The following is a 144,179-nucleotide window of genomic DNA, read 5'->3' on the forward strand; positions in this document are numbered from 1 at the left end:
TTTACAGTCAATAAAATGCTCTATTTCAGATATTTCTAGTGTCTTTTTTTATATTATTTTCATCATAGATAAGTTAAAGGCACACATCCCTATTGGCTTATGACTGGAAATTCTAAATAACGAATAGCATAGAAATAATAATGTAAACTAATGTTGAAGCTGATTAAAGAGACAAAAAAAGGGTGTAAAGGGATTGTACGGTGATTCATTAGTGATATTAATTTGCTCAATAAGTGCATTAATTATGATTAATAAGTGTATGCTGTCACATATTTTATACATCTTTCTTACAGACATTAAGCTTTAAGACATAAGTATTCAGATCACACTTGTAGAAGATGAGTGAGATAAAGTACAATGCAGCAGAAAAGGAGGAAAATGCAAAACGCCACTTTAAGGTACTTAATATGCAGCTAGAGGCGAGTAGTAGGGGGAAAGAAATTGCCATCACCCTGCTAGCCTCCCTGCTTTGGTAAAAATTTATTACAACTGTATGACCTGGTGGGCAAGGAATGCTGGCCACATAAGTGCAAAGTGTTCATACAATCATTATTCTGTCTCCTGTAAAAGAGCCAATTACTGTCAATCTGTCTCAATTTATTTATACCCCCAGCATGAGAACAAGCATGACATTATAGAACAGAGTGAGAGTGTGAGGATATTTAACCCCCTGATGAGAACAACGGGAACCAGAGAGACTATTAGAGCAACATGCTCGTATTTGTTCCTAATCCTACTGACCACAGATGCAGACTACAACATGTGAATACAATGATAGGCAATGCATATTGCAATAAAGAAAAAAAGTGTTATAACTTTGAATTTGGAAAAGGAAAGTTCGAGTTAGTGTTTCAGTAACTCTGAGAGAGTGAGAGTAAGCGAATAGGAAACAATAATTCAGCTTTGAGCCTCTGGGTTAAATGACCTGAAGGTGATCCTTGCCCCTTTACTCCCCAGGTGGCAAAAGCTGAGACCGGAGACGAGACAGCTTCCATACTGACATGAAGAGGAAACAGAAGGAGGTGATAAACTATTAGGTTTTCTGTCTGACATTTAAAGCCAGGTTTGAGAGTAAATCTTTTTTCAATCGGTTTTGCCTCTCAGCTTGACATTCACTTATACGCCACCTTTGTTGGATTCTGAGCTCTGATTATCTAAAAGGTGTTAATTCATTTTCTACAAATAACAGTTCTGACAGTAATGCAAATGCAAATCACAGGTTTTTTATTAATACTGTTACGCTAATCCATAATGATTTTCTATAGTAACAGTAGTCATTCATAGCTCATTCACAAGGCTTATGTTTTAAACAATTCCATGATGTAATTGATTAAATGGTGAAGATTTCTAAGGAGACTTTTGTTTAATGGTTATGGTATGAAATATCTTTAGTAGCAGTGCTCTGTAGAAGCAGCGTCTTTTTTTTCGGGTTAAAAAACTTGTCAGCAATGGAACCGTAGATGGGTAAAAATATGACAGCATTTTTCATAAATCATTATTATAGATGGTCTTCCAATAATGCCATTTTAGTTTAAACCGCATCACACTACAGTTTTTGTTAATAATTGCCCAGTACTGCACATCCACAGGTTTTATATATGAGATGGTATCAAATTGTTTTGAGACTAGCTCTGTTCACAAGAAAGTCATAAACAATCATGAACAAGTTGCCAAATGGTTTAGAAAGTTAGCATCTTCAAACCTGGGATGATACGTGCACCATATTGGCAGCAGTGGCGGGCCGTGCATTTGGTACCTGGGCCTTCAGTGGGGACTTACCCAAATTAATACACCTGTTAATACCACCAATATCACGTCACAATTATAGAAACCATTAATACTATACAAAAACGCAATAAACCAATGTGTGGCATTACAGAAAGAGGCATTTCACGTATGGAGAGTAAATACCATTTTACTAAAGCAAGAAACCCAGTTAAGACAACTACAAACCACCGCAACTGTGCCACCTACACCATCTGGAGCAGTTCAGAATCAATATTTGTCTAATAACATGACAAAAACATAAAAAATTTAAATAAAATACACCCTACTCACTAAAGATGCATACACATAATTTGCAGCGCATCTCAGAGGCTGTAAGCCAGTGGTACCCCTCGTATTCACTGATCTAAACTTTCTGAGACAAGGTAGCTAGCTTCGGGTTTGGCCGACCAAATACATTTCTCTTCCTTGCCAGTCGAACTTGGCTGTAATAGTTTCCCTCTGACCAACCAATCAGAGGACATACAAATGCTGATGCTATTCTGGGCCAGCTATCTGGCCCTGTGAGGCAAATTTGAAATCTAATTGGTTAAAGCTTTTTCTTAAGGAGACTATGGTAAAAAGCCAGCAGAACTGACTTTGAAGGCCGTGGGCAGATTAGATTGGCATGGCAGCACATAGAGGCTGAAATGTGATTGGACAAAAAATCTAACATCTACATACACATACTGGAAGCAGTGCAGCCAAGAGAAATGCTACGAAATTAAGATGGCTTTGCTGGCCCTGACCGCACGACCACTGAATGTCAGGTATTGCGACACCTAAATGTGGTTCTTCTCCAAACTGTTATCACTTATTTGGAGGCACACAATTTTATTTTCCCTTCACCCTTAACTAAGATTTCCAATCCTGTTCTGGCATGACAATGCTTCTGTGCCCAAAGCGGGCTCCATGATGATATGGTTCACATGGGTTGGACAGGAAGATCCTGAGTGACCTGTTATAGAGCTCTGACCTTAACCCTTCTAACATACTTGGGATAAGTTGGAATGCCGACTGCACCCCAGGCCTCTTTATCCTACATTAGTAATTGACTATACTAACACTCTTTGGCTGAATGAGTACAAAAAATGTTATATCTTCGCAGAACAGTGGATGTTATTATAACAACAAATGTGGAATGGGTTTTTCAAAAAGCACATACAAATCCTCTGGTCAGGTGTCAAAATCTTTTGTCCATATAGTGTACAATTTAAACGCATTAATTAGCAATAGTAGCAGTAGCTCGTTGTTGCTTGTCAATAATTATCTAATATTAAGCTTTCATTGTGGCATTGCTGTTTTTCACTCATAAAGGCAACAGCAAAAGTGGGCCATACAGTCAAAAAACATCCAGTCTCTTTGAGACAACTCCACAAAACCTTTGTGCCAAGGTAGGAAGTGAAGTGATTTATTTTTAATTGCTTATTGCTAAATCAGAGGCAATACGCTTTTTTACAATATTATTTGATTTGCTGAACCATGATAAAAACCATCAAATGTACCTAAAGCCAACATGTACAAATGTATTACATCCTGCCTCAATGTTCCAATTTGATAATGCAAGGGTTTAGTATGGCAATTTCATTTCTTGAATTCTGTAAGTAGTTGAAGCAGTTGTTTTATCTTGGTGCATGTAACCCTGATGATGTATGTCACCTCTAAGAATCAATTGGCTTCAACAAAAACTTCAACAAAAAACAGCAAACTGCAAAAAGCAAATATTAGAAAGGATTGCCAGAACACTAACATTAGGCTAACCATGCTATTGTGTAAATCAGCAGTCAAAGCTGCTAGCACCTGTGTTACACATCTTTATGGTTGCTTATGATAAGTGTAGTTAGCTTAGTTAGCTTTGCTATTAAATTAGCTAACATTATACAAATCATAATGTGTAAACCAGCAGCTAAAAAAACATAAGTAAATAGAATAATCATAAGTAAAGCAGAATTAATAGCAAGTTAGGTATTACTATTCTAACTGTCATACTGTGTAAACTATTAGGTTCATTTATAAAGTTAGCTAACATACATATCTAGGTAAATCCATAGTATGGTAGGCTTTTGTTATGTGTTAATATATTATACTATATAGTGTATAATAAACGGTTAAAATATGCTGAAAAGTTAGTTAACATTGAGCTGCTTATTATATAGTGCAATAAAAAATTAAATTAAAAGAAAATTAATTGCCAAGGTTAGGAGCAAATAAATTATAGGTATTACTTTTACCAGGGTGAAAACAATGTTTTTTAAAATTGTATTTAATTTGATATCCTACAAATGAGATTTGATTCATAACAAAGTGCTGTATTTTTCAGGAATAGAAGGTTCAGAAATAGCATTTTACCTGCCATTTTACCATGACATTGTAATTTGAAGCCCCAGTTATAAAAAAGGGCAATGATTTGCAAATCTCATAAACCCATATTTTATTCATAATAGAACATATAGAATGAATAGAAAATATATCAAATGTTTAAAAAGAGAATAAATACCATTTTAGGGAAGAAATAAGGTTATTTGGAAATTGATGGTTGCAACATGTCTCAAAAACGTTGGGCCATGTTTATCACTGTGCAGTATCACGTCACTGTCCATATACATCTGGGAACATGAGGATACCAATTGCTGAAGTTTTAAGGGAGAAATGTTGCCCCATATGTGTGGTTTAGGATTCTAGCTGCTCAACAGTTCTGGATGTCCTTTGTTGTACTTTTTCTTTCATGATGTTCCAAATGTTTTCAGATGGCCTGCAGGTAAGTCAGTTCCCTGAAAAATACATTCTCTGGATGCATTTCTTGCTTTAAAACCGGTATATACTGTCCAGCATTGATGGAGCCTTTCTAAAAGTGCAAGCTTTCCATTCTTTAGGCTCTAATGCATTTCAATACCTTTAGAGATGTGGCTTTTTAGTCTGGAGGATGTGGTGTCTATTGTTTCCAAAAATGTTGATTTTAAAATTTCGATTCCTCTGACCACAGAACAGTTTTCACTTTGCCTCAGTACATTTGAATGAGCTTTGGCCCAGAGTGATGGTGGCGTTTATGAATCATATTCATGCATGTCTTCTTCTTTGCATGATTGAGTTTTAACCTGCATTTGTGGATGACATAGCAAACTGTGTTCACAGACAATAATTTCTGGAGGTATTAATAAGTCCATGCACTGATATCCATTACAGAATAATTACTGTTTTAAATGCAATGCCAACTGAAAGCAGATCACAGGCATCCAAATTTGATTTTCGATCTTGTGAACAGAGATTTCTCCAGATTCTTTAAAACTTTTGATGATATTATGTACTGTAAATGATGAGATATTAAACTGTCTTGCAATTTTACGTTGAGAATAATTATTCTGGAAATGTTCCATATTTTGTAGACAGTCTTTTACAGATTGGTGAAACTCTGCCCATCTTACTTACTAAGAGACTCTGCCTCTCTAAGATACTATTTACACCCAGTCATCTTACTGACCTTTTGTCACTTAACCTAATAAGTTACAAAATGTTTCACCCACTGTTTATTTTAGTAACAAAAACCTTTGTTGTACTGTCCCCACTTTATTGAGACGTGTTGAAGCCATCAAATTTAAAATTACCTAATTTTTTCTTTAAAATGTGACATTTCCGCTGTTTAAACATTTTGTATGTTTTCCACTTTCTATTATGAATAAACTATGGAGTTAGCAGATTTGCAAATCATTGCATTCTTTTTTTATTTACATTTTACACAGTGTCTCAGTGTTTTGAAATTGGGGCTGTAGGTTCTAAGTATCATTTTACATATTTCCTTAACTGTTGTTCAATATTTGAAATGTTATCAGGTAAAATAAATTATGACACTGTTTTGTTCCAATGATAGAGGACTTCAGTTCATCATTAATTAGAGCAGCTAGTCAGTATGTGTCTGGGTCTTTACAGTTCATCTAAGAGCTCACTTAGAAAACGCCCAGCATTCCGAGCTGACAAACTGGGACATGATTAACGACGTGCCTGGCCTACTGTGGGGATAAAATCTTGGCTGCGTCGCTTTTTTAAAATGTGGTTTGCATGCTGAGGTTCGCCTCTGCTCAAACCCAAGATAAAGGAGTGTATGAGTCACTAGATAGGGCCACAAACTTCACCACATGGGAACCAGAGCAGGCCTATTATCCCTCCATCAGCCCCAAGCTTTCCCCAGGAATCATTACTGTCCTCGGGCAGGAGGAGGAACTCAAACACTTTCAGAACTTCCTGGATGATTGGGATTAATCAATCAACCCCTTGCTTTGTAAAACTCATTCATCTGAGATAAAGCTAGAAAATGTCAGATAAAAATATATATCTGACATATATCGATGGTCTTAATTTTACTTTACAGCTCGTGTTACTAGTATGATGTGTTTCCATGGAAACACATGTTGGAAAGCTTTAAAATCTTGATAATTTTTAATAATGTTCTGTGCTGGGATACACCAACAGACTTACTTCAAGCTGGCAAACACGTGTTTGGAGCTATGGATGTCGAAATTTCACTGCAACCATTGACATTCAACAATATATATAATTATATGATATTGTTAAGTTTGTTAAAATCATTTTTATAGAATTTCCACAAAATTTTCCCTCAAACATCACATGATAAAAAAAGAAGAAAAGCAAATTCTACATGAAAAAAAGATTCAGTCAGAATATGGACTGTAACTAACTTCAGAATCAAATGGAAACTTGGTTTAAAACATTTTCAAGCAAGATCATCAAGCAACACTTGCAATTTAAATACAAAATCCTACTTAAGCATGGTAATTGAGTAATCACGGCTCATAAAGTTACCACTGCGTGACAGTCTTCGGATTTATCCAGTGCTTATGTTTCCACGATTAAGCAAGGTGGTGCTTGACATCAGTGTCACTTTAATTATATGGGGATTTTGTCTTTATCTCAGTGTTGTCATGGATATTTTTTATAAATTATTAATTTTAACCAATCACAAAATAAATTGTATTTCTGTTATTTATGACTGTAGAGGAGTTACAGTTCTTTTCTTTTTATTCTTACTTTTCCTTTTTTGTTCCAGTAAGATCACCTGTTTTAAACAATAAATTGGTTTCACAGTATGACGGTGTAATTATCTATAAAAATAAAATAAAAAACATTAAATGTTTTACAATAGTAACATGTAAACATGTAGAAAAGTCTCTTTGAGATTTCTGTTAAATGTATTTAGTTTTATGTTTATTTGTGTGACAAAGTACAGTTTTAGCATTTATCCTTGTTATAAGATGGAACAGACAGTAAATATTTCAGATTGTTTCACTGAATAGTGACACTCTGAGCCAAAAATGAATGCAGCATCATGCAAGCCATGTTTAATATAGACTGTTTAAGACTGCAGAAAGAACATTACTTATAATCTTATACTCCAGTAATCATGTTAGTTCTCACTCTCCAGTGTTCTGTATTGTTGAAAGATTTATGATCAAACTCTTGATGTCACCCAGATGAGGATGGGTTCCCCTTTTGAGTCTGGTTCCTCTCAAGGTTTCTTCCTCATAACATCTAAGGGAGTTTTTCCTTGCCACAGTCGCCACGGCTTGCTCATCAGGGACAAATGCACACCATTCACCATCACTGTTGATTTGTGTAAAGCTGCTTTGAGACAATGTCTGTTGTGAAAAGCGCTATACAAATAAACTTGACTTGACTTGACTTGACTAATATCTCAGCTTGCTTATAATGGACTTGTTTGATAATATAAGGTAAAATACTTTCTGCTGTTATATTGGCTGTTGTATTTGATTGGGTAAAATTAATTCACTGATAGCAAAAACACTAAAAAATAAGACTTTTCAGAATTTGTAATGGTTATAATGATTATGATGGGAATTGTATTGGTTTCAGTTGAAACTATTATTATCTTCTTCTTCTTCTTCTTCTTCTTCTTCTTCTTTCGGCTGCTCCAATTAGGGATTGCCACATCTGCATCTTTTAAACCAACCACCTGCATGTCTTCCCTCACCACATCCATAAACCTCCTCCTTGGTCTTTCTCTTTTCCTCCATCCTGGTGGCTCCATCCTCAGCATTCTTCTACCGATATACCCCATGTCCCTCCTCTGTACATGTCCAAACCATCTCAATGTAGCCTCCCTCACCTTGTCTCCAAAACGTCCTACATGCTCGGTCCCTTTAATAAACTCGTTTCTAATTCTGTCCATCCTCATCACTCCCAATAAAAATCTCAACATCTTTAGCTCTGCTACCTCCAGCTTCACCTCCTGCTTTTTAGTCAATGCCACTGTCTCTAAACCATACAACATAGCAGTCCTATAAACTTTCTCTTTCACTCTTGCAGATTCCCTTCTTTCACAACTCACTCCTGCCACTCTTCTCTACCCATTCCACCCTGCCTGAACTCTTTTCTTCACTTCTCTAACACACTCTCCATTATGTTGCACTATTGACCCCAGGTACTTAAACTTATTTACCTTCACCACCTTTTCTCCCTGCAACTGCACCACTCCACTGCCCTCCTTCTCATCCACATACATGTACTCTGTCTTACTCCTACTGATTTTTATTCCCCTTCTCTCCAGCGTGTACCTCCAGCTCTCCAGGCTCTTCTCAACCTGCTCCCTACTTTAACCACAAATAACAATATCATCCGCAAACATCATAGTCCAAGTCCACCTTCCAAAATCTTGTTAAACAAGCTGGATAAAAACTCCACTGCTATCTCTTCTAAACATCTCCATGCTTCTACCGGTATGTCATCTGGTCCAACCGACTATCTCCTCTGCATCCCCTTAATAGCTGCTCTCATTTCTTACTTACTAATTCTATCCATTTCTTGCTTCACCATCTCCACCTAATCCAAACCTTCTCTCTCTCTCATTTTCCTCATTCATCAGCTGCTCAAAATACTAACTCCACCTTCTCAACACACTCTCTTCGGTAGTCAACACATTTCCATCTCCATCCTTTATTGCTCTAACTTGTAGCACATCCTTCACAGCTCGGTCTCTTTGCATGGCCAATCGGTACAAATCCTTTTCTCCTTTCTAGTGTTCATCTTCACATTCAGCGCATTCATATACCTTTTTCCTTGGCTTTTGCTACATCCCTCTTCACCTGCCCCCACATTTTCTTGTACTCCTGCCTACTTTTCTCATCTCTCTGCCGATCCCAGTATAGTGTAGGTCTCTACTATAAGTAATTTGTTGCCTTTTGTTGGGGCATGTTTAGTGGATACTGTTAAAAAATACTCTTCCATATCTACAAAATCTATATTTATATGTATATCTATGTCAATATATCTATGAAATAAGAAAAATAAGTTATAGAGATATAAAAGAGTGAAGGTAGTTTGGCATGCTTAATTAATGGTAACAACCAGTCACCACTGTAGTGTGTTTGTTCCCAAGGTCCATTTGCTTAGCAGTGACATCATATTGTTAATATGTTTGCTCAGCAATGTCATGTACTTCTGTGTGTTTGGTAACCTTTAAGTATATATGATAAAGTTAGGACTATGTTTGAAGAAACAGACAAGGAAGAAATGCAACACATGTACAGCAAGATGACCTGTACATATAGAAATACATAGATTTTAAGATGTTGAGTGACAGCTCACTGTGCTAGATTAGACCAGTGACTCAAAAGTTGGACACAGAATGTGTCTTGGCTCGACTGCATTTAGCAAATGATGGAAACTGTAAATATGATTTTTCGTTGAATAGTTTCTTTAATATTGTACTATGACCATGGGTTTTGATTGACCATAAAAACCATATGTGACCCTGGCGGTATAGAAGTATGGCAGTTTAACCAGATTTAAATGTCCAATTTAATTGTGATTGGCATGTGTACAAGGTTTGACCAAACCACAGGGTGCACCTTTACTGCCTGTTATGTTTCCAGTTAGCTGCAGGTAAGTGAATGCACTAGTTCCTACAATGGATAATTTCTCTGTTGACAAACCTACAGTTACAGCTCTGAAACACGACTGCCTCATACTTTTAATGTTGGAGTCTTGGGTATAAACCAAACCTGCCTTAATTAACTGCATGTGCTTTCTGGAAACGATAAGTCTAACAAAGTTGCAGATTTACAGCAGACTGTGAAATGAAAATCCGATTGGATTAAAAATGCTGATAAACGCCTGCATTCTTCGAAAAGTGGGATTGCGTCTGAGGTAGATTGTATTAGTCCAGCCCAGGAAGAAAATTTGTATTAATTTCCTCCCATAATCTCATTTCATAGTCTACTGGATTTACTGTAGTGGTTTGTACTGCTACTTTACCAGAGACCTCAAAACAGAAAACAAAAAGCTAGGCAGTCTGTGTCTGATTCATTTCCTCCTAAAGCTGCACATCCTCCCTTTCATGAGCAACATGTAGTCCAACATTAATAAAATCAGTCATTTGTTGCTTAGCAACATGTCACCATGCCAGTATGCTGTTTCTTCCCTCTTAATGCTCCTGAGATGCTAGGTGCTGTAGAGTACTGTGTCTGGCTAAGTGGGGGTGGGAATGAGGAAATTGCTAATGCATATGGAATAGCGCTGCTTTGAATAATTTTCAAAACCTTTAAACTATTTTGTTTCATATTTAATATGTTTTGCCTTTAAAGAAATATGTTGGCAAAACAAATGTGTTTAATTTCTAGAGCTAAGCAGTATTTAACAGCTATGTCACACAAATCTAGTTAGTGTTAAGGCTAAAGAAAGATTTTGAACATTGGACATTCTGACAACTGTATCATATCAGTCACTACTTGCCCATAAGTGACAATCTAAAAACGATATGACTGAACATGAGGTACTATAAGTGATAATTAGTCATTACTTCATGATATGAAGACAATATATTTGAAATAATCCAGAGCATTATAGAATAGTTTATAGTTTAGTTTTCTACATCACCCCTGTTACAGTGTATTAACTGATAAAATGAGAACAATATGCCTGTGCAGCAGGAAGTTATATTTTGAGGCTCCAGGAGCCTCACACCTCTCTTGATTAAGCCACTAATGCCAGTGTCAGTGTCAGGGACAACACACTGCCTCCTGGCCCTAACTGAGTTTTCAATCCTCCCCCACTCACTGCAATCATACCTACAGTGTGGGATCGGCTATTTTAAGGGATGATATATTATTCATCTAAAAGTCAGTGGCAGAAATGCCACAAAAGAGGGAACCTGTAGCCGCACTTCGAAGATGCCTTAATGAGCAATGCCTGTGACGGAGTCATGCCGCTGGCCCATTAAAAAGCAAGCCCAGGTTTGCAGTCGTTAAAAAACAGCAGCTGCGTTTTCACAGGTCATGACTGATAGAGGACTTGCGGGTTCGGGGCTCTCCGATACAGGCAAAGCTAATTGTAGAAATGCTCATTAAATCAGATAAAGAAGCTCATAAATCAGACTGAAGGGTTGAACTGTGGTCAGTCATAGTTGTTTGGCGAGAGTAAATCGCAGGACTTTTTTTTTGTAATTTAATGCCTTAGATCTCATTACAGCTTTTTCCTGAACAAGTTCCAGCGGCTGTGATACTGCACAAGTCCTGCCCTTTTGCACAGCTGCTTTCTGTGGGCTTGGATAAAAGGAAAACTATATTTTCTTAAAAAATGTCAAGAACATGAGCATGCAACCCAAATCTCTCCATTCCTGCGTGTTAAGGTTTTACAACCTCTCTACTAAACCTTAGCATAATCTCAGCACTTGTACATTCTGTAGGCTATAATTCATTGCATTACCTCATCTTACACCTATTATAAAATCAACTGACCAAGTAATTAAACAATATTTATACTGGCATATAAAGCCCATATTACAAATCTTCAAAATCTGCATCCTGTTCCTCAAGATCCTTTAACATAACTAAATGTGAGTTTTAAGCTTATTCAAATGAATAGTTTGGCAAACCCTACTCCAAATTAAGACAAGTTATGTTTAGTGTCTAAAATCTGCTGCACTTGCACCAAAAAGTGAAGGAAGCTCGTTTTACATCTAATCAAATTTATTTGAATAGTGGTCTTAAATCAGCTTCAAACGAGATGAATAAATAATACAAGAAACTATAAAACTGTCAAATTAAATGGAATAAAAAAGGAATGCTCATTTTTTCACTGAAGAGAGAAAGGTTTTCTCTCTTTATGGGACCTCGTTGGTTGAAACCTATAATAAAGCTAATAAAGACTCGGTGGTGCACTGTAAAGGTGGATTGGTAGCAGGCCAAAACAAAAGGAATGCTTGTACCAAAAAGAAGAAAATAATAAAGTCAAAGATCAAATTAAATAAAATAGAAATAAATATAGGCATTTAAACTTATATAAAATGATATAGTTTATAGGTAGTACATGCTTCAATGTATAGGTGTAACTATTTTATTCAGAAAATAGAAGTAATGCTAATGAGACAAAAATAAGATCAAAATACATAGTATAGTTTGTCTCAACAACATTGATGTTGGTTTGTCAAAGCTAGTTTGAAAGTTTGAAACTTCATAGGTTTAAAATTGAAAGAAAGAAAGGGTGGCAGACAGACAGAAAGACAGGCAGTTAAACTGGTAAAAAGATAAATGACAGGTAAAGCGATACAAGAAGGATGGTGTGAAAGAGTGACAAGTAGATAATAGCTTTACAGAGAGAGTGTTAATTAGTAGAAAGATAAAAAGAATGAGTAGTGCAGGTATATTGTATTGTATCCATAAAGAAATATGGAGAGGGGGGGAACGAAAGCAGGAGGTTGATTGGTTGATGGGTAGAATGAATGTGTGGTATTGATGGAGAAGTACCGTAATTTCTGGACTATTGAATTTTACAAAGTTTTTTATTTTGAACATAAATAAGCCGCACCTGTCTATAAGCCTACACTTAAACTAACTTTACACAGGCTTTAATGAAAGACAGTGTCTGTTACATGGCTTGTATCTAAACAGTAGCCTACCAAGAAAGTCATTGGTCACTGTCTTCCTCCTTCCTTTCACAACAATTTCTCTCGAGAGTTTTTTTCTTGGCATCGTCGCGCGTTTAAAAATCACCATCGCTGATGATTTTCTCCTGATGCTGTGCAGCTCAGGACACAGGTGAAGTGCATTTTTTCATGCCCGGTTGTTTTCAGCGTGACGAATGACTCGCATTTCCTGCTGACAGTCCAAGTTAGCGGCAGGTCAAATATCAGAGAAACATCATCCATATTTATGATGTGGTGCGGCCCGATTCAGTGGGAGCGCATCTGATTTAATGTAAAGAGTTTCATTGGATCACCTGAACCCGTTCTGCAATTTCATTGGTCTAATGTTATGGGTTTCAGTTTTTTTGGCATGAAGGTTGTGAAACCGGAAAAAACCCAGGAAAAATTCATAAATTAGCCGCTTCATTGTTTAAGCCGCGGGGTTCAAAGCGGGAAAAAAGTAGCGTCTTATAGTCCGGAAAATACGGTAGATGAATTGGTACAGGGACATTGATAAAGAAATAGATGATAGGAGAATCTGTACAGGTACATTGTACGTTTAAATAGCAGAATAGGATGTAACTTTGCCGGGCCAAAGTAATAAATATCCAGTGCAATAAAACCATGTACACTTAATGAGAGGTGCAATATACATGCCAGTCTTCGCAGTGTAAAGCATTGTATGGCAGCAGAGCTTTCAGAGAAATTAGTAGTGTTTACTGAGAAACTTCTGGAGCTGGAGTCTATTGTCCATAATGATACCATGAAAAAGATGGAAGATGGAAGCCCTTGTAACATAATCAGCTACAGTACACAAAATGTTTTTACCCTAACAGGGGTGGTGTTTAGTAAATATGTTACTTACCCAAAGTGGAAATGTATTTTCATTGTATTCCTCTTATACCACAAAAGAATATTACATTAGTTTTTTTTCATGTTATCACTTAGCATCTATAAACAACTCTTGACAAGCTTCTCATGACAAAGAGCTGTCACTAGAGACTCCTTTCATGTTAAATGTTAATTTTTTTTTTTTTTTCTGAAGCACAGCACCATATTAATAATGATCATACTTTGTTTTAGTTTAATAACCAGACACTATTTAATCCATATATCACTAAGGGTGTAATGGTACACAAAATGAGAGGTACGTAACTTGTTGTTTAAGTCACAGTTTGGTTAAATTTCAGTACAGTTAGGGGGAACAAATACATATAAACATATAATTGCTTGTCGATCTTTATTAATAGTTTATTAATATTAACATTTGTCAACACCAACAGTTAAAATTTTTAAAACAATTGTAAATACAATGCTTAGTTAAATAATATATAAAAATAAAATATTTATAATATTTTATAAAAAATAAAATACAATAAATCAAATGAATGCAATAGACTTTTTATTAAAAAATATTAAAGTGGTTAATCAATAAAATTGGCACAAATTAAATTAATTAAATAGTTAGACCACATTTGGGTAATACAGATGTGTATGTGTGTGTAAAGATAAGATCTATGGTGGAGCGGTAGCTCAGTGGTTAAGATGCAGGGTTACTGATAGGAAGGTTGGGGGTTCAAGCCCCGGTACTGTCATGGTGTCACTATTGTGCCCTTGAGCAAGGCCCTCAACCCTCTGTGCTACAGGGGTGCTTTACTATGGCTGACAGACAAGCTTGGATATGTGAAGGAAGAATTTTACTATACTGTAATGTATATGTGACAAATAAAGGCACAAATAGGTGACTAGTGTCTATTTTACTTAACTCTTCTACTTATTTTAGTATACTTTAACAAATGTCTTTATTCCTTCCATCCTTCACTTATTCATTCCCTCAATATGCGAAATTGTCAGGCACTACATTTTTTTTTTTTTTTTATGCATGCGCAAAACAAATCTTATTTGCGTTATAGAGTGACTAGCCACAGTGACATTGCACTGACTCTAGTTTAATTTTTTTTATACCCCTGGGATTGTTGTGTATGTTTTCATTTTCAATAATAACAAACAAACAAATAAACAAACAAACTTAATACTCTGAAAATCGGAATACTTAAAATTCTGAGGGAACTCGGATTTTAACTATGTTCCGCATGTAAAAAGGATTGCATTAAACTAAAAGCCCTGTACCGAAAATGTTTGGTACAAATATGTGTATCGTTACACACCTAATTACCATGCCTTGGTTATTAGGAGTGTTGTCCGTACAAGGCCCTGTGAATGACGTGGGTTACCTGTCTGTGCTGTTTGTTTTTCTCTTTCACCCACCTCCTTGTGTTGGCTCTGTTTTGGCTTTCTACTATATATAGGTGGAGTCACCTGTTAATTGTAGTGTAGGACTGGGAAAAAAAAGAATCTATGCAAGAGCCTGACCAGAGGAGGGGGTGGGTAAAAGGAAGAGAAAGAACTGTAAAAGAACAAGAACAGGTAAGAATGTGCGCACACCTACATTTCACCACATAGGTATCACCATTGTTTAGACACCCTAGGTTAGAGAGAAGGTATTTGTATTTTTTGATAGCGTAGCCTAGTCAGCTAGTCTGTTGCTGTTTGTTAGTCAGGTTACGCTTCCAAAATACAGCCTTTTTCCTATGTTCATTTTCTTGGCACTGTCCATGTTCTTTTGCCTGTGTGAGTCTAGTCTTCTTGACACCTTTGAACACCTTCAAATCTGCTTGTTACAACACTACACGACCATTAAAGCAATAACTACTCTAAACTCTTGTCCTACTATTTTTGTCCAAGCAAACCACAACAACTAAATGGTTATTGTTCCTACACTCTCCTAAACCTAGCCAAGGTGGGAACGTAACAAGCGTTACTATAGAAATGACAGCATACAAGAACAGAATTAAACTGTTCATATTAAACTGATTTACTGCTGCACTACTGCCAGATATAAATCAACACTTCATGACCAACCAGATTCAAGAAACCAGCAGTGGTTTATACAGTAGTATAATTATTTACAAATTAGAGGAAGTTCAAGGGTATCCTAAAAGCACATTAGCAAGCCAGTGGAACACCACAGCTTGAACTGGATGTGGTTTAAGGTGGATATTTACACAAAAAAAATTCCATGCAAAAGTTAATGTATGGGGATGAAAAGATACATTTCATATTTGTCCAGACCTTTAAGGGCTGAGGTAGTCACTGATGAATTGAGCTTATTGTTAAATGTGAAATTCTGCTTTTATTCACTCACTCCCCTGACTCTTGTACATGAACCATTGCCCATCAGAAGGTCACGCTCCGTCAGAACAGCGCTCTTGGAATAGCACGGAAACACATTAGATGCCTCATTTGGAGCACATGTTTAGGGAGGAAGCCAAATGCTGATGGCCAAACAATACGAAGCTGGCTCATTGAATATGCGCCATGATTAATAATGCACTTGTATTTCCTATGTGTATGCAACAAATAGCACTGCCTCCATTACCGGGATTAACTGTTGACTAATTGATATTTCACCGAGGAATAAATCTTAGGTTTGTGTCCACTGTCCTCGAGACACTAACTGAATGTGAATGAAGATTTCTACAGGATACGGTTTACAGTTTCTCAGACTTTAATATATTTTGATATGGACATATGAGCCATCTGTATAATATAGAACTTTGAAGGTTCTTGATGAAAGTTAAATATTTTCACCGTGTGCTTGAGGAGAAAGAGAGCGTTATTGGGGTATGTATGTACATGTGTAAGTAAGAGAGATCTGCAGAAATTGAGAGTGATGGACTCCCTGCAAACTGCATCTTCTAAATGAGAGACAGCAGGGTCATTCCTCCTTTCACACCTCCTATCTTCCTGGCAGACAGTATATCCCTGAGACTATATGCAACTCTGACACACACTGTTATTTGAGCGCATGCCTAATTACAAGCTGACAAGACCGGAGCCAAGAGAAATACGCATTTTAGAAATATGCATCTCCATGCATGAGTTTAGATCAGCTTGTCCAGACACCATATGGAAAAATTGAGTTTGAGAAAGCTGTGTGTTTAAATGCAGCTTTTGGAAGAGGAGGCTAACATAACTCAGACAGAACTGTTTACATTCACACTGTTTTTTAACGTCTGCTTTTAGGATTTTAACGACTCCACCTGTCTTGTAGTGACAAAAAGCTTACGTCTTTATAAGTGAGCAAATGAGGCCTACTGTACACACTCGCTCACTCATTTTTAGTAACTACTTTATCATATGATCAGATTTACATCAGGCCAACATCTTATCCCAGAATCACTGCAAGTCACAAGGAAATACACCCACAAACCGACACCAGCCCATCACAGAAGCTTTGGATGTACACACTAACTAACTTTTTGGTCATTTAGAGAAGCTAATCCATCTACATCAGAGGTATGTGGGGAAAAAAAAAGTCAGGTAGTATTCTGAGTTTAGAGTTGAACCAGTGACTTTAGCTGTGAGGCAGCAACACTACCTGCTGAATCAACATGCCATACAGCCTCCTAAAAACACACTAGTTATTAAATGGAGAAGGCCTTCAGAGAGAGTGACATTACATTTAACTTCATGTGAAAAGGAAAAAGCAGCATTTACATTACCTAATTTAGAAGAATATTAAAAGATCAACTTTTTGCTTTTTGCTGTTTATATGTACAAACATATCAACACTGAATCATTTTTTGTTTAAAGTTATTATTTAAAAAGACCTTCATTTCCAGCAACAATAGCAACATTTACAAGGTTATTTTGCTGCAGAATTAAGGGTTATTTTCTGTTTTGTTTTGTTTTAGAGTAGAATTAACAAATGCACACAGTGTAGTTAACTGACATCCATGTTAAGGGCACAAGTATATAAAGTCCATTTCAATGATTTACATAATGTCATTAAAATATTTATTTGCCATTTTATACGTATTTATAATAAAAAGAGATGTAGATATTGTTTTATGTAAATGTTATGAATAAGGGATTTATCTGCATGCAGAAAGGTTGTTGAAAAGTAAAATGTACATGTTTTACATGAATTTACTTGTTTATTTGTAAATGTATTATCAGTGGAACACAAATGGTAAACTCTTTGGAATCCCCAAACCGATTTCTCAAAAAGAAACAGATACACTTGCAAAAAATCAAGGATTTTGTAGGATACGAGTCAAGTATGTTTACCGAAGGGCTGGAGAGGGGTACAATAATGAACGCCTGCGGCCAGCAGTAAAGCATTGCAGAGGTTCCTTGCAAGTTTAGAGCTACAATTCTGCAAATGTAGTTGGAGATTTGGTCAGGATTAATAGTGTCCTCAAGTCTGAAAAATACAGACAGATACTTATCCATAATGCAATAACGTAATGGAGGCATCTGACCCCAAATTTATTCTGCAGCAGGTCTGCAACTCTAAGCATATAGCCAATGTCATTAAGAAGAATTTTCTTCAGTGTAGAGATAAACAAGGAGTCCTGGAGGTAGTAGTTTTGACCCCCTCAACATCACTAAATCTGTCTGTCCTCATAATCAACAGGAGCACAGTTACATCTTGGTTTTTACTAACTTAGACAGACGTGTATTTAGCTGAGCAGGCAAAAACGAATCTTACATATATCTCACATACAACAGGAATGCTAAACCCCTAAATATGAAAGCTGCCCATTTCATACACTCTAATGCTCCTGTATACCATCAGAGATGTAGACTTTTGACCTGAGCACTGATAACAAGCTGGATAGTCCCGCTCCTCTTTAATCTGTAGGACACAGCTCCCATGGTTTCCAAAAGGAATTTCAAATTTCTATTTGTCTGACCACAGCAGAATTGTACACTTTGCCACAGTAAAATTTGAAATGATCTTTGTCTCTTAAAAGATGGTGGTGTTTCTGAATCAGGTTTACATATGGCTTCTCCTTTGCATGATAGAGCTTTAACCTGCATTTTTGGACGACACAGCAAACTGTGTTTATAGACAGTGATTTATGGAGGTGTTTCTGACCTGTCATTTTTATTACAGAATCATGCCTGATTTTAATACAGTGCCATTTAAGGGCCCAAAGATCATGAAAATCCAGTATTTATTTTTGCCCTTGCCTACAGAGATTCCTCAGATTTCTGGAATCTTTTCATAATATTATTTACTGCAGATGATAATATATTCAAAGTCTTTGTAATTTAATTCTGAGTAGCATTATTCTGAAATTGTCCCACAATTTGTAGATGCAATTTCGTGGATTGGTGAACCTTTGCCCAGTTATACGTCGGAGAGAATCTGCCTCTCTAAGATAGTCCTTTTTATAACTAATCATGTTACTGACCTGTTGCCGATTAACCTAATTAGGTGCAAAATATTCCTCCAGCTGTTTGATAAAATAAAAGATTTTTATTGACCCATGCCAACATTTTTGGGAAGTGTTGCATCTACTTTAAAATAACCTTTTATTCCTTAATATGGTACATTTATTCAGCTGTTCTATTGTGAATAAAATTTGGGCTTATGAGATTTGCAATTCATTGCATTCTATTATTATTTGCATTTTATTTAGCGTGTTTTTTGTATTTAAAAATATTTTTTTCAAAGGGACTTAAGGCTATTACCTAAAGCTTTGCTGTGAAGTTAGGGCAAGAGAAAAACATTGCAGTTTAGATGATGACTTCACATGAGGTTTATAGCTATATTAATATACCCTGGTTTTTGTATAACAGGAACACTTTCTTTTATCTTAGCTAGCAAAGCTTTCTCAATAATAATGAATCATTCTTGAAGTGTGTAAAAATTAGACTAACACTGAAATTACTTTGGAAAGTGTGAAAAATAGGACTTGAGCAAGTTAATTATACACCTAGCCTAGAAATGGACATAGTATAATTAAATATTAAAGATGTTCCATAAGATTCTAAAATCGACCAAGTTCTTTTTCTTTTTTAAAACCAACATGCACCTTACTGTAGTCTTTACAATGCCATTACCGTCATGCTACATTACAAATAACAAATAGCTTAATTGGTGTCAAACTTTGCACCTAGAATGGAAAGAAAAAGATGGAACTTTACAACAGAGATGTTTTTTGATCTTCTTGGAGGGAGAAACCTCACACTGAGCCTTGCATGTCTGAAACCACATCCTTACTGCATCTGGCTGCTTGGTCAACACCAAACCGTAAGCCACACTGGCACAAGTCATCGGCTTTTCCTTCCTCGCAAAATTATACATGCATGCATTTATCTTGCCAGTGCAGACTTGATAAATACTTTAAATCATCCTTGAATTTGGCATCAATTCTGTTTGAGGTTAAAAGTGTCAGGTTCTTGTAGACTGACTTTCAAGATTATAATACACAAAACACAAGGCAGGAACCTTTGACATTGCAAACTAAATAAAATTCATTAGTCTTTTAAGAAAAAAATCGTCTCGTTCTTTATGCATTTTTCCAGTTCAAAACATGTTTCCGCATTTCTTTTTAACCACAAAGGAACTACTTTAGATGCTCCACATTTATTGATGGACACATAAAAATTCTCAAAGAGTCTCTGACCCTAATTGAAATGGGAAAATATGGAACATGATTTACTGAGGCTCAAGGCCTCTTTCTAATTAACTAACAAACGAATAAACCCACAAAAGTACCTCAGTATCCAAGTGCTTTCGGATAGACAGTTCTTAGAATAAATCAGAGTACAAATTGTTCTGAATCACTACTAAACAACAATTGGGCCTTAAAGGAAGGATTCAATGAAAAAATCAAATGTACATATTTTTCCACTTATCGAAGAATTGTTGGTGAATGACAGAGAAGTCTAGAAATATTTGCTTCAAACCACATGCATTTTTTTCCTTGATGCCACAAAGACATGCTGATGTGCGTTACAGTGGTGGTCATTCACCAAAGAGTTGCAGAGAAATAGGAGACAATTTAAGAATGGAATGATTTACGATTGAATCTGGGTATAATTTCTAAAACGCAGACAAATTGACTGTTTGAGCCTCTTGAGACTTTTTGTTTTATATAATCATTCTTACATTTCTGAAGAACCATTTTTTCTGCAAGAGACAAATAAAAGCCGTTATTCCATGTTCTGTAATGCCATTAATCACTCATAGATTGGCCATAATATAAACGAATTTAGTGAATAATCGGAGCTGCTTGGCTGAGCATAACAATTAGGAGTGAATTCAACTTGAGGCATGTGTTTGACTAAGCCATGTGTTACTGAAAAAACATGGTGTATACATTTATATAATTAAGTTCAGATACAGGAGATACAGTAATAGTAATATGGTATAGTTTGTTGTTTTTCAACTTAATAATGTTGAAAATTTTGTTTTTACATATATCTTACCATAATATATGCTACCATAATATAATGTAAAAAAATTATAATGTAACATTTTTTGATTTTACCATTTTAATTGTAAGTATATAAAAATATAATTAAAATTGTATAAAATAACAAATAATCCAGTACATTTGTGTAATTTGTATTATATTCAGAAAAAGCATACACTTAATGCAGGATATAATTTGAATTCCTGGTTATCTAACTATAAATTCTGCCATGGCTGTTTTTACTGTTTTTTAAGTACTGGGAAATTAACTTTCTGATAAAATGATAAATAACTGTCTTGTATTCATTCTATGCACTAGTTTAACAACTATTTTGGAAAAACAAAAACAGGAAGCAAGCAATTATCTAGTTAAATTATTTGGACATATGAAAAAAAACAATGTAGTACAGCTGCCAATCACAGGTTTAGAGATTAATTCAGCCTAATTCAGTATTCAGCATCGTTTTCCAATTCTTTGCAAAGAATATAATTTGACCAGGGTGGTAAAAACTGTATAAAAACATATACAATATGAAGCTACGAAAGTTCTTACTAACATTAGAGTTACATTAGGCTTGTCATCAGAACAAAAAAAACACCATGTTGATCTTCATTTTAAGTGCAAAAGTGTTGGATTCAGACCCAAGTCCAATCAATCTAATCTAATCCAATCTTCATTGTGATAGTCTAATAAAAAAGCACTTATGCCTCACACAATGGAGTCAGCCAGATGTACTCGGCCAGAAAAGATTTTTTTTAAGAGCTTCATAAAAAGCTGTTATGACACTAATTAGATCCAGCAATGACATTTTCAGTTGATAAAGTGATATGTTTAATGTGATCATTATTTATGTCAGAATTATATACAGTGGAACCCGGTTATGTCGATGTCCTAGGGGGTCGCCAAAAAGCATCGAGATAACCGATGATCGAGATAAACGAAAATCAAAATGGCGGCAATATATTAACATGCTTTAAATTTCTTTATGTACATAATGTGCGTTAATAAATGAGAATGTGCATGCACGTGTTTTTGAAGGTTTTTTTTACACAACAGCGTTGCCGCGATTTGTTTGATGAAGGCATGTTATAAAAATGTACATACAGTACACCCCTTCGGCGCCCCCTTCGGCGTGTCAGGTGCTTTCTCGGCCGCTTTCTCTGAAGCTCCCGGCTTCAATCATGCACATATGGTGCTCGTTTATCAACATCACCAGCTCCTATTTACACTTCCACACTCTCACCATCCGATATTGTTGGTATATGTTGGTTCACGGCGGTCATTGTTATCGCGCATGCGTATCCCGGTACGTGCCTTTCCTACCGGCACTCTCTCAACGGCTGCGGTTTTCTTCCCAAAGCGCATTTCGGATTCCCCCCAATCCTGCCGGTGTTCATTCTATGCTTTTGCTGCTCATCCCACGTTCTCCCGTGTGCTGTTCAGCGCCGCGCTTCTACTTTCGCCTCCCGTTCATCGCATAACATTTAACAACAAAAGGCATATGTGCACTAACTAACAGAAGAGATTCACCAGTATACAATACAACACCTGTAGCAGCTGTAAGCCTTGATTTTTCCGCCACTTTCACGAGTTCTTCTGCGGCTGCACCGAGATAACCGACGTTAAATGGCAAATTTTTCCCCCCTTGTGCTCGAGGGTTCGGCGACATAAAAAAAGTCGACATAACCGATAAAAAATGCTAAGACAAAGCGAGAATCTGGCGGTTCCACTTCAAAAACGTTGACTTAATAGGGTTGTCGAGGTAACCGAGGGCGAGATAACCGGGTTCCACTGTATATATATATATATATATATATATATATATATATATATATATATATATATATATATATATATATATATATATATATTTGAGTCTTTCATAGGTAACAATTGAACAGTCAGATCTTAAAGTTGATGTGTTGAAAGCAGAAAAAAATGGTCAAGTGTAAGGATCTGAGTACCTAAATCAATCTACTTCTTAATACTATCATTAGTATAACAGAGCGCTGCATCACAGACAGGTATTTCAAGCAGTGGGATGAATGCCATTACTAAAGCAAGAAACCCAATTAACCCAATTAATTCAACAAGTCTCCTTTATTGCAGCCACAGCTGCACCATATATATCATTTCTAGCAAAAGCATCAATATTAACTTCATAAAATTACAGAAAGACCATCTCAGGTATTCTGTGCATGTTTCTCATGCTGTTTTCAAGCTTAACATCGCTTGGCCAGCTGAGACCCAGGAGCAGTGTCCTCCAATTAAATTAGATGAGTGCTTCCTGTGACCGAGGTCACCGCCTCAGCACCGGGGCCTGCCCTTCTTTTTTTAGATCTGCATACTGAGGTGGGAGGTGGTAGCTTAGTGGTTAAAACTTCAGCTCCAAAGGTTGTGAGTTCAAATCCCAGCCACACCAAGTTGCCACTTCTGGGCCCTTGAACAAGGCCCTAAACCCCATACCTGCTCAAGTCGGTCTGGATAAGGGCGTCTGCAAAATGCCGTAAATGTGTCTGGATCCCTTATTAGGCCTGCCTTTTTTAGTCCCAATGTCTCTCTCTACTCAAACGTAGTTAGTGAAAGATGTAGCACTGCCCAGCAAGCCTCTTTGGACCACCTCAGCTTTGGTGGGCAAAGCTTATATAGCAGGGGGTCAGCCGGACCTGAGATACATGAGGGAGATGAAAGGAGAGATGACGGCATTTTAGAGCTGCGTCGTGCTACAGACTTGGCCCTCGGGGCCACTAAAGAGACCACTAGGGCCATAGGCCAGTCTGTGGCAGCCCTGAGAGGCACCTTTGGCTGACCCTGTTCGATCTCTACAACAGTCAGAGCCGTTCTCCTGGACAGTCAACAAGTTTCCGGAGGCAAAATGACAGTTGGTGGCGTTTCAGCGCTTCCCCAACTTCCACCCGGACACATAGCAGATTTGGGGTGCTCGCTGCCATCCCAAAGGCTCCTAGAAAAGCTTTAGGGCACTGCTAGAAACTCTCTTGAGGAAGCAGGCCATCAAGGTGGTCACTCCCCCTGACAGAGAGTCTGGTTCTACAGCCAGTACTTCATAGTTCCCAAGAAGGATGGGGGTCTGCATACCATTTTGGATCTGTGTCAGCTGAACCGCTCACTAATTAGGCTCAGGTTCAAGATGCTCATGCTGAAACAAATCATGTCTCAAATCAGTTCAGAGGACTGGTTTGTCACGATAGTACTTCCACGTACCCCACTTCCTCCACACAGGAAGTTCCTGAGGTTGGCTTTTGGGGCCAAAGCTTACCAATATCGGGTCCATCCATTCGGCCTTGCATTTTCACCCTGTACCTTCAGAAAGTGTGCGGATGTGGCTCTGGCTCCTCTGAACTATATCAGCGATTGTTTAATATTGGCTCGATTGGAGCACTTGGTGACCCAGCATCAAGATGTTGTTCTTGCCCACATAAATAAGTTGTGGTTAGGACTGAATGCCAAAAAAAGTGTACTTTTTTTCAGAACAGAGGACCACCTATCTAGGCGTGGTGTGGAATTTGACCACTATGCGGGCGCAGTTGTCTCCTGCTTGAGTCGAGTCTATCCTCATGGCTGTTAAGAGATTGAAAGAAGGCCAGTCACTCACTGTAAATCAGTTCCAAAGACTGCTGGGTCTGATGGCAGCTGCATCAATGTGGTGCCAGTTGGCCTCCTATACATGCAAATCCTGCAGTGGTGGCCCAGGCCTAAAGGGTTCTCCCCAAGGGCCTTAGACATGTGGAGGGAACCCAAGTTCCTGTTACAGGGCCCGTGTTTGGTGCTCCTTGAGTAGCCGCTTCACCCCAGGTCTATAGAAAAGGCCCCATCTTTTGTTGCACATAAACTGATTGGAAATGCTGGCCGTGATTCTAGCGTTAAAGCATTTACTCCTGGACCTAAGGGGCCGTCATGTGCTGATACATATGGACAACACATTGGTGATTTCTTACACCTCGCCTCCTTTACTAGCTGGCATGACAGATCCCCCTGTGGGCCCAAGGAAAGCTGCTCTTACTGAGGGCAGTATACATTCCAAAGCCTGAGGCCCGGGAAGTAAAAGCTTCATCTGGATGTGGTGGAGCAGATATGGAGGAGGTATTACAGAGCACAAGTGGACCTCTTTGTTACTCAGGAGACCTCACATTGTCCCCTCTGGTTTTTCCTTACCTACCCAGCTCCTCTCACACTAGATGCTATGGTGCAGGCATGGCCAAGGCTACGCCTGTATGCTTTCCCCATTTCGCTGCTTCCGAGAGTTCTGGAGAGAGTTTGCCGGGATGGAGTCCTCCCTGGGAGACTCCTTTCAGGTGGGATCTTCTGTCTCACGCAGGGGGCACTTTGCTTTACCAGCTGGCTGTGGCCCCTGAGGGGGCACAGTTCTTAGCCACTGGTCTCTTAGCCGAGGTGGTAGTGACTATTCTCCAATCCAGAGCTCCCTCTACAAGGAGTTTGTATGCCACAAAGTGGCACCTGATCACTATATGGTGCGAATGTCACCAACTAGATTCAGTTAACTGCCCAGTTGGCCCAGTGCTGGGATTTCTTCAGAGTTGTCTAAAGGGTTGTCTCCTTCCACCCTAAAGGTTTACGTGTCTGCTATTGCGGCTTATCATGCTCCGCTTGCTGAGCAGTCACTTTGGAAAAACCTGCTGGTGACATGTTTCCTCCATGTTACCTTGAAGCTGAAGCCTTGTGGAATGAGAAAACAACTACGATATCCACACCGATATATTTCAGCTTGTAAGTTTGCTAAAGATAGGAGCTCTGACTAGTGCACTCTCTGACCATTTAATCAAAGATTGTGAAAATGCAGATACTGTTTGACTGCTAGATGGCCTCAGTGCTGCCAACTCAAAATTGTATTGATTAAAGCAACAGCCTTCAAGCAGCAAGAACTTTACACTGCAAGCACCCACACTATTCAGCGCTGCTCGACTGGTACCAGCTTCTCTCAGGATGAGAGTAATATAGTATACTTCAAGGCTCTTCTCTCTTCTGGCACCAAAGTGGATTGAACTTTCCCTAGATGTCTAAACAGTGGAGTCCCTGGCTATCTTCAAGCGATGGTTGAGCACCTATCTCTCCCTGAAACACTTAAACTAACACTTCCCAAGTTTGCTTTGTTTGAAAATAATAAAAAAAAAACTCAAAAGAGTTGTAGGTTGCTTTATCTTAAGTGTGTAATCTAGCGTTTTAGTGTAGATTTATTCATTGCTAGAGACTCAAAGCACTTTTGTTCGTCACCCTGGTTCACATTTTATTTATTTGTATACCACTTTTAACAATGTACATTGTTTCAAAGCAACTTTACACAGATAATGTGGTAAGAAAGAATGAATAAGATTGTTTTTAATAATTGAAAGTTTGTTCCTAATGAGCAACCGGTGGCAACTGTGGCAAGGAAAAACTCCCTGAGATGGCATAAGGAAGAAGCAAGCTGTAGTCCTGTCATTGTAGCAGACTGTTGACATTACAGGCCAAATCGACCCTCAAAGCACCTGTGTTACTCTGTAATTTCATGGATCCCCAGACCATTGATGTAAAACCATCTCCAGCTGCACAGAGTGGCCTCCAGTTGAAGAGAACACCTTTCAGAAGCAGGCCGGGATGAAGTGGGCAGATCTGAGGGGAGGAGAGAAGCAGGAACAGTGGTCACTAGTACTTGAGGAGCAGGTTTAACTCGATGGAAAGAGATAGATAGAGAGAGAGAGAGAGAGAGAGAGAGAGAGAGAGAGAGAAATATTTGGGTTATTAAGAACTATTGTTGTATAAAAGTTAAAGACACTGTACAGTTGGGGACTCCAGCAAGACTAGCTATGGCAGCATAACTAAAAGGGTGAGTCAGAAGCGTCAACAAATCTGAGTGAAAATGTGAGAGTGGGGGGACAGCAGCATCCAAATATCCCAGTTCACCGAACACTCTATATCTGTGTTTCAGTCCCAGACACTAATTGAAAGGTTGTTCCATAACTGTGGGCTTTGTAAGAGAACGTTCTGCTCCCTGCTGTAGTCTTCATTATTTGAGGTACCAACAACTAACCTGCACCTTTTGATTTAAGTAGGTGTGGGGGATCACAGTGGTACAGAAGTTCACTCAGATACTGTGACGTGAGAGTAGTAGTATTTTATAACCAATACAAGATTTTATGTGGAGTCAGTGTAGACTGATTAAAACAGGGGTGATGTGGTCATATTTTCTAGATCTGGTAAGGACACTTGCTGCTGCATTCTGGGCTAAAGTCTCTAGGTTATGTATGTAACCCTAGTTCCCTGAGGGAACGAGACGCTGCATTGAAACGCTTCGGGAATGCGCCCGAGTGTTCACACTCTGAAATAATGTGTGTAATTGGTCAAAAATTGGACGCTGGCCTTCACCGGCAGGGTGACATCACGACTAGGAAGTATAAAACACATATGGAGTGAGGCAGTGCCAGCTTCTTTAAGGGACAAGGAAGTGCTGCAGCGACTCTGGAGGTGTAGCATAGAGACACAACGTCTCGTTCCCTCAGGGAACTAGGGTTACATACGTAACCTAGAGACGTTCCCTTTCAGGAACTCGAGCTGCATCGAAACGCTTCAGGAACAATCACGCCAGACTGACCAATCCCTGCCTAGTGTGTGTCTGTCAAACACAGCTAGAGAAGGACTGAGGGGCTAGAAGTGGCACTGAGGTTATAGAACCGCACAGAGGTCAGTGGGGTGGACCAACCCGCAGCGTTACAAATGTCTTGGAGGGGAACTCCAGAGGACCAACATTTTGAGACAGCCACACACTGGGTGGAGTGAGCTCTGACCCCAAAGGGAGCGGGGAGACTAGATGACTCATAAGTTCCATAAGACTCATAAAACTCCCTTAATAGCAGGGAGGCATCTATTGGGAAGGCCATAGCAGACAAGCAGCTGATCAGTCTTTTCTCAAAGGACTTGTCCTGTGGACATAGGTGTCCAGTGCGTGCACCAGACAGAGCCAGTTCATTTTTTACTGGTCTGGGGCCTGGAATGTAAGAGGATAGAATGCCTGTAATCTTATGGGTTGTAGGACGTCCGAGGGCACCTTGGGGATGTAAACCGTAAAGGGGGTACAGGAAAGCACTAGCAATACCTGGAGTAAACTCCAGGAAGATGGAGCAACAGAAACGGCCTGCAAGTCCCATACTCTCTTGAGCAGATGGCCAACAAGAACGCGATCTTGAATGAAAGGTGCCTCGGCTCAAACTCCAGACGGCCAGGTCCCACCCAGGCACTCTAGGTCGTACTGGGGGCCTTGGCCTCCGGGTGCCACGAATAAAATGTGTTTACAATAGGGTCTCAAGGAGAGCTACCAGGTATGATGGATAAATGAAAGTACGCATCCTGTAGATTGTCCTCGGATCTAATTTGAAGCACGACCTGCTTGAGTGTCAGCATCTTGAAACTGAGTCTCATGAGAGAGCGGTTCAGCTGACGTAGATCTAAGATAGGACGCACCCTCCTTCCTTTTTGGGAACTATGAAGTACTGGATGTAGAACCCGGACTCTAATTCTGATGGAGGGACCACCTCGATGGCCTCCTTCCTCAGGAGAGTGTTTAATTCCTGTTCCATGACCAGAGCCTGCTGTTGTCTTCAGCAAACTGTTTGCGGGCTTTCTTATGAGCTAGCTTCAGAAGAGGCTTCCTTCTGGTACAATGGCCATGCAAAACAAAAGTATGCAGTGTATGGTGTATTTTTTGAGCATTAACAAGCAGACCTTCCACTTTTGCAACCTTGCAATGTTGGCAGCACTCATGTGTCTGTTTTTTTGAAGCAGCTTATGAACTTGACGCATAGCACGAGGATTCAACTTCTTTAATCGACCCTTGCAAGGCCTGTTCCGAGGTAAACCTGTCTTGAAAAACCTCTATATGACCCTGCCTTCTTATAGCCTAGACCATCTTTGTGTGAAACAACAATTCTAATTCTCAACTCTTAGAGAGTTCTTTGCCATGAGGTGCCATGTTGAACATCCAGTGGTCAGTTTCAAAGCATTGTACACAAAGCACCATATTTTTACTGCTCTAATACAAGATATATAAATTTGTATGGTCCATTTAAGCAGACAAAATATATATAAATATGTGTGTGTGTGTGTGTGTGTGTGTGTGTGTGTGTGTGTGTGTGTGTGTGTGTGTGTGTGTGTGTGTGTATATTTTTCATTTCCTTCTTTTCTTCTTCTCTTTACTATATTTTCAACATTGTATAAAAATAATTAAAGAAAGAACATGGAATTATGCATTAAACTAAATTTTTTACAAAACCTAGAATTTTATTTATATTTTTAATTTGTCAAAGCTCCACACTGGGAACCCCACATTCAAGAACCGCTTGTTTACCCTCTGTATGTCTAAAAAAATATAGTGGTTAAATCCCAAAATAAAAAATGTAGACGAATCAGACCAAAAGAGTCATTCCACTGATCTAATGTCCATTCCTTGTGTTTCTTTTGCTGAAGCAAGTATTCTTATAAGCAAACCTTCTGCTTATTGTTCTTCCAAAGTAATGGTTTCTTTGCTGCAATTGGACCATGAAGGCTAGACTCACCCAGTCGTCTCTGCACTGTTAATGTTGAAATATGTCTGCCACTTGAGCACCGAGAACCATTTAAGTAAATCAGCGGTTTCTAAATCTAATAATTCTGTTAAACGTATCCTTTGCAGTAGAGGTAGCTCTTGGTTTTCCTTTCCTGGGGTGGTCCTAATAAGGGCCTGTTTTATCATAGTGTTTGATGGTTTTAGAGACTGCACTTGGGGATACACATAAAGTTCATGATATTTTTTTTTTGGATTGACCAATTTTGTAAAATAATGGTTGACTGTCTTTTCTCTACATTTAACTGAGAGTTTCCTGCCATAATATGTATTTGTACAGTAGTTGCACTAATATTGTTATTGACTCCATACTTCATACTCACCTGTCACACCTGTAAATTTAAATTAATCTGATCAGAGAATGTCACGAATTTGCCAACTGTCATCATGACTGTCATTACTTTGGATATTAAAAAATATAAAACATATACTTTGTTGTTTAACACTTTTTTTGTTTACTGAATAGTTCCATACATGATCTTTCATATTTTGGATTCTTCATTGCTAATGTAATGCAATGAAAATAATAAAAAACATTGAAGGAAAAGGTGTATCCAAACTTTTGACTGGTACTGTGCGTATGTGTAAATATTAGGGCTGGTAATAACGCGTTAACGCAAATTAATTTTAACGGCAATGATTTTAATACACGCGATTAATGCAGCGCACATTTCTGTTTGTAATAATTTTTATTACAAATATAAGTAAATAAATAAGTACATTTAAAAGATGCAAAATTAAAACTGCCAACACAACACACATTTATTCACAATGTCTTTTTTTACTCAGATATAAAAATAAAAAATTCTTAATAAAAATAATTTTTAATAACGAAACATTTGTTATACTGATGCGGAAAATCTTATTGTGTGTGTGTGTGTGTGTGTGTGTGTGTGCGTGTGTTTGTATAGGGACAGAGTGAGTGAGTGAGTGAGTAAGTGAGTGAGTGAGTACCTTTCAATATTAAAAAACACAAGTTGATTTCTGCCGCACAGATGCTGTCCTTCCTGCCATGAATAATGCACTGTTTTGTCTTTATGGTTATTGCAAGGTGTAATCTGTGCTTAACGCTGTAATTGAGCTGTCCTGTCTGTGAACTGCGGCCTAGCGGGGTGTGAGTGTGATCAGCCAGGTGCTCCTGAGAGATTGCGTCTGACTGGGCCTCATGCCAAACAGACTCAGAGCATTTCCTCTTGCCCCCAATCCCCAGATTGTCTTGTCATTGTTAGAATAAATGTTTTTACAGTTAATACAATGTTTATGTTTTTTAGAGAAAATCATACACATTGAATGAATGGTGAAGATACAGCAGGTCTCTGGAGGAAAAAAGCAATAATATTTTCTTTAAAAAAATTGTCTGAGCAAAACGAATGAATGTTATATTTTCATAATAGCTTTTTTTCCCTATTCAAGTTGTACAAATTAGGTTAAGATAGCTGTATTAATTACATACTTAATAATAACTCAAATATTAAATAAAAATATTTTTAAAAAATTAAGACGAGCAATACTTTACATTAAGATTTTCCTTAGTAACAATATTTACTCTGCATATGATAATGGAAACTACTGAAGAAATACTGTGGAGTTGATGTGTAAATAATCATCAGCATGGTGGTATGATGAAATTAATTGTTTTTTCTTGTAACAGCATGTCCCAAGGCATTTCTATGACCAATTCCAATTTTTTTTTTATTAAAGTATGTCATCCATTTAGGTTTTCTTTTTGTTTTTTTACCTATTTGTTTTTTTGTTTTTTTTATTTATTTTTTCCACATCATATGTAATGATGTGGAACATCTTTATAATAAGATAGTTACTGTTATCATTTACTGTATATTATAGAAACAGTGTACATTGCATTTGTGGTCTCAATTTTCCTTAAAACATGAATAAATCCTGGTAAGACATGTACAAGTTTAATGTGGCACATGTAGTGCATTGTGGTAGCTGTAGGTCCTCTGATTCCTATCGATTCTCTGGTTTTCGTTCCATCTTTGTTTGACGACACTAAATTGTCTCTTATTGTAAATGTGTGCATCCATGGTGGTACTCTGAAATGGCATTCCTTACAAGGTGAAATCTCTTGGCTTGTGCCCAGTGTCCCAGGATTGACTCCACCAAAACAGTGACCTACGTAAATTAGGTGGCTACTAAAGAAGGATGAATTAAGGTTTTGCTTCACTTGTAGCTTAATGGGTCCTTTCTTTATTTTTTGTTTTTTTATGTAATTACAACAAAAATTTTGCCAAATGCTATATAAACAACATTAAAATAACTCCTCTCACAATTTTATTGCTTATGACCTCTAATCACAAATCTCATTTAGGTGTCTGAGTCACATTATTTTAATCTACTGTTGATTGTTTAGCAACTGTTTTGAGGCGTGTTATAAAAATAAAGCAAATGTTTTATGATAAAATATAAACCTAATGCAAACTAGTAAATATATTTATGCTACATTTGCTAATTTTTTGCATGTTTTGTCAATTCATTTGCTCATTTAAGGTGAACACAGTCATGATGCATACAATTTGTTCTCTGGCCGTGGAAATATCAGCCAGCCTCAGGCTTTCCCTGGATGAAAAGAGAAATGATTCCTCTCTGCTGTAGCGCCGGAGTATTTTTAGATCGCTGAATAGAGTTGCAGATGGGCTGCATAAAAACTGAATAGTGTTCCATTTCTGAAACAAGTCCTGAATTTGGCCTTTTGAGTCATTTGGCAGGCTTTTTAGCAGCAGCTGAGAAACATCATACTCCCCATGCTTACAATATGGTCATGTTTTTTTCACCAGGTCGAAGGACTAGAGGTGAAAAAATAAAAAAATCTAAAAGATATCATCTGCTGAATAAATCGACTGCTTTTAATTCCCTCTTTCTTCATCCATTTTGAACAGCTCAGGTTGCCTTAAAGATTGTGCTCTAAAAGCTATAAAAGTTTACTATAATGACATAAAAATTTGCAAGTTCAAAGTTATAACTGGACTCATAAAAAAATGTTTTTCGAATGACACATGAGGAATTACTTTTTACACTATATTGCAAAAACAATAAATCATGATAAACAGTGACTGATGAAGATGGTTACAATTTACAAATCTTTTCAACAGCTCATAGGAAACTATGCATAGACCAAGAAGGAATGTTTGTAAATGGTCTATAGTTATTGAGCGTATGCAGTATATTACTAAATATTGCATTTATCCTATAGAACTAATAGCAAATTGCACAATTCAGTACTCTCAGTGTTATTCCCAAGCAGCCAGAAAATAGGAGGGTTGCTTAAAGAAGGTCATCTGGCGTAAAATCTGTCTTAAATCAAATATACGGATCAATGATCCCTCATGATGACCTCTAACACAAACAATCGAAGGAAAACAACAGCTGCAAATCACGTCGACATTAATTCCCATTAGCTAAACCATACCTTCCATCTGGAAATCTACCAGCTAATACCTCATACTATTTCTCAATCTCAGTGTCTGAAATGTCTATATGAGTTAACATACGTTTAATCAGAGGAGCAAAGGGTTGGTATATTATGAATATTCAGCCACTCAGCGTTTAAAGTAAGAACGGTAACTAAATAGAAAGGATAACAAAATACCAGTTTGTTATGTAGATGTGAGCAACAAATAACCTCCATTAACAACACACTTGTGAATATTTTATTTTTCTATAACAAAAAACATACAATTGAATAAATTGCTAAGAAATGAGCATGTATTAACAAAACAATACAATACTGTTCTCTTTTGCAATTGGTGGTTAATTCACAGAAGCAGCTATATATTAATATAAGAAGCTAATTATAAACATTTATTAAAATAAAAAATATAAACAAAGTACTGTACAGTACATAAAAGTCATTGGTAAATTGTACATAGTAGTGTTCAAACTGATCAGATATTCAAATAGCTGCTCCATTTTGGCTGTAATAAAGCCCATGATGGTAAGGTTTAAAAAAAGGGTTTAAAATTTTGTGATCATTAGTTCAGCAGTTCTGTGGTATGATTTTGATTAAAATGAGCAACAATATAATGTGTAATGTTGAACCATTTGATAACTTCTAAACCTGTAAGCATTTGTTTGGTATTCAATCGTTTGTGTGCTGTAAAAACTGGTTTAAAATAGTTCACCTGACTTGAATTACACAAGAATCTCTGCCACAGGGGATTGTTTTTTACAGCATATGTTTACACAGTAGGTTGCTTAACTTTTTGAATAGTTTTTTACTTCACACCTCATAAAGACCTTTGAGATGTTAGTCTCCACCCATGATGACAGACCATCTGGACCCCCCATAGTTTACCTACCAGGCACACACAGGTGTAGATGAAGCTCTGATCCATATGTTTTGCACAGCTGACACATATTTAGACAAAGCCGATACCACTGTTCACAATTAGCTTGTTTCATTTCTCCACAACTGACTCTGCAAGTGTTGGAATGCTCAAGGCAACATATCTTGAGATGTTCCCACCATCTCTGTCTAACCTGGAAAAATGAGTGTAAAAAATTGTTTTACAGTCGATATGTATGCCTTCTGGTATAAACAGGATCATGTCAGCCTCTATTGGTGCAGTGACAGAAAAGGACGGATGCAGGTGGCTTGCTGCAGGGCCTTGTCTTGTGATGCCTGGAAAACAATATGCAGCCTAATATCAACAAGACAAGGCATATTGTGATAGACTTCTGACAGCAAACTTCCTTTTTATGCCCTGTTTAGAGGATCCTAGCGCAGACAGGACTGTACTAACAACTCTAACCCACTGGCGAAACAGAATCCACTTCACCAAACCTGCTTATTACCATCAGGCCTATTATCAGACATAATCATCGACCTCTAATTTGGACTTTCAAGTTCATCTTGCTGCTTTTGTAAGCAGCTAAAACTGCCTAGAAAATGCTCTGGCCATTTTGTTAATTTATTTTCAGATTATTAAAATAGTGATGAAAGTCACCTACATCTTTCAACTTCCTGTCTTCTAATTGTCTAATTGTTTATTCTTAGTAAAACTCCAAGCATCTGACTTCTGATTTGTAAATGATTACATGACCTCAGCATTAGGGTCAACCATTGATTGTTTGGTTTGTTTGGTTAATATTTAATTTAATTGAAAACTGGTGTAGTGCATTCCTGTCCTACAACATGTGCTCCCAAGACTTTATATATTTTATGTATCTGTATGCTCTTACAAAAAAAATTAATAAATGGATTTAAGGTGTACATACTGTTACATGCCTCTATTTTTAGTTCTTATGTTGTACTATGTTGGTATAAATAACCACATGGAATTACCACTTGGATGACTGTTCACTGTAAAGATAGACTCTTCTCAGATCCACACAACAGTAAATATAATTTCTATTCAAACTTCAGTTTACTTACAATGAGAATTGAGCTACATCAATGAAAAAGCCAACAACATTCAGTATCTACTGCATTTTATGTTTATTCAAAATTATATTATTATATTATATTAGTGATCCTAAAGTGGTTATTGTGCAACCTTGAACGTTAACTTGCAGTGTTCTCGGTTGCTTTGCACTACATATACAGTATATGGGCATTAGTTTTTATTATTTTATGCAGTGAAGTTTTATATATATAAAAAATTATGGGTGTAACAGTACACAACAATCACGGTTTGGTATGTACCTCGTTTTTCACGGTTCTCACAGTTCTGTTCTATTTTGGTAAAGTTAGAAAGAAGAAATGCAAAACATAAAATTGCTTGTTGTTTTTTTTATATAATTAACATTTGTAAACATTAACGGTCTACACTTTGAAAACAATTTCAATGAAAATGCTTGGTTAAATAATACATAAATAATTTTTATAAAAATAAAATGCTTAAAAATTTAATAGAATAAATCAAATAATGCAAAACACAAAATTAAATAAATGGAAAATTAAATTAATCGTAAAAAAAATCGTTTTTACCTCTATTTGGGCAATACAGATATATAGAGTATGCAAGTGTGTGTGTGTGTGTGTGTGTGTGTGTGTGTGTGTGTGTGTGTGTGTATGTGTGTGTGTGTGTGTCTGTGTGTTTTACATGTAATATTTAATTTTCTAAAGAATTATTTTTCTTAACTGTTCTATGTACCTATTTCAGCAAGTGTCTTCATTCCTTCCATCCTTCATTCATTTACTTCCCCCATATGCAGTTAAGATTTTTTTTTTCTTTTAAGAGAAATATTTAAAGCAAATGCTTACGAATCCATATTATGAGACTATCATAAAAACGGAATTGGCCATGATTTTGTGCATGCGCAAACCAAAATATGAGTTTTACAACAAATCGTATTTTAGCATACTACGAATCGTATTTTTGTTATGGAGTGAGTAGCCACAGTAACAACTAACTATAGTTCCTTTTTTATACCCCTGGCCTTGTTGTTTATGTTTTCAAGTTTAATAACAATAATAGAAAAAAACATTGACACTGCGCTGAAGTTCAAAGCGGACTTTCAGTCCACCAATCAATACATTCCAGTGAGAACTCAGATTTTAACCATGTTCAGCACGTAAAAAGGATTGCATCCGGTACACATGTGCACCGAACCTTGCCGAAGTTGCCTGGAGTCAACACAATACCATTAAGGTAAAAAAATTCATAAAATCGTAAATATAAAACAATACAGAGTTCAGTGTACACAGCAGCAACCTACATATTTAGAGCTAAATATGGTACAGTGGTAATCAATACCATTCCTGTAAGTCAAAGTGATCTGACTTAAGTTTTACTCCAGGAAAAAAAAAAAACCTTGAGTCAAAGCATAAAAGTTCCTGGATTTGAAATATACTCAAGTATAAAAAGTAAACACATTATTCTGTGTGAACAGTTAATTAAGAATTAAGAGTTGTTAATTTCTTATGAAGTTTAATGTTCTCCTTTCTCCTGCACATCATACAGTTTTAAGGAGAGTGTTCTATTGTTACAGGCACACAGTGAGTGTACCTTTACTTCATGCAAACCCTTGATAGAAACATGGGGTTATGCAGGTGGTCTCATTACAGGTCATCATTTAACATGACTTATGGCAGATCTCACATATTAAAATGTTGTAACCTAAAGGTTTCCTAAAATAATGATTGATGAAGTACAGACACTAAAAAATTACTTAAATACAGCAAAAAATACTTACTGTTTACAACTTATACAGTAAAATGTTCCCTGACACCCATTAATTTTTAATGTTACTAACTTCTGTATTAATGTGTAACAAAAAAAAATGTACTTGTACTCACTGTGAAAAAAATGGTGAGGACTTTGTACTGCATGACACAGGTTTGTTAGGGACAGCAGTTCCCAGAATTTTAAATTCTCAAGGCATATAGATCTATAAAAGTGCTAAAGATAGATCTCTTTTTTAAATGAGTCTATACACTTTATTACCCCTCACTGACATTATCATTGACCACTGAGTGTACCACATAGCACTGTAATAACCCAATTATGTGTCAGTGCCAGGTTAATCAGCTTCCTCTCTTGCTTACTTAAAAAAAATCCTACTAATTTGAGGATTTGAATTATGACTTAATGGCACGATTACTAACCTCATTAAACAAGTGAAGGGAAACTGTATGTATGCGCTGTCCACGCGGCTGATGTCACTCAAACCTGCAAATCTGTGCCTCTCTTGCTATACACTCATGACACCTTTCATCATAACACAGCAGTAATTGCAAAGAAACACAAGGGCTTACACACAAGCACCCACCGACCCACCCACACCCACACAACCTCCACTTCGATGTTTGATGTGAATGTTTATGTGAGGATCTTGACAGCTGAGGCTCAGCTGATGCACACCGCAATAAAGAGAGAACTGTCACATCCGCATCCATTTTGGCCCTCCCGTTTGGATGCAGATGAAAACCTGTGCTTAGATCTAATCTGGACGTGTGACACGGCATCCGGTTTGACCGGGATAATCCATGACCTGAGCCTTCATAAAACCTCTCCTACTGTGGTGTGAGGGATGAGCTGTGGATTAATGGCCCATGTGCAGTCGCTCCGTTCGCCATTTGCTTTCTTTGTTTTATAATACTGTAGTGACCTTAAAAAAAAAAAAAAAAAGCTGTGAAGCTGTGGCCAGTCTGTGAGGCAGTGGCATTTGTAAGCAGTGTTCGAATTGTAAACAACAAGGAAACTCACTAGTGTAACAGATGCCAAAAACATAGCAATGCAGAAACACTTATTTTGTTTAACTAACATTGCCTAGTTATATCACATAAAGTGAGTAAATTTTACAGTAAGTTACAATTTTCTGAAATAAAAAAAATGTATTCTAAATCTTAAATTAATTTAATTCAATTCATAGTTCATATAATGACGAATTCCAAAATTACCGGAATTTCTCATTTTAGACACCTGTCTAAAGTTTTCAGGTTTTAAAATTAGCTCCCTTAATAAATATAGCAGTTAACCTTGTCACATGCTTTCATTAAAAGGTCACGGGTCAAATTTAGGTTTTATATGCAGTAAATGATACTAATCTTACAATGACGCTGACATTTACTTTTTCTCAAACTTTAATTTTTTTAAAGCTGGTAATTTAATTTTCGATGTTAAAGAAGCTCATAAATAGATTTATAGCTACATATTTCCCATTTTTAAAGATTCAAATTGCAGCATTCTACTGTATTAAAAGTTTAACAAATGTTGTCCAACACAGAACATAAAAGTTTATACTTTATAGATTCTCAGTAAAATGAATAGTTGGGTTTGTCTTATTAAACATGCAATATAAATAGAAAAATGCATGAGGTCAATGTCTTTAATAAATAAACAATTGGAAAAAGATTGACAAATTGCTGTGGTATAAAAAGAACAAAGTTCGTGCTATTGTTAAAAAACAATCACCTTGGGGTGATGACCTCTGCTTCATTAAACAATACAAGATCTGCTTCCCAAACACTTGAAAAAAACTTTTTTTTGTTATGGTTCTTCTGTTGTATGGTTCTGAATTGCAAAACTGTAAGCCGACGCAAAAAGCATTAGATGTCTTTTTTTAATGAGTGTGTGATTTGTAAAACAACAAAGACACAGTTACGACAATGACAGATTTATTTAATCTTTTCTTAATTAGTTTTAGCTGCTCTGACAAGTGTATTTACAAACAATGGCATTTCAGGATATAAAAATGTGTGTAACATAAAGCAGAACGTCTCAAGTATCAGGTGAAGGTGACCAACGCAGGGGTTGTGTGGAGAGACTGCACCAGATGGTCCATGTCTAAAAGAGGTGAGTGTGAATCTACATATGTGAGCATGTCACAGTGCTAAGGGAAAATGTAACAATCTGAAACAATAATGGTACAATGACGCATGCTTGGCTAAAGTCTGATCAAACAAGACCATTATCACCACTATTTCACTGTAATTTCTTTATCCCTTTAACAAATATACAGAAATGAAGTGACGAGGCTTCCGGTTACAGTCAAAACTGAACACATTTTTGCACCAGTCTTGCAATATGACAATGAGATTTTGCAATGCTGCAGATACAAGGACTTTCTAGATGTTTTGGAGTTGCATTGCTTCTTCCAGACCCCTTGCAGAAAGCAATTCTGATTTGGTCGCATAAGCATCTTTACAGATAGGTATATTTCATGGTTAACTCATTATTGACATGTCAAGTGGTCTAGATTTCCATTCCTCACTCACCTAACTGCATGAATTAATAGTTCCTATTAGCATAACACAACATGATTCTGGACACTCTCCTGTCCTCTAACACACCCTCTTCCTGAGCCCCTGAGTTGTAGTTAGTGTGTTAGAGCAGGTAAAACACTAAAATGTGCATGACAGGGGATTCTACAGAGACAGGGTTTGAAGGGTTCCAGGATTAATGTTTTAATGTCAAAATGTATTGACTACATAATTACTACTTTGGTTTGTCCAATATTTTCTAATGAATGTAACAATATTTACCCAAATATTAACAAATTAGATATTAAGATTTAACCACAATTACCAGGATAAAGCAGTTATTGAAAGTCAACGAATAAAGGTGGGAAAGTTGTCATTCATTGGAGCATAAGCACTTAATATGCCTTAATGACCATGGCCTTTCTGTGTCCTTTGTACTGCAAGCTTCATATCTGACTGCATGTAAGTAAAAGAAAAAACTGCCCACTTGTGATACTAGTTCCAGAACACCACTAGATTCATGCACAGGAAAATCATTAGTGTCACATATAAAAGAAATGAGCATGAACACTGAAATGTATCACCTTTTTTGTTAAATATCCCACTTGTATTATCACTGTATATCATATATCACAGACAACCTACAGATACACAGTATCCATAAAATTAGGATTCATTTTACCTTACGTTAAAAAAAGAAAAAAGAAGAGAGATTTGTGACAGTAGCACACTGCAAAAAACCCTCTCATCAACAACTGTTAAAGGACAATAAACAATAAATGAAACGTACACAGTTTTTACTTAATTAAAGTTTTCAGCTTCTGTTTTACGCAGTTGTTCTGTAAATGATTTTGAATTTACTTTATTTTCTTATTAATTTAATAACTCATTTATTAGAATAATGAATTAATGGCTAGTAATTACTCAAAAAAGAATTTGCACCAAGATTCCAGGCTTCCAGTTCAGACTATTTTAAGTTTACTTTTAACTTTAAATTTGTGTCATGAATGTATTGTGGGCACATAAAATTAACTGTATACATAGAATTTTTCTTCGCAGTGTTCTATGTACTTTAACAAATGCTGTATTTAATCTTTCCAGCTTAAGAGAAATTTTTAAAAGTGACATGCCTCTTTATAACTATACTGTGCAGAGACTGAGGCAAATATTTCCAAATATTTTATTCAACCTGTAAAGCCCATTACTATAATATAGACTCGGGCCTTTCTCTCTCTCTTTCCCACTTGTTCGAGTTCATGTCAGTAACGCTAGCCTACTGCTAAACTGGACACCGGTTTGGTCTGTCACGCCAGTCGATTTTTAATTCCAGAAATGACCCACACGAGGCCACAGTATGTGGACCACATTCCAGTCACCCTGGATGACTTCAAATAGTCTAGTAAATCACGTCAGGCCTCCAGCTGCCCCCCGGGACAGCTACAGTGCACTGCTCTGTCAGCATCACCTCACCATGCACATATCATGTTTACGTCTGAAGAAGCTGAAAGCGAAACCTGGAGGTGTTAAATAAATTTTTTCCTATATAGTGTGTAACACAATTTATACATTACACGAGCCATTAAAAAATTCCCTGATGCATTAAACTGTGCACAGATATGCATTTTGTTACGATTTATTGTTTCCTTTGCGATAAGTGATAATGACATTGCATTAGCATTGAAATGTTTATAATATTTCATCATAGACTTTTGGGGGACACTTAGTTAGTTGGCAATGAATTATAAAACAATCAGATATAAATGTGGCACTTGCCTCAAAAATGGACTGCTAGGGGGAAAAAATGGTTAATGTCTTAACCTATTTTTATATGTACCTTGTGTTCACACTGGCAAGCAAAAAAGTCACAAGCAATCTAGTAATTTTCATTTCTTTTATTTCCTAAAATTATGACTCAATGCTAGCATTCCAGCGACTGGAGAAAAAAAAAAAATGTATATACAGTACAGACCAAAAGTTTGGACACACCTTCTTATTCAAAGAGTTTTCTTTATTTTCATGACTATGAAAATTGTAGAGTCACACATTGGTCAAATAGCATCAAGGGCTATTTGACCAAGAAGGAGAGTAATGGGGTGCTGCGCCAGATGACCTGGCCTCCACAGTCACCGGACCTGAACCCAATCGAGATGGTTGTGAAGGCAAAAGGGCCAACAAGTGCCAAGGATCTCTCGGGGAACTCCTTCAAGACTGTTGGAAGACCATTTCAGGTGATTACCTCTTGAAGCTCATCAAGAGAATGCCAAGAGTGTGCAAAGCAGTAATCAAAGCAAAAGGTGGCTACTTTGAAGAACCTAGAATATGACATTTTTCAGTTGTTTCACACTTTTTTGTTATATATATAATTCCACATGTGTTAATTCATAGTTTTGATGCCTTCAGTGTGACTCTACAATTTTCATAGTCATGAAAATAAAGAAAACTCTTTGAATGAGAAGGTGTGTCCAAATTTTTGGTCTGTACTGTATATATATATATATATATATATATATATATATATATATATATATATATATATATATATATATATATATATATATATATGAAATATGTAATTGTAAGCAAATTCAATCCTGTGTTTGGATATCAATCCCTATGTGCATATCATTACGACAGTCAAAACTTTCATGTGTGCTGAGTATACTCAGCTATGCTTTGAGGCATGACATGACTAAATAATAATAAACAAACATACTGTAGCATGGTTAAAATGGTGTAAGTTAATTTATAAGGCAAATAAATGATTTCTGTTAATTTCTTGGACCATTCATTCAGCAGGGTTCACATATGCTTCATCTATCTCTATACCCACTCTATACCAACTTTCTTTCCTTCCTATTAAACAGTGTTTGGCAACTACAATTTTATACAGAAGTGTATAAAATATTCAGAAACCTGTAAACATTTCTTATCAGAGTGTATACCACAATGCTGTTGAATTCTTGATTCTATTTGGTCAAAGGTATTGTTTACTATTATATACAGCAGCTCAGACAATAGTGCAGCTGCAAGTCACACGTGTATATAATGTGCTTGTTATAGTATGTGATCATTTCTACTGTAACAGCTCATTTATAGAGACTTGCATAGTGGATACTCCATATGATCAGGTATAAAAATGTGTGATAGCTAATATGGTGAAGCATTTAATAAGGAGATGTAAATTTAACCTTTATGCTGTTAGTGCTGTGTAACAGTCAATTGCAAAGCTTAACTTTAACATTTGTTATGTTTTTTTAAGGTCGAAAAGTCTTCAAGGTGAGAGAGTAAAAATCAGAAGTCAACGAGGGCACAGATATTCCACATAAATAAATGTATCTATAAAGGTGTACAATGAACAAACTGTTTTTCTTTAATGTAGCGTATTTGGCAAATTATTGTGATATAAGGAGAGTAAATCTGTCATAAGAGAAAAAAATGTGGGGTCCTTTTTTAAATTTTTGGTTAATAGTACTTCCTTTGTGTCTGGTCACCTTACTCCACCCTATCATTGAATATTATTCTATAACATCCCCAAGTGTTTTTGTTTATTAAAAAATGCTAGACAGGCCAACCCTACACTGACACCAAGGATTTGTCGATTGCCAGTGTGAACACAGGGTGAATCCTTACTTTTTGCCGCAGTGGCAGAGTGTGATATCATGAGTAATAAATAGGGAAAAATAAGTATATTCACTTAAACAATTGATCAATGAGGCTCCAAACTCTATAACAAAATATCACTGTTGCTACTACACTTGAGCACTTATGCACTTCAGGAATACAGTCTCCATGTTGTATTTTGCTTTTTAAACTGTACACAATGTACAAAACAGACGAGTGCTTATTTTCCTTTTTTATATAAGAAAACTCCTTAAAAACAACAGTAAAGTCTTGCCCCATTAAAAATGATCTCATTTGCTTTTTTTTTTTTTTTTATATATATAGAAGGTACACTTTGAAACCAGTCCTGTACACAGTTGTGTCGTCGCTCTTGCTGATGAGAGTCCACCATTCCTTTTACACAATTGATGTCCAAAAAAAGGGTACATGTCTTTTCCACATTCTGTTTTAAGGTAAGTCATTGCTTGATGAAAGATGTGTGTATGCATATACATGTATCTGGGTAGTGTACCAAAATATCCACCAAGACCCATTCTGTAATGCATCCCAGATAAGAAGTTCCTGCTCTCATTGTCTGAATTCTGGCATCTTCTAATTAGAAGAATGCATTCTGAATCTCGGTGGAGATAATGAGGACCTCTGATGTCTACCTTAAAAAAAAAAAAAAGTGCTCTTTTAAGAGTCCTCCTCTGTGTTAAGTTTAGGATCAGGACCTGTTACTGCACTCACACACACAGGCCGCTATAATGATATGCAAGAGATGAGGATGATCAGGGCTGAGGCTAGCGGGAGGCCAGCCATACGTACACGTCCAGCTGAATTGACATCCCCTCGGGATGGCTCGGCTGATTCATGGCTTGTGTCATCTAAAAGGAGATAGGAATATATTTTTTATTAAAATAATTTGGATTTGGGAGAATTGAGTATTGTGAAATCAAACAAACAAAAGCAACTGAACATACAAACCTCTCGGCTCTATTGAGTTACTGTCGTTCACGTCGAAGACCCGGTCATGAACACTGACGGTTTTTACGCAGTTGTCTGTTATAGGAACATAAAACGGGCTTTTAAGACAGGCATTATGAGGTCATAATTTCATCACTCTAATCCTGGGCTTGATAAAATACGCCCAGATGAAACAGATCTACATGAACCCCCACCAGGAGCTCATAAAACTCACTTGCTGGTCTGACGAAAACTTTCAGCCTCAGGCAGGTCTTTCTCCCATTCTCAGCGACTGTAGAGGCTGTGGAAACAATTAAGTTGTTTACTATTAGACTTGCGGAATCCATGCCACATGTGAAGTCAGGGCACTTCTGTTTACTGTAAAATATTTAACCCTATCAAACCCAGGCTTGAAAGTGGCCACCTGGGCCTTTCAAACTCGGTGATCATGAAGTGATGAAAATAGTTAGTGAAAGAAAAATAAAAACAGATGTGAAGATTATGTTTGCCATCAAAACTATAAGAACACACAGGATGAAACTATTTGGATAAGTAAAATGGACAATTAAATTGTTTATGAATTAATAAAGTGCCTGGGAGACTGTGGTGTATATAAACAATTGCCTAGTGGAATTTAGTATAGAAAAATGCATGTATGAAGGTTTTATATTACAATTAAATCCTTATGAAAATAAAAATGTATTTTTAAAGTGTGATACTTGCAATAAAGCATGCTAATGTCATGCCATGTAGGTAATTACAGTACTGAACCCCCCTACAGCTGGGTGAACGATTTTCCATTTGTCTCTAAAACGTAAGTTTTTTTTACTGTAAAGCGAAAATATATTCTTGTTATTTTATTGCTTTGTTTTATTTAAATAATCTAGTTAGTTAGGACTGGATTAGTGTTACGTGGAGAGGCAGGGCAATGCAATTATTACAGGAGTATCTCTGAGATTTTTGTACCATCCATCATTAAGGCCTTAATGTCATTATGAAAATTACATCACAATTACAAAAATTACATTATGGTAGTAATGGACATTTTCATTGACTGTGCATCTGGAAAGATCATGGCATGTTTTACCTTCTATAATATGAGCAGTAAAGATAACTCAGGCAATATATATCCAGTCTAAATTGACAAATTGATTAAGATTTACTACACCCTATGCGAAAAGAGGTTTAGCATCAAGGTTTTTCTTTAATAAAAACAAACATGCTGGTTTTGATTGTTTCCCACCGAAAAACAAAACCAACCAGAATATTTAAACACACAGAACAACAAAACCAAAAATGAGCTTAAATGAGCATGTCTGAAAAGTGATGTACTAACAACTTCTTATAACCCCCACCCCAAGCAAGGGTTTTTTTGGTATAAAAACTCAGGTTGTATTTAAAGTGTACATGTAAATATTTTGAATTTATAAAGAAATAAATTAAACAATTACTAATGACTTGAATTTATACATACAGCTGGCCGCTACAGTCCAACAGCCTGTGTCATGATTGTATTTCTTGCTTGGTAGATTTCGTCTGATTTGATCACAGACACTTTGGTAAATTTGGTAGACTGATGACAAGAAAGACCTTATGTTAAAAATATGTCTGAAAGCCTCTTGCATGGTGTAACTAAAATATGTTAGCTATACCATCTGGAGATTGCAAGTCCAAATCCAAATGATGGCAAAACTATATACAGCCCAAGAGTCCAAGACAGCAAAAATATCTAAACTGTCTGGGTGGGAGTAATGGAATAATCTCACCTGTCAAACATGGGCACCTGTGATCATGTATAGGAAAGAGGACAGATAGCACTTTCTTTTTATTGTGTTACACTGCCCTGTGTATGCAGCATGCAATTTAAATAGACATAGTTGTTTGGGTACATGTGTCCTTGAGAAAGCATGTGTTATCTTTCACCCTTCCAGATTGGTTGCTGTTGCATGATAAGGGATAACGTGCTTAGTAAAGATAAATAAAAGAAAGAAATTAAACAGAAAATAGAAAGAATGAAAATAACACCTGGATGAGAAGTAATGCCACAGTTTTGTCATTAATTTCTAAACATGATGCTAATATTGCAAATAATTGCAAAGTTTAAACTAGTGTCTTGAATGTGTCATCAGCAACTTCTAAAGAGTAAAAAAAAAGCATTACCATAACTACGCTGTCTTCATCTTGAAACCTTTATCCTGCCTTTCTAATGTGCTGTGATGTATCATAAATGGCAAAGTAATAGAAAACAAACCACTTGGAAATGCACTTTGATACTCGAGAACCCTATGTCTCCGCTGAGTCATTACCTGCCTAAGCAGTGCTGCTGATGTCACAAGCTCTGTACATGTTCCAGGTCTCGTTTAGATGCCTGTGTGAGCACACAGGCCTTAGAGAGAACCGCAATTAGCATTCATCTCATTTTGCTGTATATATGGACAGTACTACATCAGCTATGCTGTATCCACTGCCCTGTCAGCCATGGGCCATGTTCCTCAATTTGTCCTTTCCATAAAAGAAAGCCCATTAGTGCTTAGAAAGGAGCAGGGAGACACGCTCCTTCACTGGCCACCCTCTCTTTGTGCAGCAGGTAATGTAATCTCCTACTGTCAGGAGTTAATGCAAATGAGGGTCAAGGAATGTGGGAAAGAAGAGAGATATGCTATTTCTCTCACAGATCACACAAGACGTAAAGGTGACTGTGTAATGAGAAATTAAAAAAAAAACCTTTACAAGCTTCAATTCAATGACACATCACACTGAATTACTTGAAAACAATAGATCTAATAGATTCAATTAGTTAAAAATAGATTTTATATATATGTTGGTGATTTTAGTTGACTGGCTTGAGGTCCAATACCGTGTCTTGGCCACAACAATACAAACAAATGTGTGGGACATTTACATGCCTCTGGCCTTTTTGACCTCTATTGGCTGAACATGATCTTTCCACCTGCCTTTAAATCTTGATTGGCTACTACATACATCAACGCCTGCTACTTAAAGTCATATTGGGTGCTAATAACATCGACAGCTGCCGATGACAAGCGATAAACTCCACACCTGTTGGACAAAGATCTGCACTGATGATACAAACGACCTACATTCAATCAATGCCGTGTTTTTTGCTTGCTTGATTTAATTCAAGGTTATTTATTATTTTGTGTACAGAAGCTTAAATTGCACATCTTTAGCATACTACTACTGCAGAAAGAGTGAGCATCCAGAAATTTAAGTTCATAAGCCTTATTCGAATAGGATCATAATCATGTTTGTATGAACTCTTTTATACATCTCCTCCTGTGATAAAACTCTCATGCCTAGACAATAGATTTTTTGCAGAAAGGCATGTTTCTGCAGGTTGTTTTGTCTACAAACCCAAGATTTTGCACCATTTGGTAGTGATCTTTGTGATCATGCTCTTCTGATTGATTATTACTTTCTTTCAGGTTGATGGACCTCAAAGCATGAATACATCAAGACTGTTAGAATTAAGATTAGCTAAGATTTAACTTAATTCATGTTAATACACCCAGACAGTATGTTCATAGTTCACAGTTAACCTTTTACTGAATTAACTATAAATCAGCTAGAGATGTTTTGAGGTTAGTATGTACATAAAAAAACACACACCTTTTACTTAAAAAAAATCAAACTTTAGTTACTTCAAATCTGACTGAACACATATGGATACATTTTTCTAAAAAGAAAAAAATTCAAAACCTGTAAAAAAAATAGGAATAATTGATGAGCTAGCTGTATGAGCAAAAGACCATGTGCATGTGAACTGGACATTTTGTTAATCCCTGAAGCCTGTGTATATTCCCAGAATGCAGTCCATTGCTTCCAGCCCTGACCCCCATGATTCTCTTCTACGTGGGGTCTCCAGCTGCTTTTAATCTGCCTGTTGTCTCTCCTTTCATCCTTCTTTCTATGCTATGAAAAGAGGATGGGTTAAATCAAAGCACTTATGTTCTGTCTACAGAGACACGCTCAGGGTTTGTAAACCCTTAATCGGGTCCCCACAAGCATATTTACTTTTTTTGCCTTTTGACTCATGTGTCAAGTCCAGCCCCATTCCGAGCCAAAGCCCAGTGCTGAATGGAAACATCCCTTAAGAAATCTGGCACAGCTATTGCAAAATACAGCAGTGGCTTCTATGAATTACCGTTATTTTACTATTTTTACAGTACACAGAATGTTACATGTTGAATGCTACTCTTCAGTTACAGAATGTCACTAGTTATTTAGACAAATTACTTCCTTACATTTTTTCATTCCTGTTTTAAGTGGTACCTGTCATGCTTACAGAGGAATGACAGATTCCCGGCCCCTCATTTGCCTTTCAGAATTTGCAATAGTAAAAAAGAACAGCTATCAACTTTCCAGTCCGTACTGCATTAAGATAATTATGCGGGTGGTGCATAAAAGGCAGTTGAGTCCAGTCGATCACTGAAATTATGCCTTTGTCAGCCTAGATCATGTAACTTACCTCACTGTGCAGGTTCAGACAAAACTCAAGACAAGACTAACCCCAGCTCAGAGGACTCAAGGCCACTGCATGCTGCCAAAGACTGAGCGGCTTCTTCATGATTCCAGACACACATAGCAGACATTACATCTGCAGCATAGCCATGCATTCACACTAAAGATCACAAGGGTAAACCTTGTAGACGCTACTATTTCAGCTATGAGATCAAATGAGATAAAACCAAGAGGTCTGATAAATGATAGGAAGATGGATTGATGCCCATCAGTAAGATAAGACACCCTGCTGTCTTCTGTTCCGCCACATTCTTATGCTCTAAGAACACAAAATAAAGTTAATCATGGTCACTCATTAAACAACACCATATCTAAAACTGCCTAGAAATATGAGTAGATTTTAACATAATAGTGCACACATTCTTTTAAAGCAAGTTCATATCAGACAGAAAGCACCACCATCAGCTCCCTCAAACTCCCTCACTCCATTCCTCACATAAAATAGGAGGGTGAAGAGAGACAAAAACTCCCTTGAAATTGGATTTCTATCCTCCTAGATTAAGATCAGACTTCCACCCATACCATATCGAAAAAACATACCGCCCTAAGCCATTCAGGAATCAAGAGTTCGACCGCAACCATCGGAACATGGTCACTTTTGACCCCGCAGGGGCCGGCCTTCTGATCCCTACTGATCGCTTCCTGAGCAGGCTTGGCCTGTGAGTGACAGCTATGAGGCCGTGTGTGTCGCCCTGAGGCTCTGCGAGAGCGACCTCTCACTTGCAGTGATTAACCGTCACAAGATGTAACAAAGGCACACTATGTAGCTCATGCAGTAACAAAGACATGTAAATTCAACTAACCAAAGAAGGACACAAACAAATAGGACATCAAGCAGGACAAAAAATATAGTAGCTGGTCTGATTTAGCACTAATTCGCCTTCACTCATCTATGTTAAAGGAAACCATTGAAGACATAAATAGACTACTTTAAATCAGAGAAAGTTTGTTAGCTTTGTTACATTAAACGAAAGATATTTTGCTAGATAAACTACATTAAATGAATGCTGAATACCTAGCCAAACTATATTAAACAAAATGAATAAGGCTAGCTAAACTGCTATAAATCAAATAACGTAGCTGGCCAAATGACATTAAGATGACATTAAAAATGGAGCTAACTAACAATAAAAAACCAAAAATCTTTTAATTAATGTTTAATAGTTACAAATATTAATCAAACGATGTTTCATTTGTTGTTTGTTTATTTTAAAACAAATTGTCTTTTTAATTTGGGGGCATATGAATTGGGTAGATGCACTCTTTTACAACAATTTAAGTTTTAAGAGGTTCCAGCTGAGAGGTTGGGCATTATATATTGTAAAAATCTACTTTAACTATCTGAAACTCTTTTAGTTTAACCATTTGTGATACAATTACAAATACACAATAATATCCATATCATGTTAATAAAAGCAATTATTTAAAGGCCCACTGTTTTTTTCTTTATATATGCTGCCTCTGGGTGAAATTATACGTAAACATGGTATTAGCTTCCATTGCAATGCTGATGATACACACTTGTATATTTTAGCAAAACCAGATGAGAAAAATTAGCTTAACAATTTTGAGGAGTGTGTAAAGGACATTAGATAGTAAATGCTTGATAAAGTTCTTCTGCTCAACTCACATTAGATGTAATTTTACTAGGACAACATGCAGCTAAACGTAATCATAAGCTTTAGTTAGTCCAGAATGCACTAACAACTACTACTAGAGGTTGAAAATATGACCACATCACCCCTGTTTTAATCAGTCTACACTGGCTCCCCATCAAATCTCGCATTTAATATAAAATACTACTACTTAACAGTCTCGTGCCACAGTATCTGAGTGTACCTTTATGATCCCCGGCACCTACTTAGATCAAAAGGTGCAAACAATGAAGACTACAGCAAGGGGTAGATCTTTCTCCTATAAAGCCCCACAGTTATAGAGAAACCTTCCAATTAGTATTTGTGACTCAAACACAGACTTTTAGACAAGCCTTTCATCAGTAGGGATAATTACTGGTACCCATATTTGGATGCTGTCAACCCCTCACTCTCACGCGTTCACTCAAGTTTTTTGATGGTGGTGTATCAGGCTGTCTCTTATTCAAGAGATTCCTCATGTCTGTGATACCTTCTGGCTCTCCCTTTTAGTTATGCTGCCATAGCGGGTCTTGCCAGAGTCCCCAACTGCACAGTGTCCATAAGTTTTATACAACAATAAGGATATTTAATAATCCATATCTTTTCTCGACTTAATTATGCTTCTGAGGTACCAGTGACCAGTGTTCCTGCCTCTCTCCTCTCCTCTCCTCTCTTCTCCTCTCCTCTCCTCTCCTCTCCTCTCCTCTGCTCTCCTCTCTTCTCCTTGGATCTGCCCGCTTCATCCTGGCCTGCCTGTGGATGGTGTTCTTTTCGACTAGAGGCCAGTCTGTGCAACTGGGGATCCATGAAATTACGGAGTAAGACAGGAGCATTTGAGATGGATTTAGACTGTACTTAATGTCAACAGTCTGCTACACTGACTCATGACTACAGTTTGCATTTGATCAACACCACTGCACACCTCAACATCGTTTAGCTGTAATAAATGGACATTTGGTGCCATGCAGATGAGGGTGGGTTCCCTCTTCAGTCTGGTTCCTCTCAAGGTTTCTTCTTTATTCCATTTTAGGGAGTTTTTCCTTGCCACAGTCACCACCGGCTAGCTCATTAGGGACAAACTTACACTTATAAAGAACAATCTTATTCATTCTTTCTTGACACATTATCTGTGTAAAGCTGCTTTAAAACAATGTGCATTGTTAAAAACACTATACAAATAAAAATTTATTGAATTGAATTGCATTTTATCCAAGGCTGAGGTTAAAGAAAAGTCTCAATAATCAAAATTACAACACTTTAAAACTAAACGTTATACAAATATACATCTCTAATGCTAAAGTGGCTCAGCTGTGTACTGGCTTTAGAAGATTAATACATATGTGACTCTTATTAGATATCAGCATCACCCCTTATTTCTGATACCAGTGATTTATTATGGAACATTTTTGAATTACCAACATAGTTTTGTTACTTGTGGTAAGCTAATTGTGCAAAACTGTTTAGCTTATATACATTTGGTTATACTAACAATTCTGAAGTGTTTGACTTTGATATGATCTGCTTGACTGCAATCTAAGCAATTGTTTTCTGCTTAAAATTAAATTCTCTGCTATGTGGGTGTATGATTACCTTAACACTCCACTGTACATTCCAATATGAGGCAAAAAATGTGAGCCTGCTGACAGATTGTTTGTTATTTCATCCTCCCTTTTGGTTGCATCCGTAGGTCAGAGTAACTGGCTATTTGTTAAAGCGAGTCCACAACTGTTGAATCATAAACCTGAGTCACACAGGAAGGAGCTGCAGGCTGTGCACAGGCTCATATTCTCTCACTGCCTATTCCTGTAAAACCTTCCGATTACCTGACAGCTCCAACATTTTATCTGGTTACACATTTTACTGTTCTGACTCAAAGTCATAGGATAATGAGCTCCGTTTTAAATTGTTGCAATACCTTTTGTATGTGGCCATGTAAAAAAAACACTGTATTCTGCTATGATCTCACACCTAATCACTGTTTACTGTGCATTTCTCTCCTTTGTGCTCTCTCTTTATGTGTCACAAAAGCAACCAAGTTGTTTTGACATACCCACATGATCTGTCAGTTCATCAAGATGAATCATGCTAATTCCAAATCTCGTGCGTGTGCCTGCATAAATGAAGCTATCTCTAGAGCCAGCGCTGTCCAGGCAGTCAGACCATTCCTGCATCTTATTTTGTCTTCCGCCTCTCGCTCTACAGGGATCTGACTCCAGTTGTAAAAACAAGGGTTTAGATGCTTGTTTTTAAAAGGCCTCTTGCGAGTAAGCGAAAGCTGAAACTATGAGGCCGTAACAAAGAGCCTTTACAGGAAAGACGGTTTTCCATCAGGGTACATGTTTTCGTTTCAGTCTGTTTTGTCAGGATCACTGAAGCAAAACCCATTTCTGAGCAACAGCTTTCCTTCTCCCTGCCTGGAATCAACTGCTTATCGGCAAATTTACCTACGTAATATGAATCATCAAAAATAAATAAATAAACCTAATCTTTTTTCATGAAAAGTTAAAATATAAAAAACATTTTTTCACCAAAAATATGTCAATATTCCACATTGGAATTTTTTTTTTTTTCGTCTTAGCAAAGATATCCTGAGGATAGTCTGATTAATCTATAAATTCCTATTATGAGATTACAAAACTTACTAAACCAAATATCAATTTATTTGTTCATTATTTCTAGATATTTTAGTTAAGTCTATCTTATAATATATTTGTTTTCTTTGGCACATACTTTCAATGGCACATGCTATTTTTAAGCATTTATTTCTAAAATATAATGTGACAACAATTTCAAGATGGAATTATTAATGTTGTGAAATAGGTTTAAGAATCTTAAATTAATAAACATTTTGTTTATTGTAATCCAATAATAAGCAATTCTTAGAAATACATTTGAGATACATTAATGTATGTTATAGTTACACTTAATTGTATTTTTTATAGGCTACTTTAAACTTAGTTGTACTTTTCCAGTTTTTCAGTCAACTTTTTCTATCACAGATCCGAAGTTGGATTACAACCTTGGATTTTTCACCAGTCACACCAGGGCGTGGTGCAGGCACTCATTCACACACACACACTCACATGGACATGGGGATAACTTGTAAAACTCCATCCAAACTGTAACCTAAGCTCAGGAATGAACCTGAGATCCTAGAGCTGTGAAACAGCAGAGCTACCATGTTTTTAGTTACCAAAATGTTTCTAATTGTTTTCGTTTTCAACATTGAAAATTGCTCCTGGTATGTATCTATATTATGTGTTGTATGTTGGTTTAGTTTTTGACTATACTCACATATATAGTAGTATTCTCTGCCTGGTCTGAACTCGAAGCCCAGCGAGAACGGTGTGAAGAGCTGAAACTTCTCTGAGAACTTGAGAGGACCGTTGGGAGAGTAGGGCCGATTGCACTCCCAGCGTTTGAAACCTGTCGATGTGTGGTCACAGGAGCTGTAGCCATCGTAGTTGACCATGTACAGCATGTAGCGCTCCGTCCTCTCCTCCGGCACTGAGTCCATGTAGTGGGGGCAGTAGACGTCCAGGTAGTCATTGATGCACACATCAAGGTGGTAGTCTCCTCTGTAAAATCTACAAAAAAAGTGTATGGAGACATAAATTTTAATCCCCTTACTAGAAGGAAGACATAAAAAGATAAATCCTATATAAAGATTTCTATATATCATGAAGAAATCTAAAACATGTGTGGTGATGATGAGTGGTGAAATGAATAATCTTATCCTTGACATTGGAGCTTTAACAAGTCTAAAAATTATGAGGCTTTTAAGGGCAAAATATGACAAATTGAATAATGACACTCAGAGGAATTTCAGAGTCAGGAATGATGTGCATTCCATATGCCGAAGCAGCCTGCTAATCTAAGATTTACATCTTGTTTATGGTGGAAATAAAAGAACCATGCAAGACTTTTAAGGGGTGGGGGTGGAGCGGTGATGTGAGACATGTGAATGAAGAACAAGGAAGCATTTTAAAAACTTGTACTCCCCAAGGCACTATATAAGGTTGCGGCGGAGTTGAACTGGGTCAGGGCTCACAGCTAAGCTCTGCTCCCTTGCAGCATTGAAATCATCTGTTAGTGCCTAGACATGAATGAGGAAACATTGTGGAATAGATGTGTTTTGTAGCTTGGAGAGCATTGGTTAACTTTAAACCTGGTAAAAGAACTACGAGTAAGCAGACCCCCAGCAGGGACCCTGAAGCTAACAACTAATGTGAGGTTAACACTGAAATCCAGCTGTGGACAGCAGCTCTGCTGGTGCATCAACACATAGATTTCCACACAATAGATACTATAAAGGACCACTGAGCCCAGATGAAGCTTAAGAGCACTTGGATTATCATTACGTGGATTTCACCAGTGGAATACTGATTGTGTATGCTGCTTGTGAGTGTGTGTGTATGACTGTGTTTCTCAAACTCATTATGCAAAAAAACTTGTGGAGAGATATTCAAGAACCATTATTCACCAGGGTGCTACTTCATTCTAACTAAAAGCAAAAACTAGGCTAAGAAAAAATATTATCTCTTTCAACTTCAGTGCTTTTTATTGGCCATAATTCTGATTTTTTTTCCACACCATGCAGATGCACTAAATTTACTAAAACAGGCCAGCAGGTATGTATAGATTTTTAGGTTATTCATTGTCATTCCATCCATCATGGGTCAGTGATGGTGAAAAGTCAGCCATTTCCTCAGCCAAATCATTAACGTCTTACATTTCCTGCAAGGGTGATTTTGCTCAAGGCAGGCGCTGACGAGACATCATCAACATATGTCTCAGAGCCCTCAGACAGCTCTGCTGACTGAACCGGTGTATGTTACGCCTATGCAGCGATTTGCATCCTGGGAAACTCAGCTTTAACCATTCAATACCCCAATCAGTTTAAATTAGAGCAGCACATGATCCCAGCCAAAGCACCCAGCCATCCACTTGTCCATCAGCGCTTCTTTGAGGCTGTCACACAGGATTATAGCAAGCAAGGCCAAAAAGGCCTTTTTTGCTTGAGGATATTGAGTGGTTGTCTTTCCTGGGTCACTGAGGCAAGGGTTTGTGTCAAAAGATCTCAGAAAACAAAACGCAAAGGATTATTTTGTTCTTTTGGCCATGCAGCCCAAAGCAAAGAAGATGGACCTGTCATATATCAGGAAAATCAATAAACCACAGGATTAAGGTTGTCACACTGCAACATTTTCATCATCACACTGAAGCATACATCACTTGTGTTATTTGCCTTCAGTGACCAAAAGATGTGCTCTGGTGATTTCTGAAGAGAACAAACCCCATTAAACTACAGGAAGAAAACAAACAACTCATCAACGTGACACTAATTCATTTCTCTATTCATTTACTAAAGAGTGATGATGCCAGCTGGTCAATAAGACACAATGCAATCGCAATTTGTCACTAAGATAGAAAAAAATTGCCCATCTATAACAGCTATTTAACACAAATACAGAAATGTTGCAAAGCATTTTGATGATGCTAATCCCATTTATTCTTACACATTTCACTCTGTGACCTAGAGATGACTGGGGCAAGCTACTATATAAAGAAAGGCACAGGACTGGTTGTGAAATCTCCCCTGGCATTTTCATGATTGTGAGTAGGTCACCACAAGGTCAGATTCCTGACATTCAACAGTGGATTGAAGAATGGCAGTTGTATTTGAGACTGTTCCAGAGAACTAATGTATCTAAAAAACTGATAAAATATATTTTAATGCTATGTAAAAACATTCAAAATGACATTAGTTTTACTCAAGTTGTTTGTTAATTTAAAGCCAAAAAAAATATGCAATAATTGACTGAAAAAGACAGGTAAAGAAAGTAGGGAAAGAAACAGAAAAGAAAAAAACGAAAGGAAATGCTTAATATAAGAACAAAAGTACTACGAGTAATGTGCACACTATGACATTTCAGACCCAGCCTTAATAAGCGAGCCTCAGAAAGGCGTATCATCACTCAGCAATCTGTGATACAGCTGCGATGAGAGCTGAATGTTCAGACCTTCAGCCCACCTGCTCTCACTCAATAACTGCTTAATCTCCTAGGCCTCTAGAGGGAGCTCTTTAGATGATTACTGACAGGGCTCCCTTGGGCACAGGTCAGCTAAGCCTTTGGCCTGGTAGCCCTTTCAGAGCCACAGATGGAGGGCCTCCATCTCATATTACAGCTCCCTGAGCAGGCCTAGAGCGATCCTGCACAGTTGGCCCATCATTCACCCAGCGGACACAACGGCACATCTTCCAGCGCTTCACATATCACTCATCCTCTGCTTCCAAACAAATGTCTGTCCAGAAGCATTAACGTTACACCCACACAATAGGCTGCCAGAGCTCCGTGCTGGGCGTACTTGGCAAAAGCCTCAAAAGGCAGATGAAGGTGGAGGGGGAAAAAAATGAATAAATAAGACAGCTCCCTTGTTCTGTGTATTTCCCATGGAACAAAGACTCATTCTTGGAATTTTATGTGCAGAGACAAGAAATATTGCTCTTTACATGAAAAACACATTGATGTGTCTCTATTTGAATTATGGAAAAAAGGACTACATCAGAGATTGGATAAATCTTTTGTGGCTGTCTGACAGAGATAGGAAGAAGAAAGAATATGACATTAACATTCATTCATATGCTTTTATTGAGAGTGACGTTGTGCTTAGGCAGACTGCAAACATATAGCATGAACGGTTAAGGGTCCAGCACAATGTTGTCTGGCAATTCTGAGATTAAAACTAACAACCCCGAGAACAGTGGCAGCCCTTGGGTTTAAACTCATGACCTCAAGGGGCCAATGACTCTGTGGGAGTTCTGTGATTTGGATTCACAATCTCAAGAGCAAATAGATCATTAGCTGCCCAGAATCACCTTTAACCTCACAGCTTTCTGTTTACAAGCAGAGAACCTTGAGGTATCCCCCAATCTCTTATCTCGATGAAGAGACGCATATTGTGAGTGAGTGTGAATGGCTTTATCAGTCTGTGTGAGATTTCTGTATGTTTTACACGCATGATATATGGATACCACATGATATATGGTGTGGCTAAAGCTGACCATTCTCATGTCACCCTGATTAGCGATAAGTGTGTGCCACAGCATGGTGAGTGTCACTTATCGCCTTCCCACCCAGCAGGACTCTGTCTGGTTAAACCTATGGACTGACAACCAACACACGCCAACCCACGCCACTACTGGCTGACCTTCAGGCACAGTTTCCATGGTGCTGTCTTACAATGTTAAGCTCATAAAATCTCCTTCACAGTCAGCATAACATAAGTTTTCCATAGCTCCATACCCTTTTCAAATGATGCACTGCACAAAAAAATACTCATTACTTAGAGTGGCACAATCTGAGTAAGAAGCATCTCAGTGCTCTATCAATCTCCCATAACTAGATTGATGAGAAAGAGTGCCTGTCACAAAATACACTCTAGTGACACTGATGAACAGAGTCTCCTGTGAGGTCAGAAACAAAGGTCAGGAGGTCATAGAATGCTTATTATTTTAATGGAGGCCCTATTATTCTGTGGAGGCTAAACAGTTAAACCCTTAGGTCATTCATCTTTGGGGTGTCTAAAAAGGTTATGCATTTCACTAAGATACAGGAAATGTGATTACCTCAGTGAAAAGCTAAATCTTCTGGCCTGGCAAACATGAACAGACTATCCTTTCAGCAAAACAAATAACTGGGCTAAAATAGGAGTCCAAATCTAGCTTAATGGCAAAGGTTCCTTACACCAAAGGCTTCGTCTCAGCCTCGGGAAAGCTCACACTGTCGGTTCAATGGCAAATCAATTAAAGAAAAAGAAGCAGTTAGCAAGCCACAAGCTCTGGCTTCACATCAACAAACCATACTAATTTCCTTTGGTGTCCAGACCGCTTTTAATGGGTTTGAAAAATTAACCACAGTGCAACATACTATGTATCAAAACTGCCATGCAGAGGTGATAAAAAGTCCAGTCTACCCGCTGAGGTGGATAGATGCTGTCTATTTTGACACAGCCAAAATGAGCAAGAGAGAGTGAGCGGGTGGTCTACATGCTGGCTGGCAGACCATTCTATCTTCAACAAATGCAGCAGCTACAGAAAAACATTGCATGTAATGTAATGTAACAGCTAAACTTAGAGCACACTCAGAGTGCCAAACATGCCCAGGCCTCAGACACCTGGTGCCCTCAATCTTCCCTGGCCTACCCAGGCCTTCCCCTCAGAGACTGTCAAAACCATCTCCGTCAGCCAGCCGGCTGGCCTACAGAGCACTCCGCCAGCACACACACACACACACACACACACACACACACACACACACACACACACACACACACACACACACATGCTTGCAATCATGCACACCGTCTTTTTCAGTGCTCTAAGGCTTTTATTGAAAGTAATGTAAGATATCAGACAGATTGGAGTGCTGTCCTATCAGGCATGGTCTGATATTTTAATGAGAATATTTCTTTGACATCTAGTGTATTTAGTCTTACTTTTACTGTAGGTTGCTCTGACCCAGACTAAATGATAGTGCATTAGGGTGCATGAACTTTACCCCAGATGAAGAGAAATTCAGACAAAGTTCATTGGCTAGTTGGCAATTATTCTTTTTTTGAACTGCATATATTGGGTTTGATCAAGGTATTCATGTACTTTCATATTACATTCAGCAATTCTGCATAATAGTTTTGGAAGATTATAGTTTTATATATATATATATATATATATATATATATATATATATATATATATATATATATATATATATATATATATATAATAAATAAATAAAATCCAGATTTTTACATCACAGATGATGACAATTCCTGTAACCTAAGTACACCAGGCACTGACTAAAAACCGATCTGTAATTTTCCTGCATTTGCAAACATTTCAGTAACCTGAAAAACATGGTTTCAGACAGATGTTGCCTGAAATGAACAACTTTCCCTGTTTATTGAGGAACAACATGTCCCTCCAACTGACTTTCTTCAGACAGATCAGGGTGGACAACACAGCCAAACTGCAGTCTGCAAGCTGACATTTCATCTCTGAGCCAAGTCCACTTTTTCTCTAGCTTGGCCAGGTCCCTCATACTCCTCTCATAAACACCAGGATTTACCATCTCCATCTGATGATAGGTGATAAAGCAGGACAGAGCACCTGCCCATAAATCAACTTCCTCTGGTTCTGCCCCACTTTCTACCAAACAAAGCACTGCCTAATGGACAGAGATGAACTGTAAATGGTTATTAGTGGACTGATTATAAGACTGGTAACCAGTTACAGTACTGGTTATTAGTGCTGCCAAATCCCTTAAAACAATTACGATTTAATGTTAATTAAATAACATTATTAATTAGTCATAGTAATTAATGTTATTACAGTGCTGGTGAATTCTTTGATTAGGTGTTAATTATTATTATTATTATTATTATTATTATTGCAATTATATTATTATTATTATTTTGTTTAATTATTTTTTATTATTAATATTATGTGCAGCTGCAAATCCCAGATTCTGTAGTATCATCTCACTTTAATGGATGGCAGTCACTCATACATAAACAGATAAAAAATATAAAATTGTTAGTATGGTGCAGTTTTTGATTGACATTTACTTAACATTTATGGACAGAGACTCCAGTAGTCTGTCCGTAAGCACCTTGTAAAAGTCAGAGGTAAAGCGATAACTTCTTGTTTTCACACATGGCAAAGTCTATAAAAAAGATTATATACGTTTAAGTTTCTTAGTTAAATGACAAGCTGTAGTTTTTTTGTTTTATGTTTTGTGTTTTATGTTTATTTTTGTGTTAAAAATCAAGGCCGCAGAGAGTAGGATGCTGTACTATAGGTATATATAAGTAAATGCATGGTAGATGCAAATGCAACATATGTAACACTTAATAGTTAATAAGTATAATGGTTTTGTTGAACCATTTACAAAATTTAATTGGCGGCAAAGCGCTGTGGTAAAGGAAAGACAAAAAGCACTTCTTGGAGTGCTATTATTGAAAAAACTTGGGGTGATAATAATTTCACTTCATCTGAACACTATATTGTGTTTTAGGTTATTTAAGTAAAAAATTTTTTATTGAATGATGATAGATAAATACCAAACTTGATACCTGTGTATTTTTTATTTTATTATTTTATTAGGCTATCATGGTATTACAACAGACAGCTAATCATTTTATGGACAATTATTTAGCTGGCTAAGAAAGTATTCTAACAGACAACTCTGTGTAAAGATGTAGAATATTTTATATAAACATTTTAATAAATGAAATCTAAACATTTGTTTTTATTAAACTTTTAAAATTTATTTTTTTAAATTTGTTTAAAAGTATATTTCACAGTAGTACCTGATCAGTTCAATCTGTTTTTTTACTGTTGTTTTTGTAATCTCATTCTGATTCAAAGTGCATTCCGGGTCTGAGCACAGTGTGTTCTCTAAAGGAGGTGGTCATTTCTAGTGCAATCCCACAAAAACCTTCTCTCATATCTACATCCTGACCTGAGGGCTCCAAGTTCAACAAGCTCTTTTGAGAAAATATTTTGTATGGGCAGCGGTTGCGTGATTGACATGGTAAGATAATATCCCAGCTCAAAACACTGCAATTGCTATGGTATTCGTTTTGAAGTTTTAAATTGCAGCCTGTAATAGAAACATATTAAATCGACATTTAGACTATTTTTGTTTGATGAGGATGAAGGACGTTAAGCAAACAAATAATCGTCATGGCTGTGCTTGATTAGCTTGTTAGACATGAGTTCAGCTGCACATTAATATGGGGCTGCAAAGAATCAGATGTGCACAGTTATTTGTTTAGCATCCAGAATAAAGCGATTAGTGTTACTCAGTAAACTGCACGCCACCACATTTACCCGTTGCCTCAGAAAAGTGTTAGTGCTATGCAATAGTTGCCACTCTATTGTTAGCCTAAAAATTCTTTGGCTGTTCTCACTTTAAGGGACTTACACAGTGGCCTTGCCCTGCAGGCAGAAAAGCAACAAAGCAGAATGATGAGATTGCAAGGCTGACACACACATGAAACTATGTATTAATACACCGTCCAGTCGAGTGACAGGCATGGCAGGGCCTCATCCAGCCCACGCACATTGAGAAATGGAGATATGACAGTTGTTTTACAGTCTCTGAGCATCAGCCCTCCATACTTATTATAGCACTTATAGTGCATCCCTAACTCTTTCCACTGTAACATTAATGTTGTTCCCGGCCTGTCTAATCACAAACAGGCACATGTCTACTCTGTAGATGTCTGGCAGCGACCAGTTTATTTATGCGTCTGGGAAAAATTACAAAAAACCTTTTAGCTGGATCACGTACAGTATGAGGAAGTGATGTGAAAGAAAGAAAAAGGGGAAATAGAAATGGTAGAGTAGAAAAAGGAACGAAATAAATAGAAAAAGGAAAGGAAAGGAAAGGAAAGGAAAGGAAATAAATATTAATTAGGATCACCATTCGAAGGTAAAATCCTTTGACAAATAATTAATGCAAAACGAAAACGTATCCAGTCTGTCTGTCTTACTAAAGCTTCATTAGCCAACTTGAACATTATAGGAACCCGATGCAGCTCAGCTGTCACTGCTGCCCAATGCATCTGGCTCTTATTGACATAATTGTAGCTCTGTTTTGGTCCCAAGGCAAAATGAAGTGCTTTTTGGAAGCCTCGAATAAAACCCTAATAAAGTATAAATTATATCGCTTTACTGAATTGAATACTTCAGCAGCTCATAAGTGCTTGGAGAGAGCTTATAACCGAATCGTAAAATCAATAAACTGTTAAGTGGGAAAATGAAGCAATCCAGCATATCTTGAGGTTTGTGCTGTTGAAAAGTCCCAGCCTACGCCTGACTGACAAACCTTGACCTAACACAAAGAATCTGTGCTTATTCATTTCTCAGCAGAACAGTTTCCAGGCCTGGATAGAGAGAGAGAGAGAGAGAGAGAGAGAGAGAGAGAGAGAGAGAGAGAGAGATGCTCGTCCACCCTCAGTTCTGGCCTGAGTTTAGAGGCAGAGTGGGTACCCGCATATGTTCAAGTTAAGTTTCCTTTTTGAAATAATCGAACATGCAAAGGCGCTTATTCATGCAGCATGTTGCAGAATTTTGTTCCTTACTCTCTCAATTTTAAGTTTTATTTGCCAATATGTGAGTATGCCTTAGAGGTGATTTATATATGGTATAAATATTATATAAATATTATATATTTATATATGGAAAGGAATAAGTCATAGGACTCTTTTGAAACAACTTTATAAAATTGGTATACTTATGATTAATACTCCATATGTTGGATCTTGGATATTTTAGGCAAATATCCATCCTTGTCTTAAAATAGCTTTTCGGTTATTTTCTGTTAAAATCTGAATAAAAAATAGTATTTTCATTTCTATTCTTTGTAAACAATATATATAATAGTTGATGTGTTAGAAGCAGGAAACATGGGCAAGCGTAATGATTTGAGCGAGTTTGACAATTGCCAAATTGTGATGGCTAGACAATTGGGTCAGAACATCTCCAAAACTGCAGCTCTTGTGAGCTTTTCCCTGTCTGCAGTGTCAGTATCTATCATAAGTGGTCCAAGGTAGGAACAGTGGTGAACTGGCAACAGGGTCATGGGCAGCCAAGGCTCCTTGATGCATGTGGGGAGCGAAGGCTGGCCGGTGAGGTCTGAAACAAACGAGCTTCTGTAACTCAATTTGCTGAAGAAGTTAATGCTGTTAATGCACAAAGGATCAGGACTGTTCTGGCAGCAAAAGTAATATATATTAAGACTAACAGAATAGTAGGCAGGTAGACATAATGTTATGCCTGGTTTGTTGGATTAGGGGTTTAACGCTAGACTTATTCGTACCTACAATGTTCGGTGCAGGGCTTTCGGTATACATGCGTACCGAATGCATTCCTTTTTACATGCGGAACATAGTTTTAGACTGCAAGTTTGTTTAGTCACTGCCTTGCACTTTCGATGCATTTTATTATTATTATTATTAAACTTGAAACCATACACAGCAATGGCAAGGGTATAAAAAAGTAACTAGAGTGCAGTGTCACTGTGGTGATTCACTCTGTACCCGAAATAAGATTTGTTTTGCGGTGCATGAAAATGCTAAAGAATCCATATCGCTAGCGTTAACTGCTAACCAGGAAGTGGCCATCGGTTAATTCTAGTGCTATTAATACTTTAGCATTTTATAAAAAATTCTCTTAAAAGGAGAAAATCCTGACACATCCTTTTATTGAGGAAAGGAATAACTGAAGGCGGGAAGAAATGAAGACATTTGTTACAGTGTGCTGAAATAAGTAAAACAGTTATGTAGAACATATTTAGAAAATGTTAAATACACACACACACACACACACACACACACACACACACATACATACATATAAATCTGTATTACCCAAATGGGGTCTAACAAATGTAAACTCAATTTTTCCATTTATTTCATTGTATTTAATCAACTTAATGTGTGCCAATATAATCAATTACTCAATGTAATCAATATAATAAAATGTATTGCATTAATTTGATTTATTCCAGGGTTGAAACAATTCCTTGAGTAACTCGAATAATTCGATTCAAACTCAAAACTCAAATAATTAACCCGCTAAACTCTGGAGTGCTCTGGACAGGTAAACATAGACGACGCTGCAGGATAAAAAATGGAGGAAAAGAGAGAAAACAGCGAGGGGCGTGGAGAAGATGTTGGAAAGAAGCTAAAGAAAATGCCGGAAATTTTACAAAGTTTGAAATTTGAGGTAATTTGAAATGTATTTAAAAATATTTATTTATATACAGTGCATTCAAAAAGAGCAGGTAGTGAAGCACGTTTGTAAAGCTGGTGATAAATACTCAGATTAAGTGAATGGAAAATTTCAAGCAGCTTGCAGGAGACAAGAATACCACATCACGATACGGTGCGAGATTTAATAAATAAATACATGATTACTTGTTTATTTTATGAGACCTGTCTTAATTCCTCTCTTATTTGGTAATGCTCTTTAATAAAGAAAAAGTACTTCTTATCCGATTACTTTATTAATTGATGAATAATCATTAGGATAAACTAAAATAATCGATAGCAGCAGCCCTAATCTTTTCTATTTTATTTTTATAAAATATTTTTAAAAATGTATATGCTATTTACCCATGCATTTTATTTAACATTGTTTTAAAAATGTAAACTGATGATGTTAAAAAATGTTGATAATAATAAACTGCGTTGATAAAAAAAAAAAAAAAACAACAAGCCATTTTATGTTTTGCATTTCTTTCCCCCAACTGTACCAAAAGTAAAATGAACCATGACTTAAAAACTGAGGAACGTACCGAACTGCGAATTGTGTGTGTATATATATATATATATATATATATATATATATATATATATATATATATATATATATATATATATATATATATATAAATAAACAGGCATGCTTAGTAGTTTGATATATTTTGATGCCTTAGATATCCAGCAAAGAAACCTGCTAACAGCTGCCTCTGAAGGGCAATTACATTTTTTTAAGTGAATTTCGGTCATTTTTTAACTTTTCTTTGTTGGTTACTCCAACAGTAATGTGCTTTAATTATTTCATAATAAAAGTGCTTTGACAGATGTGCTTTTTCTAGTAACCTTTGACAAGCAGAATGCTGTGGGAAATAACTGAGAATTCATACAAGGTCGAGGTTTAGGAGTTCTGCAATGCAGTCTAAGGTCCGCTGATGATTTTGCACTTTTTCAAATTCTCTTTCAGTGTCAAAGAAAAGCAGGTGAGCATTGATTCAGCAAAAAAAAAAAGGTCCCACACACGCCCAAAAGGCAAGACGTAAAATCCTTGTTGTGAGCCGTACAAGAGAGCATACTGGGAGCGATAAAACACAAAAAAAAATGCAAACAAAACTGCTCAGGAAACCATTCAGTGGGTCTTTTGAATGGTGGGAAACTCGAACTGACCACATAACTATAGCTAAAGGCTCTAAGGGATCAGTATCAGCACAAAAAAGCATGGAACTCAAACCTACATACACAAATGCAACAATAAATAACATACACAGAAAAAAAGCTGGGCCAGCATTCAGTGCTGCCATGCATAGCATTCATCTGTGCCTGCTGGCTCTTGTCCCTTCACACTTGTCACTCTGAAATTCAGCCACTCAAATGTTTTCGAGTCATCTGAAGAGCCTCTTACTGGGTTGTTAGCGTGGGGGAAGTGTCAGGTGACAAAGCCTCGTGGGGGGGCCTCTCCAATCCCCAGGCACTTCAGCTTGTTGTCTACACAACGGCTAATTGGAAAAAAACTATGGGGTTTGAAAAATCCAAGGTTTAATCAGTATTTAGCACCATCTGGATGTAGGCTGCTGGCCTCCTTCTGCCTCTCTTTATTCAAGACTTCCTGCTAAAGCTGGGGACTGTCAAACCCTGCCACAAAATGGAGACGGACGATAAGAGAAAAGTGTGTATGCTGTGAAACAGTCACTATTTTTATATATGTTTTTTTTGTTTTTGAGCAAAGATAGATTGTGGCTTATAAACGCTAAACAGATGTGCACCGGGTTTCTCTTAAAGGATTCAGAGAAAAATATATTTTTTTTCTATGGTACAGTAAATTCCATGTTCAAGATCCAATACACACGCAGGTGGCTGCAACTTGCGTTTCAATGCAACATCATTGTGTCCTTCAATCCCTCATCGCTTTGCTCTGGATCTTTCAGCAGGAAAGCTGTTGCCTCAGCAGAAGAGAACAGTAGTCCCTAATGAGTCTTTCACAGCGCTGCAGCGTTAACAGCAGGTCTTTCACACTGCTGCATTGGAAACTGTGAAGGTTGCCAAGTCTTTCTTCCATCGACAGGTCATGCTGAGGCATTTAACATGTTTTTTAGAGTGAGCTCCTCGCACACAAACACTGCATAAAGCACTGGAAGATTTGGTTATTCTCTCTACAAATCCAAGTGCAAATAGGGCAGAAAGGGAGAGGGGCTTAGTGGATTCCAGATTGCTTTACAAAAGGGGATGAAAGCAGCTGCACATGTTTACTGAAGAATGAGAGGATGGCAGCATGAAAGACAAAACGTTGCTTCTTCCATTCTACAAAAAAATGTCCTATTCCATGCAGAACCTTGTGTCACATCCACCCATACAGCTGTCACTACAGTGGTATTTCCCATCCCCAGGTATGGGGGGAGGGGGTTCCATCAGCCAGTTCTTATTTGGCAATACTATTTCAGCCACAAGAAGCTAGTAGCCAAACTGATGGGTTGGGGGGGGCATATTTAACTGCTAAATTCACTCAAGCTTTATTTACTGCCACTTGCAACAACATAAATAAGTCTTGGACAGCAAGGTGGAACAACAAGGAGCATCGCCGCCTCACAATTTTAATTATGGTCTTGGGTTATTGTCTGTTTGGAGTTTCTCCCCTTTTGTCCACCTGGGCTTCCTCTGTTCTCAAGTTTCTTCCAATCTTGAAAAAAATCCCGTGAATATATTGGCAAATCATTTAACCCCCAGAGTATAACATCTAATAATTCAATCTAACATTGCATGTGTAGAGTGACCACAGAAGTATTTTCCTTTGGATGGTTATTGTTTTCATTTTAGGCTATTTAGAAATAAACTTCTAGTTAAGTTCATGCACTCCTATATAAGTTCGTCTTTTTCAGTCAGTGAAAAAGTATCAATGACTGGAGTTAAAGAACTGCCTTTGTTCAACAAGAAGAGCTGTTAAACAATACCGTGTACATTACATCAGAAAATCTTGGTCTAAGCCAATTAAAAGTCCATTGCTGGCTTTCATCATCTCGTCAAGCTTTATCCTCCTCAAGGAATTCCCTGCCACCCTGAGGCCGTTTATGTGTGCTGCTGTTTGGAGTAAACATGATCATCTCCATTTCACAGCAATATCATCTTCCTCATCTAAGAGGATTTGAAATATGAGATGCACTGAGCTCTCTCCCCCCAATAAGTGGCCGGACAAGTTTCAAAATTCAAACTCAGGCACTGTTTTACATCTAATGAGTCATAAGCTCATCTATCACAGAGAAAACTCTTAGGTCCAGATACATGTGAGTATAAACCTGTTCTAACATGAGGTTTATTATAGTCACAGTGGTAAATCATCACTCAGGGATGGGTGCAATAAGGACAGTGTGCGTTAAGAGGATGTGGAAATAGTTAACAGGAAAATCACAAAGCATGTTTGTTTTATCAATGGGTTGGGCTATATCCTCTAAGGGATAAGACCGAGACAGAATACAAGATAAAGAGAGAAAAAGAGAGCAAAAGAGAAAGAGCAAGAAAGAAGGAAACTATTTTTAATGCATTAACAGAACAATGGTGTACTGTAACCAATCCAGGTGTAAATATTTCGGAATATCTTTTAAACCAACCCCAGCTTTAGCGTGTTTTGCTGCAGGCTGAATAACAGAGTGAGGTTGCTGTGTGGTGACAGGCCAATGTTGAAAAATGTAGACTCTGTTGCTGGGGTGAGGTTTCAGAGCACACATTTGAAATAGTCCACGGAATTCCCCGTAATGCACCGAAACAACACATTAGCGGGTGTTGCAAACGCTCGGCTTGTCATAAACGAGAAAGTGAAAATATGCCTAAACAGAACGGCATTCATTTCTTTGTTGTGTATCACAATGCTGCCAGTTTCACCAACATGCTTACTTCACGATCTCCACCCAGTAAGGCGTAGTTGCTTGTCCTGCAAGGTGGAACCAGACACCCACTCCACATGGAGATGCCGTCAAGTTGTCAGACTCAGAGCCATACCTCAGATGTTACACAAATGGATACTGTCCATGGCACATGAGGTTGAGATACCCTTATCTGGGTCTCATAGAGCATACCTCCTACTTTTCCTGCACTCCTCCAGCTCTGGTGCTACTGAACAGTAGAAGATGAACGGCTCCCGCTCTATCTTTGGAATGTGGGAATCTAATCTGCGGAACACTTTAAGCCTGGGAGAAGACCCTCCGCGTTGACAGTCGGCCTCTTCAGACAGACACCTTGGGCTGGTCAGGAATTCCAGAGCCTGATTAGCATTGGGCTCAAAGCCTCATCTCTGTGCGCTTGTCTCCCCACCCCCAAATGAACCCTCAAGCACTGCTCTCTCAGTCCTGATCAGGTCTCAGGAAGGAAAACAGTCCAAACCATGCTTTTGGGTGACTCAGTCTACACCTTACCTCACAGTCCTACATTACAACCAAAAGGGATCAATTAAACATAGTTTGAGAACAATAGATAAAGGCCCTCAAAGTGACATGACAAGAATTTACAGGCATGTCATCATGTATGCCTGGTTAATACCCATTCACTGATTTTCTTGGTTTCTGGTTTCATTTCAATTGGCTTAAACCCTTTTCAGTTAAGATTAGTCTTACATGGGTAGATGAGATAAGGTATTTACCACCAACATATCTTGAATTTCAATATGGGATCTCATGTTATGGTCAAATAACTTACAAGTGATCGAGTACACAGCCATGCCATGTGATTGACATGTTAACATCATGATTAAAATCTCTGTAATATCAAACATAATCACTACAGACACCCACTAGCAACATTATTTATCAAACATCTACTCTAGAAAACATTATTTAATCCAAATAGAATATAAAAAGCTTGTTACAATGTATTATATAAATGATAGCCTTTATCTGATTTGATCTGAGTCTAATAATGTTTAAACTGTTTATATGCACAAATAAGACCAGATCTAACACCACACTTACTAACTAGTGACAAAGAAACACTACCTTTCCTAATCTTAGTTTAAATAATATCTGCCATATGTAACATGACCAATTGTGTTGTTTCAAGAACTTGGCTTGTTTTAATTTAACATTATGCATTCCTTTGAGTGGATTTATTATGAAATTGTAATGTAGCTGTAGAGACACATACATCATGCATTTTGGAAGAAAAACAATTATCACATGGATTGTGTAGATCGAAATATTACCTTTCATCACTTTAGTGACTTGTGTAAACATGCTGGATTATTTAACAGAGCTTGTTGTGTCCACGCAAACAAACTTATGTCAGTATCGCATCAGTGTGGTGTATCAGCTAAAGCTCAGACTTCTGTAAGCTACACAGAATAATCAATTTACAATCAAATACAGATTTCGAGGGTGAAAGGAAACACCTTTTTAAAAGGACTCAAAAAGAGACTGATTCTAACAGATGGGGCAAAGCTGTCCAAGGACAAAGACTACAGTGTAATGCAGGTGCTTCTTTCAACCTCCCAAACCTCCCTAATCCACTAACAAAACACAGATCAGGAATTACTGACATACACTGTCTCTGCACCGTCTGGTCCTCAATTGCATGTTTAAATAAAGTCCAGAGGTGAGGGAGAGTCGAGTGGTTCATCAGCTCTGCACTGTAAACTGTATCTCATGCTGTACACCTCACTTAATTCTCACTCTCACTCCCTTCCACTTTTTCAAACTCAGTTCAGGGAGGGCAAGTAGTGGATCTGCTTGATGAATGAGCCATGAGAGATTTGTTTTGTGTCTCGTGTTCTATCTCTCTGTCTCTACCCCCGGTGCTCCGCTAATGAGTGTGCCGCTTGCCGGCGCACGGTGGCTGGCCATCAATATTCCTCCATCTGGCAGGTATAGAGGAGGGGAACGGATGAGCCTCCGGCAGGCCCACATCTGCTTAAGCATCCATGCTCTGCTGCTGGTCTCCTTCAGCACACACACCCACACACTCACATACAGTAAAAGTGGCACTGCTAATTCAACGGGCCTTGTTAGCGTGCACCGATGAACCGCTTATTTATTACATCACTCCCACATGTTTCTCGTGAATGGATGTAACGTGCCGCAGATGGCCGCCATGAGCACTCATGTTTTTTTGGTGAATCCAGGTTGCATGAAACGTGCGAGTACATGCAGTGCTGGCACATGATAGATTTTAGAACTCGATAGCTCAGACATCAGACACAAATTCTTCCTTAGGCTCCAGAAGACGGTCTGTTATGGTCCCGCAACATTCCCAACCAATTATATAAACAGAGTAGATTAGCAGTGGCTCAATCTCCTACCTGAGCCCAAGGCATTCCTACATGATTAAGAGAAAGATAGAAAGAGGGGAGACAATGAAAAGATAGAAAGAAAGAAAAAGAGAAAGAGTGAAAGAAGAGAGACTGCATAGGCTTCAATGTGGTTCTTGTATTTCATTACATTTCCATCCCATTATTAAACCAGAGCGGTTTGGGTGGCCGAACATTTAAACAGCTGTTATTTTACTGAATTGGCAGAATAAGGAGAAGGCCATTTCAGTATCCCCTCTTTAAAAGGTTTATGCATATGAGCAATTTGCTTTCAAATGGATGAAAATTAAAATAAATGTTGGGTGAAAAAAATTCTTTACTGCTGAACTGCAGCTAAAAAGGAATGTAATCGAAAACTCATGGAATTTTATTATATCTAAAGTATTTTTCATTAAATCTTACTTGTAAGGCAATTATTTGTGTGTGGGCAGACAATCATAAAATATTTTGGTTGAGATAAAGTTGCATTCCTGGTCAGGGCCGCCACAATTTGGTATCTGAAATACATATTTAAATTAATAAATGATGGACGATGAGAGGAATTTTCTTTCTTTGTACATTGTACATTACATAGTCGTGGAACATCCTTAAGTCAATTTACAAAAAAGAGATCATCGCCAGCTTCTTTTAAAATAGGTCTTTTATAAAAAACACTTGATTCTCTCTGGCCTTTCAGAATCCAGAATGAAATAGCCCTGTGGTAAAGGTGTTGTTAGATGATCAATTAAATGAAAGAACAAAAGTATTATCCTAATACATATAGCACTCACTTACATTTTAATAAAAGAATCAGTCAGAATAACACATATCTATGTTAAGGTTCTTCAGATATTTGATTCTGATTCCTTGTGATTTTTGTCTATCGACAGCTATTATTGACAGGGAGGGTGAAATGAAGATTAGCCAAATGGAGAGTGCTTCAGCAGAATTGATCAGGACCTCTGTCCACTTGGCTTTGTTTCCTGCTATTTTGCAGGCACTAACCTAACGGGGCAAAGGATAATACATTTGCATTAGAAATGAAAAGCAAAAACAGCATCTCTAATGGTGAGTGACAGACACTGGGCTCGTCTCCCGCCTGCTCCATCTTCTACGAGTCAGGGATTAATGTGTGCCAGGCTGCTTTTGATATTGCCACAAAGCACCGCCGCAACCTTGTGGTAACCAAATGTGTAGCTCAGTTCCAGAGTGGTCAGTGATTCATGCAGCCCACTAGGGTTTTCCAATATTATCCATTCATTTTTTCCACTTGAATATGCAGTATAAAGAAGGACAGATGAATATGACTAAAGAAGACAGAGTAAGTGATATTGGAAAAGGTCATCGTCTATGGCTGTGCTTGGTCTGGATTCATGTAGCGATGCTCGAGTGAGAGGGAATTTATTTACACTTCACGTTATACCACATTCTTAATCGCTTTTGCCAAAGCAGGATTGGCTAGTAGAGCCTTCCACTTTTCCAAAGTAGAGAATTTAAATTTAATCCCAGTGAGAATCCTCTGAGCAAAGATGTCCATTAGTAGACCAGTATGGCACTATTTTTTTTTGCTAAAGGCAGAAATTGCTGGCTAAATTATTCCATTTAAACAGACCCATGAGAAAACCTTTTAATATTAAACTATGTAAGCAATTACTGGTCTCCCTTAATATACAGCCTTTTTGGCTCTATATTTAGTTTGACATCTTGTTCACAACCACAGTCGTCGTCTTTTCTACATCCTCGGGAGATGTATTAAAATCTTTTACTGTGACCAAAATCTAGACGTCCCATAAACGTCTGGCAAAGAGGTCTTTGTGCACAGCGGGTTGCCTTAAAGTCTAGCTTTGCACTACAGGAGTGCTAACAACTCACTGTCTGAAGCTGCTTTTATTCCTACAGAGTTTGGTCCCATACTCTGTCATTATTATCATGCCACTGCCTGTCACCGTCAGAAGGACAGCTGACAGGAGTAGATACAAGTGATCCCTGGAAAAGACATGCTGGCCCCTCACCATTGTGCTGGCAGGCGATCGAGATTAAAAGCATATCCTTATAAAATATTGATCTTTTTGCCAGTGGTTCACAGATCTCGAATAACAAGGAGTCAATCGAGCTGCTCTCAGGTTCTGGCAGGGCTGACAGAGAATACCAGAGGGGGTAAAGTCATGCCCTGATGAGCTCATACCTCTGTGCCCTTAATGTACAGATAAAAATGTGCATGCTGCGTTTCATCAAAAGCACATGGTACATTACTGACCTAATTCTCTTTCTTTCTCACAGCCTGCCCTTTTCTTTGCAGATATAATGGACGTAGTGCGTTAGCTTTCAATCGCCTGAGGTGCTGTCTCAGGATTTATCTTGGCCTGCAAAGGTGCAACGTGTTTGCCTGAACTCTTTTAGTCTGTTATTGTGTGGATTCAGACACGTTAATATGTATGTGTGAACGCCTCCATGTAAATATTGCCCAAGAAAAAGCGCAACACACATTATATTAGTAATTGTTTTCCTGTAACTGGTGGTACATGACTCAGAATACCCGTCTGCTGTTTTTCTGGACTTACACCTACCATAGTGCTGTCACAGACTCCAGGTATGTGATATCAGTGACATCAGATCTGAGAGGGTAGAGCTTTGCTGGGGTAAGATCAAGGGAAACAAAAACAAACAGATACTGCGATACCACCGTATGACCCTAGTTCTCACACTATTAACAATAGCGGTTGCACATAAAAAAAAAAAAAAAAAAAAAAACAGGCCGCTCGTACGGGGACGACATTGTGTTGTACATGGTAATTATCTCAGTCAGAAGCTGGCAGGAGAACAATTGGCTTTTCAGAGCAGCTCTAGAAGAGAATGAGCGGGAAGGGCCAGTGCTATGTGCTGTGTAGCATGGATTCCCTTTCCTCCAAGAACTCACTTTGCCAGTCTTAGAGGAAACATGCAGGAAGTACCAACATAATTGCTTTTGTATGTGAAAGAGGGGGAGGGGTTTGACAGGGGGAGGTGGACTGACATTCACACTATGTGGTGCAAGATGGGACTCGCGGCTGTTGCGCTGCAATGAGTGGCATTTGAGACCTGGCAGACTCCAGCAGAGGAAAGGTCAGTGTGGTAGTTGGCACGGTCTCTCGGGACGCTACTATAAACCTACAAATCCCTCTGCTGATTAGGCCTGAGCCACTCATTTGCGAGTGATGCGTGAGGGGTAGCATTGCATTAGTCTCTAACCAATGCTAGGGATCCAGAGTGACAGTTAGTGGATCAGGTGGACAGCGAGTGGATCAGGTGACATGACAGAAAGGCATGCTGTATCAATTCCACTGAGTATAAAATCTATACTTGTCCAGAAAAAATGATGACACCAATTTGCCCAAACATTATGCTTTGAAGGTCTTATTGTGTAGGGTTTTAGGCAAAAAGAAATCACTGTCATCATATAATTGATTACCTGATAATAAATTCCAAAGTAGTGGTGGCAAAAACAAATCAACTGTTCTTGCCAAATAAATAAATGATTATCTAGTAAACAAAGGTCTGCAGTAGCTAGCAACATCTCAGCATAAGATATCGGTAGTCTAATTAACCACAAAAATATTTCTGGCAATTCACAAAAAAATAATCCCTATATAAATATAAATTTACTTATTAATGTATACTTGCACTGTATGTGTTGAACATGTAACTTCTGCAAATCTTTCTTGTTGAAAGACTTGTGAAACTATTATCCAGTGAATAGAAAAATTGGAATGCCCATGGAACAGACATGCAAAATCTATTTATATTTAAATTACATGGTAAAGTCAAATGAAAGTCATAATTAAAATAAAATGAGAGATAATAATTAAACAACAAACAAAATTGTTTGCAAAAGATCATAAGCTGCAGAAACTTTTAGATCAATGAGATGTCTTCCAACTGAACATGAAATGCCTTTGACTACAAACTTAATATTTTCCCACATATACACCAGATTTTGGAAATTACTTACTCTTTAAACAGCAGATGTGAAAAAGCATTACTGTCTGCTAGCACCAGAATGAGCCCACAATTGCATGCACTGCACTCTAAAGCACCAAACCCTTTCTATTTGTGTAGCTAATCAGCGCTAATGCAACAGGTCTCATCCTTACCGAAGCATAGCATTCGTTGTAAATCTTTTAAACAAGTCCTAAATATAGGACTCTTTCAGAGAGATGCTCGAGCTTCAGAGAACCCACATATAGGATGCCTATGCTCAAAGGACAGGTGTGTACTGAATGGGACAGTCATCTGTTCATTATTATCATCATGGATGCTTCAACATACCAACACATTTTAACAGCTAAGATAAAAAGAGACCCTTTTGAAAGGCAGCTCCCCTATAGCACAAAGACGTTTTGAAAGACATGAAAACGACATCTTTGCCAGATTCTTCTGCAAAGTCTAGAATTCTTTGAGACACTAAAAAGAAATTCATGAACATCTACATGATGTATATATCTGTGCGTAACATGACTGCCTTTTAAGGGCAATGATTTCGGACTTAAATTTTAAAGCCTCAGTACATGTGTTCTATATAGTGCAAGTTATGTAAAACTTTTAATCAGGGTCTTTAAAGAAGGTTCATTGAGTGTTTCACGCATTGGTGTGGCAATAAATCTTGCTCAAATTACAGTTCATTGTCAATTTCTACAGGCAGACTAAAAATGGTCAATAATCTGACTGACATCAATGAATCAGAGAATATTTTGGATAAGCAGCTCAACTGGAACAAGGTCTGTTTTAAATCTTAAAAACGTTCCCATCTGCTCAAACAAGATGACTGAATGTCCATTTAATAATCTGATAATCTGATCTAATTACACATGAAGAAAAGATATGGGTAAAAATGAACAGTTCATGCAGTATATCAAGTATATATTAATATATTATCAAATGTGTATAACATTCTGATGAAACCGAATAAATTTTAACTCTCTAATCAAGCAGCATGATTACAAACTTGTATTCCATGATAGGACGCACAGGTTTCTCGCTGTATTGGTAATATTGACATTAAACATTGCTGTATGTAACGGCATAATTTTGGATCATAACATGCAATGCGCAGATAAACAGATTTTCTGTTCATTTAGGATCTACAGTCAAAACAAATTCATTGGGATTGGCACAAAACGCTGCCATTGACAAGCTGAAGTCTGGAGTCTAGTGCTGGTGATGGGAACATCGTTACTCAAGCCAGCCCACGCAGATCCCGGTAAGATTTAAAACAAGAGACAGGAACACCTCATCCATCTGGCTGCAAATGAAACCGAGATGTTTATTTTATATACAGCGTCCGAGACAAAGACAATATGGGTTATCATAAGACCCGCATTAAAAGAAAGCACATGTTTGGCCTCACATGAGAGGAGAGTGTCAGGGAAACTGAGAGGCTGGGAGACGCCTGGATTCGTCTGGGATGGTTCCACTGATCCGCAATCCAGCCGTTAACGCAGACATGATACAGACACTTTAATGTTAACACGCAGGCAATGTTTTTAACATGCCACAGCATTTTTTGGTGAAGAGCCCAGTGGCTGTCCATGGCAACAGTAAATTGTCTTTGCATAAAATATTCTAGAAATAAGTTTTAGACTATTAACATGGTTTATTCAGCCACAGCCTCAAGGTCAGTTCTGTGCTTTAGCAGAAACAAACATCATGAAACTATCTGTTTAAAAATCCCAACAGCTTCAAAGAAAACCACACACCACCCAGTACTACACACACACACACACACACACACACACACACACACACACACACACACACACACACACACACTGCAAACTAGTCAGTGTGTGAATGTGCTCTTAGCCATGTGTTTGTGTGTTTGTGCTTCTTTCGTGTGCAAAATCCTATCAATGTCACAAAGGTCACGCTGCCTCACGATAACCCGGAGAGATTGCCATGAGATCCTGGGATTTTCAGCCCCATTATTTTGTGATTAGGTGTCACCCGAGTTTCTTCGGTGTCACAATGAAGTCTTTCATGTTGTGGGCCCTCGCGGCTGAACAGGCACATTCGTATTTGTATTCAGCACAAATCAAAAAACGGGAGAAGCGGTTAGCTCACAATGCTCATTCAAGATGGATTAATACATAAACATCAGGTCTTTTAGAGCTCAGGAGGAATTCTCCCTTTAAAAAAAAAAATTTGGTGTTAGTGTAATTCCCACAGGAAATCTAGTATTGAATGCTTAATTTTAGGGATGCAGCTATCGATTATTTCAGTGATTGAGTATCTACCAATTAATCCATCGATTAATGGAGTGATCGAATAAGAAGTATTTTTTTTCTTTATTAAATAACAAAACTAAAAATATAAGAAAAAATAAGACAGGTCTTGTAAACTGAACAAGTAAATAGTGTCCTTTTAAGAAAAAGCAAAAAAATGTATTGTTTAAATGCAATCTGTGAAAACTAAGCCAATTTAGTGCATTCAATTGCCATATTACATGAAAAAATAACATAAATAAGCATAAAAATCTATTTTAAATTACTACAATAATGTTAAACGCACTGTACAGTGCTTTCTTCATGTTTTAGTTTGAAATGATCTGAAACTCGTTTTCTTTGGCCTGAATCTTTTCCTCGACCCCTCTTTTTTTTCCTGTTTCTCCATTTTTCACTTTGCAGCATCTTCTCTATTTACCTGTCCAGAGCGCTCCAGAGTTCAGCGAGTGGAGTGTCAATAATATTCAGTATAATGATAATAATAATCAGTAATAATGGTAATAATGATCTGTGGGAAAACACAATGATCCGTGTATATTTAAAAAATATTTTGCCTTGATGATTTTTTGTATTTAAATTACTCAGGTTACTAGAAAAATCATTGTAGTTTTATTTTTTCCATTGACACCGTTAAAGATTTTGTGATCCAGCTTATTCAGGTGAGTTTGGTTTCAGAGGATGATGAATAGTTAAAGTTGACAGTTGGCATCAACTTGGCAAAGGAACAGCATGTTAAGAAACAAACCTGACAAAACACAGTCTCACCAAAACTCAACAAACGAGTAACCAGCAAGTAAAACCCAGAAATGTGGCCTTTATTTATTGAAGCACTCGAGCAAACAAGTCTTCAATTAGCAAAAATAATTAACCTGTCAGTAGCGGTTTTCAAATTAATAATCATTTCATAATCCATCAATGTGATATCGAGCCTTGGCATTCAGCTGCTTCATGTTCATTATTAATATTTTTTGTGCTGCTTTAAGTAGGAAGCACAAATGGGTTTTATTCCTCTATACCACAATAATTTGGCAATGGTTGCAAGTTTTCAGTTATAAAAAAAATCATATATTTCATCCATTTATAGTCTCTTCGACTTAGTTCCAGTAATAACTTTCATTTTGGCAGTTTTTAAATCTTGATCCCAAAATATTTATTTGTGTTAGAAAACTTAAATTAACAACTTTACCTCTGACTGTTACAATGTTTTGACACAGAAGATTCCTTTCATAAATTTTTAAATAAATGTCACATCTTAAAACCTTCACAATATTTACAACGAACACTTTAGATAATTTATTGTTAAAACTTACATCTAGATACGTCTAAAAGTGTTTATTTAAAGCACACAGATGGTGACTGGCAGTGTAAATTCATGTGTTTATATATTTTAGTTGGTATACAGCTGTACTGGCTTAATGCCTGTTCTGGGTCTTTTATAGCCAGATTCACCAGACTGTATTCAGGCTCATAAAAGCAGCTCTCAGACCACGCCACATGACAGCACCATGACAGGCCGAGTTAATCACAAGATTATTTGCACATTTCTCTAGCATTAGAATGGTCTGAGGCTAGCAGCATTTGAAATATTTACAGTATGATACCCAAGTCTGAAAATATCAGCGTATCATGGTATTATCAACCATTTAAAAACACACTACGCAGTGGTGCAAATTAAACTAAATATTATTCTATGTACCAAAATCTCTCTGTACATCGTTGTATATGTTATCTAAACCAAAAAAAAAAAAAAGAGATTTAGGGATCTAATTCCCAAAATGTTCCTCTTTATTAGAAAGATATTTCTGAGAATTACTTTTTTATAAAATCTAAAAAATAATCTAAAAAGTTTTTTTTAATTGTTTTTATGTCACTGTTATAAAATAAAAAAGAGATTGTATGTGAGGTAGTGTGCGGCACTGTTTAGACAAAAATAGGACAGTGTTTGTTTAGTCCTGGTTGGTTGATGTTTGATAGTTGCTGTATATAATAAAGTTCAGAGCATGATATCAGAGGCAGATTACACAAAGAAGAAAGGTTTTCAGTGCATTTGCATCCCCGTGCAGAAAAATGAAGGTGCTGTAGTGTGATTTAGGGCAAGTCCTGAGGGAGGGGGTATGAATATTTAATTTTTTTATTTTAAATTTTTTTTTTTTGGGGGGGGGGGGGGGGGTCACAGTCAGACACAAAAGGAATGACAAGCACTAAAGTAAGGAACTTGATCAGGTAAAAAAATTAAATAAAGGCCAGACAAAAAATGCATTTTATTTAATATTTTGGAAAAGTCAACACTAAGGTAACTAATCATACACCTTAAAACTTGTATATACTTAAAAACTCAATCTGAGACCTACAAAAGTGCACCACGTGGCATGCTTCTGTTTGGCTGCCACACAACAGACTGGAAAGAAATACTGGAAATATTTCGAATGTGCTGAATGTTAGTTTGGGACTTATGTAAGAGAAGTGTTCTGATGTTGGTGTTGGATCTGCTATCTGGACCTTCTACGCTGGGGTCAATGTGGTTTACTTTGATATGGTGATAGAGGTGTCATAGAGGTCATGGGGAGCAACAAAACTTGTACTGGTCATGCAGAGCCAACCGACCAAGCGACCCTGCCTACTGATTTTCTGCACAGGAAATTGCCAACAAAGGCCTTTTTAGGCACACACAATTAGTTGGACACTCAAGGGGCATGGGCGCACACACACATACATACACACACACACACACACACACACACTCATGGATGCATGCACCGATGCACGCTTAAGGACTTCTCAAGGTTTTCAAGTGAAAAATCCATGTGAGCCAAAGCAAAATGGGATTAGCCACTAATCTAGCTGGCAGAACACATGAGAATACAGCGGCGGCTAATATGAGAAGAGACGGTGCGTCTAGCCTATCAGATAAGCTTTAGTGTGGCTTTAGGTGGCCTCAGCAGCTGGGGTGAAAAAGAGAACACACGGGTGTGAAAAGCAGTGATTGTGTTTATAGTCACACTCTTGACGTATAGTTTCCATACAGTTAAGCGAGGAGGAAACACACACACATTTGCCTTATTTTGTTTGTGTGAACCTTTTATTGATATAATGAAAAAGAAACCTTTTAATAAAAAATAAAAAAATAAACAATTTTAGATTAGCTTTTTTATTCTTGTTTTTTTTTTTTTATAATAAAGTGATTTTATTTTGTGTGCCCTGATAATGTCCTCACATGCTCAAAACGGTCATGTTTGTTGAAAGATTTGGTCACACACACAAACACATACATATACAGAGGGTGGAGAGCAGGGACAGCCCCAGATCTGTAATCACTAGAAGAGTTTGTTTATTTATTTGCTCGCACAATGCAAACGCCGTTTATTTAAGCAACTAATAGCCCCTAACATACCAGAGACCCGAGTTACTCGATCCAACGTGAAGATACAAACTAAAAAGTCTTTGGTCTTTACCAGTGTGCAAATTGTTCCGAAAGAAAATAAAAGTCAACTGTCGAACTACATGGTGAGAAATGAGCCGAGCTTTCTCCATCTGCATTAAGTATGAGCAGATGTGTTGAAAGCTCCTGCATGGGCCAGAGAGATTTGTCAGGTATTATTAGCATGCTTGTCTTGTCTAAATATTTACAGATTGTTTTGTTTTGAAGGTGTTCCAAACCTGTTTTGAGTGACCAGCTAATTATTTTGTATTTTACTGCACATTTGATTGTATATCTGAGATTTAAAAATCTATTTTTGCATGAAAAAAGTAAATACATTTAAAAAAGCATTATTCTGCTCTTCCAATATGTCACAATAAGAATATTCAGTATCTCATAAGAAGAATATAGTGAAGTGCAAAAGATTCAAATCATGAACCCAAATTTTTATTCAACTTTGTCAGAGACGCACTCAAATTTCCATTTAAAAATTCTATTTCACTTAGAAGCTAGTTCAAAAATAAAAACATTTGATTTTATATTTATCTCCCCATTGATTAAAAAAAACTTTAAACATTACCTAAAATGATGATATTGAATTTTATATTTGATCTCACACCTAATCCACACAATTTTGCCTAATTATATTCGCTGCAATGCGTCTTTTGCTTTCATGTTAAAAAAGACTACAATGGAAGATTTTGGGGCTTCGCTGCATTTGTATGTGTGTTGATACTGCGGGTAATGGCTGCCATGCCGAGTTAAACCTATTTGAATCATCAATTAAATTCATTCATTCAAATGAAAAATTGGATCAGTGCACCCCTCGAGCATCTTGTTTCCCCTCATCACATTGCACAGATCTACTTTAACAACCGAGCAACATTCCAAAATAGCCCTGCATGTATTTTTACCTTTACCTAAAAAAACGAAACCAAGACTATGAACCAAGAACTTGACAGTAAATACCAATCTGCAATCTATCATGGACGACAGGTCAAAGGTAGCTTTTCATCAAAATTCATTTGAGGTAAGTGGTGTTTCCACACAAACAGTTTAACAAGACACACACATTTAATTTGAAGAGCCTCAGGAGAGCAGAGCACATGATTCACTATCAGGATATCGAATATCACAGTTAGCACTTTTTCACTCAAAACACCACAAGCATGACTTGTAAAAAGGCCTGTGTCTTTTACACAGTCATGGATATAAGCACGCTCCTCTCATTTATTTTTTTCTTTGTCTCGGTCTCTTGCACAGACCCGAGCTTTTTTACCAAACACAGCAATTCAATTAGCACCTGAAAGATAGTAGATTCCTCAGGGGTAATTGTGTCATGTTTTTGCACTCTCTAATTGGAAGGTCTTGGGATGAGCTGAAAGTCGAGTGTGGCCTTCATCAGCACCAGGCTGATCGCTGTCCGATATTCTCACTATGTTTGTTTCTAGGCTTCCTTGGCGGGTGATTGCGTGCAGCGGGTTTGGAATTGAAGAAGGTGCAGATTACGACTCGGCTGGATGTGCCTGCCTCTCATTAATCACCAAGAGGAAAGCGAGTGTTAACAAACAGCACTCGAGTTGCTTCAGCTATCAGGTGTCTGCACTTTCATTAACACGCCGCAACCACCATTAATCCGCTAACTTGAATGGAGTTCGGTGGCCGCTTACAGTTACAGACAATGAGGGATGTAATGAGTAAAAACCAGCCTCTCATTATAAAAGCAGAAAGAAGAGCAGTATTATTAAGGATGTAAATTGGCCACAGCCTAAAGGCCAGTGGGGGAAGATTTGTTCAGAGCTCATTGACTGCTTAAGACTGAATTGACTTCTTCCTGACACTGCAAATCTCTCCGCTATGCATGGTTATTCGAGGAGCGCCAGCAGCTAACAGTGCTCTAAAGAGTGACCCGGGTTACCACACACACACAAGCACACAACTTACTTAGACTCCAAAAATACATCCAAAAATGACCTCAGACTAAAAGCCAACACTGGGCAGTGAATAAGGGATTCTTTGCCCAGATAAATCTAAATTGAATTTAACCCCTTCAGACCTGCAGTTTGTTTTTGTGTGCTGCAGTTCTAAGTGCTTCACTATGAAGAATTGCGAACCTCAAAAAAGGACATTGACAAAAGGCTTAGTTTCATCAGTTTTTGAAGAACTAACTCTTAATTAAGAGCAGTTTAAAATAGCAATATAACACATACAAAACACTTCATAATGTAATAAAACAGTTAATGCCATGAAAAAAAATGTGTGAAAACCAAAAAAAGAACCTGCAGCTTCTTATAAGGAATGTGCAAGGATCTGAGAAATCAGATGTGTTTTTATAGTTTAAACAAATCAACCAACCTTAAAAAGTGAAAGACAACAAAATAGGATTTGATTAATTCCTTGACATCATTACAGTTATAGTGACTAGATTGCTAAGAATGAGGAGACGAATGGCTTAAAATAGAAGCTGATCTGTCATCGCGTAATTACTGTAACCTCAGCATGATGTGAGCACACTATAAATAACTGCTCTGTCCACCAACAAAGATGGTGGATGACAACTGATCTTTGTGAGAAGCACACTGAGCAGTGCAACAGTCTGTCTGCTTAATCTGCCAATTCGACTGAAATGAACTATTCACCTTAACTTGATGTTTGCAAATATCTCTAGTTTTATATTAGTGAATGAACTGTGTAACAACAACACAGAATTCCTAGAAATATGATAGGCATTGTACTTTTTTATTTTCACATAAGGAAGTAAAGCAAAGAAAAACAGATTGACTTTACAGGTTCAGTGTGCCCTTGCTAAACCCGAACCCAAAGCAGAACAAATCAGCATGAATTATTACTTTAGGATAATCAGACAGATAATCAGATTTTGTGCACATGCTACAAGAGGCATAAAACATTCTAAATGCTTCATAAACATCTCAGAGTGAACCGGCGATTAGCTTAGGCTGGAGCCTCTTCGCCCGTGGGGGTTAATGCACTGCTGCACGGTATGGGGCAGGAACAAAACGCAATGTGAGTGTGACCCAGGACCATAAAACTCTGGATCTAACATTGCACCACTGTCATGGGGTCAGCTTCTGCTTCTTTCTTCTGTCTCCTAAACCAGATGTTTTATCATCTTGTTGCAGGAAAAGCCAGAAATAATAAAGTTCAGTTACAAGGAACTAAGGCAGTGTTTTATTTCAGTGCTCTGTAAGGTGTTTAATCTGATTTGTTTAATCTGGTTCAATCACAGGTATATATTGATGTGCTTCTCCGGATATGTTAAAATTTCTATAGTAACAATTGCATAGCAGTGGCTCCATATAATCCAAGACTAATAAAAAGGTAAAAAAAACAACAACCAGGAGATACATCTAATTTCTAGCATGTTGACATATGAGAATTTTATATAATATGGAGCATTTCTTATGAGAAGAGTGATGCTGTTCTACAAATGTGTCATACTATAGCTAAGCAAAAATAAAAAAATGTGCAGTTTATTAATAAATTCTAAAGTCAAAACTTGACTAATTACTAATTCAATAATAATACTTTTTTTTTACCTATAACAAAATGCCATGCACCTCTTTTCCCCTTCTAAGATTACCTTATTTATACTGGTAATCTAATAAGTAATATATTTTATGTGAAGTAAATTTTCATTTCTTGAAGTTGTGTGTGGCTAACAAGTCTGGTCCCTCCAACACTGTCCTGAGACCAAATAAAAAGGAAAACCTGAACTATTAATTAGAATTTTCTCCTTTCTGTGAAATGAATGCAAACGAAAGAATGCTTTTGTTTGTCTTAGTCTGTTTACGTAGGTGGTAAATAACATCTTTTTCTCTGTTTCTTGCTTTTTCCCATCACACACATACACACACATTAATTTGCATGTAGGCTGTTTAATGAGGTCTGAAGCTGCTTTCGCCACTCGGCCCTTTCAGGGTTGAAGTCGCCACAATGGACCTGTTTATAATGAAAGTAGTAAATACTTGTGACCCAGAAGCAGTCCTTAAAGACAAGTGACAATTCTTCAACTCAACTACAAGTGTCCATACTTCTTCAACCGTTACTTATAATTAAAAATAGAGGTTACATCAGTCATGGTAACTCCCACATAGTTCACTTTTACACAAGCTGCATCTCTCAGATTTTTGTAAATATTGTTTAGATTTAAATAGTAATATACTAGCAATATACATCTAATATCCACTTCAATGTCCATTCATATGATTTGCCTAAATGTAGTTCATAGACAATCTGAATGTATTTGTCTGATTTTTAACATTCTAGCTAGATATATTCATCGGATTTAGCAGCATATTGCCGATCTATTTCTCAGATTTTTGTTTTAGAGAAGAAGAAAAAGAAATAGAACACATATCCAGGTATGGACTTTAGCAAGCAAACTATGTTGAAATCTACCAAAAAACTGTGCAATACTGATAAGATGAATCCAATATTTAAGTATTCATTTATGCAGCTTCAATAACTGCTTTATCCTGGTCAGGGTTACAGAAGATCTGAAGTCTATCCTAAGAATACAGCGAGCGAGGTGGAAATACATGTGGATTAAAATGCCAATTTATCACACAGGGCCAAGATATCGCATAAATACAAAATGAACGGTAGAATTGCAATGAGAAAAGAAATTGTCTTGAGAAACTTGCTGCATCTAAGGTCTTTGTAAACTTTTTTCATTAATTAATTTTCTGACCATAAGTAGCCATTATTTGGACAAAAAAAAAAAAAATGAAAATGAAAAAAAAAAAATGAGGCTTGTGCCATTTTTGTTATTTTAGGAATAATATACACAATAACATACATTGAATCTGTAGATCTGTAATCATACAAAAGACAAGGCTGTAGGTCAGAAAGGGTTAAAAGCTAACAAACAGGGCAGGACATGCCATATCTGATAAGTGTAAAAGCAGAGCAACGTGCACCGTTAGCGATGTTAGCTGTAGCATCCCTGTAGCTGTCTGCTCCCAGATTTCCCCCGCAAATTAAAAATAAGTGAGTGTCGAACGTATGAGAATGGGGACCCAAATTAAAATCATGCAGTGCCTTCGCAATCATCTGAAGAGCATCTGGAGTAACTGATGATCTCTATGCCATATCAGCCTCACACAGGAAGTGATGTAAAAAAAACTAGACAGCAGTAATGAGAAGAACAGGACTTGGAAAAGGGCATAATTAAAAAATATGAGTCATGTTTTGTACGGGGAACAGGGAGGATGGTGGTGTGCATGCAGAGGTTGCTGGGAAAAATAGCACAAGCATAGACGATAGATTATTATCAGTTCAGCAGGGTCACCCGAGGACGGAAATTCGATATCTGATTTCATCTTAAATAAATCGCACTGCCACTTTATATCCGTACGCAGTGGAGTCGACTGTAGATCATGTTGCTCACTGCCACAATGTATTTATTGCCATGTCTATTGTAGTTCATATCTTGTACTTAATAATGTTTGTGCTCAATGTTAGTCCTCTGCCCTGCTGGTAAAGCCGCACTGTCTACATACATCACACGCTGTTGATCGAAACCAGATTCAGACCAAAAAGCACTTTATTTTATTGTAAGCCTCGGTAAGTGTGGCATGCCTCAGTAAGAGTGCGGGACGAAGCCAACAATTTATGTCATAATATATATTTTAAACTGTTGCCAAATATCAGACAGTACTGTTTATGTATATGTATTTATTCTACATTTAAATTTTCCTTTTTTTTAAACCTGTGTAAGAGAGCAGGACCAGAAAATGTAATGTATTTTTTATGAATTGGAATTTAATTTTTCTTTTAAATAAATACTAGAAAGACATTTATACTTAAACAATGTAGGCTTATAAATCTTTTGAAGCATTTGAAGCATGATTGTAAAAAAAATCACACACACACACACACACACACACACACACACACACACACACACACACACACACACACACACACACATTATTAATGCTAAATAACAGATGAAAGTACAGAATAACAAAAAAACTATTCCACAATTCAACGTCTTATCTATCTTAGAATAACTACCTAGAACAAGATAGAAAAGGTAGGTCCAAGTACAACGCTAAACTGAAAGTAACATCTGAGCAGGTAAAAGAAAAGGAGAACGCTGGATTCAGTTGAAATATAAGCTATTTTATTCTTCAGATATTCAATAGCCTATAAAACACTCAGTGGCCATCATTAAATAGCAGCATTGAAATAGAGAGTTCGAAGAGGAAACATAGCTAATTTCCACAAATTGAAAATTAGTAGCACTACTTGCTACTAATCTGAGGATATTTTCACAGATGCAATGTTTTGAGAATGGAGTCCTGGTGTGTACATCCCCTCTGTGATATTTTTCTCTAAATATGAACCGAAAATGAGATACTGAGACAATGAACAGAGCTGAAACACTGATTAGCATGTGTTTTGAAGAGAACATGTGATCAATACTAAATGAGTGATTAATTTACTGCCGTAAATTATTTTGGATTTCTATGTGCATTTGGTAAAATATAAAATAATAATAATAATTATTATCATTATATGAGCAGGTTTTTCACACATACACATCTCCTATTCAATAGTTTGTGCATTTTATGTGCAGTGTAGAAAAAACAAAAAAAACAAATAGCAAATAAACAAAAAAATTATAATTTTACTCTGATTTTACCTCAGCAAATGGACTAACGGGATGGAAAGTACCTTAAAGAATAGTTTTAGTTCCAGTAACCAGGAACGAAATCTGCTGAGGTTAGTGGCTTGGAGGTGGCAAAATTTCTTTGCCAAGACAATGAGTCAAGCAAGTTATTTACATTGCTGGGATTAAAAAGCACAAAAGCGTTTTTATAAATAATTTTGGGAAAAGCAAAACACTGCATCTACATTGTGGCTGTGAATCAACAGTAAGAGCAAAAAATTACTGTAACAACGTTCCTGATCATTTTAACACTATTTTCTTTAAGTAACTTCATACAAATAATGAAATATTAACATGTAAGTCCAAACTTGTGTGTGATTATTGTCTATATGCTGTGATTTACAAACTCCCACACCTTATTACATAAACCTACAACTCTTACATGACTGGAAATGTAGGTTTTTTTTTTTTTAAGAGGTTTATCAGTACCTTAAGCCCACGCATGCTCTTGTGTTGGTAGAAAAGTTATGGCAAAAGAGACACAGAGAGCAAAAGGTCTTGAGTAGCGAGTGTGTGTTGCGAGGACGCGCACTCCATCTTACTCTCGGCCCATCTCAACGATTAAATGTGAAATCAGTAGCAGCTGCCAGTTTGTGAACTTTTATATAAAAACGCAGAGCAAAGCAATCACATGCTCTATATTTATTTCTTCTGAATCTGATTGGTCACCCAGCATCTGCAGAGACTATATCTGTGTGCCTACTGGTCGACATTTTAAACCACTCCCACTGATTTCTCCATTTGTGTGACCTAGTTCAAGAAAGGCGTGCACTCGTTATAAGATAGTAACGAAGCTGCTATTTTAGTGTTTGGGAAAATTTCTGAAGGATGATATAAATGAAGAATGAAAGAAGGAGATAATTTTATAATTATAGAGTGAGTGCTTGAGAAAATGATATAATACTGTAATAAATACCGCTGTTCATTTTCCATCAGTGTCACTCAGGCAAAGAGGAACAATGCTGTAAGCTTTTTCCTTTTTTGTGGAGGTCAGTGAATGCAGGCTGTACAGTCAATGCGTACTGCATGCCCCCATGTGCATTGCGTGTCTACACTTTACCACACAAGCTCTCACATCCATATGACTGAAGCCATGCACACGCATACAGAGCACTATTCCCCTTCTCTCTTTGGGCCTTGAATCATTACTAATGCTCAAACGGGCAGAACAGAGGACAAGTGAGCAAATGGCAGTCACGAAAAGGTTGCATTAAACCCCTCAGTGCCAACGCGTATATTCTAATGTCGAATTAACCTTCTTTTTTTTTTAGAAACCTGCAGTTTTAATTGTTTCATTTAGGACTTCCTTAAAAAGCTATTTCTGATAAAATATGTCCAAAATAAGGTTTGTTTATTTATTAAACATGTATTATTCAATTTCTCAAAAGTTAACTACAGTAAGTTTAACTATTCACTTTTTAACTTCTTATAAATGAAAACAATAATACATGTAAATGAATTACATGTAACATTGGCAGGAACCGTGCATTAAACTTTAAAAACCCAAATTCACTTTGTGAAAAACTGAGAATAGAAACTAACTTGCTCAAACATGTGTTTGTGCCAGATACAGGTTTTTTTTATTATTATGTCCTCTGGTATTACAAGGATATTACAGCTTTTGAGGTCAGTATAAATTATATCATTGGTTAGAATTTGTATTGTTTTACACATTTATTAAATTTAAACATTTTTTATGTTATTATAATATATGGTTTTTGCACACATTTGGATCGCAAGCAATTGTATTTACAAAAGAAATAAAAGGTTAAAAGGTTCTATTTACTGTGTTGTTTTTTCCGATTAAATCAAGCACTTCAAAACCTGCAAAAAAATTCCAAGCACATAGACAATATTGTTTTATTATTATATTAAATATTTTGCTAATCCTTTATATATTGCAAAAACCATATGCCCTAAAACAAAAGCACAAAAGCAGAAGTGACCTTTTTTACTAAATGTGTGTGTTTGTGTGTGTGTGTGTGTGTGTATATATATATATATATATATATATATATATATATATATATATATATATATATATATATATATACTATATATACATATGTTTACATATTTATCACTTTATCACTTGCTGTAAATATGCCACATACATTTTGCACTTCTGGTAGATGCCAAACTGCATTTCGTTGCTGTGTACCTGTACAATGCAATGACAATAAAGTTGTATCTATCTATCTATGTATATATAAGAGGATAATATCAAATGTCACAGAAATCACCTGGTCCTGACAAAAAAAGGTTTATTTTTAGAGATTTTAGAGAGAGAGAGAGAGAGAGAGAGAGAGAGAGAGAGAAAGAAAGAAAGAAAGAAAGAAAGAAAGAAAGAAAGAAAGAAAGAAAGAAAGAAAGAAAGAAAGAGAAATTATTTGTGTTTGCAGCAGAGCATAAAGTTACTTTATTTGCTTCCTGAGCACATTTGCTTCTTATGTTCCCTTTACAAAGTCTCTGCAATATTTATGCACCGGACAGATGGCTTTCTTTACTTTATACCACAATCATTTTTCTGCTCTCTCTGCAAATTTACACTTAAACTTTCAGGCTACTTTACAGTGTATCAATTTCACTTCACATATTGTATATTATATATTCAACTGCTATATTTAACTTTCTATATAAAGTGAACCTCTCAAGGTTTCTTCCTCATACATCTAAGGAAGTTTTTCCTTGCCACAGTCGCCATGGCTTGCTCATTATGGATAAATACACAGTGTTCACCTTAACTCTTAAATTCTGTAAAGCTGCTTTGAGACAATGTCTGTTGTGAAAAGCGCTATAGGAATAAACTTGACTTGACTTGACTTGAACCTGTTCAACTAATTAGCATTGTGTTTAGCATAAATGACTGCTCTACACTGTTAGCAAAGCAGGGTTCCTAAAGGTTTCTTGCTTTCCTAAAAGGTTCTATCTTTTGTTTCTGCATTCTACAAATAAGCTTTAAAAGTATCCCAAGGGCATTGTGTAATGCTAAAGAATAACTTTTTACGGTGTAGATACCTATTTCTCACCATAACTATCTATCCAGACAAATTTGTTAAAAAATAATTCTTGCTTATTTTGTGCTAACAGAAAAAGGCCAACTAAATGCTTTTCATGCAGTAAAGCTGCAGAAGATTTTCTGAAAAAACTTATTCATAAAATATTATACAAATCTCTAATATTTTGTTCACTATTTTTACATTCATAATACCAGATTTAAGTATATATGTTATTTGCATATTATTATTATTATTATTATTATTATTAATATAGCTATCTTAAAGTACAATCTTTTACATAAATTAATAATAAAAAATATAAATATAAATACAAATGAAGTATTTTATATATACTAGAAGTACTATAGGTACAATATATACTATAAGTATTTAAAGTTATCAAACTAACTGTACTTGTTTGGGTTAACACTTATAAACAGAAGCTGAGAGGTATTTTTCAGATGTGTTTAATAATATAAAGTAAAAATTCTAATTTATATTTTAATATAAGACTGTTTTCTTTATGCGCTATTTTTAATGGTTAGGTATAGTGTTTTATTGTTGTTTTAGTGACTGAACTCCAAACCTTGTCTGATTATTTGAATGATATACCTATAAGCTGTTGGCATTATTAATAATTCTTATTACTAGTGGATAATTAATGATATGTTAAGAGCAATACGATAGGAAAGATTTTCTGACTTGATATTAACATTGATCGATATGAACATTTCTAAAAAAGATCATTAAAAAAGGAGAAAAAAAAACCTTAAATGTGAGCAATTTCCCACCTTTTAAAATTGGTCCAACTGGTAAATTCTTTGTATCAGAAGAATATTTAATTTCTGGCTAAAATCGATTGACAATGATATTACGAGCATGTATACACCAAACCCCAATTAGCAAGTACTTCAAAGTAGTACCATTTCATTCTACACAATGCGTTGTCATAACTGCTCACAAGTTTCAGTTTCTGGCCTGACTGAATCAGAAGTTATGCGAAAGTCACAGTGTTCTCCAGGCTGCTTTGAATCAGGACGATCCTGACTAGCGTCTTTCTCGCCCCCATTGTTAATGAGACAAAGCCGAGGTGTTCGCTCATTAGCTCCTCTTTGTAATGTGACACTGCTGACTCACCTGTACAAAGCCCCTTTGACAAAACCCACTCCATGTTTACCATCACAAAACAGGTACTATTTCCCTCTTAGTGTGACAGCGACACTCCAGCTTATTTTCGGCCAGGCTGGAGTGAAGCATGTGACGTGCCGTATTGCTCTATGAAAAACGGAAAGTTCAAATGACTGCATGCTGACACGTTCCTCCGGCTCAGTGTCAGGACCTGTTACTCCAAATGCCCTCTCCATGGCTGTGAGTGTTTGCTGCCCGACGCACGCGATCTCCTCTCAGCTCTGTGCTCGGCCGCCTTGCTGCTTCGCTGCACCCTCTCATCGCATTACTTCTGCTATTCTAACTTTTCCATCAATTATGCACAAGAATAACTGAGGCCAGGTCGGCACACAGGGATAAAGGAGGAGGAGAAGGATAAGCATGCATGCTCCGTCTACCAGCAATACGAGTGCCAGGATGCCAGAACTGAGCAGCACTCTGGCACTTCCATGACACATGTCAGTGCAAAAGTTTTGCAATTCTTATGTTATTTTATTTGGAAAAATTTCACTCCAGCGTCCAAAGTGCGACATCAAAAATATAAAACATTTTGGATAATATTGTTTGAGTCTTGCCAGCAAAAATGTCAAACTCGGGTTTCCTGATGTGCCTTAAAAGAAAGAAAAAGCTTCCGCACAGGACACAAAATGGAGACGAGTTAGAAAATGGCTGCTCGCGTTCATAGCCTCATCTCCGCTCTCTGTTCTCATAAAACACAACCATTTGACTCAGAATATAATAAATACTGTATCTAATATCGGCTAGTATTAACCCCACACATGTTAGTCATTTGATGTAAAACAAGCCCTGTAATGGAGCAAAACGTGGACAGAAACCCATGCCAAGCGTAACACAGCACAGAGACAAAATGTCCACCACGAATTTCCAGTCATGAATGTCCTGACATGGCTTTTCTTTGATAGGCTTGTTGCCACAACTTAATTTTGCGATCGCAAACAGATTTTAATACTTTATCCATCCCAAAGCTGCATTCAAATATGACGAGTTTTTCCTTAAAGGATAATAATTCACAAAAAAATATCCTAAATTCTGCTCATTTTTAATTGTTATTTTCTTTTAGGTACAGCTACTTTGTTCATTTAGCAACTCCTGGAAAATTATAATAAAAACTAGCAGAAACAACAAGAGTGTAGAGTGCAGTACTTCTCTTTAAGCTCTGAATACAAGACAATACCAGCACGGCAGTCGAGGGCAGCAATTTGTTTTTTAATTACATTTTAATGAACGGCTTGCTAAAAATGACACCAAGGCTCCCCCTGAGATGTTTTAATCATAATAAAAGTCTCGGTTGCTAAAAAAACTTTCAAGAAACAATGTCACCATGATGTTAGTTGTCAGGGACCGATTTTTGCTGAGTCAGCAGAAGTGATGATGGGGCTGTCAGAACAAGGACCAATTCTTTTACATATCTCCTAATATCTCTTCAGACATTGTCACATGGAACATTAAACCATGTGTCCAGATTTTGAAAAATAAATGAAACAACTGCTTAAAAGGTGTTATCATGAATACAGTATACTATGCTTAGACGGAGGTTTTCTATATGTTTTGCTTCAACGCTGCTGATGGACATGCATCATTTTATTTAGCTAACTTTCATATACTTTACATATTAGCAGTACACGATCAGATAGCTGTTGCTAGAGTTACATATTAGAAGGTTGGTTTATCTTGTTTTGCCCTTAAAACCATGGGGATTCATCAACTCACACTCAGCGACAACTCATTACAAAACTTAAGAATGGACAGACAGACAGACAGACAGACAGACAGACAGACAGACAGACAGACAGACAGACAGACAGACAGACAGACAGACAGACAGTAGGTTGTCCGGGTCTGCAGTGATGCAGAATGCTTGATAGATGTATATAGAATTAACTCTTGACCTAATGCTACATTCAACCTAAGCTCAATCTCAGATTTTTCTGACAAGGACGAAAACATAGAAAACACCCCATCAACTAGTAATTCCTATTCCATAAATTAGAAGTTAAACACAAGATATCATAGATCAGCATGACACCTTAATCATTAAATAAAGTCCTTCACTTATAAATGAGCATGAAGTGTTAGCTTTAGCTCCATCCACACATTAGCTGGTTAAATTGCTAACACTAATTGTACATTTCACTCTTTTGTAAAATAAAAATTTAACGTTAAAATGATCACTAATGTGAACTAGCTAGGTTGTCACTAGTTCATGATCTTTCAGTGATCGAGCATACATGTCATAAAATTGTTATTACATTAACTTCCACGTTTAAACACAGTTTGTTTGTGACATGCCATCACACACTAGTAATTTGAAGATTCACGCTAATACACAAATAAAAAAAAATTGATGGGTTTTCAAAGCCAAGTGTTTTAATTAACACGTTATAATTTATTTACACGCTACTATTTAAAACATGCCAAAGTATTTTAATTGTTGTTAAGTAACAGAAGCAACTTAAAAGCATTAACACAACACTTATCTGAATATCATGTTTGTTGACACTGTTACATACTGATTTAGAACTGTAATTTATTTTTTTGCAGATATTACACCAAGAATGTGATTAAAGAACCAGTAAAGTGTATATTTGTGATTATTGTAAAAATAGAATATAAAGGTAAAATATTTCACCATATACATGTTTTGTAAGGTCACAATATATATATATATATATATATATATATATATATATATATATATATATATATATATATATATGCAAAAACTAAAACGATCTAAATACCTAATTATTATTATAATTGCTGCATTGCTTGGTTAAAAGACAAAACAAATTCTCTTCTCACCCAAATGAACCTTTTAGAAGTGTTTAGCATTTTCAGTATTTACAAAACATTCAGTCTTGACCATTTCCCGTTTCCTATGACAAACACAAACAAGCAGGGATCAGAGACATTGTTCCTTCTGTTCGTTGCTTTTGCCAAATAGCTTAATTTTTATTAGCTTAGTCTGTTGGACAAATGCCTCCATCATTATTTCCTATTGCGATTAAATGTGCCGTAATGAAAAGCAACAAAGAACTCTCTCTCTGAGCATTCCCCTTAGCTAAATGTGCCGAGCAGCGCATGCCATGTTTCCCTACAATGCACATTAAGCAGGTTTATCCAACTTTAGGATCCTTTCAAGAACTTTATCGGGTTTTTTTAGGGCCCAGGGTTGATGAATATGAATGGCCAGTGAGGTTGTGGCTCAGTGGAGGAGAGACAGAAGGGTGAAGGGGTTCAGAGGAAGTGTTTTGTGTCTCTGCACAATGGGCCGATGACCTCTTAAGCCTTTTAGAGTCTTTCTGTTAATACCTTTACCCAGACCTTCAAAGGAAGCAAAGAAGCCATTTCAACACTCACATTTAAAAAAAAAAGGAACAGAAAGTATGAGCAGTTTACTAGGAGTAAACATGAAGGGATGAAAAACAGAAGGGTCCCAGGAGAGAGATGGATCACTAAGGCAACAAAACAAATCTTGTTTTTTTATTTCTCTTTAAGGGAATAACTGCATTGCAACAAATAGTCTTGGGACAATTTATTCTTACTAAGTGTGTACCAATATCATGAAAATAACAATCTGATTTTTTTTTCAGATCAGCTCATTTTACAACTGACACATTTCTAATAACAATTATTTTTCAATCAGGGGCAACAGAGCTGCTTGCCACATTTTTAAACATCTATTAAATTCCCATCTGGTGAACTGAATTATAGGATTTCTATCACAGCAAAGCACACATGCAGTGCTCATGCAAACCTCTAATAGACAGCTGTGTTTTATTCTATTTAATCAAACTCAGTGGTGGAGATGAGATTTTGAAGCATCCACAAAAGCAATATTGGGGAAAAACTTTGTTGTATATCATATAACTGTGAACTGGAACATGTCTGCATTTTATAATACCATTCAGCCATGATAAAATAAAACCGAGGTAAGAGGTCGGGCAGTCTCTCCATGTGAGGGGGTCACTGAACAGCAGGATGTGCTGGTTCCCCTGCAGGAGGACTTGCCTCTTTTTGACACACCGTGCAGAGATGCAGTGTTGAAATCCACTGTTGTCCGGTCCAAATTATAGCCATTTTAGTTTTTTTTTCTAAACTAATGCTCACATGTAAAATTTGGCAACTCAATCCCAAATATTCTTCATAGAAAATGTTTGAAAGGCTTACCTCTTACAAATAGTCTCGTTATCTTAAACCAAATAAATAAGCCTTGATGAAGCAGAAAGAGTGCTAAAGTGGGCGATGTATAAATATTATTTAGCAAACGGAGTTACATTTATTACACCAAAGATTACCAACAAAAGATTTGATTCCTCTTATAACAAGGCAATGAGGTTTTATTATGGGTTCACCTAGTACACCTAATACTGTAGAGCGTCCAAAAATATGTGTCCTTGTAACCATTTCCAGTATAAAAGCTATAAACTGTCGTTCCCTCATTAGCTTGCCTTGTTTCTGATAAAGCACAGTTGACAGATCCAAGACTCCCACCAAAAATACACCCTTTTAGTACAAAAATAAATCATCGTAACATCAGCTACAAGAGTTTCTTCCTTATAAAATATCCATCTACATGGACTATCCTCATGTACGTTGTTGCTATAGAAACAATAACGCTTTTAGCACCTAGCTGTTTTTCCTTGCTGTCAGCACTGCTGTCAGATCTGCTGTTAGAGAAACTTAATCAACACCTTTTGACTAATCAGATTCAAGAGCTGTAGTATTACAATTCTGAGATCACAGTATCAAAAACAGTTCCGCATAGAACAACTACAGAAAATGATTTCAAATCAAGTTCTATCGTTATTTAAACATCTGAAATGTAGTAAAACTAGAAGAAGAAGAAGAAGATAATTTAACTTCAACATCACTGGTGTCTGCACTGAGTAGCAGATACTTGTGAGTTGCAGAGCTTCTGAGTGTTATTTCTAATATAATGTACAGGTACCAATAAAAATACCTATACTAATAATCACAAAATAGTGCACTGGGATCCAAATGAACACAATATCAATATTGTTATGTTGTATCATCCTGTGTAGCACGGTCATTTTCTTTAATTTAAGGTAATCACAGAAAATAATCGAAAGGAATCCCATCTAATCTGGCAACACTGACCCTGTGTCCCTTGAGAAAGTTCCAGCACTGGCAATACTACCCGGGCCCCTCACTTCCCTTTTCCTCTGGTCTATAGGGGCTGAGCCACTTCCAGATTCTTTTTTATGCCCCTCCGTATGCCTACAAGCCCTGCTGTGCCCTTCCCATGTGTACAAGCATACATACTTCAGACCCTGGCAAAGCTCCACTAAGCCACGAACAATGGCAGCCTTTCACACAGGTTGGGCACTAGCTGGGACACAGCCAAGCTCCTAAAACCCAGTCAATATTTGGTATTTAAACGCATTTTCAAAAATCTAAGGAATCCAACGAATCGACAGTAAAGTGAGAAATGGAAAAGACTGTTTGTATATATATATATATATATATATATATATATATATATATATATATATATATATACAAACAGATATATATATATATATATATATGTGTGTGGTTGGTGGGGGTGGTGGTGGATTGGGGGGTATGGCAGGTAAACGTAGTGAACAATGCCCACATAGCACCAACCAACACCACAGAGCAGCTATCACAACATGAGCTTTTCACAGACCGCAGAAATGGAGAAAGGCTTTGTGTTTTAATTGGGGATTAAAATTAAGCTGAGACATAAAGAGAAACATTTGAGGACTTTTGAGAGGACTCAAGATTTCACATTGTACTAATAGCCCACTACATGTGCATTGAAACAAGGTGTGGCTCACTTACAGGCCAGAAATCTTGCAAGCTTTATAAGAAAAAGTGTTTCACATCTGTCACTCAGTGCTTTCGGAAGGAATTATCCAGGATTAAAACAGCACCGTGGAGCGGTTCCGCTCTTCTCCGAGATTCTTCTCTCCAGCTGTTGAGTGCTTAGATCTATCTGATAGATCTCTTTGATGGCTGAAGGTATCGGCTTCCATGGCACCACATACACAAACACCCTGAAGATTAAGACTGGAATTTAATACTGATTCTCCACTGATCCGTCTCTGAAGCAATAAATAAACAACACACATTGTCAATACTGGATGATTTCCTCACAAAAAGAAAAAATCCGTATAGCAATTTGCCTAACATAATAAATCAAACAGAAATCTTTCTTTAAGGACACATCTAACTAACAAAGTATCCAGACTTTTTTGCAAATCATGGTGGAAGAACTGAATCAGAAAAAAAATAATAAGCTTTCTCAAGAAGTTTTTAGTTAGAAAAACGTGCAAACTTGAATTGGCCCAATTTTTGTAATTGCAAGTGGCCCTGACCGCTTTTCGAACGGCACCGAAACCCTGTGAGAGCATAATGTGAAGACGGAGGAAGGGGGGACTCGCATGTGAATGGCTGCTTAAAGCTTCCACACACTTTAGCATTAAAACTAAAGCAGCAGCTCTTTTCTAAAGCCCCTAAAGAATTTCAACACTAGGCAATACAACAAGGCTCATTTTTAATGTCAAACATAAAATGCAAATCACAGTGTGATTAAAATTAGAGGTAGATCAATCATTTTTTTTTAAGTATTTTATGAGTTCAAACAAACACACACTTGGTCACATGCTAGAAAAAGACATACTATTATAAAATATTATGAATAACTAATATATATATATATATATATATATATATATATATATATATATATATATATATATATATATATATATATAACAATACACAATATTACAATATGGTGGTACTGCATATCGGTAGGGTTGAGTAGAGTAGGCTTGACAAGGTTTAGAAAAAAATCTAAAGACAAGTTTTACAGTATCAAGTTAGGAAAAAATACTCTGTCTTGTTGGTTTAGGATATCAATGATGGAATGGCATAATGGAGAATAGTTACTGTTACCAACCCTGGTGTAGATTACTTTCCAATATCAGTATATGCCCAAGTGTTTTTATCTTGTAACACTGCAATATATAAAGGATTCCTAATTTTGTTTACTAAAAAACAACAAATCATACTTGTATTATAATAAATTAACATCTACAAACAAGATAATTCCTGTTTTCACTTACATTATAGCAGCTATAACCAGTAGTTCTCTCACCAGCCTCTTTTTTTCCCCCTCGCTTACAAGCATAATACTGTAATACTGAATAGCTTCAATTCCTCAGTCTTGAAAAATTTTTCATGTCAGAAAAAAAGACAGCTTCACTTCTCTCTGTTACCAAGCACAGGAGATTCCTTCCATAAATGCTAGATTAAAAAAAAGACCATTTGTATGAAATCAAATTTAACCACACTACTATTTCTCACAATGACTGTACAATTTAGTGCATGTGTTTCTTTAAAACATCATTAAACATATTAAAAATCTAATTAAAAACTATTTTAATGTACATCATCAAATTCAGCCACCAAACAAATACATTAATATTTCTCAGCATGCCGGGCTAAATCTTGGATTTGATCTTTTGTAACAGTCTTTCTAATGCCTGTAATTTGTGCACATTGATGAGCTATGCTTTAAGATGCAGCTGCTACAGATCTGCTGAAGGGTTTGGATGGAAGGCAGAAAAAGTCACGAAACATGACTTTGAATCCAAAATACTAAATAATTAGAAATTAAAACATCACGGCATCCACAAATTGTAATTTTTTTTTTTTAAGTTTAATGGCCTGCTGATAGCATGTAGCTTTCATGTCAGTGTCTGTTAATGAGGAGAGATCGTGACACATTTCGGGTGGGGTTATGACTGACGGATGGCCAGATTCGGGGCCCCAAGGTCATGACAGACAGCACTGCTACATTATTCAGCTCAGCCAGATTTGGATTAGGCCACTGGGTGAGCGCATGAATGCGAATGAGAGACACTCATTTAGAGTAGCTCATTTATTTACCAGAGGGGCCTCATTGTGCCAAGATAAAATGCAGGCAGGGTGCCACTAACACACACTCACAGAGCCAGCACCCCTGTGCGTGCACAGCCTCTGAGACAAGGTTTGCCCTGAGGTTGCACCCTACCCAGAGCCCAGGGCTGCTTAGTTGATGGTTAACACAGACCCTGGTGCTGTTAGTGCTAAATGCGCGAGCTCGGCATGCGCCCCTCTCATGAGCAAACCCCCGGCTGGGCCGCACCACTGCTCAGGGCCACTCCGGGCCTCAGCCTTTGTGTTTGCTCAGCATGGGGCACAGGGAACAGGGAGCTGAGGAAGCCCCATGGCAACTGAGCAAGAAACCTGGGAATGGGGAAGAGCTCGTTTCAGAAACAAACTATGGACTCCTGCAAAGAGCTGTGAACACTACGGCTGCCAGTTTAAATGCGTTCTCAGGGCCAAACTTTTCTAAAAGGATGGGATACTTAAGAGTTATATAATCCTCCTACAAGCAAGGGTTTGCAAACCTTTTGCAGTCAGGGACCCGTTAACTGCAAAACAAACTTCACAGATTTTTACAAACTTTCAAGGATCAGCGTTATAATTCGAATGGGTACAATAACAGATATTTCCTTTATTTACAAGAGCCATGCAGTTTTTCATGAACATTCTACCAATCCAACTTAATTTATTGGCACCTTGTTTTTTTAGTTATTGAGGTGTGGATTAAATTCATTAAGTTTAACAGACCAGTCAAACAGACTAATAAATATTTTGAAAAAATCAATGACTGTAATTGGTTGTGATTTTTATCACTACAACTTAAAAAAAAAATAACATACCCTCTGGCTCTGCTTTGTGGACCCCTCAAGACAATATTTTGATGCCTGATATAGTCTTAAAAGTATGCATTTTTGCAGTGTCACATTGTTGAACTAGTAATGTGCTGGGTTTTTTTTTTACATTTAAAAAGATTTTATTAAGATTGAGAACATTGTCATAAATAAATAAGGAATTATATTAAATTGACATTGATTAGTATGAAAAACGACATTACTACAATAAACTACAAGGCAAGTGTAATGGTTCTATACACAGTCAAATGAAACTCAGTCACATTGTATATGTAAATTTAATTTTTATATTTTTTTTACTAAAAAGTTATTTATTTGAATATTTTTTTTTTAAGTTTTAGATTAGTTTCACTTAGATTTAGGAGATTTCTTACTAACTTTTTAGGTTTTTTTAACATCTTTTTTAAAAATAAAACATCATTGATGAAGGAGTTAAGGAGAAAGTAATATACTTTTATCTCTTTAAGTTAACAAAACAAAACAATTTTAAAAATCCAACGTGTCATGTTAGACAAACGATAGAGAACCCACAAAGTGTTAACTATTCTAAAACAAAGATTTCCTTTGTTGGAAAGCTTTTAGTTACAGCTTTACCTCTGTTACTAGAGGTGGTAGCGCAGTGGTTAAGATGTTTGCCTTCTGATCAGAAGGTCATGAGTTCTAATCCCACCACCACCGAACTGCTACTGCTGGGCCTTTAAACAATGCCCTTAACCCTCATCTGCTCAATTGTATGAATGAGATAATTGTAAGTCACTCTGGATAAGGGTGTCTGCCAAATGCTGTAAATGGAGACTCCTTTCATAAATACCAAATAAACCTCCATTTGAAGAAAATGTCACCAAACTTAGATTCTACATTTTTATACGTAAAAAAACAAGAAAAGTTGTTTTAAATAGATTTAATATTAGAAAATTATGTTGTGTGTCCCTCATTCCATCCCTAAAAATAAACTGTTAATTTGAAAACAATAATTGAATTCTTAGCTGGTCTCAAATTTATTTTACGCATCTTAATTTCATTATACTCATCTGTTCAAATGTATACAATGAAAATAAATCACTCAATACATCTAGATTCTGCAGTTTAGTAAACATACTCGTTCTGTTTATGTTTTGTTTGCTTTTGAACTTGTAAATGCCTGCTCTAATACACGAGCAATGATGCTTGATATTTGTCCCAAGAAAGTACTTGTATATAACAATTTTAAAGTTTTGATGCTACCTGGACTCTATATCCTAGCAGCACAGACACCGTCTTAAATCAAGCTTGTCTCTGCAGTCTCTTCCTGATGTTTAACTGAGTACAATAACAATATTAGTTACTTTAAATATCGAGATATATTATACAACTCATCATCATTACATATCTACTTTAAATCAATAACAGCAGCATTTTAAATGACAGTTACAAAAGCACAAAAAATGTAAGAGTTATAGCCGATGCTTGATTCAGTACTGACTCAATACTGAAAAATATATTTTTCCCTTTCATTACTGCCGAATCGGTAAAAAAGCTGTTGCTGCGTAGACGCCCTGTTTGTCATTATTTTTCTTTCCAGCTAACGAGCCTAAGATGGAAATAATCCTGACTGAGCTACTTGACTTTGCATATGGAAAAACATTGTTATCTGACATCACACATGACATCATCTGATCCATAAATATGTCAAAATTCAATTTAATAATATACAGAGTTTACCATTAAGGAGTATATCACAGGAAGAGATCCTTGTTAAAAATGTCTACATTTAGTTACCCAGGCACACTAATACAACAAAACACCCGGAAGGCTTTCCAGTTAGAAATGATCTGTAAACAAACCCTAATTGTACCTAATTGACCCTAATTGGTCAATCTGCAAAAACAGCAATGCTTTTTATGAATTAAAAAAAAAATTATATATATATATATATATATATATATATATATATATATATATATAGAGAGAGAGAGAGAGAGAGAGAGAGAGAGAGAGAGAGAGAGAGAGAGAGAGAGTGAATAAAAGTCATCGAAATATGTACTGGCGTTTCAAATCCTCACAATGACCTATCATTTTAAAGATCAATTCATAATCAGAATCTTTTTTTATTGCAATTTTATTTGTATTATTATTATGAAATTAATGATAAGTGCCATTAACTTTTTCAAGTTCTGCACTGCGTTTTAAGGTAGATCATTTTTAAACAGTGGTTTTGAGCTGAAGAGTGCATGTTTATTCTATGTAACACTGTTAGACTTATAGTCCTTAACATTCTGATGATGCATCTTTAAGTGCAACATTTACATTGTATACCTGAATAACTGACCTTCATCAGAACAACAACACTGTTAACGAGGAATTTAGATGTGCGTGTGTGTGTGTGTGTGTGTGTGTGTGTGTGTGTGTGTGCGTGCGTGCGTGCGTGCGTGCGTGCGTGCGTGCGTGCGTGTGTGTGTGTGTGCATTTGTGCCGGCAAAAAAAAAAACAGATCCTATGCAATTTAATTTAAAAAATTTTCATATTCTGCTGCTATGTTTGGGAAATATTGCATTATTATTTTGATACATATAAAATTGACTCCAGCATTAATTACAGAAACAGTAAGATAACTAAGAAAAATATATATTTCTATACAGAGTGACTGACTTTGTCTTCTTTTCTTAGGTACTTTAGCATTTATGTATTTATTGCAGACAACTGGTTAGAAAGCTCTACTGCATTCTGTTATCACGCATCAATGTTGTAGCACGTCATGGACTTTAAGAATCGGATACATTGAGGAAATTTCTACCCTATGGGAACATCTTCGCAAAGCGTTTTGCTGAGTTCTCTTAAAGCGCAACTCTGTCATAAGAAACTTGTGAATTTTAATCATCATGTGTATATACAGTTTTCAATGCCGAAAGGGACCTTGTATTAAGGTTCCTACACAGTCAGCATTCTGTTCAACCAAGTACAGACAATGTTCCTTCAATGTTAAGAGACATCTGTACAACCTCAACAGCATTACTCTGTAACTATGTTCCTCTTAATAAAGTTACAGAAGATGCATCTTTGGGTTTGTACCTTGAAATCCAGGTTAGAACTTGTGTAAGCTATACACAGCAAAAACAAGGTGAATAGCATCTGAACAGAAAAAAATCCTGTTGTTTAATGAATAGTTTTCACAAATACTGGAAGCTTCAAAATACTGCAGTGGATATTGTATTTTAGGTGTTCTTTACACTCCTTCGCTGAGGGTTTGATAGACAAAGTAATGCAAAGACATTACAAGAGGTCAAAAAAAATTATTTTCCGAAAGTTGGGGGGGTGGTGGGGGTTGTGAATCTTGTTGCACAAGTCCATAATCATGAATGTGTACGGAAAAAAAAACGAAACTGCTAAAGATTTTCATAGAAAACCACCAAACTGTACTTCTGCTTGTCGCCGTGGTGCTGCCATCCTGTGTATATACACTATTTAGAACTATTTTAATGTAGTATGTAATTGCATAAGGACCACTTACAAGGTAAAACCCATGCATGGTCCCAGATGTTCCAGTTCTTTTTAGAAGCTTCATTTCTGAGAGCATAGTGGATTGAATTTTCAGGGTGTACAGGACTAGTTGCAGGAGATCGGGGTTAACCCGTTTAACCCTAAGCCTAATGTGTGTGTGTGTGTGTGTGTGTGTGTGTGTGTGTGTGTGTGTGTGTGTGTGTTAGTCGAGTCCGCGCGCACTTACCGGGGATTCGTGCGGTTCCAGTAGACGGCGTATCGGTCAGCTACGACTTTAGCGGCGGGTTCTTCAGCCAGCACCGACACCCACATTAGCACAGCCGCGATCAGCAGCATCCCCACCGGAGCCATCTCCAACAACCAGGAGCGCGCAGCTCAGTCCTGACACGGACACGCACCGGGGTCTGTCCAGGGCACGAGCGCCAGAAGCAGAAAGTAAAACCTCACACCGGTGAGCCAACTCACATGTGATCAACCTTTCCCCCCCTCAATGAACACTTCCACAGGTCTGCGTATAAACTGTTCCCAGTCCGATGAGATCCAAGAACTGCTCCAGTCCCAAAGCAGAATTGCGTGAATGTGACTGCTTGATTAAAGCACCGCTGCAGTGACTGCGTGTCCCTGCCGGCTTTCAGTGTGTAGTCCGATCGGAGTGGAAGCGCATCCCTTCCAGGTGCAGTCAACAAGAGAGACAAGAAACACAAAAATCCAACCCAACCCCAATCGATTAAAGCTGTTCCCAGTCACTTTTTTACAATCCCTTCTACTTCCTCGTTCCAAACTGATTTATTCTGTACCTGGTCACACCGGGAGAGAAGCAAACTTGTCCATTAAAACATGTCGCATGTGAGCACGCACGAGCAATACACACACGCCTGAGAAATCACCAGGGCAGAATGAGCGTGAGCTGCTCCCGGTGCTCTCCGTCTCGCCTCCAAAATGAAAGAGAACGAGAGGAAACGGACAACAGGCAAAAAAAAACGCTGATCTGCGGCTTGAAAAACACCTTCGGGTCGCTCTCAGCAGACTGGATTTACGGATCCTGAAAAGCGTAAAGTAAGTCAGTCGGAGCGGCGGTACAGAGAAAGTGCATGGCGCACAGCACTGGAGCTGGTCGGAGTGAAGCACCGAGCGCGTGTAGAGACAGAGAGAGAGAGAGAGAGAGAGAGAGAGAGAGAGAGAGAGCAGAGAGCAGAGAGCAGAAGGGAGGGGGCGCCCTTTAGGCCTTATTGGTCTGTATGGCGGAATGTTCTTGCTTTCCAAAAGCCACTAAAGAAGGAAGGACTGTGTCCACTGACCTGCACAGACCCTAAATCAGGGGTTACCAACGTAGTGCCCGTGGGCACCAGGTAGCCCGCAAGGACCACATGAGTAGCCTGCAGGTCTTTTCTAAAAATAGCTGTTTCCTACTTTGTTAAATCATAGTTGATAAATATTATGATAAATTATTAACATGATCAGTGTATTCACATAGATGAATATAATTAATTATTAGTAAAAGGTAAAGGTAAATTAAACAAATGTGTTATTTCAGATCAAACTGAAAACTGAAAACAAATCTATCAAACTGGTAGCCCTTCACATTAATCAGTACCCAAGAAGTAGATCTCAGTTACAAAAAGGTTGGTGACCCCGGCCCTAAATCATGCAAGCAATTAAATACATAATGAACTAAATTAACCATAAATTAAAAAAAATGAAAGACAAACAGTAGGATGACACACGTAAAGATGAACAGAAAGAGAATATTCATATGAAACAACTTGTGAATTTCTGTCATGATAGTATTCCTCTGATGGATCCCGAAAAACATTGTTTAATTTGTTTTAAAGTCCAGAAATAGTAACTTTTAATACATTGGCATGAAATCATATGTATAGGGTGTATTCGGAGGTGGGTGCATGAAACTTTCCCTTCCCCTGACCTGGGAAACTCAAACCTGTTACAGCATGACAATGCTTCTTTGCACAAAGCCAGATCCATGAATATATAGTTTACATGTGTTGAAGGGGAAGATCTTGACTGACCTGCTATAGAGCTCTGAACTTCTGGGATGAATTGGAACACTGAATGCATCCCAGGTCTCATCACCCTACATCAGTGCCTGACATTACTAATGCCCTTGTGGCTGAATGAGCTCAAATCTACACACGCACACTCCAAAATTTAGTTTAGCATCCTTCCAGAGAGTGGTGGGTATTATAAGAGTAAATGGTAAAAAAATGTGGAAAGAGATGTTCAAAAGCCACCTATTAATCTTATGGTCACTTATTTATATATACAGTAGGAGAGGTGACTATAAAAAGTTTGAGAAGCCCTACTTTTTTGAGAAGCCCTACTAAATCTTTCCCTATGTAACACCCAGTAACGATCCAATAAACTCTCAAAAAAGCCTTATAAAGTACAGAAAATCAAACAGAATAAACCTCCGTTAAATCATGTTCAAGTTAATAAATTTAACCTCCACCCAGGCAACTGAGGAATATTCTCTCATTGTCTGCTTTGTTGGATAAACCTGTATTACCGGTCCACTGCACAATTATACAGTTAACTAATCAGACAATAATGCGGGAGCAGTGTAATACAAAAACAAAATCTTCAGCTTCAGTTGAGGGTAGCATCAAATGTCATAATGGTGGAAAAGTGTGATCTCTGTGACTTTACCTGTGGCATGGTGTAGATACCAGATTGGCTTATATTTCAGAAAGTGCTGATCACTTGGTGCCTTGACACACAACCTTCCCTAGATTTTTAATAATGGTGCAAAAACAGAAACATTTATTCTGCAAAAAAGAACTTCTTAGGTAGGATATAATCATATAATCACTCATTACAACATAGTAGCAAGCATATAAGATTAAAGTGTATGGTGGTTTGAATACAGCAGCAGAAGATTGCATTAGTCTCCACTCTTTTCTGACAAGAAAATCAGAAACTATCATTGGCACAGATTCAGCCAAGCTGGGTAGCAGTTCATTGCCATGATATAATTATTAGGTATGTTTTAACATACTCTCCATTATTGTGTCAGTTGAAAAGCACAAGAGTTTTGTTCTCTGCTGATAGGAGTAAAGATGATGTGGTCTCCCGCTGCTGTAGCTCGTCCAATTCAACGTTTGATGAGTTGCAAAACCTGCAATGCTTTTCTCCTCACTACATTTGTAAAGAGTGCTTAATTGAGTTATCATATATTCCTATCAGCTCATCTAATCTGGTCATTATATTCTTATCTTTCACTAATTAACAAGGTATCCAGATTTAGGATGTTTTTTATTTTGCAAATCATTCTGTGGAAGCAGAGCTAAAAAAATGTCTTCATGTCAGACATGGACATTAATTAAAGCTATTCAATTGTATCATCATGTATGTGCAATGTACTGGAAAAGGTGGGTTGTGTTCTTCATGTTTATAAAATGATCACACATGAATGGGACATTTTTTATTAGATATTCATTATTGCAACAATTGTTATTGTTAGTAATTCTTAAGTTCATCTGCAGCAAATTTTTATATTCCTGGTGGGTTTGTTTTATTGTCATCTATAAATTGTCCAAAATAAAGTTCATATTAACTTAGTTGGTTAAACTGATAGCACAAGTCATTAACTACATTCTAGCTTGGTACATTTTACTTTGAAACAACAGGTTTCTTATTTAAAGCACAGAATGGAGTCCCTTGTTTGCACATTAGAGTGTCATATTTTCACATGTTTGCATTTCTCTGGGTTCTCTAGTTTCCTTTCACTGTCCATAAATACACAAATAGGTGGCTTGAATACACTAAATTGCCATTAGATGTAAATGTTTGTTTGCATTGAGCCCTATGGTGGACTGGTTGGGTGCAGTCTTGCAAAGTGTTACCAGGATTGACCTTGATAACTGGAGGCGCATGTAAAAATGAACAAATAAGAAAAACAACAAATAGACAAACAAATAATCGAATAAGTTAGAAAGCAATTATTGGTATTGTTTTAATTAAACTTTTTAAAGATATATATAAAAAAATAACATTAAAAAAGCAAAGAAAACCTAAACAAACAAAATAAAAACAAAACAAATAGTATTTTGGGTGAGAACATAGTTTAAGCAAATCACTAGAAACATGTTAACGTCTTTTTTTGTAGTGTTGCATTAAAACCTGTAGAAAATGTTACTGAACATGTTAAATAAATGTTATTTGTTAGTATAGGAACAGATTTTGATGTTCCTCAACTAACGCTGCATATAAGGTTTTTTTTAAAAGCACATTCCTTGTAAGACAAGTATGTCAAAATAAATGTTGTTAAATTTGTGTAAAATCGCATAACCAGTAGCAAGATTTAATTTCATAAGTTATTTTTTACATACAGGTCTTCTATGTGTTGTGTCACTGAGCTGAAAATTGTAATTACACCAGATATTATCACTTCCTTCTGCCAGATTTGTTACACAGCACTGAAACTGACACCTCCAGGTGTGTTTGGGGTTTGAGAAGCCCACACACGCCCCGCAGTGGAGCCTGTGGAAAAGCATGCATATGTTCGTGTGTATTGCATTTATACAATGTGTGTGTATGTATGTATATACATACACGAATACACATACACACACACACACACACACACACACACTGCAGGCTGTGCTTTCATTTACAGTAGTAAAACATGTCAAAGACAAAATGGCCAGTCTGACAGAAGCTTCCAGTAAAGCATACAATATAAACCAAGGCTGCTTCAAGGGGAGAAGGACCCACCGACCACCTCTGTCTACAGGGGACAGAGATCACAATTTACACCGAAGCAATATTGCCATCTTTATGCAAAACTCTCATTCATATGCAGCAACCCGGGTTATTGTGTTAAATTTTATTTGCAGGCAATAAAGCATAAGCATAAATAAAACAAATATATTTTATAATAGAATCCCAGCCCCCTCCCCAAACACCACCAGCACCCATTGTGTAGATGGTAGACTCGATCCCTAATCAATAGTCTACACAGGGATATATGTTGAATGGAAGCTGCACTTCCAGATGTTCAAAGCTAATCTAGTAAATAATTTAGGCCATGTCTCACTCTGGCCTTGTCAACAATCGCCTGAATAATAACACACTATGTGGCATGTGTCTGAAATGAGTCTTAGCTGAAATAGTTGAAAAAAGAATGGCTTGTCCACTGTGGAGCATCTTGAATGGTCCACCAGTCTGAATGGATAACATGCAAACATCTATTTGTAATTTTACTTCATTTATTTGTTCATCTTAAGTATGCACTTTATCCAAGTGTCCAGGAAACATGGGTAACCTGGATTGAATGCCAATTCATCACAAGTCACACTAACGCACAATTAGGCATACCTAGGGGCAAATTAGAATAGTCCGCATACCTGCATGATTTTGGACAAAGAAAGAATCAGATGGAAAATAAAAAAAATAAAATAAAATCTGAACCCATGACCCCGGGGCTGTGATGTGACTCCGTGACACCGCTCTTTAATGTTTGGTTGCAAAAACAATTGGAAACCTTATTCACTGCTGACACAGTAATGCATAAAATATACTGTTTACAACAGGAACTTGTTTTGCTAGATATTCCACAACATTAAATATCTGAAACTATAAATTGGCTCAAGGCTGCCATCCTAAATAAATCTGCTTTGGAAATACAGGGAGTGCAGAATTATTAGGCAAATGAGTATTTTGACCACATCATCCTCGTTATGCATGTTGTCTTACTCCAAGCTGTATAGGCTGGAAAGCCTACTTCCAATTAAGCATATTAGGTGATGTGCATCTCTGTAATGAGAAGGGGTGTGGTCTAATGACATCAACACCCTATATCAGGTGTGCATAATTATTAGGCAACTTCCTTTCCTTTGGCAAAATGGGTCAAAAGAAGGACTTGACAGGCTCAGAAAAGTCAAAAATAGTGAGATATATTGCAGAGGGATGCAGCAGTCTTAAAATAGCCAAGCTTCTGAAGCGTGATCATCGAACAATCAAGCGTTTCATTCAAAATAGTCGACAGGGTCGCAAGAAGCGTGTGGAAAAACCAAGGCGCAAAATAACTGCCCGTGAACTGAGAAAAGTCAAGCGTGCAGCTGCCAAGATGCCACTTGCCACCAGTTTGGCCATATTTCAGAGCTGCAACATCACTGAGTGCCCAAAAGCACAAGGTGTGCAATACTCAGAGACATGGCCAAGGTAAGAAAGGCAGAAAGTCGACCACCACTGAACAAGACACACAAGCTGAAACGTCAAGACTGGGCCAAGAAATATCTCAAGACTGATTTTTCTAAGGTTTTATGGACTGATGAAATGAGAGTGAGTCTTGATGGGCCAGATGGATGGGCCCGTGGCTGGATTGGTAAAGGGCAGAGAGCTCCAGTCCGACTCAGACGCCAGCAAGGTGGAGGTGGAGTACTGGTTTGGGCTGGTATCATCAAAGATGAGCTTGTGGGGCCTTTTCGGGTTGAGGATGGAGTCAAGCTGAACTCCCAGTCCTACTGCCAGTTTCTGGAAGACACCTTCTTCAAGCAGTGGTACAGGAAGAAGTCTGCATCCTTCAAGAAAAACATGATTTTCATGCAGGACAATGCTCCATCACACACGTCCAAGTACTCCACAGCGTGGCTGGCAAGAAAGGGTATAAAAGAAGAAAATCTAATGATATGGCCTCCTTGTTCACCTGATCTGAACCCCATTGAGAACCTGTGGTCCATCATCAAATGTGCGATTTACAAGGAGGGAAAACAGTACACCTCTCTGAACAGTGTCTGGGAGGCTGTGGTTGCTGCTGCACGCAATGTTGATGGTGAACAGATCAAAACACTGACAGAATCCATGGATGGCAGGCTTTTGAGTGTCCTTGCAAAGAAAGGTGGCTATATTGGTCACTGATTTGTTTTTGTTTGGTTTTGAATGTCAGAAATGTATATTTGTGAATGTTGAGATGTTATATTGGTTTCACTGGTAAAATAAATAATTGAAATGGGTATGAATTTGTTTTTGTTGTTGCCTAATAATTATGCACAGTAATAGTCACCTGCACACACAGATATCCCCCTAAAATAGCTAAAACTAAAAACTACTTCCAAAAATATTCAGCTTTGATATTAATGAGTTTTTTGTGTTCATTGAGAACATGGTTGTTGTTCAAATTAAATCCTCAAATAAAATTAATCCTCAAAAATACAACTTGCCTAATAATTCTGCACTCCCTGTATATAACTTCAAACTGAAACAGTAAGAGTACAAAAATTACACTTAGAAGTTAGAAGTATTCTTAAAATAAATAAATAAATAAAAAATAAATAGATACTGCCATATAAGGAATAAAATAGTCTGTCAAACATTTATAGGAACTAATCAACAATGAGGTAGTGTGATAGAGTGGAGTGGCAGTTATCAACCCGAGCCTGATTTATTTTCCAATAACAGCATGTATTTTATTTTTCCTATAATACAGCAATTTGGCAACGCTAACAGTGTGTTGTTTATCAAAGAATGACATATTGTAAATTTATAGTTGCATGTTGTGGAACATCTTCAGAAAACTTTCTACAGCTCTAAGAATTCTTTTTGAAAGTGAGAATAACATAAAAAAAAAAGTGCAATATGTCATGTCACTGAAAAACCACAAAACATAAACTCCTGACCAGTGACGACATTCCACTGATGGAAAATGGAGTGTTTCAAATGCATTTGGAGACTCTTCCATAAATGGTAAATTAACATTGATTGCACTGTCAGTTGTAAACACCATTACACTGATTGCATGTTTTAATCTGTTTGTGAAGTGTATAGTAAATGAGTTGTTACTATGGAAACAGTAACCTATTTAAGCATATAAATTAATATACACTAAACCTGGATTTGTGCCTGCGCTTCCGTAAGACCTGCTGTTATCAAAATTAATCAACACCTTCTGACCAATCACAAATTATACAGTGGTATTAACTGTTTCTTATGAATTTATTGTTTAATTAATTTGTTAAATATGTGATGCCAAACATAAGCTTCAAGAAGGAAATAAATGCCTTTGCTCAACATGAAATTATTCAAATTAAGATAACATCGAATTTTTCCTGTCGAGACAAATATATTAACAACTACATATCTTCAGCAAAACCACGGTTACATATGTTACTGGTGGGAACTATTCCATTTTGTCTACCAGAAACCGCAGATCACTTCATCTTACCCCAGGGTATTGCCTCTGTCTCGTTTCCATCTACTGATGTACTGTAGGTCTACAGTGCTCAAGACAAAGGGGTCTTTATTTAGACAGAAGAGTCTGAAAGAACGGCTGCCATCCCAACCTTTTCTCATACACAACTGTAGATTAAAGCTGGGAGCAAATGTCTGATGTGGATATTATGGGCCAGGGAAATAAAAGAGATTATAAGTGCATTAAAAGCGTTTCTCAGTTTACACCAGTATTGATATGCAACAATAGCAGTTGTCATGAGACCCCCAGCTTATTTGTACCATTAAGGACATTGCTTCAGAGTCTCATTCCATTAGTGAGGGATAAGCTAGAGGTAATCACATAATAACTGCACAATCTGGGTCTTTAAAAAATATTTCACATCCCCCAATAAGCTTCTTTCAAAGAAAATACTTTTCCAAAATGCAATTACTAAAGATAAGCATATTCAGTATTTATGTGGTTTGTGAATGGTGAGCAGATTTGTACAGGCAGCTTTGCAAATCTTATAAAATTTAATATTATTAGTACTTTCCAGTCTACAGCATTTTGCTGAGGTTGCTAAATGAATCTTTAAAAAAAAAAATAATAATAATAATTAAATACACAATGTCCTTTAAATGCAGGGAACCAGAATATACAAGTGGGTTGTTACTTTCCACACTATTGTAGCTAGTTTATAATAGAAGTCTATTTCACACCTCAAAATAAAATGCATAAACATGACCTTCTAACTACATTCAGTTGTACTGATCAACCATGACATTAAATCTACCATCCCAATATTGTATAGGTTCCTCTTACCCCAACAAAACAGCTCTACCTGGTTGTGGCATGGATTCTACAAGACCTTTAAATGTGTTGAATCTGGCATCAAATAATTATAAGCAGCAGATACTTTAAGTCTTTCAATTTGCGAGGTGGGGAGTAGATTCCTTTAATGTCTTTGTAAAGCACATCTTATAGATGTTTGTTTAGATTTTATAGGCATATGCACACGGTCAACCAAATAATGGAAAACATGATCAGACCATGATAACTTCTACCACTGCTCCATTGACCAGTCTAGTTATAATGCTCATCATCAGTGAGCCTTTGGGTACCCATGACCCTGCCATTGGTTCACTGGTTGTAATTTGTTAGACCACTTTTGTTAAGAACTATCCGCTGCACACTAGAAACAGCCCACAAGAACTGCCATCTTGACACAACCCAGTGCTCATATCCGTATGTGTGCTAATTCTCACTTTGAACACTTCAGAAATTGCATGTTAACTTGTTTAAAATATTCTACCCTTTGTCAGGCAACCAAGATTTTGTGTTGATGGCGGACATTTTAGACAATTCCTTTTGCATTTGTTAAATCCACCTCCATAAGGTTGATTTTCCATGCTTTGCAGCCAGAATACTTAAAAGAATAGTATATAGAAACGTAATATGGATAACATAAAATGAAGACACATTCTCATTTAATTACTTCACAAACCGTGAACGTTTAATTTGTTTATAGCTTTCACACTTCCACATTATTTAAAACATAATGTGTTGAATTCATTTATTATTACATTTATTTTTGCGAACATAGAATCGCTGCTGTAAAATCATTTATTTTATAGGAACTAAAACTCCTTTTTGGAAGTTAATAAGACAAAATAAACATAGGTTGTCATGTTACCCAGGAAACCACAAAGCATAAACTCCTTTTTAAAAGGTTTTTTCAGAAGATCGCAACATTACAGCTCATACTTACCCTGACACAGCAGACTTTTAACATTTCATAAATGTTAAATAAATATCTCCTCAGAGAAAGCAGCACCACATCCCTATTTATTTTCTTTGTTAAGCTGCAGTAATCTGTTTATTATTCATTTTAGATTAAGTGAAGCATCTGCCATACTGTAAATGTACAGTTCCTATAAATGAGCTGTTAAAATAGAAATGATAAGGTATTTACGAGCAAATTAATATAATGCTGTCTTTTGGAGCTGCACTACTGTCAGAACTGCTGTAATGGAAAATGAGATCAGCTAGCATTTTAGATAGCAATTATACAATGCTATGGTATAACTTTTAGATCATTAAAACTATTGCATAAATCAATTAATTGATATTCATTTTAAATGTGGTTTTCATGATGTTCAATGCTATTATATTATAAAATAATGCTATTAACCTTTAATCTTATTTGCATATTAAAGGCAGATTTAAACAGTCCACCCATAATAATGTAAAGAAATGTTTAGTTTAGTAATGACTTTTATGGGGTTTTAAGCTAAAAAAGCAACCTGATTAGGAAATTGTGCAAATTAGATCATTTTTCTTGCCACACATTGCATTTAATTTTCAGTTTTGCTGAAAACTGTGAGGAGCCAAAACTTAGCATGGCTGCTTTCTCCTTCCCATCCTGCTAATGTGTCTTTGCCAAACCGCTGGATATCCATGGACTGCGCTGCATGTAGTGCTCTCCCCCGCTGAATGAACTCCTTCTGGCAATGTTTATCAGCTCCCTGGAAAACTCATTTATGTGTGTGTATCTCAACAAGCTTGGGCTCAAGCAGCTGAAACTCTTAATGTGAGAGACTCCAGCTGGATTCAGGAGAACTGGAAAGTATCATGGATGGAAAGTTCAGGGGTGTCAAGAGAAGAGAAAGAGGGAGAGATTGTGTGAAAGAGAGATGGATGGAGTGATGGATGAGTGTGGCTGTAAGGTCACTGATGGTTTGTGACTGAAGAGGAGTGAGGTTTGTTATTGATTAGTCGCATGTGTTGCAGTGAAAATGGCTGATCCAGATAAGAGTGTGAGTGTGTCTTATAGCTGTGATAGCAGCAATCATTGAGAATACAACACTAGAACAGATACTTTTTACTTAGCAGACTATTATAATGGAACAGAATAAAAAACATATTATACAATCAAAGGACATGTTCATTAAGGGATAGTCAGTGCTTTTAGTGAATTAATTTATTAATCATTAGTAGCTGCCTTGTAGGAATTTCAGAATTAAGTTACATTTGTACAACCCCTTCTATTGCTATTTTACATTTGAGCCATCACATCCAACAATCCTGATCCCCGAACAGCCCTTTCCTTCAATAAAAAAAAAGAGGTTAATGCAGATCAGCATCATTCACAATATACGGCTACATTTTAACTTTGTCCAACATGCTTAGTGCTATTGTGCTATTGTTGTGCTTTGGGATCATTTGCTTTGAAAAAAACACAGCAACAATGAGTTATTAAACAATTGTTTGTTATCGGCACATAAACAGTAAGTGTGTACCCTATAAACAGGCAGTGATAATATAGTGCGTACTGAATCATGCAATTACCCAGCAATGAGAAATAAAAGAGCTTATTTCATCCACAATAATGAGTTGATAAAGGCCTTATCTATTAACATGAGAGGTTATTTTCAGACTCGTGGAGATAATTGTACCCTGTCTGCTTCAGAGGCGGAGCTCGAGCCCCAGATTCAGGATTGAAACAACAACAAGAAAATGCACAAATATACCCCTCCTAAAACCTTTACACTGGCTATTTTTGTCAAATGTATTGTAACATTAAAAATTACACTTTTCCATTAGACAATCTGTTTTCAGTATTTTGTATCAAATATATGCACTCACATCTCACAGATTGTAGTAAATAAACATACAATTTTGCTAAAAAAATTTATAATAAAGTTATTTCTATTGATATACATTTTATTATAAACACAGCATACAATTGTATAGTATGTATTTTTAGTATATCTCAACTATTTCAGATTTTTAGAATACCTAATGATATTCTGGCAGCCTCCATGAAATGTTTGCTCATCAGCACAAAAGAGACATGTATTCAGAAAGCACGTTGTCATTTTATTTTTTTGGTTTTGGTCACCTAACTTTCGCTAACTTGTACCAAAGTCACTGACTTTGTTAAATGTATACGTAACATCCAACCCTGAAAAAAACAACATGTAGTATAGGGTTATAGCGTATAAGTCATATTGAGCACACTTGTACTAACAGAGGTGATTTATTTTTTGAGTCTGTGTGTGGCACCCCTGCTGACCTCTCTTATCTACAGGTGACTCCTGGTTCATGCACATCAGTTCTTTCTTGCTCACAGACAGGGAGGTAAGGAGCAGGTATATGTTTTCAGTGGCATGTCTTCAGATGCGGTGTGGTACCCAGCATCCGTGACTGATACAGCCTCTCCTGTTTAGGCTCATTGTATAAAATGAGAGTGCTGCTGACATCGGAATGTCTGCTATTCCAGCATGGGAAGTTCTCACCGTAGTTTAACATTACTGAGGCGACAGAGCACATGGCTTTGATGGAGAAAGAGGAAGGGGGAGAAAAGCTTTGCACTGTAGACCGCACAGCTGATAGAGCCAGATTCGGAAAACAAAACCCAGGATTCATTCAGTTAGCTTGGCTTAGCTCATATATTAGTTTCGACTGACTTCATCCGGGTAGTCTTGGCCCCTGAACACATTCTCAGATGACGGTGCAGCAGATAAAGAAATCCAAGTCTGAGAGTATTACAGGGCTTTCTTTCAGCATCAGTTGTATCAAACCTACAGAGATTGCTTAACTCGATTTAAACAGCAAAAAATAAATGCATGAGAACTGGATACAGATGGATGAAGGGAAGCCTTGTGAAATATATGCACAGCGAGTTACTTAATCTGTCCAAATCTATTAGCAAATATAATGTTACAGAGATGCAGAAGGTACTGAGCTGTTACATTTCAGTTGAAAGCTATTAGTTAAACTTACCATCAAATTCAACAAATGTAAATAAAATGTATAACATTAAAGTCCATTTTTTCCATTTGGCTAGAAATATGTGTTTCGACATACCCCGACTAAGCGTTTACACTCTTCACCTTCTAATAGGAAGCATTTCAACTGTTGAAAAAAGGCACTTGTTGAGGACAGGTCTATTGGGAGTTCAGATCTGAGGAGGAGCGTAAGCTTGCATAGATGTCGTGCTGATCTAAGAAGCTATGTGTTCCAGAGACAACAGCATGCTCCTCATCACATGAAACCAGCCGGGATTTTCCCGACACAAGCAGAGATCTAGGCATGACATGGTCTGTGGTGACACAAGGGGGAATACATCAGGGAAAAAGAAATGTCTGCCTTCATTTCTGACAGATACCCGACCCTCCTGTGGGAGCTCATGAGCATGAATGAAGCCAAAAGACAGATTTCAATAAAGTCACAGGGCCAGAGGTGGCCTTTTTCTATTGCCTGATAAAGACAGTCATCCTCAAGAACCTTTGATAGACATATTAATAGGGAATAGTCCCTTTGAAGAGAAAATAGTGGGAATATTGTATTAAGAAGTACAGAAATGGTTTGAAGCCTCCGTTCTATGGTTATAGTTACTTGGTAATCCAACACCTGGAAAGTCAGTTAAGTTGGCTGGGGGCCAATTCGGATGGCTTTGGAAAGATATATCAGCCCTTCAGCAATGGAGAAAATATTCTAACCTATTGTCAAATGGTCTAATGAGCTCAGTAGTTATCCCATCCTTATCTTCTGCAGGTGAATGGGATTCGTCAGATCCTTTCTCCCCCTGCCACTCTGAAATTTCATCCATTCAATAAAGTTATTAGGGCTTGTCAAACACAGAGGAGCTGGCTTCTCTGTGCAGCCTTGTCATGGGTGAGCGATTATGAAGACCAAGCCATTTCATCTTCAGCGACACAAGGTGGCCACATTCTGGTCATCTAGCATCCAACATGATGGAACAGCAAACGATCAGTGGCACCAAACGGGCGGCTGTCAGCTTCTGAGAGATCCTGTCGTTTCTCAGAATAAACCGAGCTAGTTACAAATGGGCGAGGTAAATGCTGTTGACAGCAAACAGTGATTTATTAGTTTCTTCATGTGCCTAATAGCTTCCTTATTAAGATTTACGATTTTAGTCACACATATGATTAATTAGTTTTAACCCTTTTTTCTAAGTACATTGCTTTAGCTACAGAATACTGAGTCCAGAAAACCTCATTTTGTTTACTTTCAATATATATATTTATATCACAATACAGTGGTTAATGCATTTTGAACAACCTATTCATGATTCTTCATTTTTAGTTGGTATCTTAAAGAAATAACTAATCATTTGTCACCATAAATATTGCTTATGTAATAAAACTAATCTACATAGCAAAACATCTACAGACATAAAACAATGTGTAACACAGCCTTCTGTAAAAGAAACAATGCTTTTACTCATCGTGTTAATGGCTACATCAGTCTGTCTGTCAGACTGCTGGCTGTGAAGCAGAGAACCGGCGAACTTGAGCCTGGTGTACGGCTCAGGCTGGAGAGAGTCAGGGGTCACTGCCACACTCATGATGCGTGGCATAATAATGAGCTGCCTCTTCGCTCGCCCTGTCAGGATGCATTAGCACCGGGGAGCCTGAGTCGTTTCACAGCTTTGCTTTCTCTCCCACACAAGCTCATTTCTTCTCACGCATTTCAGGCCAGTCCTCTAGCGCTATCAGCAAAACCGCCTTCTCCAAAAACACTACAAGTTGTTTGGCAGATATAAAATAATTACACAGATTTGCATGCCAAAAAGAGCTTAAAAATTGTTTTAATTACAATATTATTCTGGAAATTCCCTTAAATAAATTTTGTAGAGGGACAAATTGGCTAAAATGAATTGTATTATGCTGACAGATATGATTAAATGAATATAAAATATAAATTCACTGTACCTATATAGAATATATACCCACAAACCATTAACTAAAATATCCTTCAAATATAATTTAATTTAATGAAAATATGAAAAGGGGGAAAAAGTTCAAATGAATTTTGTCCTGACAGATACAGTATATAGTATAAATATAATTACACTAATATAGTGAGAAAATAATCACATGAAACCCACAAAACAGCAAAAACGGCTTAGCTAGTCTGTATTTTCTCTGTCATGCAATTATTTGGCAAATGTCCAAAAATTTAAATTAACAAACAAACAAATAAATAAATAATTTAGATTTTTGGAACTTGTTTTAACCAAAGAATAGCATCCACCCACAAAACCTGCTATTTGGCTTGAAAGTGGAATTATAGAAATTAAGAATCACAGGTGTGTATCTGGGAGCAGCTAGAAAAAACCTGTCATCATTATCCTCATCCTCATCATCATCATCATCATCATCATCATCATCATCATTATCATCAGGCTACAGCACACAGCACATGGCTCACTCTCTTTACACAAAGAAGGTTAGGTTTAAATGCAGCTATTAGACAAAAAAAATTGCTGTTCCCTTACAGATTTGGTTAAAGCGAATGTATGGCCGAATGTGTCAGACACGTCTTTACTCAGCCAGGGAGAATGTGCATGTGGAGCTTTAAACATGACATGTTAATCTCACTAACTCCAAACATTAGCTGCCCACCATTCCACTATTCCACATATGCACCCGGTAACACTCTTGCTCTTTTTATTTCTTCTGCATCACACACATAAACAGTATCAGGCACTATGCCCGTTTCACACACGGACCTAGATAGACCTACACACAGACACACGCACACGCACACACACACACACACACCCTGAGCTCAAGGCTACACTAAAGAAAACATGTTTATGAGCACAAGTGGGGTAGCAGAGGTTCTACAGCAGCAGTAAAGACATCAATCCTCAGCTACACTCCCAAGAGGCCTCACCATAAAGCTGCAGACTTTTTTTCCTTTTTGACATTGTGTATTTCTTTTTTTCTTCTAGCGCAGTAACTGCAGAAATGTGCTCCATGAGATTAAACGTGCATTCTAATGAGGCAGAGGGTGGATGCAGGGTCAGATCGAGGGCTCTGCTCACCTCACAACTCATTCTCTGTGGGAAAGCGTCAAAGCCAAAAAGGTTCCTATTGTGATAGAACAGCGTGCAGTAGCTCAATGTTGGAAATAGAAGGTGATTCCAGGATGAGATGAGATGAGGATGTGAGATTTATGGTCTCTAGGGTCCTTTCAGTAATGATATGTGAGAGATGGGAGGGAGAGCATCTCATTACAATGCTACGCACTGCCAGCACAGTCATGGGCCATCATTTTCCAGACATCCAATCACAGTGCAGTGAGGAAAACAGCCTCCATATTTCTTTATAGTCACATGTACATCCTATCGGGGAGAAACTAATATAAATTTTGCATAGCTGCCTGTACAAAAAGGCTAAAGGGGGATCAAAAGCATTTTTAGGAATGAAAATTCCAAGAGAGGTTGAATAAATGGAAACCTCATATAAATAATTGTACATTGAATAAATAACTGATGACTGAAACTTTAATCTTCCCAAAAATGTAATATTTTAGATTAATATTTTACTTGTTGTCTCAACTCAGTCAACAATAAATTTTTTTGGTTTGTTTTATTTAAGTTTGGAGCATCATTTTTTTTTTCATAAAAATTATATGATGAATATAATTTTTTTATATATATATTTTTCATCATTTTTAATTCTAATTTGTCAGAACTAATCAGAACTAATATTCTAGGAAAGCAATTCTGACAATAGTTTAGCTGCAAATCACAACTTGTATTTCTACTACACATTTGTTCTCTTACGTTATTGTTTGTATAGTAGCTTGCACTTAACTGGTGCATGGTCCACATAATCTACATGAGCTATGAATTTTTAAATGTATTATTTAGGTAAATGAGACATTGATTGAAAAATGAATTGAAGAAGTTTTCAGTGTCACAAATTTGGTATTAGTCAGAGGGAAAAGCTGCATCTGTAAGTTGTCCTGTAAGTGAGTTTATGCTTTTTTTTATGCATTTTTTTTGTCCTATTAACTTCAATAGAAACATGTAAAAGAGAGGCAAGCGGGTTAAGGAGTGTGTATTGCTGCTATTTATGTAAGTGAAAACAGGCACTTATTTGCTTCAAAGATGTTTCATAACATTAAATATGGCATTTCAATCCTTAATACATTTAAATAATATATATGAATCAATGACAAATTGCTGAGGCATGTGAGGTGCTTTAATTGTGAAGAAAATGTGAAGTGTTAACAGTAACTCATATTCATCATACTACAGTGTGAAACAGATGCACGATTATAAATACCACTGAAATTAAAATATTAAATTTTAAATTGTATGAAATAATCCTACATTTGTTGTAATCTCACAATGAGAAATATCACATACGTATACTCAACCTGAACTTAATTTCTATATTTTCTTTTTAAATTATTTCATATAATGTATAGCCCATGTTAGTAATGATATTTAATGCAAAGCTATTTCCAGAAGATGAAAGTTAAGTCTTATTTTTAGGTCTGCAATGTTAGTTTGTCCATTGTCTTTACATAGAAGTTTGGCACACAGTCAGACAGGATATACTGTAAATCTGCAGAGTTTGAGGCAATTGTTACATTTATGCATACAATATGCTAAAATAATTGTTGTAAAATCTTTTTGTGTGATTTTGGTTTAAGGGCAATAATGAGTCATTTTTATTTTTATCCAAATCATCGCTGTACACAGGCTGTTAGAGCTGAATTAAAAATCTGAAAAATAAAGCAGTCTGTAGAGTGCACACTTGTTTGTCCTTGTACAAAAACTCGACGCTCCAGCTCCTGGCAGTAGCTCCCTGTGAATCATTGGGCGAGCAGCAACACAGCTTATGATTGCTTTCTGTCTGCATTTATTTACACATTATGAACATGGCACACTTTCAATTCGCAAATTTGCCCATTGCATAAAATTATGCTGCATTTTTCTCATACAGGACTGTTATGATATGAAAATCGACCCACAGTCTAGCATACCTGACAGACATTGCCTAAACTGTTTCATTTACATTAATTCATTTACATGTTAACTGCATCCCCAACTACTTAATCCGTATGATTTCCTGATTGTGAAATCCATCTGTCAAATGAATGCACACACTGAAAATGTCAAATATGGCAGCTGCTTCTACTTAAAGTGACATTCAGTGGAGTGCAAATGTTTTTGGAATTGATAAAAACAGAATGTGCCTCCATTTTACAACAGCCCTGGATGTAAAAATCGTTAAAATAATATGAAAAATTAAATATACAGCAGCTGAGGCTTCTAAACAAGAGAACAATCCAAAACATCAAAACAACAAAATCAAGAAAGCAAATTGCTGAAAAGTTTTTGCCCTGAAACAGAGTGGATGTCTCCTGGCAGGTAGAACAAATATGTCAAGAATAACAAAGGTGAATATTATTGTCAGCATCTGAAGGCTGCTCAGACAATATATCAGAGGTAGGTGAATGCTAAATGCAAATGGTTGTTTTACAGATTTTAAGGATATATTGGAAATAAAGAGATACAGAAAAGGAGATGCAAGGTGGTGTTTTTTTTTTACAAATATTATTTACCTTTTTAACTAATGATTATTTATGCTGATGATTTGTGGAGTTGATAATAATGAAGAAGTATTCTGTTGTATTTGTGAAGAAATAATCTTAAACAAAATATTTTGTTGGTATAAAATGTAATTGGTCATCATAAGTGGTTGCTTTAAGACACATCTCCCTTCCTGGCATAATAAAATAGACCAAAAAAAAGAAAGTGGCATGTTCTGTGTGAAAAAAAAACCTTGAAATATTAACAAGTGTCATATGACATTTCTGCCTGTCTTCTGTTTTGCCTCCTGAGTTCACCATTTCAGTCTCATCCACACCCTCTTAATCATTGTTAGTACATGTCCCTTGTGATTAACTTCATTGTGTCACCTGTTTGTTGATCTTTTGTCTCATTACTCACTGTTTGCCAGCATTCTTTCCAAACTGTTGTATATGACCTTCTTGGGTTCCTAGCCTAGTTTTTGGTTCTCTGGTATTTATTGGTTTTGACCATTGCCTGTCTGTATCTTTTCTTACAGTTGTCATGTGATATCAAACTAAACAAATCCAACTATTTTCACATAGTTGGATGACTGGTTGTTATCTGTACAGTGTTATACCTGTTTAATCCATTTATCATTTATTAATTTTTAAGTGCCTAATTCTGTTCAAGAGTGATCTAGAGCCCTGAACACAACGCATAAGGCATGAATACACCTCAGACAGCAGTCAGTCACAGAATTTACTGATTTTGACCTTTGCCTGCTTATTTAGTGTTGGGAATAGGTTTCACAAATTTATTGTGTCTGTCTGTGCTTTGTCACCTGCAATGATATTTACCATAATGTAAACCTCGAATAAAAACAATACACTTCCTCTGGCTCCACCATGACACAATATATGTTAGTCTAAAATACCTTTAATGCATTTATTTTATACTTAATCAATGTACATATAAAAAACATATAAACAAAATGGGCATATTTTTGACTTTAATGTTTTGTGAGTAAGTGACTAACACCTACAGTATGTATTCACTTAAAACTAATAATGTTTCTGTAGTGTATTTTACATTTAGTTTTTCCAAATTATAAATTAACATTTTTTCTCCAGCAGTTACAGACCTGCAGAAAAAAACAATTCACTGTGAAAATATTTTATAGCTGAATTTATCTAATAGTTCCTCTTCAGGAACTCGAGCTGCATCAATAACGCTTTGGGAATGCTGCCATGTTGTCCACGCATGAATCAACTGTGTAATCAGCCCAATGGAAAGTGTGGCATCACCGGCGTCCCAGTTCTCGAGGGAGTTGGCTGCGCAGACTGTGCTCGCATGTCTTTGTGATCGGTCCGCTCCCGGAGAGCACTCTTTGAGGAGGGTGCTCCCGCTCCTTGTGGTTCTGGCCCCGCTTTCACTGAGGCCAAGCAGTGTTAGAGTGTTAGAGGACCTGGGGCTCACAAATGGACCTGGCAGAGGGCATGGGACAGACTTGTCCCTTCCTCCCTCCTCACTTGATGGCTCCAGCATTCGGTCGCAAGGTTTGGCAGCGCACCTTTCAGCGGTTTCTTCCCTTTGCAATGAGAGCGCTCAGCTCCGCCGCTCTTCCTCTGAGGAGATGGGGAATGGAGGTCTGCGAGCCCTCAGAGACTACTCAGGTAGTCCTTTTCAAGGAGCTAATAGAGATAGTGACCCATGCTTTAGCCAAGCTTAAGATAGATTGGCGGGCAGATCAGCAGAAAGTTCCCCATCCAGTGAGCTTGATGATCACTTTCTGCAACCTGCGTCACTGCCCACAAGCCAGGGTGTGCCCTTTTTCTCGGACCTGCACACGGAGGTGTCCAGGTCTTGGGACAAGTCATATTAGTCTCGCCTCTTCAGTCCTAGAGTGTCGCTATAGTCCAATATAGTTGAACTGAAAAAGTTGGTTATGGGACGATGCCCCAGGTTGAAGAGACGCTGGCTAGCTATCTCTCCCTGGGTGCTGTGTTGTCCTTAAAAATGTCTCTAGGTTAAGTATGTAACCCCAGTTCCCTGAGAGAACGAGACGCTGCATAGCAACACTTTGGGAACACTTACGTGTTTTCTACCCTCTAAATCACGTGTGTAATCTGTCCAATGGAAGGCGCAGTGTCACCGGCAGGGTGATCACAACCAGAAAGCTAAAAAAACACATAGAGTAAAGCCGGTCGCCAACTTCTGTAAGAGAGAAGGAAGCGCTGCAGGGATGCCTGAAGTGTTGCATAGAGACGCAGAGTCTTGTTCCCTCAGGACACCAGGGTTACATAAGTAACATTGAGACTTTCCCCTTCAGGAACTCGAGCTGCGTTACACTGCTTTGGGAACAAGAATCCAATACCACCGGACTGACCAGTCCCTGACAAGTGTGTATGAGCGCAGCTAGGTCGTAAGGATGGAGGGGCCAGGAGTAGCACTGATGTCAATGTTATAGAACTTGACAAAGGTCAGCGGGGTGGACCAGCCCGCAGTGTTGCAAAGGGACACTCCAGTGGACCAAGCCTTAGAGGCTGCCACACTCCGGGTCGAGTAAGCTCTGACCCTGAAAGGAGCAGAGAGACCAGATGACTCATAAGAGGATGCAATAGCATCAATGATCTACCTGCTCTTTGGAGGGCTGTAGCAGACTAGCAGCTGATCTGACTACCTCCATGGACTCGTCCAGTGCTTGTACCTGGCACAGCCGGTTCAGATAGAGCCTCCAGCACAATGGTTAGATCCCACACAGTCGCTCTAGGTCGTGTCACTAAAGGTTCTCCGCCCAGTGATTGCCTCGCCATGGGGGCTTGATACGCCGAAATGGCAAAATCTTAGACTTTTAGAGTGGCTGGAACCAACCGTTTAGCAAACTGTCCCTGGGGCCAACCCAGGCAGTGAACTCAGGAATTCACTCCAGTCAACTCCTGACAATGACATCTTGATGTTGGACCACTAACTGCTTTGATCGAGCAAATATCAACCAGTTGTCGATATAGTTGACTACTTCACACAAGGCTAAATGAAGAACCTGAAACTGGTAAGCTTCGGCCACAAAAGCAAACCTCAGGAACTCTGGAACTACATGAAAGTATGCATCCTTTCAGATCTACCGTGACAAGCCAGTCCTCGCATCTGATCTGAGACATGACCTGCTTGAGGTTGAGCATCTTGAACCTGAGTCTAATAAGTAAGCTGTTCAGCTGATGTAGAATAGGATGCAACCCACCGTCCTTTTTGAAAACTATGAAGTACTGTCTGTAGAACCCGGACTCTCTGTCTGATGGAGGGACCACCTCGATGGGCTTCCTCAAGAGAGTGTCTAGTTCTTGTTCCATGACCTAGAGTAGAGATGAGACCCGAACTGGATTGAATAGCCTCTGTCTACTCTACCCAGGACCCACTGAGACATGTCTTGCCAGGCTTCCAGGTAGTCTCTTAAGGGACTGACCTCTGGAATGCCTAGAGCAGGGGCTATGCCTTGAAGCGGCCCTAGGAGCCTCGAAGAAAGCGGCGAGTTCTCCTGGATCACTACGGTACTGGGTGGAAACCGAGGAGGATGGTCGCTGGAGCTGGCCGTGTTCTGAAACACGTTCCGTGGCAGGGTTAATGGACCAGGTCCAGAGGAAGCCAGGGCAGGGCGGGCACCGAGTAATGCAGTGCAACCCGCCCCTTCATGGCCAAATCTTCAGAATGTCCTGAAGCAGGACTTTTGGTCGAAGCCCTCTTATTGAAAATGACAGTCCTCAGATTTGCCACTTCCTGGGGGGGTGCGCAACGCTCTGTTTCTGTGCCTCCCGGTGGGAGGTATTGGGTTGCATTTGGGGCTGCACCCCCCGAGCAGCCCCATGAGAGCGGTGTGGGAGGTACCGATGGAATGCCAGCACCTGTTTCTTGCCTTCCTGAAACCTTTCAATATTAAAATATATTGACGATTGGTTCATACTGGCTCAATCGGAGCAACTGGCAGTCCAGCATCAAGATGTTGTTCTTGTCCACATGAGCTGGGGTTAAGGCATTACAGAAAACCACATATCTAGACGTAATATGGGATTTTATGCAGGCACAGTTGTCCCCCACTTGCCCACACTTGAATCCATTCTTACATCCATCAAGAAAATGAGAGAAGGCCAGTCACTCACTGTAACGTAGTTTAAAAGATTCGTACGATCAAGGTCACATGGCAAATGCCCTCTTGAGGACAGAGAGACCTCAAATTTAGGGGAGATTTTACAGAGCACAGGTTGACCTGTTTGCGACTCGAGAGACATCGCACTGTCCCCTCTGGTTCTCCATTACACCCTCAGCTCCCAGGCTGCGCAAGTACCCCCTGTTGCATTGGTCCCAGGAGTTCTGGAGAAAATTCTCCAGGACAGAGTTTGTCTCCTTCAGGTGGACCCACGATGGCCAGGCATTGTTTGTGGACCTGGTAGCCCTTCTTGAACACCCTCCTCACCATTCCTCTCTGGAGGGATCTTCTTTCTCAGGCAGGGAGCACAGTATGTCTCCTCTTCCTGAAGCTGTGGAAGCTGTGGCTGTGACCCCTGAGCTACTGGTCTATTCACCGAGGTGGACCATTAACCAATCTAGAGCTCCCTCCATGAGATTTGATTTGAGTATCATTTCATACAAAGTCTGTCATATAATACCAAACAAAAAAAAAAAAAATACAACTTCCACATATTTTGATGACTGGCTGTTACAATATGTATTTCTTTCATTCATTTTTAGTACCCTGATTCTGTTCACAAAAGATCCAGAGCATGTTCAAACAGAGGGCACAATGCTTATACATTCATTCACACCTAAATTTTTATTTTGACACCAACCAGTGAAAGTAAATCAGAAAACGTGGTTGCCCCAGAAAAAAGATGCTATGGTAAATGCTAGAAAACTGGTGGACAATTAACCCTCTGGGAAATTGCTAACAAACTGGAAATCTTCTTTGAAATGAAAGTAAGCTAGAAATCAATTTTAATTTCATCAACTTCATTAACTGATTATGAGATGTAGGTGTGTGGTAATGACCCTGAAATTAAGCCAAATACACAATAACATTATCTGAAAAAAAGAAGATTGTGTTGATCAAATGTGAGGGCAATGTTTTTGTGTTAGATGTCATTTATCAGGAATTTGTATCTCACACGAAGAGGCATAATGAGAGTGTTTACAAACAGATTTTAATTGGGAAAAAAGGAGAAGGGAGAAATAATGTCTCTGCACTGTTGTCTCAATTCTACCCTTTCAGCAGAAAAGTCAAGTCTTAAATGTATATTAACCTAAGCTGAAAATGATCTACATTTATATTCTTATTCAGTTTCTAAAAATTGTCTGGTCAGAACTGCAGCACTGGAAAAAAAAATCACAGATTTATATATATTAGGGGTCTAACAATACATGTATTCGTATCAAAATTAATCGTACAGGGCTTTAATGCAATCCTTTTTATACGTGTAACATAGTTAAAATATGCAAGTTTGTTTAGTCTCCACCTAGCCATTAGGGAGGCACAAGCCAGTGCATTCTTAGTGCCGGTCCCAAGCCCGGGTAAATGGGGAGGGTTGCGTTAGGAAGGGCATCCAGCGTAAAACACGTGCCAAATCAAATATGCGGATCACAAATGAGAATTTCATACCGGATCGGTCGAGGCCCGGGTTAACAACGACCGCCACAGGTATCGTTGGCCGACAGGGTACCGTGGAAATTGGGCTACTGTTGGTCAAGGAGGAGAAGGAGAGGAGGAAGACGCCTACAGAGACGGCAGGGAAAGGAGCAGTGTAGGAGAGTGGAGGTTCGGGTTGGTACTTTAAATGTTGGTACTATGACGGGTAAAGGGAGAGAGGTAGCTGATATGATGGAGAGGAGAAAGGTAGATATGTTGTGTGTTCAGGAGACCAAGTGGAAAGGGAGTAAGGCCAGGAACATTGGAGGTGGGTTTAAACTGTTTTATCATGGTGTGGATGGAAAGAGAAATGGTGTAGGGGTGATTCTGAAGGAAGAGTACAGTAAGAGTGTAGTGGAGGTGAAGAGAGTTTCTGATAGGGTGATGATCGTGAAGGTGGAAGTTGAAGGATGATGATAAATGTCATCAGTGCCTATGCTCCACAAGTTGGCTGTGAGATGGAGGAGAAGGAAAGATTCTGGAGTGAATTAGATGAAGTGGTAGATGGTGTACCTAGGAAAGAACGGTTAGTGATTGGGGCGGACTTTAATGGGCATGTGGGTGAAGGGAACAGAGGTGATGAGGAGGTGATGGGTAGGTATGGTTTTAAGGAGAGGAATGTGGAAGGGCAGATGGTGGTAGATTTTGCTAAAAGGATGGAAATGGCAGTGGTGAACACTTATTTTAAAAAGAAGGAGGATCATAGGGTGACGATAAGAGTGGAGGAAGGTGCACACAGGTGGACTATGTGCTATGCAGGAGATGCAACCTGAAGGAGATTGGCGACTGTAAGGTGTTGGCAGGGGACAGTGTAGCTAGACAGCATAGGATGGTGGTCTGTAGGATGGTTTTGGAGGCGAGGATGAAGAGGAGGAGAGTGAGGACTGAAAGAAGAATAAGATGGTGGAAACTGAAGGAGGAAGAGTGTAGTGTGAGGTTCAGGGAAGAGGTCAGAGAGAGGCTCAGTGGTGTTAAGGAGGTGTTGGATGATTGGGCAACTACTGCAGGAGTGATGAGGGAGGCAGCTAGAAAAGTACTTGGTGTGACATCTGGAAATAGAAAGGAAGACAAGGAGACGTGGTGGTGGAATGAGGAAGTGCAGGAGAGCATAAGGAGAAAGAGGTTGGCAAAACAGAAGTGGGATAGACAGAGTGATGAGAAAAGTAGGCAGGAGTACAAGGAGATGCGGCAGCAGGTTAAGAGGGATGTGGCGAAAGCCAAGGAAAAGGCATATGAGGAGCTGTATGAGAGGTTGGACACTAAGGAAGGAGAAAAGGATTTGTACCGATTGGCCAGGCAGAGGGACCGAGCTGGAAAGGATGTACTGCAAGTTAGAGCAGTAAAGGATGGAGAGGGAAATGTGTTGACTAGTGAGGAGAGTGTGTTGAGAAGGTGGAGGGAGTATTTTGAGCAGCTGATGAATGAGGAAAATCAGAGAGAGAGAAGGTTGGATGATGTGGAGATGGTGAAGCAGGATGTAGATAAGATTAGTAAGGAGGAAGTGAGAGCAGCGATTAAGAGGATGAAGAGTGGAAAGTCGGTTGGACCAGATGACATACCGGTGGAAGCGTGGAGATGTTTAGGAGAGATGGCAGTGGGGTTTTGACCAGATTGTTTAACAGGATTTTGGAAGGTGAGAAGATGCCTGAGGAATGGAGAAAGAGTGTGCTGGTACCGATCTTTAAGCATAAAGGAGATGTGCAGACCTGCAGTAACTACAGGGGTATTAAGTTGATCAGTCACACCATGAAGTTATGGGAAAGAGTAGTGGAAGCCAGGCTGAGAGAAGAGGTGACCATCTGTGAGCAACAGTATGGTTTCATGCCGAGGAAGAGCACCACAGATGCCATATTTGCTTTGAGAATGTTGATGGAGAAGTATAGAGAAGGACAGAAGGAATTGCATTGTGTATTTGTGGATTTAGAGAAGGCGACGACAGGGTGCCAAGAGAGGAGTTGTGGTACTGTATGAGGAAGTCAGGTGTGTCGGAGAAGTATGTAAGGGTGGTGCAGGACATGTATGAGGACAGTGTGACGGCAGTGAAGTGTGCAGTAGGTACGACAGACTGGTTTAGAGTGAAGGTTGGACTGCATCAAGGATCGGCCCTGAGCCCTTTCCTGTTTGCAGTGGTGATGGACAGGTTGACGGACGAGGTCAGACAGGAGTCTCCTGGACTATGATGTTTGGATGATATTGTGATTTGTTGTGAGAGTAGGGAGCAGGTTGAGAAGAGCCTGGAGAGGTGGAGATATGCACTGGAGAGAAGGGGAATGAAACTCAGTAGGAGTAAGACAGAGTACATGTGTGTGAATGAGAGGGAGGGCAGTGGAGTGGTGCGGTTGCAGGAGAAGAGCTTCAGAAGGTGGAGGAATTCAGGTACCTGGGTTCAACAGTGCAAAGTAATGGAGAGTGTGTTAGAGAAGTGAAGAAAAGAGTGCAGGCAGGGTGGAGTGGGTGGAGAAGAGTGACAGGAGTGATTTGTGATAGTAGGGTATCTGCAAAATTGAAAGGGAAAGTTTATAGGACTGTGGTGAGACCTGCGATGTTGTATGGTTTAGAGACAGTGGCATTGAGTAAAAGACAGGAGGTGGAGCTGGAGGTAGCAGAGCTAAAGATGTTGAGGTTTTCGTTGGGAGTGACGAGGATGGATAAGATTAGAAATGAGTTTATTAGAGGGACAGCGCATGTAGGATGTTTTGGTGACAAGGTGAGGGAGGCGAGATTGAGATGGTTTGGACATGTGCAGAGGAGGGACATAAATTATATTGGTAGAAGAATGCTGAGGATGGAGCCACCAGGTAGGAGGAAAAGAGGAAGGCCAAAAGGAGGTTCATGGATGTGGTGAGGGAAGACATGCAGGTAGTTGGTGTAAAAGAGGCAGATGTAGAGGACAGGGTGGTGTGGAGACGGATGATCCGCTGTGGCGACCCCTAATGGGAGCAGCCGAAAGAAGAAGAAGAAGAAGAAGAAGTTTAGTCTCCACCTCACACTTTGAGCACAATTTTTAAATTATTATTAATCTTGAAAACATATACAACAATGACAGGGGTCATTTTGCCTACTCCGTACCAGAAATAAGATTTGTAGTGCATTTTGGAGGTCACTTCTGGTTTTACGACAGTATAGCAATATTGATTCTTTAGCTTTTACTTCAAGAATTTCTCTTAAAAGTAGAAAATCCTGACAATAAAGAATAGAACATTTGTTAAAGTATGCTGAAACAAGTAGAATATAGAAGATATAAAACATATTCTGAAATAAGTATAATATACTTATATATACAATATTTAATATAATTTTCCATTTATTCAATTGTATTTAATCCATTTAATTTTTGCCAAATTAACTAAATACTTAATTTAATCAATATAATAAAAACGTGTATTGCATTAGTTTGATTTATTCTATTTTATTTTTATATATTTTATTGTTGTAACATATAATAATATATAATTTTATATATTATTTAACCATGCAGGCAATTTATTTAAAATAGTTTTTAAAATGTTATCTGTTGATTTTCAAAATGTTCATAATAATGTGTTAAAAAAAACAAACATTTATTGCATATAGCAGGCACATTAAATAGATTTTTAAAAGGTATTTAATTGATTTGAATGAGATTTGTTTTCCAATATAGGACAGGGTTTTACATTTTACTTAATTTTGTCTTATTAACTTCAAAAGTAGAGAAGAAAATAGAGGCTGTGATATTACTTATTATTATAGGCTAATGTGATATTACTACCAAAAATCATGAAGAACACACAGGTCATCCCAAAATCGGTATTTGACTATGTTTCCAGTCATCCACTGAACCTCACTGAAGATCATGTCACATAAATAATTTCACCTGTGTCATATTATGGGTAATAAATACAAGTATTTATTATGTCTTTAATTCATGGTATAGATTTTGTCTTTTGCTCTTTTTAAATAATGTATTTATGTTCTCTAGTCCATGCCTCAAAATTCTAGTTTCAGGTTTCAAGTTTATGCTGTCTTATGTCTGTCTTGTTCGTGTTCTATTAAAACACACACCTGGATCTGCATCTTTATCTGTTTAAAAAAAAAATTCTGACATTACCCTGTTTTAATTTGTTGATCACAATAAATCCTGCAGTTTGAACTTGGATATGTGCACTTACTGTATTCACTGTAGCAACTACAATGCATGTGATACTAGTTTGCCCTAGTTTTGCACAATTTTTTAAGGTAACTATAAATATTAATAAAAGTGTTGCCAAACTCTTTCATTCCCAACTCAACTCCACATTTGCTTTATTGTTTTAGTTGTTCACATATAAAACAGTTTATTATAGTATGTACACACTACATGTTTTGGTTTATTTCCTTTCATCCCAAAAAGACATATGAATGCTGTTAAAAGTGAGTTTGCATCATTGCTCTTTGTTGACCGTTTGAGTAAATAATGTCTACACATGTTAATATGTTATAACTTTGTCTCTTGGAATTATGTGAGGATGAAATTGTGGAGCTAAATTGTCTCTTTTATTTTTAACACATTTAGGATGTCAGATTAATCGTGTGTGTTTATTTTGACAGCCCTGCATATCAACTGCAATAATAATAATAATAATAATAATAATAATAATAATAACAATAATAATAATAATAATACTAATAATAACCGAGAGACAGAATTTAGTCATGTTACAGTTAAAGAGTTCCAGCTTTCCTTCTAAAATTGCATTGAATGGTACTGAGTAATAATGATCAATGTCGATTATTAACTTCAATAACAGTTACATCTTAGAACTTTTCTAAGAACCTGAATCTACTGGACAAGTTGTACTTATCATATAAACCACTTTGTACTGCATATGTACAAAAGTCAATGTAGCCCATATTTTGCTTGGTATAATTTGACAAATTTGGCAATTTTTGGTTCCATAAATACTCTTTTGTTGCTGCCACAATAAACTGAATCATTTACACCACATGGCACAGTGGCTAACAATTCTGCCTCACAGCTCTAATTATAAGCGTTCTCTCTTGTTTCCTCATGGCTCTATATTGATATGTGCTTCTTCTGGAATCTCATTTATGTATGTACACTATTCCTGTACTCGAAAAACCTTTGATTAATTATTACTTTAAGTTAAAAAAACTCCCTTTACATTTCTACTTGAGTAAAAGAACATAAGACATAAGAACATATCTTATAATAGTGTGCAGATATACTGTTACTGTTATGAGAATAAAGCAGATAATGAAAATGATTGAATACATTTATTTTTTATTAGTTTTCTGTGGCATCACCAAAGATAAATAAAGTGTCATCAATCAAGTTTTTCGAAGACATCACTTTAAAGAACCTTTTCTGGCACCTATATTATTAAGATTGATCCTCATCTATTGATGAAAAGGGTCACAATATAAGAAAATATTAGTTTAGTAGTGGTTTATTCCCAGTACAGCAATGGATTTTATATGATGGTGTGTGTGTGTGGTTTGGGTAGGAGTTATTAAGCTACAACAATATTGGAAATGTTTGGGGGTTAGGGTTTTAAACACCTTAGTGATACTACTGGGTTAAAAAAGAGATCAAGGACCAACCATTCCAAGCTAGGTGTGATGCAATTCTTTGAAACTCACACTGATAAAGGTTAGAGAACATTTAGCACACACTGTGCACTGAAAAAATATAAAAGGCTCTAACTGTACATTTACAAGGTGAAGCAGCAAGACAGAAATGTCCAATTAAGTAGCTTTTTTTGTCCCACTGTTCCACTACATCTAATTGACCAGTGCATCGGTGCTCCTTCTATTGGAAATATCAGTTTTAACTGAATGCACTAGCTAATTCATCAAGGTTCTGCACTATTGAATGGAAGACTACAATAGAGCCACTTAAGCTCAACTTCTCAGCTCTGCGCATGGATTGAATTGTCCTGGCATTTTTGATAAACGGTCTGCCAAATGAATATATTTATTGATGATGTAATTACAAATAAAAATGAATTGAATGTAATGTAATTACTATCATTGGGCTGGATGAATCATTGATAAATGAGAAGAAACTTAGACTAAGACTTTGCCATTTATTTGTATAGTTTTGCAGTTATGGGTAGCTCTTTTTTATGATATGACTTCATAAAGTGATGTGGCAGGAGTGCTGAAATTCACTAAACATATAACTGTTAAAATAAGCTGTTTTAGGAAATAGGGAAGTAAAAGTCCTCTATAAGAACTCAGTATAGATATAGATAGCAGTTTCCTCCAGGTGTGTTATGTAGTTGGCTGGTTTCACATGTCTTACAATTATCATTTGTTAGACTTCTCTCACCCTGTTTTGTAACTGTGTGATAGAAAAAAAGATGGCTGGTGGGGGGGGTATGTGTGTGTATTTTTGGGACATTCACTGTGACACAACATGACGTCCCATTTCAACTGTGGCAGCATACCATCAACTATCACGAGCAGTTCAAACTTTCTTGATTTTCTGTCTCCAGGCTATAGCAAAAGCAAACATGCACCTTATAACTTGAGTTATATCAATCTTTGTTTCATCTTCAATACTGATCATAATAAATCTCATGTAGAGGGGGAGTTAGGCTAGCTGCCTTGCAGCTCCAGGGTGCCTTGCTTGTTTTTGAGCTCGGATTCCACACATTCTCTGTCTGTGTGGGTTTCTTCTGTGTTCTCCTGTTTCCTTACACCTCCCAAAATCATGCCAGTCAATGAACTAGCACTTCTAATGGTATGAAGGCATGTGTGCATGTGTCTACACATGCTGGACACGTGTACAATATATTTCATATTTTAAAAAAGTGACCTGATTGGAACACTGATTTAAAGCTTAAACTTGCTCAAGACTTTCGACAAAGTATAAGAGAGACATTTTTATATATAACTTGCCATGCTGCTGCATTATTCACACTTTTTTCATCTCAAACTGAAAAAGTCATTACAGGGAACAAGATCAATATCCACAATATTCTGTGTCAATCGCCTCATCTCATGAGACACTCGATCAATTCAAAAAAACATATAACAATATATTATTGCTTTTTATGAAATAAATGTACAAACTTTTATAATATAACTTTCCCAGAAAAAAAAACAAACAATATGATATCAGCCTGTAATATAAAGTAACTTTGACTAACTATGACAAACCAGATTCTTCTCTGATAAAAGATTTTACATATTTCACCACACCTAAACTCAACTCTATGGGTTAAACTCTAACACTGCATACATTTCACAGATTATTTTCATGATCATGCCCATACTGGTCAGAGGTCTTGGACGTCATCAGCTCCTGCATCCCACATGGCTCCTTGAGCACATATTCCTTAACTATAAATTCATGTACCCTGATATTTGTACTTTTATCTTAAACAACAAACGTAAAAGATAATAAACTGCAACTGTAAAGCTTAAATATTACAATCATACTGCCTTTGACCTTTTAAAAGTGAAAAGGGTTATGAAAAATGTGCATCACAATGACTGATCCCTCCTGTCTTAATAAAAAAACAAAATAATAAAAAAAAAACTCACTGTCAGGCCGGACAAAAACAGGCAGAAGCCAAAGTAGCACTACACAATGTTTAAAGAGTTTGTATAGAGAAGAGCAGAGAAAAGCAGCGGCACCAGGAAAGTCTATAGAATCTGTGAAGTCCTTAAAGAAAGGCAAGTATAGCGAATCTGTAGAACGCCAGGGGATGGCGAAGTCCACACAGTCCAATAGAATGGGTAGATCCACGAAGAGAGTTCTATGGTGTTCTCCAGCATAACCTGTGAGAACGGACAAAGGGTCTGAGGAAGAGAGAGCTATGAGTAGGCCTGGTGTTGATGAGTCTTTTTGTCATATGGCATGACATCTACTTTTCTGTATTGTATAAAGAAATTACTTCTTAATTCACAACCTTCTTTTTTTTTTTTCGTACAATTTATACATTGATGTATTTCCTATCATGATGTTTTTTCCATAACATCTGTTAATCAGGAATCTGATAATAAAGAGTTATTAAAAGATTTAAAACTTTATCTCTATGATGGGATAACCATTTTGATAAAGCAAGATTCTTGTTTGCATGAAAGAAAGATTAAATGAAACAGGAAACCTATGCTATGCAGGTGTAACATGCCAAAAAAAATGTTTTCTTCTCATTATTTGTGCTGGGCTGCATTATCATTTTTTTCCTTTATTAAGAATATGATCAAAGTTTGTGTAAGTAGAAATGCTGCAGGATTCTAGCTATTTCAATTCAATTCTATAAATGAGATTCATCAATCCAAATCAGTTATATAATCTAATCCCCTCCATATTAGCTTTGTTTGTTGTTGTGTACCAACAAAGATGATATTGTGTAGCATTTGATTTAATCAGTAGCTAACCAGGTAATATAGCTAAGTATAGAACAAAAACACTTTGAATGTCAGAGTTTATGTTCTTATGCCTGCTTTACGCTTGGTGTCCCTTAAAATATAAACGTTTAATGGCAGCATTTCATTACTTTTTTAAATAAAAAGATTGCAGTGATTTATTTATTCCAGATTGGCATGTGATTTTTTTAAAAACATTATCAAAAAAGGTGGCTCCTGTTATCACTTATAGCAGCTGTCGATTCAATATAAAGTGACTGGGTACTTTCTCAGTAAACATTCTTCAATTTTAAAGGTGTACAGTTCCCAACAATGGCCATTCATGTACAAGAAGAGGCCCATGGCCTTTAGCACGTGGCTGCTAAACCCAGTGCTATTTGCCCTGCTGTTCTACTCCTGACCCTGCTGGCATTTACCCTGATCCCAGTGAGAGCTCCTTTTGCCATTTAGACACATTCTAATGACGTGGTATTTACCGGCTGGAGCAGGACACTGTAATGGCTGCAAGCTGTTTATTGTGTTGGGAGGATAAGAGAGTGTCCTCGATGCCATGTGATGTCATGCCCTACGCCATAAGGGGAGACAATGATTCGTCACGGATATTGGCACAGTGCTCGGTTTAAAATCGCTCCCCAGCGTTTCTTGCCACCAAGTGATGGACAGCGCCGTCAGCATCCCAAGAGTCCCCTTGATGAATGTGAATTGGGTTAATGAGGCTTAACAGATGAAAACGATTTTGGGATGAATATTTCATTCACATATCGGCCGATTTGGCTGGCTCATTCGTCACAATCCATAGCGTGCCTTTGTCTGGGCAATTGCACGTGTGCAAGTATGGTAGATGAGTCTGTTTGTGTGTGTGTGTTTGTGTGAGAGAACTCAAAGTAAAAGACAGAAAAGGAATGAAAATTGCAGAGAAGAAAGAAACAGGGGAACAAGCAAGCAAAAATTGCAGAAAAGGAGAAGAATTGAACACCAAATTGCATGAAAAATGTTGTTTGGCTTCAGACAATTTGTTTGGCTTCACTTTGAGCACCAGCACCTAAACTGCTCTCTCATGCTTGTCTGCTTCTCGAAAAGAGTCCCTGCTATCAGTGTGGATGAGCCTGACTGGCATCTCAGTGATTACAGTAATACGCACCTCAGTGTGCAATCATAACAATAAAGACACTCCCTAAAATCGATAGAGCCCTTCTGTTAAAAATGAAATGTATTGATCCCCACTGCTTCCAACAGTGCTGCAGATTGAGTTTAAACAAATCTCTCTCACATTTCACATACTCACTGTGTGTGTCTCAGTAGTGAAAAATGCAGAGATGTATGCCCCTCATGCTTATTCACCTTGTGGGAACAAACTCATGACATCACAACAGTGAAATATTCTGCAAAAAAAGTTTCCAGTGTTTTGTGTACTTTCAATGAAGCTATCCAAAATGTTAACTCATATCCTTGTTTGTTTGCAATAATAATATAGTAGGTTGTCAGGAGGAGGTTACATTTAGCTCAGGTATGTAGGTTTTTAAAATGAGCAAAGAGTGCTAATGGGTGTTTTTAGCTTAACGTTACCACAGTTGGTTATTGCCACCTATCTAATTTAGTTAAGGGAGCCTTTACCTGAGCAGACAACTTTACATATTAGTTGTTGCATATAGAAAATAAGCAAATATTCACCAACTTATTGATGCATTCCTTGTTTTCTCTTTTTTTTTTCTGAATCAGATGTGAAAAAGTGAAAATTATTAAAAACATACTGTTTCACAGATACAGGGTTCAGTCCTGAGCTTGGTTAATTCTGTGTGGAAAGTTTCTATGCACGTTCTTCCAGCACCAGAAACTTTGCATACACATAAAGTAGTTTTAAAAACTGCTGAATGAAGAGGGTGAAAGTAGTATTTTAAGACAAACACAAATTTGCAGTAAATAATCTGATCATTAAAACTATAACTATTTATAGTTTATGCAGCATTATGTTGCTGCATACAACAAGGCCAATACTTTGTTTTAGCTATACACTTGACATTAGGAATTGGGATTAAAAGATGAACATAAAATGAGAGATTTACAGTGTCTAATTTCATATCCTAATATTTTTTTACATATAGATGCATTAAGGAACTTTTATAAATTATTTTTATAAAAATGACCAAAAATATTGCAACACATGACTATCGGGTGTTTTTGTGTTGTGTGCTCTGGGCAGTCATTTAATATATAAGCAGTAATTCTAAAAGATTACTCTTGGTTTGATCCCTGGATTTTACCTGTTAAGTCTGTATATGTTGTTTACAAGGTAAAACATCTCTTACATACACAATTACGTATGTAACTCTAGTTCCCCCAAGGAACGTCGAAACGCTTTGGAAATGCGCCTGAGTGTTCAAGCTACAAAATAATGTGTGTAATCAGTCAAAAATTGGACGCTGGCCATCCCTGGGGAGGTGCCGTGATGACCAGGAAGTATAAAATGCATATCGAGTGAAGTAGCGCCAGCTTCTGTAAGAGAAAAGGAAGCACTACAGGGACACTGGAGAAAGTCTACGCATCCACTGTCCATCTTTCAGATCCACCTAGGCTCTTCCGTATTTCTCCCAAACCTGCCATTCCCAGGGTCTTACCCCCTGCCTCAACCCGGGATGTAAACTGCTTTCAAAGAGAGGAGATTCCCTGGGCCCAAAGGAGGAGGATCTGGTGCGCCAACCTGCACAGGGGGCGCGAACAGAGACCTCCTTGATGGTTGATGTAGGAGACCAGCACAGTATTGTCCGTACGGACCAACACGTGGTGACATCTGAGATGTGAGAGGAAATGCTTCAGTGCTAGAGGAACGGCCAGCATCTCTAGGCAGTTGATGTGTCAGCGTAGATGGGGCCCTTTCCACAGACCTCATTTGGAGCGACCACTCTTGATCGCTCCCCACCCTGTCAGAAACGCATCCGTCGTTAGCATTAAGCGATGACTGGGGACTCCCAGCACGGGGCCTAGAGATAGAAACGGGGGATCTCTCTGAACATTTAAGGCATGTAGGCATTGCCGCATGACGCTTGATGGTACAGAGGGGGGTTGCCCCTCTGTGAGAACCCACGGGTTCTGAGCCACCACTAAAGGGGTCTCATGTACAGCAGGTACATGAGACCAAGTGGAATCACACTGGACACAGCTGCCATAAGCCCTAGCAGTTTCTGGAACTGCTTGACAGTAAGAGGCTGCCATTCTCTGTCCTTCCTGATTGGCATAAGGATGGCCACAATGCGGGCAGGAATAAGCTGCACGCCCAAAGTTGTCGAATCCCATATGACACCTAGATAGGTGGTTCACTGTAATGGAGAAAGCACACTCTTCCCAGCGTTCAGCCGAAACCCCAGAGCCATGTGGGCGAGAACGAGATCTCGATGCCGGACTGCCAACTGCTCTGATTGAGCTAGGATCAACCAATCGTCGATGCAGTTGAGGATGTGGATGCCCTGAGACCTCAGGGTAACCAGAGCTGCATCCAAACATTTTGTGAAGGTACAGGGTGAAAGGGCAAGGCCAAACAGAAGAGCCCGGTATTGGTAAGCTTCGGCCCCGAAAGCGAACCTTAGGAACTTCCTGTGAGAAGGTAGGATGAATACATGAACGTATGCATCATTTAGATCTACCATGACAAACCAGTCCTCAGATCTAATTTGAAGCATGACCTGCTTGAGATCTCCTGGACCACAACGATGCCGGGTGGAGACCAAGAAGAGAGCTTGCTGGAGCTGGCCATGCCCTGAAGCACAGAGGGTGGCAGGGTTAATGGACCAGATCCCTGAAGGCCTCGCCTCTTTACGGCCGGATCCCCAGAACATCCTATGTCAGGACTTTTTTGCCGTAGCCATCTTATTAAAGATGACAGTCCTCAGATCTGTCACTTTATGGGGTTTCAGCGAAGAACACCACACAGGATCCCTGACAGGGGGTGTGCGAGACACAACGATCCGTTTCTGTACCTCCCGATGGGAGGTGGTGGGTTGGGGTTGGCGGCCCGCCAAGCAGCCATATGAGAGAGGCGTGGGAGGTACTGCTGGAACACAGCTGCCTGAGTGAGTGGGGCATCCAGCGGCACGCCCCTATCTCTGTCGGAGATTTCCGAAAGAGTGAGCCAGAGGTGCCTATTTGTCTAGACAAAGGGTGGCCATTGACCACCCTAGCGGTCTCTTTGGCTCTAAGGGTTTGCTGCCTATTCTCATTATTATTATTATTATTATTATTATTATTATTATTATTATTTATTTTATTGTTATTTATAGTCTATGCGAGCAGAATGTGCACACCACAATGAGCGTGGCGCAATATGCGCAGATCATGCACAGAATGTGCAGAAAATCTGCGCCGAAAGTGCGCCAAATGTGCGCAGGTGCTTCCCTCGAACCCTCGGGAGCTAATGCTCTTGTCAAAGGGCATTAGAGAGAAACTGCGAAAAGGTGTGCTTCTGAGACTGTGAGCGAGTGCTGGACCAGGTTGGAGAAAGGGACAAGCCCGTCTTGAAACCCTCTGCGAGGTCCATTTGCAAGCCACAGGAATTCTTTTATGTTAGTTTTTTTTTTCTGACAAACAATTCACAGACAGTGTGAAAGAAAGAAAGAAAGAAAGAAAGAAAGAAAGAAAGAAAGAAAGAAAGAAAGAAAGAAAGAAAGAAAGAAAGAACAAACTGCAAAAGCATCTAAAGGGTAGGTGTGAAGTGATCAAAACATTAATAAAAAGCACGAAAAAGATGCCATACCACAGTATACAGTTGTGTTCAAAATTATTCAACCCCCAATGCTGTAAATGGTTTTAGGGAATTTAGTGTACATTTGTAATTGTATTCAGAATGAAATCCTACAAGGACTTCTTAAAGAACCATATGCAACTAAAATGACATCAATTAGTTTTGTAATACAGTAGTAAATGTTTCTTTTGTGAATTCTTCATTGACATAATTATTCAACCCCTTAAAGACTACCACTCTGAAGAACAGAGGTTCAATGAAGTGTTTTCAATCAGGTATTGAAAACACCTGTGAATATCAGGGAGCAGCAATAAAGCCTAATAAGCACCAATTAGGCAGCTTTAAAATGACTGTGATACTCAGCTCCTTCTAGACATTTACTGGTGTGGTTAGAAACATGGTGAGGTCAAGAGAATGGTCCAGGAAGACAAGAGAACAGGTGATTACTCTTCACAGGAAGGGCAATGGCTATAAGAAGATTGCAAAGATGTTAAACATACCAAGAGACACCATAGGAAGCATCATTCGCAAATTCAAGGCAAAGGGCACTGTTGAAACGCTACCTGGTCGTGGCAGAAAGAAGATGCTGACTTCGACTGCTGTGCCCTACCTGAAGCGTAGAGTGGAGAAAAGTCCCCGTGTGACTGCTGAGGAACTGAGAAAAGATTTGTCAGATGTGGGTACTGAAGTTTCTGCTCAGACAATACAGCGCACCCTGCGTAATGAAGGCCTCCATGCCAGAACTCCCAGGCGCACCCCCTTGCTGTCCCCAAAGAATAAGAAGAGTCGACTGCAGTATGCCAAAAGTCATGTGGACAAACCACAGAAGTTTTGGGATAGTGTTCTGTGGACTGATGAAACAAAATTAGAACTGTTTGGGCCCATGGATCAACGCTATGTTTGGAGGAGGAAGAACAAGGCCTATGAAGAAAAGAACACCTTGCCTACTGTGAAGCATGGCGGGGGGTCAATCATGCTTTGGGGCTGTTTTGCTTCTGCAGGTACTGGGAAGCTTCAGCGTGTGCAAGGTACCATGAATTCTCTTCAGTACCAGGAGATATTGGATGACAATGTGATGCAGTCCGTCACAAACCTGAGGCTTGGAAGACGTTGGACCTTTCAACAGGACAATGATCCCAAGCATACCTCCAAGTCCACTAGAGCATGGTTGCAGATTAAAGGCTGGAACATTTTGAAGTGGCCATCGCAGTCACCAGACTTAAATCCGATTGAGAACCTCTGGTGGGACTTAAAGAAAGCAGTTGCAGTGCGCAAGCCTAAGAATGTGACTGAACTGGAGGCTTTTGCCCATGATGAATGGGCGAAGATACCCGTAGATCGCTGCAAGACACTTGTGTCAAGCTATGCTTCACGTTTAAAAGCTGTTATTACTGTAAAAGGATGTTGTACTAAGTACTAAGATTGAATGTCACTTGGGGGTTGAATAAAACTGATAATGATGTGAGCTCAGAAAAGACATTTGTGGTTATTTCATTATAAATGTTATGTTATATTTGTCTGACCTACACGTGCCTCTTTGATTTAATTGTAAGCAGGATGACTGAATGATCATAATCAATGTCAAACCGACCAAAACAATCAATTTCAGTGGGGGTTGAATAATTTTGAACACAACTGTACACACCAATCATCAGCAGTAAAAATCAGTTGAATGGAATTTACAAAGAAATAGAGAGATGTGCCACAATTGTTCTTGAACCAAGATTAAGCTCTACTAAAATGATGGAAAGTCTGGAGTAAGAAAGGATCTGTTTACAATACAATATATATATATATATATATATATATATATATATATATATATATATATATATATATATATATAGTGTCAAGACTTCTGCTTGCATGGCTGCTTCTGGAACAGGCTATTTATTGATGATGTAACTCATGATGGTAAAGGCAGAATGAAGTCTACAGAAAAATTCTCTCTGCCAAATTACAGACACATTCATTCAATGACCAATGATGGAGAAAAACAGACCAAAACAATATAATAGAGGGTACTGTATATGTCTAGAAAAGTATCATAAAAGATAACGTCTCAAGGTTACGTATGTATGTAACCATGGTTCCCTGAGGGAACTAGACGCTGCGTCAACAATGCTTTGGGAACGCTTCTGTGTTGTCCACGCTCTATTTTACGTGTGTAATCAGTCCAATGGAAACTTCAGTGTCACCAACGGGGACAACCAGGAAGCTATGAAAAAAACATGGAGTGAAGCCGGTGCTAGCTTCTGAAAGAAAATAAAGAGCTGCAGGGATGCCGGCTGTGTTTCATGGAGACTCTCAGGGTTACATATGTTCCTTTCAGGAACTGGAGCTGTGTCAACAACAACAACAATTGTCCAATACTGCCAGACTGACCAGTCCCTGCCTAGTGTGTAAGAGCACAGCTAGGTCGAAAGACAGAGGGGCCAGGACTGGCACTGAGGTCAATGTTATAAAAGCAGGGTGGACCAGCCCGCAGTGTTGCAGATGTCTTGGAGAGAAACTCCAGAGGACTAAGCCTTAGAGGCTGCTACACTCTGGGTTGAGTGAGCGCTAACTAAGAAAGGAGTAGGACGACCAGAGGACATGTCTCTCGAGTCACGAACAATTGCTTTTAGTCTGCAGCAAAACAACAGGATCATTCCAATACTTCCAGAGGGGACTATATTATTGGTTTTTTGCTTGCTATCGTCTTACTCCTAAATCATTGTAAATGTTTATTTATTTGTTTGTTTGTTTCTATGTATTTAATATAACACTATTACATTTGAGAAGGACTTTTTTCTTTGAGGGAATTGAAATATATGTGAATTAAGAATAATCTATCAAAGCAGGATTAGCTCAATTTCAGGGAAGCCAAACAACAGGGTGAATCACAAATAGCTTTCTATTATCCATATATTGCATTTCGTAGGGTGTAGGTTCTGCATTTTTAGTGCATGTACAGTATCTAGGAATCAAAAAGCCATTTGAGGTACTCTCAAGTCTATTGATCAATTTTACCACAGAAGCAGCCATAATAAAGGTTTCCATTGTTAAATAATGGAGAATGTAATAGAGAAATGTTTGCGCAAAAGACAGAAACATATTGATTTATAGGTTGCTACCCATTCCAGTATATATAAACTTGGTCTTATATGATTGGAAATATTTTTGGAGAATGGCCACCAAGTGGACAGACTCAACTCAGTGAAAAGCTCTTATTATGGCTCTATAAATAAATCCAAGTAGCTAGCTAGGTAACATTATATGACCACTGAGCTACCAGGGTCCCTCCATAATTATACCACACCATGACACAAAGCTTTATTACTGTAAGGAAAACATCAGTCATAACACTTCATAGTTTTACCCTGTCAACACAAACACACCACCTGTCTGCAACACAGAAATATGTTCAGCATTGTTAAAACACATTCGAGCATCATTAACAGGTGAATATTCTACACCATGCTCTGTTCTCCGTAAGCACCAAAAGCCAGAGTGAGTGCACTCAAAAAGGAGTAGGAAGCAGAAGTAAAGCTAGCTAATGAGATGTTAATTAAGTTGGATTACTTTTCCAGATGCCCCGTTCTTGTTGCAGGAGTGTGTGTGTGTGTGTGTGTGTGTGTGTGTGTGTGTGTGTGTGTGTGTGTGTGTGTGTGTGCACGTATTTTAGTTCTCTTTGGCACCGGTTCCCCCAGCAGCCACTGACGTAAAGTCATTCTCTAGACTGACACATGAATCTGAGAGAACAAGAAAGAGCGGGCGCCCTCATGCTCTCCCTTCTCGTTCTGTTAATTACAGTGGGAGAGAGCAGTGAATGGAACCAACCTGACACAGGTACGCTTCATTTAGCAGACTACTTTAATCACCATGCCACCACCACTAGTCCCCTGCTGCCAGCTCCGAACACAAGGCAAAACATATTGCCTGGGCTGCACTCAAGTTTAATCAGGTCTGTTGTTTTTTGTAGTTTCATGCACAAGACCTTGTAATAATGCATAATGCAAAGATATTATACTAAATAAA

At 37.7% G+C, this 144,179-nt stretch overlaps 1 protein-coding gene across 1 annotated transcript; it reads right to left on the reverse strand.

The window, feature by feature from the left end:
* Positions 1 to 42,951: 42,951 nt before the first annotated feature.
* Positions 42,952 to 104,034, reverse strand: efna5a (ephrin-A5a). Its single transcript, XM_046868308.1, has 5 exons — positions 103,113 to 104,034; positions 53,282 to 53,574; positions 44,047 to 44,112; positions 43,833 to 43,907; positions 42,952 to 43,732 (listed from the first exon to the last, which is right to left on the reverse strand). The coding sequence occupies exons 1-5, from the start codon at positions 103,235 to 103,237 to the stop codon at positions 43,608 to 43,610; spliced, it is 684 nt and encodes a 227-aa protein (XP_046724264.1). The 5' UTR covers positions 103,238 to 104,034; the 3' UTR covers positions 42,952 to 43,607.
* Between the last annotated feature and the right edge of the window lie 40,145 nt (positions 104,035 to 144,179).

The sequence above is a fragment of the Silurus meridionalis genome, chromosome 15, assembly GCF_014805685.1.
Source record: "Silurus meridionalis isolate SWU-2019-XX chromosome 15, ASM1480568v1, whole genome shotgun sequence".
NCBI classification, from domain to species: Eukaryota; Metazoa; Chordata; class Actinopteri; order Siluriformes; family Siluridae; genus Silurus; species Silurus meridionalis.

What these genes read in the sequence shown, in the direction of transcription:
- efna5a (XM_046868308.1), bottom strand. Translation starts at nt 103,237, where the DNA reads ATGGCTCCGGTGGGGATGCTGCTGATCGCGGCTGTGCTAATGTGGGTG. An exon ending in CAGAGAATACTACTATATAT is followed by an intron (nt 44,113 to 53,281) that starts GTGAGTATAGTC and finishes TTGTTTCCACAG; the next exon opens with CCTCTACAGTCGCTGAGAAT. An exon ending in AGTTTTCGTCAGACCAGCAA is followed by an intron (nt 43,908 to 44,046) that starts GTGAGTTTTATG and finishes TTCCTATAACAG; the next exon opens with ACAACTGCGTAAAAACCGTC.